Source organism: Schistosoma haematobium, chromosome 2, assembly GCF_000699445.3.
Source record: "Schistosoma haematobium chromosome 2, whole genome shotgun sequence".
In the NCBI taxonomy this organism is placed as follows: Eukaryota; Metazoa; Platyhelminthes; class Trematoda; order Strigeidida; family Schistosomatidae; genus Schistosoma; species Schistosoma haematobium.
In genome coordinates this window covers 24,952,891-25,093,732 of record NC_067197.1, presented here as the reverse complement: position 1 = coordinate 25,093,732, position 140,842 = coordinate 24,952,891, and the positions used below count along the sequence as shown (strand labels likewise).

Here is a 140,842-nt window from a genome sequence, read left to right as displayed (position 1 = left end):
AAAGATTAGAAATAGCGATATCGTCAATACTGAGGTCAGATTCATATAACCTATCACCTTAAACTGTAGACTACCAGTACTAACAGAAACGTCTAGCGCTATAGAACTAGGTATATGAAGAAACACTTGTTGATGCACTAGAGATTTTCTCAGTATAGCTTAGTAGGAAAGAATATTGATCTGTCAAACATTTAACCTGAACATGATTGATAACGTTAGTGTTCAACTTATCACTTGATGTTATTCATAATATCCAACTCAAATTGATGTCTATTTTGTATTGCAAAAACGTCAGTTTTGAGCAATCCAAGTTTCAGATGCACAGTCTCAACACTTCTTATGAATGAACAGTAAACAAGCCTGTCTTTATATGTTTTGAAGGGTTGGGATGTCATTTTAGAAATAATTATATAAGAGTATGGTCCTTTGTTTCATCCATACATATTCATTATTTTCTCTTTATGAACAAAAGACCGTCTTCAGTGCATTAAAATAATTTTATTGTAGCACGAATCTCCAGAAATGAATGGTGTACGTTCTTGACCAGTGCAAACTAATACAAAATCACTTATTAGAAAACGACAGCAATTTTGAAGGAAAGCTGAATATTAGGTAGGACTGGAATCGGGTACGCGCGTTTCGTTTTGCCTGAGACTCACTAGCTGGATTTATCTGCATCGCAGTGTTAATATTCACACTTAAAGAATTCCTCGTGACTGACGAAAATATCTAGGAAACTCTCACGATATACATACCAAAAGTGACTGGTCACTTACAATCCTTAACACTAATAACAGAAAGAATTAAATTCCTATAACTAGATTTTAATGACTGCAATCGTTTGAAATCAGTTCGATCACACATAAAACACGTATGTATGGGTATATATACCTTAATTTTAAGAAAATCATTATAAACTGTTGAAAGTTTTAACAGCAGGATGAAATGACTTTCTATCAATTCTAGCTTTTCTTTGAATTCATTGATTTATCATAAGTCAACAGAAAACAGTTAGTTTCTTATATTCTTTTTCTCCATAAAAATGTTTTGTCAACTATTGCGAATGTATCCTTTTTTTCATATAAAGTTAATACGTATCTTTGCACTTAACTCAGCATGTATTTTATTATCAAGCAAAAAACAACTTATTTTCTAATCATCTGTTCAACATGTTTATTATTATAACTAAATGAAATACCCAACTGAGTCAATATGAACAATGCGATAAGATTTTAAATTACTCTGAATAATATATATATATTCTGATAATCTACAAGTGTTAACAGTTGTAACTTGTATCTTTATACTAGCATTATAGACATTTCACAACAAAGAATACGAGAACCAGTAAACTAAATAACATAACTGTTTGTTACTCGTTATCCATATTATCGGATGAATATACTTCAAATCCTTTTTAAGTATTTTTAATAAACTGCTAAAAAATGGAGGTAGCTCACTTTCACTATGATTATCTTTTCAACCAGGTTGTAATAATAATTTTCGAAAAAAAGGTATTGTAGCTACATTTTTATGACAATCAGGTTATCTTTTTTTTCCTCGAAATGTATTTTCTGTTGCATGATTGCTGTTCATTTCATGGTTTGAGGTAATATTCAACAGTTGCAGTGATACTTAGCTATTTTAATTCTTCTGTCTCTCGAAATAATTTTCTTCCGAATAACTAATTTTATCATAACAAGAGTATATATATATAATCTTAATGTCAACGCAAAAATAAACTTCTTGGCATTTCTTGCCTTTATGAAAACTACTACCTATTTTCTTCGTAAAAACGAATTATTATGCCAGTGACTTTTTCTCAAATGTCATACTGTTTCTCCATTGTCAGATTATATTAACTGCTTCCACTTGATTGTTTGTCATTTTTAAATATTTCTCTTAATGGATAAATTGTAGAATGCTGAATAGTTAAGTGATGTGTTTAGATCCGATCTAGTTGATTGAAATGATATCGCTGGAATAATTTGACAGAAGAAATATCATCTGAATCATGAATTTTTTTAAAGATTATATTACAAACATGATTTTTTTGGGGTTAGATCAAGTAACACTTAAGCATCGTTGTTTATTATGAAAGGGTATCCATTTGTCTGTTGAAGCAAGTTCTTTACCAAGTATAACTTTATGTACTCGAATTCGGACTACACCCTTTCATTTGAAGTTTAGTGTGCCAATGTAGGTAGATGTAACTATTTTTTGAACATTTTATCTAACAAACGGAATTTGTTACATACCGCTCTGTGACGAATATACATTCTTAATTATTACTTCAGAAATGTCAATAAATACTGGAGTGAATATGTTTTTTCTGCAAATTTGACCGAGTATCACAGTATCGTAGTTTTATGATGCTAGATATTTGTTTCGGCTGGTTGAATGACAATACTAAAAATGATTACTTATACCAAAACTACTAGTCATAAGTAACGCGGTTAACAGTCAGTTTTTGCTTCATTTGTACTTTTCTGACTCTGCCCCAAATCTTATATTCTTAGTTTTAGATTTTTAATAGTTGTATTAGCGTAGCTTGATTATTCATTGTTGCCAAATATTGTTATGGTACGTTGTACAGTGTTGATACATTTTTAGGTGAACCTGTCTTTCTACTAAACGACAGCGAAAGATATGCAGATAATGTACATATTGACGTCACATGTCAATTCACATAGACAAATATGGGTATATTTTCACCTAAAAAAGTATCAAAATTCCCGATCAAGAGATTTTTAAAATCCTGAAGAACTATTAATATGGTATCTCGATCAATCTACAATCAATAAATATATTGACTTATGTATAATCTATTCATTTATGTAAGGTCAATCAGAGTGGATGAATAAGACGGTCAGAAGTAGTGTTGTGTGCTACTTATATTGACATAAGTAGTATATGATGTTAGTCGTGAACAGAAGGTCTGGCAGCAGAGAGACAAGAGGATCGAACAGTAAAGAATGGAAAATGCAAGAACAATGAAGTCTGAGTCATTTTGAGACAATTGGTGCACATTTTTCAAATTAAGCATTTACTTTATGATTGTTAGATTTTATTAACAAGTCCTGTAATTTTGTGTTAAATACATTTGATTGTCCCCACTCGTGTTCTGTTCACTACAGTAGTACATAGGTACATGATAATTTCAGAGATAATCACTTAATCACCAGGACATAATGATCTTACATACTGAAAGCAACTTTGAAAAGCTCGCCTCATTTTGACAGTCAGTCAGAAATACTGGATTAACATACATCATCAGTCAGTCAGCTACAACGTAGGACCAGGCACATTTATGCGTCGGTCCAATTTGCCATACCTCATTAGCACGACAAGATGAACACCGAATTCATAGAAGTAGTTAATACAGTGGTGGCAATATATAAAAGAAAGATTGCATATAACGATACAGTACAGGAAGTATGATTTAGTACTTAGAAAGAAAGATATGAAACGATTTTAATCTGATAGTTTAAAGGGTGTATACACCGACGCCATTGTGATCGATTCTGAGCCATGTCACCAAGAGTCTCCAACCATTAGTTACAATAGTTATTTTGACAGCATCTCTGTTGATGTTGAGAATAGTGTTAAAAACTTCACACTCAAACCAATAAATTTAGAGAACTATACAATATTAAAAACCCAAAATTTCATTGGAAGCTACATTGTGTCTATGCTTATTACTTCTAGGAAAATTAAACTGACACATATGTAATGGATTTTGTTCTAGTTATTGAATTCATCGAAAAAAAACTATTTATTTGTTAACATCTACTACTTGAAAAGAGTAATACATTCTGATTTATTTCTTTTTATTATTCATTACAAAATGATGATTTCTTCATGCTTATTCGTTTTTACTTTTTTTTTCTCTTTTTTTGAAGTACTTATATTTTTAAATCATTTATCCTTCGATTTATGCTTGCTTAATTTGATTTTTGGTAAATGGGGTGAATTTAAACAAATTTTAATTTGTATCTTTTAGATGAACAATAAAAAATTAATTAATGGAATTGCAATTATTTAAATAAGTTTTTGGTTCCATTTTTAAAGAAACTTATATTTAGTTCTACTGTGGTGCGTGTTACTTATATTGATATAAGTAGTATATGACGCGAGTCAGGAATGTAATGTCTGGCAGCAGAAGATGAAGAAGATCAAGAAAGGAAGAGAGGGAATAGAAAGCAATTACTATGGGAATGCAAGAGCAATGAACATTTTGCAAATTAGGTATTATAGTATGGTTTTTCTATTTTACCAAGTAACTCTGTAATGTTGTACTAAATATAATTTGATTGTCTCAACCCGTGTTCTGTTCACTACACTATCATCATTATGCAGTTGGAAGTAATAGTTTATTACTCGCTTGATTTATCTTTTTAAGTAAGTTAACATAAAAATATCAAGGAAATAATTATATGTAAAGTAAAGCAATTTACGGATAAGTCAGTCAGTCTTGAGTGCTGTTAGAGATATGGGGGCGGTCATCACTTCCCGGTTGCCCGCATCGTGGAAGGATTCTTCTGGATGTACCTGAAAAGGAAATTGAATTAAAGGTGGTCTTATTGACCTGAAAGCGTGACCACAGTGCCCAATGGACAACTGCTTGAGGTCGGTCACACACGACCTTTTTATGAGTAATTTTTGTGTGAGCTCCGTACTTGTTGAGACCTTACCACCGGAGGCACATATCCGTGGGTTATGGCGAGGTGTGCACTTTTAGGGTGGACCTTTTCTAACCCCACCCCTCCTTGTGGGAAGGCAGAATCGCTGTCATGCTGGTTGTCTGAAGGAAACACCTTACTGCCGTCACACCTCTGTACAGTCAGCAGTACGACTTCGCCTTCGGACCTTGGGTTTGTTGCTTTTAGTCTTACCGCTCTTCAAGTGACCTGTCTGATGTGGTAGGACTTTGAGGAACGGTTGTTCCAGCCAGTATAGCTCAGTTGCTTCATCACGATAGGCAAGCCCGACCACCACGCCAAGGTAGCAACAACGGTCGAGTTATAAATAAGTAGAGCCTCGTATATCAGCTAACTGACATATTAATAACTCTGAACTACTACTACTATCCTTTGGTTTTTTTCGTCATAAAATGCAAATGTTATTAGTGGGTATTGAGATCTTAAATTTCACTCAGCGATGAAATCATTAATTTGTAGGATTCATCCCAGCTTTAGTACGCTGAAGAAAGTAGAGATTTTTGATTAAATACAATTCAGGGAGAAAAATATGTGTATATTAGTAAGGATAAACTATCATTATCATCATCATCACATTACATATATCCACGTAATTTGGTAAATACAATGACAAAACATTTTTTTCACTATACACTAGTGTTGTTTTTTTATGATTGTCCAATTTTCTAATCGGTTTGATGAATCATTTGTTAATTAATTTTCTTCATTAACATTAATTGCAAACTGTGGATTTCATCTATTACTGTAAACATATATATATATATATATATATATATATATATATATATATATTAGTAAACAAATAAATTTGTCACCATATAGTATTTATTTCATGTAAACAGAGTTGTACAGCTTATAAAAATAAAGTCAATTTATAGGTAAATTTCTTCATTCTATAAACTAATATATTAGATTTTTATACGTAATAACTATATGTTATATGTAGTCACTAAGTGAGAAATAGAATTCAATAGTATATCTTAATGAGAAGACGGAGTTGATCTGATCAACTCCGTCTTCTCATTGTTCTATCGAAATTTATAAAAGGGACTAATTGCTTTAAAGTATATCTTAAATTGTTGATGAGATCTATTCCCATGATCATATGGTTTAGAATACATTTTGTTGATAGGCTGTTTACACGAAAATTCTTTAAGGAATATTATAATATCAATGTTTTGCATGTTGGTTTACTTTATGATATGAATTTTAATTGTTCAAATGCTTTAATTAATGTACATTTTATGGAATAACTAAAGTGTTTTTTTTCGTTAGTTATAATTATAAAATAAACCGAGTCAAAGACTACTAATCATTAGAAAATTGTTTATACTGAAATTTTCATTTGGCCAGTTATTGTTATTTATTTTCTTTTAACTTCTGAAATCTCTCAATGAACACGACATACCAACTTAAATTAGAAAGAAAATTGATTTTCGTTCTTTTCAAATGTTGAGATATCATAATGTTAGTTCAAGTTTGTCCTCTACTAAGAAAAAGAAGAATTCAGCGAAGAAAATTTTCTTTTCGACGAAATCATTTACTTAAGCTGTACATTCGTATATATAGTTATATGGAAAATGTATGTCTATAGAAGGATAGAATGGATTGTATCACAAAAATGGATTCGACAATAAATAACAAATGAGGTTAACGTACTAATCAAGGGGTAAGGAAGAACAAAATTTAAGGGTCAGATAATAGTCCAATTGACAGATATTTTCTTCGCTGAATTCTTCTTTTTCTTATTCAGTGACACTATGGGTTATTTTAATTATTTGTCCTTTACCACAAATGGTACCGACATTTGGCTATTGTAAAATGAATACATTTCAGTAAACTATTCTAGAAACTTTAATGTATATCAAACATATGGCTTCGATTTTACATTATAATGGCTGTATTCACTGTTATATATTTAGTAGTATATATAATTTTCAGGATACATCAAGATTTCTTGACAGTATAATTACTTATAAATAATCAGATTGTCTGAAACAGTACAATAAGTAATAGGTATCAATGACGCAAATACTGTCTTTTATCCAAAACAGCTGAGCTCTATGACGAAAGCCACTGCAAAGCCCTTCAACCAAGTAATTATATCAAATTCTTATTCCGTAATATCAACAGTTTTCAGTATTCAAATCAGATTAAATATTATAGTTTAATAGAACTAATTGTTTTCGAGTTCTTTGCATGCTTCCTCTACATGTTTACGATTTGACTTGGGATAATTTTGACAGTTTAGATTTTAAAAAGACTAACAGTATGAGGTTGTGGAGATTATTACGTTTTTGATTGAGATCATGAATTAATTGACGTTAGACTACCACTGAAAACCTGGGAGCACTGGACGCCCGTTTCGTTCTATTGTAGGACCCCACAGCAGTGCGCATCCACAATCATGCTCGTGGGATTCGAACCCAGGGCCTAAGGTCTCGCGCGAACGCTTGACCAGTGGGACTAATCCGTGTCGGGTAGAGACAAGTATCTACCTCAGTACAATGGCAGATGGCCGCTCAATTTCGTGAATTGGTTTAGGTTATACATTGACACCGTTGGATGCCGGCTCAGTGGCCTGGAGGTTAAGCATTCGCACGCGAGAACGAAGGCCCTGGGTTCAAATTCCCCCGGGCGGGATCGTGAATGAGCACTACTGAGGAGTCCCACAATAGGATGAAACAGCCGTTCAGTGCTTCCAGGTTTTCAGTGGTAGTCTAACATCAGTCGGTTCATGATCTCAATCAGAAAAATATTAATTTGTATTTTATGTGTGGTAAATAGTTAGACAGTTTATAATATACATGACTAAGGATACAATAGTTTTTTTTAAAGAAATATCTTGTCTTAAATATAGCAACCTATCCAGGATCACAGCTTTATTTTTAACAACCATTTGTATTTAATGCTAAATATGTTGGTAATATAAAATTATTTTGTGAGTGAAAAGCAATCCCAGTTATCATATATATTACTTATATTAAATAATAAATAGTTTTTATTATAACTTGAAATTGTTACTTTTCATCATTATACTACTGTTATTTAAAATAGGTTAATGATTTACAGGTAGGTCTTTCTTATTATCACTGTAATATCTTAAGAGGAAATAAAGTAACATTACCAAACTAAAGTGAGGATCATTAGAAAAAAAGAAGTAATTTCTTCAAGATTTACTCATTAAATTTAATTAAGTAATTTAAGTAATAAACAGTAATCTTCATTAAATTATTTATTGCTGGTTAACTGCTATTATACTATCTTGAAAGATAATCAGTGATATTGTAGGATAAATAAAGAATTCGATTACCTTGAATTGCATCAAATTATCAATCACATTAAATGAGAACATTTTCACTCAAAATTTAGCATCTCGACTGATCAATACTATTTCTGAATGTATGCAAATCTATTCCGTAATGTTACAACATGGTAGTATACACCTTCATGTATTATAATTAATTTAATAAGATATATATGTTCAGGACGCTTTGAAATGATTACGATTCATAACTTGTTTCTGTCTAGTTAGTCTAAGTAGAAATAACTGATAGTCTTTTTTGGTTGCCGTGGTAACGCGTGAGAAAATTACAAATTTATTCATTTGTAAAATTATGGTATCTAAAACAACCCGTGTAAATATATATTATCTCTATGCATAAACAGAGTTCATTCATACATCTTGAAAGATTCACAAGATTTTGAAATGCTGAGAAATAATCGATACTCATATGGATTTGTTTGACGGTTTTGTGTTCTCTGAGCTAGTATGACCTGAATAGGCAATAGAAGTTTCGTAAAGAAACCACCCGACATAGAAAACGGAACACCGATGAAAGAAAGCTTATTATTAGCTAACTGACGTGCTCAAATTGATTATTTTAAATGATCTGGACAACATACTATATTCACCATTGTCTTACACTGCGATTCAAGACAAGTGTTCCATTTTACTTGAAACTCATCAGCTCTATCTACCTCTATACATTTGTTGACCTTCTAGTACCATAAAATTTACCTTTCAACTAATGATCGAAATCTCTTTAAACATTGTATTTCCATCTTGTCTTGATATCTCTCATCAAACTACAATAAAGATTTTTTTTTAAAAACTAATTATTTGTATGAAATAACAGGATGAACATTCTATTATTTTATTTTCATCAGAAATTTAATAGAACACGTCAAAAATATGTCGGAAATAAGTAATGACATACGCCTTGTTGCAATCCCATTGTTTCCACTCACTTCTTTATATCATATGGTGACTTAGTAACTTCATATAACAATAAGATTTCATCGGATCTCTATTTTCTTGATTAATTCATTAAATAAATGGTTCAATTCCATATTTTGTATACTGATAAATTTTTCTTTATTGTTAAAAAGACATAAATTATTACTCATTTTATTTATCGTTTGACATGTTATCATAATGATCGTTGTTGAGATAAATGAAACTGTCTTTTTATTTACTTATTTTATATCTTGTCTTTTGAGGTCATCTATTACTAGAAAATTTTTCTCTTTTGGAGTTATGAATTCCTTTGTCTTTAACTGTGACCTTTAAATGTGACTTTGTTAGAGGTCAAATTAATGTATTTACATTGTATTATATCGGTTCATTTGTTTCTTGTTGTTATTATTAGTAGGACCACGTAAACAGACGTTAGTTTAGATGTCTACTTGTTAATAGTTTTTTATTTACCCCTGCGGTACTTTGTTATTTACGGAAATGTGGATAAAAGTTTCCTTTTAATACTCTAGGAGAGAGAGATGCAGCAGAAAACGTTAATTGACAACTTAGTAATCACATACGATACACTTAAAAGTAATGGATAAAAATTATCTAACTTAAAACAATTTAGTAACCGGAACTACAAACTGACAGAGGGAGGTTTAAAATGCGTTATAATCCGTCCGGTGTTGTTGAGTTCTCCAAGCTATAGGATTCAATTGGGGGAGTTGTCATTATTGTTCTGAAAGGGAAATAGACATCGATGATGTGCAGAATACAGTTACAACTCAATTAAACCGTTTAGCTCTGTGAACTTATCACCAATAAAAGCTAAGTATAGGTCTACACAGCAACTTGAATACGAGAGAAAAGGCATGAAATATGGAAGGAACGCTTTATTCCATATGTTCGTTTATGTATAGAAAATCTATGGTTTTTATAGTATTTTAGACGGCCTCGGGCTTCCGGAAAATTCTGGAACGCTAATAAACATAGTAGCAGTATAGTTAGTCACCCAAGCAGAAACTCGACATGTGACGTTTCACTTTCTAGATGTTTCTGGCAAAACTTCCAGTGAATGCTGATTGAATAAGATGCTTCTCAATGTTTTCAAAGTCTATTCTGACCTTGTTTCGAAGAGTTTTCTGGATCTCCCTAACAGATTAAACAAGGGTTTTAATTTTATTTGTATAATGGAGTTTATAACAGCGATATATCAGTTTGGATTATAGCATATCAGTATCTGGAAGGTATCCGGACATACACTCTTAACCAAATGACAAGTGTAGCGATAGGGACTACGAACTAATATTATACCTTGAATTCATTTTTGGTGATCAATTAATTAGCTATATGCACTACTGAGAAAGTAAGAAAGGTGATGCGAATGCAAATCACTTAGCAAGCATCAGTCCCCCCAAGATTACAAGTACTCTTTACTGATGTATTCAAACTTGTATTCAACCTAGTTTCAAGATTTTCATCTTTAACCGTTAAATTGAAGAATACTACATACTTGTCTCATATTTCGTGTTTGAGTAGCAATTTTTCGGTGACGCCACTCAATGTTGTCAAACATTCATGGGACAATAACTCCATATTACCTCATATTGTGGAATTTTATTGCATAACTATGAAGATAACTTCTAACAGAGTTTTTGGTTATATGTTTTCTATGGAATGTATTTTCATTCATTCAAATTGAATAATATAGTTTACAACTTTATCGAAGTTTCATTCCAATTATCAGAACGTTAATCTTGTTTCTTAATCTAATATCTATTCAACATCAAATTGATTATTTTAAGTAACAGTCAGAAATGTTTAGTTAAATTATTCTTATTATTTCGTAATAATATTTTGTTTATCAGTAACGTTGGTATATAAATATAATACAATGACTTATTGGATGATATGCCTGTTATATTACATGATCTTATCGATTTCAATTTATATAAATAATTTCTGAATACCGAACTCGATTAAATTCGTATGTTTTATGTGAACATTTTGGTTATTATCAATTTCAATAGTTGAGATCATGAGTCAATTGAAACTAGACCACCATGGAAAATCTGGTAGTATTGGACGGCCGTTTCGTCCTGTTGTGGGACTCCTCTCCTTCTGATATTAATCAAAATATGCTCACTAGTTACTGAGTTCAAGATGTGTATCTTGTAGTTCTGGTGAGAAACAGTGACCAGTAGAGTCCAACCACATCTGTTGTGAGATAGTAACTCACTGAAGACAATGGTGAAAAGAAAATTGTATAGCATAGAGTAATTCCAGTCACTTTGCAGATTAGTTATAGTCATTTGCAACTAAACAGAAAAAAGTTAGCGATCACAAAATAATGACCAAGTGTATTGTGATTGGTCCATTATCATATATGTGCTTGATTATATCGTAAAGTACTGATTGAGATAGATTTTATTTAAGCTAAACAATTTATGTAGATCTTTAGTAAAACGAAGTGAATTTTATAAATAGACTGAAAGTTAAGAATATTCAGTTATAACGTAAAAGAAGAATTCTCAAGTCTATTGAAGGCTTGACTATTCGTAAATTTAAACCCCCCTTATGTGTATAAAAACAAATCGTCGTGACCTTGAAGTTACCTTAGTAATCCTTTAGACATTCTATGGCCTAGGATAAGGCGACAATTTCTTATTCTATACGATGTAAAATTGTTTCTCTCCACAAAACCCATTTTGATAATAATCATCTGTTCACTAGTGACTGACTTCAAGAGGCATTTCCCGGAGTTCTGGTGAGAAGCAGTGACCAGTGGAGTTCAACCACACCTGTTATGAGATATCAGCTCACTAAAGACAATAGTGTACGGTAGCGCCATTTTGTGGATGGGTTGAAGTTAGATATTAACACCGTTGGATGCCGGCCAGCTCAGTGGTCTGATGGGTAAATAGTCGTGCACGAGACTGATAGATCCTGGCTTTGGATCTCGCGGTGGGTGGGTCGTAGATGTGCATTGCTGAGAAGTCACACAATAGGACGAAATGACCGTCCAGTGCTTCCAGGTTTTCGATGGTGGTCTAGCTTCAAATGACTCATGATCTCAACTATTGAAATCTCTCCCCTTTGCTACTCTTTTACTTGAACTTCCATTTAATTGACCTTTATTTTAATTTCCATATAAAATGCCCTGGCAAGTATATGTATGACTAGATTGTTCGAAATGTATAGAGCAAATACACCACATTTTTTCAGATTATCTCCATTTTCTCATTGTTCTATCGAAATTTTTCTCTTTTTGAAATTTCTCTTTACACAGTTGAATTACATAACCGTGAAATAATAAAAACAATCTGTGAATTAAATGAATATTCTTGTGTACAACATTTCTGTCAACTGATTACAATTATCTTATCATTTAGGTTCATTTCTGTTGTTGTTGTTTATTTTAGTCTTGCCAAGTAATTGAGAGAGAAGAAAGCATGTTTAGACAGTTATATTGAATAGAATATCATTTATCAGAATTATTATTCATTGTCATATATTAAGATTTGACAATGAGTGAATCTATTATTTAAATGGTATAAAATATTTATAATGAAATTTCTATATAAGACAAATATCTGTCAAATAAAAATCTCTATAAAATGAATAGGATATTCAATTTGAATTTATGTGACATTTCATTATTATGAATCATTTAACTGAGTTATCAGATATTAAGATAGTTTAGTTAACTACTACTTTCATGAAAGCATAAAAAATGATCTGGAAATTAAAAAAAATCTTTCAGATAAAAAGAAGAAAAACTTTAATAGTTCAGATCATGAATCAATTGAAACTAGATCACCATGGAAAACAAACTATATTAAATAGTAATCGTAAAGATAAAGATTGGGTGCACTACCAGACAATTGAACCAAAGAGTTAGTGAATACTTCCTTTCGTGATACTATCAAGACAATACGCAGCTCGGTTCGATCACACTTGGTCGATAGCAGTCATGTACTAGACAGAAATAAGTCATTTAACGTTATTTATCGAATTCCTACTAGTTTTCCTGATGTTGTTCAATCTCGTCTCTTACACATAAGAGAAGCTATAGGAATTCGAGCCAACAATCCAAGTCCTTGTGTTCATAAGAGATTTGTAACACCCTTGTCTCTCCCTTGACCTTAATAAATGGAAGTGGAGGGCGGGATCGTGAATGCGCACTGCTGAGGAGTCCCATACTAGGATGAAACGGCCGTCCAGTGATTCCAAGTCTTCCATGGTGGTCTAGCCTCAATTAACTCATGATTTCAATAGGTGGAATTTCTAAAATCTCTACAAAATCCCTTCTAACTTTATTTATTATTATTTTTCATACTCGCTCCTCGTTTATAATATTTTTCTCCACCACCTCCCACCAATTTATTTTGTTTTCTCTCAAATATACGTTTCACAGTCCAGTTACCTGAACACTTCTTATTACGTAATCTTATAATTTTTATGAATTTCAATTCAGTGTCTATATTTTTCCAATCATTCACTTATTTCCCATTATGTAGCATTGATTCAAGCCCTCATTATTCTTACCAAACTAGTACACCTGTCATCACACTACCGATTTGTACTTTTCACTTATTATGTAATCTTTTCCACTGTTGTCATTGTCTTATTAACTGACTTGGTTAGTTTAATAATTTCGTATTTGCATATAAATATTAAAGCCTGTTGAGGATTTAATCGAAAACAATACTACTCGCTCATATATGCTGTTCTAAGGATAAACATGATCAAAAATTATGTAAAAGAAATAGCTGTAAGTTTAGTGTCTTCATAGGTCACGTATCGCCCAATGAAATTAAGTGCTGTATACCAAGGGGGTATTTTGAACTAATATATCGAAATTTAGACTGTTATGTGCTCTACTTGATTAACGCAGAATATGATATACAACTACGACACTCGAACGCATAGAACCCCCACAGTCGCAAGACAGAAAAAAGCTAAAGAAGTGTTTGTTGGTTAAAAATCAAAATGTACAGAAAATCATGGGTATTTATAGATATTAGCGTTTGTTCTATCAAAATTATAATCCAAACAATCCGTAAAGAGGCATGTAATTCTACTGTCCAATCGCAGCATGCCGCGTTGATATTTCAGAAAGCTCCACCACGTCTTATTGGATGGAAATGCTTCGCCTTCTCTACTGCCTCTGAAGGCTCCGTCGTAGTTCTCACAAACCGTCCCAACATAAATTAACTGAAAAACGTAAAATATTGTAATTGTTCAAGCTTAAATTAAATAATTTGTTAGTATGATTTCTTAAAATTGGAAAACATTATTATTCTGGTGAAAGTGTATATAAACTTATTGTACTGATAAATAAGTAATAAAAAAATCATACATATATGAAAAAATATACAGAAATGTATGTGTGTATTAAAGCATTGAGTTATATATTGCTAAATGTTTGAAGAACGTTAAATTCCTGGTAGTTTGCTTACTTTACATTGTTTCATACAATCGGAATAATCAATGCAGACAATTCCTATTTAAGCTTTACTATAAAATCTTAGGTATATTAGTAATATCAGTCAAACTTTGTATACAAAGTAATCTTTAAACAATATAACTCATTTTTTTTAGAGTCGACGACAGAAAAGGAACTGATTACTAGTTATTTGTATGTAAGTAGTGTTAAAATTGTTCAGCCACTAGCTGCCCCTGGTAACGGATATGAACTGTAAAAATAAGTTGGTGGAGACGTTTTGTAGCTCAGGTGGATGATTTTGACGGCGTTTTGTTCTCTGAGCTGGATAGTTTGGTCGTGGAATTTTCATCGTTCTGCTGAACGACATCATCAGCACAAACTTCAGGTACAAGTGAAGTGTTTAAATTTCTCTACATGTGGTTCATAGCTTGTCCTGTACACCTTGATTTGATTGATTCTTGTTGACCTTAAACATGTCATTTTATTACTTCTTTGTTTTGATTGTGTCTCCCATTGGTTTGATTTTTGTTCCGATGTTTGTGTATAAATTATTCACCGGGATGCATGTTTCATAATATTTAAGAGTCATAAACTGAATATACATGGAACCCAGAGTTTATATTCATATTCGAACTTGAACCTAGTACATTTAACATTAAATGTTCAACTTTAATTACTCATCAAAACCTTTTCTTCAAATTCTTTGATAAAAGCGTAATTTCAATTTGATCTTTTAAAAGACTGTATGTATCCTAAAAAACAATGTGTTTATTAATTTATAAGAATGTTCAATCATTTGTTAAATAGCTGAGAAGAAACGTATTTCTTTAAAAAAAATACAGTAAACTTATCATTATATTATCTGTAAATGATACCTCAGACTTTCCTTTTTTTTTTCTTCTTCTTCTTCTCAATATTAAGGGCCAAAAATCTACCAACAAACAATCAACAACAACAAGTAAACAGTTTGTTATTGTGAGTCATTTCAAAGTAAATAAAAAGTATAATTTTAACATTCATAACAGATAAAATTCATCAAGTGAATTATTGTTTATTATACCTCTCACTTAATCATAGATCTATTGAATACCTATACCATTAATTTTTATCATATTAAATAAAGCCAAAACTGTATCCCAGTATATGTTCAACAACAACAACAATAACAAAAAGTAATAAATATTACTCTAATTAAGGGGTTCGTAGAGAAAATCATATAATAATGTATCTTTCATTTGTTTGATATGAGGAATAAAAGCTTTGCCAATATAATTATAGACTACAATATAAAAAGTTTTATGTAAATAAAGAAGAACTAGTTCTATTTAACTAAAGAAGTCATAGATAAATAGCAGTGTATAATATTAGTTGGAGCACGTAATTTACAAATTAATTATTTTATATACTAACAGAAATCTAAATGTCATTGTATTATTGGTAAATGTTTAGTTTATTGAATAAATGTTTTATTTTTGAAAAGTAAATTAAAAGCAATAAAAATTAGAAGAGTTGAAATCATGAGTCAATTGAAGCTAGACCACCATCGAAAACGTAGAAGCACTGGACGGCCGTTTCGTTCTATTGTGTGACTCAGCAAACCATGAAGCACTGGACGGTCATTTCGTCCTACTGTAGAACTCCTCCACGATCCCCCCCGAGATTCGAACGCAGGACCTATCGGTCTCGCACGCCAGCGCTTAACCATTTGACCACTGAGCTGGTCGGCATCCAACGGTGTTAATGTCTAACTTCAAACAATGAACAAAATGGTGCCACCATACACCATTGTCTTCAGTGATTTGATATCTCACAACAGATGAAGTTGAGCTCCACTGATCACTGCTTCTCACTAGAACTTCAGTTGTTAGTCTTCTGATTACTGTGACTTACATAAACCTCTAAATGCACTATCCTTTTTGTGCGAATACGATTTGATATTTTCAAAAATCGTTTTGTTACCGATAAAGTAAAGAGTTCAGTTCTTAGTGCAGATCGAATGCAATCGACAAAGTTGCGATGTGGCCACTAGTCTAGGTGACTCGACATTGCGTGCACTGTGTTAAGATAAGATGGTGTCTATCATGTAAATGTGTTATGAGTAGTGTAAAACAACAAATTTTCGAATGTGTAATAAACATTTACATAATTTGTCTCGTTGGTTCTCCATGACAGTCATATGTTTCTACTTGTTCAGTTATTGTTTTCCTGACGTTTGTAGGTGATTTGAATATTTGTGAAGTATTAAGAGTCTCCTGAAAATTGTTGTTTATTAAAGTTGTATAAATGTTAACCAAGTTACTTTTTAAACTTAACTAAATCCAATGTGTGAACTTGACCTTCAGAGAGTACTATTACCAGTGTTGTATTCACCTTCTTATTTACCTACTTACTTTCACCTGTTAACCCTCATGGAGGAGTATAGTCCGCCCACCATTATTCTCCATCCAACTCTGTTGTGGTCAATAGTTTCCAGATGTTTCCAGTTGCTATCCATTCTCTTAATGTCTGCCTCCAGTTGGTGTCTCACTGTGTTCTTTGGTCTTTCTCTTTTCCGTTTCCCTTCGGAATTCCACGTTAGAGATTGCCTCATGATGTAGTTTGGTTATTTCCTCAATATATGTCTTATCCACTTGCAGCGTCTTTTCTTAATTTCCTCTTGGTCTGGAAGCTGGTTTGTTCTCTCCCACTGTAGGCTGTTGCTGATGGTATCCGGCCGACGGACATTGAGTATCTCACGTAGACAACCATTTATAAATACTTGTACCTTCTTGATGATGGTTGTGGTAGTTCTGCAAGTTTCAGCTCCGTATAGTAGAACTGTGTTGACGTTCGCATTGGAGATTCTGACTTGGTTTGAGTTTGTTTCGAGTTGCATATGTTCTTCAATTGTAGGAATTCTGCCCTTGCTTTGTCAATCCTCGCCTTCATGTCAGCATTCGATCCTCCTTGTTCATCGATGAAGCTGCTCATGTAGGTGAAAGTTTTCACATCTTCCAGAGCTTATCGATCAAGTGTGATTGGATTAGTGATCTCTGCTGTATTTGAGGATCTTGTTTTTTCCATTGTGAATGTTGAGGCGTACTGATGCAGAGGCTGCTACTACACTGGTTGTTTTGACCTGCATTTGTTATTGTGTATGGGATGGAAGGTCTAGGTCATCTACGAAGTCCGAATCGTCTAGTTGCATCGAAGCTGTACATTGTATCTCATGCTTCCATCGAAGGGGTTTCACTGAATATGAGCATCGCCATCTTAATTCTCCTCATTTTCGCAGCTATTTGATTGATCATCTCGATCTTCTACATTGTACGGATATTCCATGCATCTATATTAATTGTTGCTCTGATTATTAGTAAGGATATCGGCCTCGTAACTTCCTGAGACTTTTACCTTGTGGAATCCTAGTTCTTCTAAACGAAGATCCTTCAACTTTGGAATCAGAGTTTTAACGATTTAAATTGTTTATTCTTGCTAGCGTATTTTTATCACGGTTGTTTTCTACGGGATAAGGTTACTGACCCCATATCTAATCTTACCATTTTATCCGTGATTGGGACCGACAGTAACTCTAGATGAGTTACATGTCGAGTTGCATTCACCTCGTACTGATTATAATCTTATTTGACTTTTTAACATCAGCTTTTAATAATCGAAAAAACGAAGACTACTCTTTGAATATGTCTATTTTAATTTCTGAGGTAGATCCCATCTTTTTTTGTAAATGTACATTAATGACTAATGTATACAAATAACCAAGGACTCCTACCAGGTAATGCTCCGTCATATCTTGTTAAATGTTTTTTGTATGTATTTATTGATACAAATAAATGGGTGTATTTTTGCCCAAATTTCTAAAGATTCATTATTTTATCAACTAATTTTAAATGTGTTTATCTACATCAATATATTTTAACAGAAGTGTATTATATTGTATGATTATTTTCAATCTCATCTTGGTAATCTTTTAACATTCACATGTATTAAGTCAATCAGTAAGAGTTTTAAAAATACATAAAACCTTTCAAAATGTTCTTTGTGTTTAATCTGGTTTATAACAGTGAGAACAATTATAAGATGCTGGAATACCCATCTACCATAAAAGAGAATACATTTTAGTCTTTATTATTTAAATTAACTATATGAATGAATAATAATATTACTATTGTTATTATCAATAGAAACCATGATAATTATCAACCACATATATTTTTGGCGCCTAACAAAATATGACTTTTTGTTCTTAAATTGGTTTCTTTATTTTATTTGAAGCCCAATTTGATTTATTCAGATAGACACAGATTTCATTGTTTCAATTATTTATGTTTTACTATAGTTAAGATTTAATGCAAATTAGTCAATATTAGTTTAAATTTAATGTTTTACTCAACGGTTCTGTTTGATAATTTAGACAATAATTCTTATTTCTTTGCTTATTCAAAGCTTTGTTGCTTTTATTAAAAGAATCATACGATTAATTATAAATGTCAAAGATAAATAAGAACTTCAGTTATATAGATTTGTTGAGACTCTAGGGATTCTAATTTGCATTCGTTATTTACAGTGTTAAAGACTCTACCATTGAGCTTTAATTTCTAATGGATCGTGTTGATTACATAAACCAACCAAATCATAAAATTGCTCATTGTAGTGTCTTGTTAGTTGACTTAACAAATGAATTTACAAAATTTTGTGTTAAAATGAGATTACAAACAAAAGATAAGCGTTATGTCGTCGGATTTTTGTGAGTACTCTATTAGTACATTGACAGCGCCCATGTGGTTGTCTATTTTTACTTTTTTTAATATCTTACAGTTGTTTTGATTAGAAGCAGTCGTAACATTGTGACTGTTATGACTTTTGCTTTGATAATTACCACGTAATTAGATCTCAAATTAGAAGACGGCTTATATGATCTTGGCACTGTGCCCAACCAATGACTCGTGAATCAGTGACAGCAGCATAGATTCAACTCGGAATCCTTATTAGCTCTTCTCGCCTAGCCTGTACGTTGAATTTCAGAACACAATCTCAGCTTCCACTACACGAATCATATATTCCAGACATATTTGCTTTACATACAAACAAACCAGACCACATCATACCATAAAATAGAAAACAATTATACAAAATCAAGTTAAAACGTGGCTGTGATTGTGAGAGACTGGAACTAATAAATTGAGAATAACTTGAGAATAGCAAATCATATAATAGTTGCCGATAAGTCAAATAAAAGCTTGTAATAAAAAGAACGTAAATATATGTATCTGATTACTTTACAGTTATACAATAAGAATATATATAAAATAAAAGTCTATAAATGGTTCTCAGAAGTTACCCATAATTTAATCTTCATCGGATATAAAATTAATCATTATAACTAGATAAATGTTCTACATAATGCACCAATAATTTCTAATCGAAAATGAAATCAACTGATTCGATTATCAATAAAACTTCATTCTCAAGAAATCTCTGTAGTGTACAACAAAATAATCTCATACTCTTTCAATAAACAGAAATAATCTGGCTGAATTTATTTTTGTCGTCATTATGATAATTATTTATAAATTAAAAAAAGGATTTAATTCTCGTGAAACTTGTTGACTTACTTCATTTAACTTCTGTAATCCGTAATTAAATCGTTGCTTAACTAATCTATGCGTTCAATAGTTGAGATCATAACTCAATTGAAGCTAGACCACCACGGAAAACTTGGAAGCACTGGATGGACGTTTCGTCATATTGTGGGACTCCTCAGCAGTACGCATCCACCCCCCCGGAGATTCGAAAACAGGACCTATCAGTCTCGAGCGCGAATGCTTAACCTCCAGATCACTGAGTCGGCATCCGACGGTATTATTGACTAACTTCAACTAATCCACGAAATTGAGCGACACATCCACCATTGTCTTCAGTGAATTACTATTTAACAAGACACGGTTGAACTCCACTGATCACTTCTTCTCTCTAGAACTCCAGGAAACACCTCTTGAAGCCAGTAGATGTGCTGCTCAATTTCGTGGATTAGTTGAAATTAGTCATTAATACCGTCGGATGCCGACTCAGTGATCTAGAGGTTAAGCATTCGCGCGCGAGACTGATAGGTCCTGGTTTCAAATCTTTCGGGGGACGGGATCGTGGATGCACACTGCTGAGAAGTTCTACAATAGGACGAAACGACCGTCAAGTGCTGCCGGGTTTTTCATGGTGGTCTAGCTTCAATTGACTCGTGATCTCAACTATTAAACTTACTATAACATCCATAAAACCACTTTTGATACTGATATATAAAGTACTTGAAATTCACTTCATGGCATATATTTTATATCAGTGTGTTCTGATAAATTTATTGTTGTTATTTTGACACATGTATTTCACTAAATTAACAAAATGTCTTCAATATAATAGACTATTAAATATTATTTGTATGAGCGGTAAACAGTTGCTACATATTTGTCCAAACGTGTAACTAAATAATTTATGACAATTACATCAATTTAGGATGTGTCTTGCTTAACTTGTGTAATTTGTGAGCTACACCTACAATTTTGTTTACAAACAAGCTACCTAATACACACAGCAGATACGTACATATTAGCATATCGATATACAAACTAAGTTGATTTAAAAAGATTTAAGTAATATATGCACACATTAGAGTCGAATTTTATAGATGGTTGTATTTTATCACATTTGTTGAAAATTATTGTCAAGATAGAAAATAACACAATCACCATAGTTAAATTAGTTTGTAAAACAAATAATCTGAAATTTATTTGGATTGCAAACTGACTTTAGCTTTAGAAATGTTAAAAAACCAAGTATTCGACTGTTTCGTCATAGTTTGTGTCTACTTAGCAGAGTGCATCCGATCTCACACGAGGCCGAATACATAATCTTTGTAAAGAAACCTTCAGTCTGCCGATTGAAATCCTATATTTTACATTCAAAAAAACATTCCGAAAGTATCCCTTCAATTAAGTAAACGTTTCTTCTGTTACTAAACGTCTATGCAAGAATATACCTTATAATAGATGCAAGAAGACTTTGTGACACTTACCTTTTAGCGAAATCCTTGTTTCTATAAGAAAATGCATTGATTATTATTCACCTTGAATACTGTAGAAATAGTATTACGTTTCTGTAAACTATGGAAATTATTTAATCAGTACATTCGCTAGTGTCAATGTAATCTGATCAACAAATCATCTATCAGTCTAAAATAACTATTATATTACTTTCATGACAGATCTAAACACTAAGGAATAGTTTGCTTACTGTCTACACTCACATCTACCACATTATATAATTGCTAACTGAAGCAACTGATTTGTTTTAAATAGTTTGTAAAACTAACAATAGTTTTTTTAAACTAAATTGATGACAGACGAGATTCTATAAATCCCAAAGTGTCCTACAAATCATGTCAGTCAAGTCAGTCATTAATCAATACATATGTTAAAATTGATGCGATCCAGATATCAGTAGAAATTAGATTACCCAATAAACCTGACAAAACTATCAACAGAAGTTTCTTAGAATTGAAGAATTATTCATAAGATAAATCATAGAATCAAACTAATCTTAAGTGTAAAATGGTTTTAAAATATTCACTCTTATTTGAACTAGACTCTTCTAATATGCTTTCAGTGTAGCAATAAAATCAAACCACTTAAACCATCCACATAGAAAGACACAACAGTAATTTCATACACATAGTTCCCTTCAAAGAACATATTTCGAAAAGTTTAACATCAAATGGATTGAGAGCATTCAACAGTGCCATCGCAAGACATCACCTTGACACAGGACATGAAGTCGATTCACTGAAATCCTTCAAGGTGATCAATAAACAATCAAGCTCCAACCTCTTGAAATTTGCCGAAGCAATAGCAATCAAACGTTTAAAACCAGATCTATGTATACAAAAAGAGACAGTAATAAATCTTTCTTTACCCTGGTAACAATAACCCCCTTTTCTATTCATTTATTTCTATTTATTTATTTATTGCGTTATTATTGCAACTCTTTCTGTAGTTAGATTAGATCATACATAAATGATCGATTTCAATTCATATTTTCTTTATTACTATTAATCTATTTTCATGAGTTCTAATCACTATTTCAATGTTCTGGAACTTTTCCTCTCAAACTTTATTTATTCGAGACAAAATTTTATGACCTCATTAACTCTATCGGAATCTTCGCTACACCATGATTCATTTATTCATCCTTAATCACCCTCTTATGTATAAGTATGTCACTATCTGTAATAACGTTGATTTTCAAATATTTTAGGTTGTAAGCAACTGATAAGAACCCAAAGAAATAAAATGAATTCATATTATTCTGCACCAATCTTTGTTCTTGCTCTCTTTAGCACAACAGTAACCTTAAAATAATTAATTTTTTTTTAAAAGTATTTTTTAATTTATTTTTGTAAATTCCTTTAACTTCTACTAATATTATTCATATTTAAACTAGCTGATTTCTATTTGAATACGTTGACAAGTATCATTTAGCTTTAAGTTTAACGATATGACTATCTCCCAGTTGAATATATACACGTGACTTTAGCTTTTACTATCATTCAAGTTTCATTATCTTTAAATCTTGCATTTAAATATATTCCATCTATCTGAAAAGAAGATAATTACAAAATATGAAATGATAAATTGACTTGATCTATATATTTTATAATTAAAGTCATTGTATTAGTTAATCACATAACTGATATTGACAGAATTTAGTTTTCATTCAATAAACTATATTTAATATCCATGGGAAAACTCATCAACACATCATCACTATTGAAAGTGAATTAAGTAACCTTTTTTTTAAAATTTTATTTAAATGAAATAAACCACGAAACAGAAATTTTCACAATAATCAGACTATGAAAATGAATAAATATTTTCAATTTCTCCCTTTCATATTAGTAAAACAAAAGTGTGAAAATATAGACATACATAACTAATCATACATACTGATATTATGTGTTATTATTGTATTTTATTCAAATAGTGTTACTTGACAACCATATAAACAATAATTGAAATAGTTTAATTAAACAATTAATTTGATCAATTGAAAGATTTAAACAATTTATTTTAAATAAAATTCAACAAATTGTTATTACATAATGGATTAGACCATAATGTCTGATTGTGTCTAGTGTCTAGTGTTTGATAATGTCTACGTATCAATAAAAACGTATTTGATACTCCAAATATTTATGTTATACATTTATGAATTATTTAATTTTCATAGAACAAAGTATCATTTAAATTTTATTTTAGTTCATATTGAAAGGTAACAGTATAAAACTATGGATACACTGTATGATCCTCATTGATTGAATACAAATGTGAGGAGGGATAAAACAGAAAGACGAATAATATAATGTTACAAATAATTTACAAATAGATGATGCAATAAATTAAAACAAAACTTACAATTACATCATTTTGTTTTTTGTTGTAAGTAGACTTAATGAAAAATGATGATGTCATAACCAAAAAAAACGAAAAACAAAAAAGGTGTATGTTTTAGAAAGTTAGTAAAAAGAGATGTTAAGATTCATGTCAATGGTTTATATTGTAACAAATCATTCTTTACAACAACAACAACAACGAAAAAACAAACAATCCGTGGATCATATGTGAAATAAAACTAAACTATTGTATGATGTTAAATTTTCACTAATTCCCAAAGATTATTAAGAATATGTACAGGAAATTAAGCTTATAACAAGGCAGTTATTTAATTGTATGATGAGTTGTATTGTATTACAATCTAGAAAACATTTAATATCCTCACTAGTTGTTTAGTCTAAACGAGCATAAAGAGAGCAAGAACGAAGACTGTTGTAGAATATTATGAATTTATTTTATTTCGTTAGGTTCTCATCAGCTGCTTACAACTTAAAATATTTTAAATGAACTTTACTACAGATATTGACATACCTATACATACGAAGGTGATTAACGATGAATATATGTATCATGATGTAGCGAATATTTCAGTAGAGTTAATAAGGTCATAAAAATTTTGTTCTTGATAAATTAAGTTTGGGAGCGAAAGTTTCAGAACATTGAACTAGTGATTAGAACACATGGAGTTAATAAACACTAGATGATTGTGTAATGAAGCAAGTGAAAGTAGATTACTGGTAGTAAAGAAAGATATGAATTGGGATCAGTCAGCTATGAATTGAAGAAAAATGACAATGATGTAGACTAAACATCTGAAAGAGTTGAAATAACGAATGACGTAATAAATAAAAAAGGGGTTTAATGTTACTAGGGTGAAGAAAGATTTATTACTGCATCTTTTTGGGTACATAGATAAGGTTTTTAACGTTTGATTGCTATCGTTTCGGTAAATTTCATAAGATTAGAGTCTGATTGTTTGTTAATTACCTTGAAGAACTTCAGTGAATCGACTTCATGTCCTGTGCCAAGGAGATGTCTTGCTATGGAACTGCTGAAAGCTTTTAGTCCATTTGACGATAAACTTTTCTGCTCTACTTTCTACTCTACCAATGTAACTGCTTTGCTAGATACATGTAAATTTGTATACACAGTTGGTGGTAACATGAAAGGGATATCTGTCGACCTTTGATTGTGTCAAAGAACATGTTGTTTTAGACAGGTCAATCAGTTTAGCTGCAGGATAACCTCTTTTCAATGCAGTTTTTAACCTCATATTGATTAACCCTGTGTTCATAGATTCACACTTTATTAATAAATTAATAGACTGAGTGGAAAAACTTACACAATTAACGTAAAACTAAATCAAATATATCTTCTTTATCTGAGGTCATTTTGAGAGAAGTCATTCATAAATTCAGAATAATATCGAGAGAAACTATATATTTATTAATTCATTGACATTTCATTCCCATTTAAACACTAAAACACGAAGTTTAGCGTAAAGATTTTTTTGTAACTGGATTTATTATCAAGCTGTGCAATCATATATATAAGTGAAATCTTTTGTAATACCAGATTACGTAATTTCAATAGAGGCAATAAAAGATTGTATATACACAAATAAATAATAATACACTGATTGATGTGATTTATTATGGATTGTTCCAACACACATGCCTAATATGTAGGTTATAAAAACAGAGGTAAACTACTCAAATATTATTTTAATAGTCATGTAGGCAGTACATGAAATTGATCCCTTTTTAACAATTTATTTACATGAAATTAGAATGTGGAAAGAGAAATTTTAGTTTAGTTCCCACTCTTTGCATTTCTGAATAGAATCCATCATCATTATCATCAAAATAGTTGATATTATATACTGTTATTTTTGCCTAGTAACTTTAATCCAGTTGCTAAACGAATTAAACGATGTGGGAAATTAAAATTTTCTAAATACAAAAAAAATTCTTAAAAAAATTGATTTTTTTTATACTTAAGATTTTTATTAAAACAATAAAAGTCAAAATTTTAATTTTATTGATTGTCAGACGCTATTTATTAATTGATTCTTTCAGGAACTAGACAGCTTTAAAGTTGAAGAAATCCAATTCTGTAAAGTGCTTTTAAGTAATTTGCTATGAGAATATAGAAACTTGATCATTATTTGATTGTATATTTAATAGTATAAAAGCGAATAAAGAAAAAAGTACTTTCATCATAGGGATTAAGAAAATATCCGACCACACGATCAATATTCATAGATTTTTCTTTAAAGCTATTTGACTTTATGATTAAAAATAGAATCAAACTGATTATATTGGATATTGATTTAATTGTTAGATCAGTCAATCAACTAGTCCTCAACTAATTTTATTTAACTTAACATACACTTTTAACAAAGTGATGATGCCTGCCTGCTTAAAAATCGTTGTACATTTAATGCAAACAAAAAGTACTTGAAAAGTAATCTGTAGTCATCACTTTATTCTGGTGGTAATAAACTAGGACATTGCAATAAATGATTGACGAAGTGATTAATTTTTGTTACAAAAACTCGAAAATTCAAAGCAAACTAATTGATCATACATTCATGCGTCGACATTCATTTTCATTGAAGTATAAATTATGTAGTTCAATAAAAAAAGAATTAAATACTGTACTGTATCCAATTATAACTTGTTACTATGTTCACCGCCACTTATCCTGTACCTTTCTAAGAATAGTCACATGGTGCTTAGTTTATTTACAAATGTTTGAAATAGCCAACGGTGTTCAATCTTACACTTAAAGGTTTCTAATGTGTAAAAGATTGTCTATCTTAACCATATGTTTAAAATATCATCATTCACGTATGAAAAAGTTTTAAGAAAATTACTGCACAGTCACAAACATTTGTAAAATTCAATCAATGTTATGTTTACGAATAGTAATAAACATTTCATTTATTTTGTTTTTTAGTGTCTTAAACTAACATAAACAGATAGGACCTGATTTTAATTCAAATAAGAAAATTTATGTAAAGATCGGCTCACCTACCGTATTATTTTTCTTAAAATATCCGTTTTTATTAATCTAGAGCAAGAGTAAACTTGAACATTAAATTTACTTGGTATTGTATACTTCAATCTTCCCATTGATGTTTCGGACTGCAATCAGTCACTTATTTGCATATGTGCATACTGTACGTATTGCCACGATATTGTATTATAAACAAGATGAGTTCTAAATAGAACGAAACATGCGTTGTGGATTCCACTGCTAGCCACTATCCATCTTTGGTTATAAAACTTAGACATTGTTTAAGGAATTTTAAGAAAATCAAAAATATATTGCTAAAGTATTTTGCTGAACTAAATATGTTCAAAGAATAATTGAAAAAGAACTTTAATATTCGGAAAATGCGGAAACTTATCTGAACGAATTATTAAAAGAAGCTGTAATATAACAGTTAAGTATTTCGAAAGTATTTACAATGAAGTAATGAAAACATCAGAAGAATAACAATTTTAAGCTTGAGAAATTCCCATATTGTGATTTAGAACAATATATATAAGCGAACAAAATTGTTTTCGATTAGATCCTCACCAGGCTTCACTTTATTATACAATGATATTTATATGCATATACGAAATTATTGAACCAATCAAGGCAGTTTACGTTACGTTGATGTTACTTTCATTATTGTTGATCAGATCATTAAAAAAGAAGAACTATTAGAACTATTTAACAACAAACATCCAGCAACTAAATTTACATGTAAAGAGGAACTAGATAATAAACTACATTTCCTTGATAATTTGTTAAACACAAAAGAAAACTGTTCTAACAATAGAAGCGTGTATAAAAAAAGTTTTTCATCAAGACAATACACGCATTTCTTAAGCTTTGTACCCCTTCATTATAAAAAAATTAGTCAAATGTTTGGCAAATAGAGCTATTAAGATATGCTCAGTCGATACAATTAATAAGGAATTAGAGCTAATACATAATATGTTGATTGAAATGGGTTATCCACAGGGTTTCGTGAAGAAACACTTGCGTATAACAAACAAGAAAATAGTAAAATCAACAGATAGAAAGAAACATCTCTTCCTGCAGCTGCAATTTAATGGAGATGTAGCTCGTGATGTACTACGCGATAAACTGACTAGAGCAATGAAGAGAACGTTTAATGCAGCCAACCTCTGTCTATCATATTCGACCCAATCTATGGTGATTTTCCAACTAAAGGATAAGTTACCTGTTTACACCACCTCTATGTGTATCTACGAAGTCAGCTGTTCTTGTGGAGAAAGCTATATTGGGCGCACTACCAGACAACCGAACCAAAGAGTTAGTGAACACTCCCCTTCGTGGCTAGGCAAAAGTACTGTCAAGACAATACACAGCTCGGTTCTATCACAATTGATCGATAGCGGTCATCTGGTAGACAAAAATAAGCCACTTAACGTTATTTATCGTATTCCTACTAGTTTTCCTTATGGTGTCCAATTTCGTCTCTTGTACATAAGAGAATTTATAGGAATTCGAGCCAACAATCCAAGTCTGTGTGTTCATAAGAAATTTGTAACACCCTCATCTCTCCCTCGACTTTAATAAATGACCTTACTTATTTCACTGGTTGAAATCATGAGTCAATTGAAGCTAGACCACCATGGAAAACTTAGAAGCGGAGGAGGCGGATCGTGAATGCGCGCTGCTGAGGAGTCCCATACTAGGATGAAACGGCCGTCCAGTGATTCCAAGTTTTCCATGGTGGTCTAGCCTCAATTAACTCATGATTTCAATAGGTGGAATTTCTAAAATCTCTACAAAATCCCTTCTAACTTTATTTATTATTATTTTTCATACTCGCTCCTCGTTTATAATATTTTTCTCCACCACCTCCCACCAATTTATTTTGTTTTCTCTCAAATATACGTTTCACAGTCCAGTTACCTGAACACTTCTTATTACGTAATCTTATAATTTTTATGAATTTCAATTCAGTGTCTATATTTTTCCAATCATTCACTTATTTCCCATTATGTAGCATTGATTCAAGCCCTCATTATTCTTACCAAACTAGTACACCTGTCATCACACTACCGATTTGTACTTTTCACTTATTATGTAATCTTTTCCACTGTTGTCATTGTCTTATAAACTGACTTGATTGGTTTAATAATTTCGTATATGAATATAGATATTACTGTGTATTAGAGTAAAGCCTGATGAGGATTTAATCGAAAACAATATTGTTCGCTTATATGTATTGTTCTTAATTTCAAGTTGACTGATTAACTAAGGGAAATCTTTTATTATAATTTGCATATTCACTTGAAGATTTAAATTCTTTGTTAAAAACTATACATTTGGAGTGGAGAGATACGTTGAAGTCCGTTTCAACGATAAAAGCAGATGAACGCCTAATTTTTATCCTCGTAAATTTGAAAAAGTTCAATTACTCCAACACCTCAATCAATATATAAGACTGTAATTTTTCAATCTTAACGTGTTATGATTTTAATTATCGTTGTTTTAATATATCACATAACTACCTGCTGTTTTAACAGATAAACATTGAACCATAGTAAAAATTATTTATTTGAACACATTAATATTGGTCCAAAGGGCACTGAATACATATGAGCCACACAAGTCACTTGATTTTTGTGTGGGCTGTTATACTGCCTGGGTGTCCAAAATGAAACATACGGTTTTCTTCGGGGGTCACATGGAAAATTTAACCTAAAGGTCTGATCCACAAGACATTGGAGCAACGTAGGGAGATCCAGTCCCATGGTAGCCGGTTATCAATAATTTGTTCATACGCCATTTGTTCTCTCAGGATCCTGAAACCCATGTGCATCGTTAGTTTGGAATCAGGGTTTTCCATCTCCCCCAGGTGGACCCTCTGCGTCCACTAACGCGGTTAAAGCCCCGAACATTCGCTTTTCATTTTCTCGATTTCGTAAACAATACTCTCGCCACGAGAAGTCAGTGAGATGGACTTCCGTGGCAGTAACTGTATACGCGTGTCCATTTGAGAGCATTTCGAAAGGAAGAGCTGATTGTCCCCGCCCTCGACCGTACCAGGGCATTTAGGGGCATAGTAAAACATACTGTTTCAAATGCAACTAATTAAAGTCTAAGTTGTACAATAGTGAATGCAAAAGATTCATGATATTATTTGAAAATAGCATTTATTCTTTTACCGAACATAGTTATAATAAAAAAACTCTCGGCCTACCTATATGTTTTAACATTAAATTTGAGGCTTAACATCTAGAAAGCAGTAAAAAGTGAACCGGTCTGAAATATATTCTACAGACATCTATCCGATAATACAAATGATGAAAGTTGGCAAAGACAAACAAAATGCGATGAGTCTGTATCAAATTCTCTTTTACGAAAATATATTTTCGAAAATGATTTTTGTATAAGTTTCATATTTAAACTAAAAACTGAATTATCATAGTTACCATGTGAAATTAATTTAATTAATTAAAAAGCCCTCGAATTTAGTAATAATACACTGTGTATAGAATTAACATTATAGGTTACAGTGGGAATTCATTCATATTATGAATACATATTATGTAAAGGTTACAAATGACTTTAATGGATCTTCTGCTATCTTAACAACTGAATAATAAGAACTAAGCATTATATTAGTTGTTATAGCACAGTAACTGAAAAAGGCAATTGTACAAGTATCTTTTCATATAAACTCTTCAAATGTATAATGACTAAAGATTTAGAAAGCTAAATTCTTGTCCTGATTCATTTAGACACAATGAACTAAACCGTTATGTCACTGTGATTCATAGTATTCTGTATTTAGACATATTCATTTATTTTACTTCATTTTAAGAAAGAAACCATCTTTTTCTATACTTTAAAAGACTTTATCTGTATCTAGGACTTATAACTTGCTTACACCTTATACCTTTAATTTAGATAAACTTAATCCCTGCAATCAAAAATAAGGGTCATACTTGTTTATTATTTCAAACTTCAGTGTGTTTATTTATTCATTTATTTATTTGTTTACTTATCTAACTTGAACAATATGAGAATAACCTTGACGTATCGTATAAAAATCCTTTTCATTTCGATGAAAAAAAGGAAAGAAAACTTTTCTCATTTTAAACAAAACATTAAGGTGAGATAATAATCAAAGTAACACTTGGGAGAAAAAATAATTCTACAAAATTTGAGAAAATAAATGGCGGTAGACAACAAAAGTTCAATCAATAATCTTATTTTGCATAATGCTTGGGAAAAAATTTTTTTCTTTTTCATTTTGTTTGAAGAATCTACAGACAGTTTTGATTTTTATATGAAAGTCAAATATTTTTTTTCAAAAAACAAAAAAAAAATAGCAAAAGTAGAATTCCTTGTAAAATGAGCAATAATCATGAGAATGATTTTAGTCACTATGGTTTCTGTAAATAAACAAACAAACATAGAATTTATATTAAGTAAATATTATTAAAATAAATTTGTTGTTTGTATATTTTTAAGAGAAAAAAAGAATTCGTTTTATAAATGAATGAATTCGATGGCTTTATGAAGAAATGTCATCCAATTAATAGACTATAATTGATATTAATAGCCATTTACTAATCAGCTCACTGAAGGCAATGGTATACGGTGGCGCAACTTCGTGGATTGGTTGAAGTTAGTCATTAACACCGTTGGATGCCGGCTTAGTGGTCTAGTGGTTAAGTGCTGGCGCGCGAAACCAGTAGGTCCTGGGTTCGAATCCCGTGGGGTGCGGGATCGTGGATGCGCACTGCTGAGGAGTCTCATATTAGGACGAAACGGCCGTCCAGCGCTTCCAGGTTTTCCATGGTGGTCTAGCTTCAAATGACTCATGATTTCAATCTGTGAAATTTTATTCTTAGTCAAATGTGTATGAACTTAGCATGAACTTATATTTTATGGTAAAAGATAGAAATGTTGTGAATAAATTGTCTCATTTCGATTGTTAAAACATAATTATGAAACTTCATCTGTATATTCACAATGTATTGATTGTTGGAGATATATCATTAAACCATTAGACAATCAAATGCAACAAAACATAAGTGAGAAAGATTGTAGTTTCATAATACGAATAACGTTTTAATCTATTTTTTTAAGCATTAAACTAAACGGAAAGACTTCTTCTCTGTCAAATTAAACATGAGGTGATCGAAATGTGATGGCAACCAGATGCATTGAACGAAACAACTATCTTCTGAATGTCTTTTTGGTAACAAGATGGAATTAGTGATAAAGTTTAGGCCTTATTATTTAACTTTAAATTTTTTTTCACATATATTCGGATTAAGTTTATGTCTATTCAAAATCGATTACTGATTGAAAATTTCTTAGAACTCATTTGTTTCGCAATAATCATTGAAGAACATAATCGGTACAACTATGATATAATCATCCTCCTAAATGAATAGTAACCATAATTCAAACACAGTTTGACAGAAATTGGGTGCTGAGTATATAAAAGATATTATGCATGAAAATTACATCTGAACTAATCTGAGCGATTGAAATTTAAATAATTTCTACTTATCCTACGCCATACATTTCTGAGGCTCTTTAGGAACCTGATCAAAGTTAAAGTTAACAGACATAAAGTTCAGTGCTTCCGGGTTTTCCATGGTGGTCTAGCTTCAAATGACTCATGATTTCAACTACTGAAATTTCTAAAAATCTTTACAAAACTCCTTATGATAAAACATAAAGTTTACAATGAAAAAATATTAAAAGCCATTCCAGCCATGTTTAAATGTTTATTTAATGTATAGTAATAATATAAGACATTTTGATATGAAATACATTCACAATGTGACTTCTATAAAAGTGTGTGTATTTGTATTTTGTATTGCTAGTACAATTCAATGAACAAATGAAGCCTCTGACTAGTATCAGGAGCATATTAATCACTTTGTTTATTATCCGAATAAAAGTACATACGAGTGAATTTAATAAGTACAAGTATGTGTAGATTGATAATAGGTGTAGAGATAATTTTGCTGTTCAAATCAAAGCAACCGGCAATAAAACTAAACATAGTAATTAAAAAAATAATTTAACATTCACTCTTGTTAAAATCATGTCATGGGTGGTATAAGCGCCGATGAACGTTAAGAATTATGTTTTCTACTTGTTGACCATGAGTTACTATGGATTAGCTTACCATATTCTATATCATCTATTTAGATTGCTCTGATTTGTCCATTTATACAAGCTTCATTTGTTAATCATTCATTGTGACCCTTAAAAAATTGATAAATTATTTTGGTTCTTTCATAGTTAATTTAGTGTCCTGTTTCAATTGATTGTAGTATTATTATTGATCTATTCTCAAGCTTTTCGAAATATGCCTATGATCGAGGATTATGTTTCAAACACGTTTTGTACTTACTCACTCTCTTATTTATCATCACAATCAGGTTACTAAATTCCAGGTTATTCCTTTTTTAAAAATGTTAAGAGAAGCGGTAGAATAATCCAAATGACGTTGAAGAAACATAGAAATATGAATATAGTTTCAATACCACCATTACAAAAATTATTGATATCAACTTATTAGAGTGATCATGTTTTCGAAATAATCCAATACACTAGAAATGTTTACTAAACACTAATCAATTGAATGTAGGTAATCTTTAAATTAATCAAATTTTCACAAAGCACTTGTATACCTGTGGTGTGTGCTACAGATGTCGACAAATATAAATAGTATGTATCATCAGTAGAAAGTGAAATGCTTGTAGGCAGATGGTTAAGAAGATCGAAGGAAAGAGAACGAAAACAAAAGAAAGATTGACGTGGAAACAACAGAACAATAAAGTCTGAGGTAATTGATTAACATTTTGCCAATGAAGAATTTACTGTAGGCTTCTTAGATTTTACCAAGAGATTCTGTAATTTTTATTGAAATACATTCGATATCCTCCGTTAGTGTTCATGTTCACTACTCACTATACTAAATTTTATTGAGTTTCAAATGTTAGTAATTACAAAGTACCACTAAAATAATCGTAACTAACTTATCTTTCAGTAAAGTGGAAGAATGTATTTGTAAAATTTCAGCCAATGGATTTGAAGTAAATTCAACGTTTCGCCTGGTAATGTGATCCAAGCTTTTCCAAAGAAATCTAATCAAACATCAAAATTATCGAATATAAGTAGGTACATGGTTCTCCGGTTTACTGTATACTGGATAAGTTATCTAATCAACGTTAACATTGTTTAAAGTAGGTATTTACATGAGTGTATAAGAGACATGTGATGTGAAAACGAATAGTGTTGTGATAACAGATTATGTGTCATGATATTGTATTTGTCATGTTTTAATTATGATAATCATCATTCTACTTTAAGAAAGTAATACTAATAATTTGTAATTGAATTTCATCATTATTGTCACCGCAAAGAATTTTCCATCAAAAAAGAAACGTATAAAGTGAATGTTTAATTTTGTCAATCAGTCGTTTTTCCGTTTTCTTATTTATTTTTCTTTTTTTTTTTAAACTTCAAAAGACTGTAAATATTGACAGGTTATTGAATTTCAAATTTATGATTAACTATTTATTTAATAACCTGCTTTAAAATCACTGAGAAAGACTTACTTTTCCATATATAAAGAAAATCAAGGAAATCAGTCATTGAAGTCTACTGTTGGAATTCCGTTTGATAGAAGAAGAAGAGGAAAAAGAAGACTACTATATCAATCAAGTGAATAATTAGATATTGAAATAATAAATAAAAAAATCTTATTTAGTATCCGGGTGAATAAATTTTTTTAAAGATAGAACAGAAAAATATAAAGAGTGTTTACATTTGATGATGCGCTTCTTTTGTGACATTGCTTAGATTTGTCGAAACGTTTATGGTTCAATGTACACACCCATACATTCGTACTAAAGAGAAAATTCTGTTTAACTAATATGGTATTTGCAAATATACACAATAAGTATATCTAGATTAGGTAGAAAAAGATGCTTAAAGATATTTATAGATAAAATGGAATGATTATTGTTGTGACTAATGAATAATTGTATTTCAATGGTTGAAATCATGAGTCAATTGAAGCTAGATCACCATGGAAAACGTGGAAGCACTGGAAGGCCGTTTCGTCCTATTGTGGGACTCATCAGCAGTCCTCATCCAAACTGGTCAGTTGTGAGATAGTAACTCATTGAAGACAATAGTGGATGTGTCGCTCAATTTCGTGGATTAGTTAAAGTTAGGAATTAACACCGTTGGATGCCGGCTGGGTTCGAATCTCGCCAGGCGGGGTGATGGATGCTCATTGCTGAGGAGTCTCACAATAGGACGAAATGACTGTCCAGTGCTTGTAGGTTTTCCATCATGGTCTAGCTTTAATTAACTCATGATCTCAACCATTGAATTTAATACAATCTCCACAAAACCTCTTCCGATACGAATAATTATATGCTTTGATCGTTATAGATAATTACTAAAAAGTTATCGTGTTATCCATAAAAAATTATTTTTCTAGTGAGAATTCCTGAACAGAAAAGTTTGACTGCGTCGGATGTGAGGCAGTTACCCATTGAAGACAGTGGAAGATAGTACCTAGATTGTATTGACGGAATAATTTAGTGAGATAATGTGAACCGATTTTGAACATTTTATTAGAAAGTATGACTGTTTGTATTTTTCTATTTATGGGATTACAATGACTCAATACTTTTCTTTCTACGAACTAATTCCTTCTCCCTGTATTACATCCTTATACTCAATCGTTCTTTTATATATTACCACCATTGAATTAACTTCTATGAATTCGGTGTTCATCTTGTTGTGCTAATGAGGTATGGCAAATTGGACCGATGCATAAATGTACCTGGTCCTACACTGTAGCTGACTGATTGATTGATGATATATATTAATTTAGTATTTCTTAAAATATTTCAAAATCATTTAGCATGTAGGTGTATTCTGTTTTAGAACATGATTGTGCACTTGAATTACTAGAAGAAACCGAGAATCCGTTTCTTTCTTTCCTCACTGAAAGATTTATTAACATGTTTATTCTTATACAATTTGTAAGTACGTTTTTAGCTGTTAGTTATAGGAAGTGCTTTACAATATGGGAGATTTAAATGTCTCTATTTGATTGAATGGACTATTTCAATGTACTTATGCTTTTCATTCATTAGAAACTTGAAAAAATTAACTCAGCATATAGAATAGGTCAATAAATCTTTTAAAAGAAAGATGTTCATTTACTTAGAAGTACATGGATCTGGATTTTGTCTCAAATCACTTAATGGTGAACAACAGTAGTTATGAATCATTGATAATAATAATAATAAAATAAATAATTAAAGTATTTAGACGGTACTCAACGTAAATGAATTTTACTCATATTAATTGTATTTAAGTAGTATGCATCTATTTTGATGTATTTTTTTATTTCTATTGTCTCATTTGTGTATTCTATATTGAAATCATGATGTCAGTCTAATATATCTTTTATTCAAAGTTAATATTACAAAAAGGACTATGTCAGATCCATATAAACCAGCAAATTTGTCTTTTTTTTTAAAGAAAACACATTGAAACTAGGGAAAGTGAAAGCGTAATGAAGTAATTTATGAACGTTGTTGATGCATGATATCATTTGGAAATATTTGCTTTACTCATATGCTTCTTAATCTTAGACATGTCTGAGAACAACTCGATAATGAGTTTGCTTTTTTCTGATAGCTATTTCAAATAATGTTTACAGTGCTTCAAATGTTTATTTAAATGTCATCTATAATAAAATTTGTTATTGTAATCTATTAATTTATACAATAGTGTGTATCTAAGAGACGTCTATAAAATAATTCATATCCTTTTACAAAATCAATAAACCGAAGCATTCGTATGAGTTTTACAAACTGATTTTCAGATCAGTCATTACTTCCACTTCTTTTTTTAAATTTTACTGTAATTGATAAGTGCTCACAGATACGTTATGTAACTAAGAGATAATAAGAAATCAATCAACCTTTGTATTAATTTTATTGAAACAAAAGTTATTTGAAATTACCAGTCTCATAGTTTACTGAATGAGATGTTTACACTTTTCTTTCAATTGTTTTTCCAAAGACGTACTCTTAATATTCATTAGAATGACTTATTTTCAGCTTGAGCATAGTTAAACATTTCACATAAAACGTCTAATACAAATCAATATAAGTCGATATAATTACTATTACTTCACACCTTTGAATAAGAACACATTACGTCGAGAAATGGAGATAGACATAAGGAAAATGAACAAAAATTAGATAGAACTGGAAAGGAAAGCGCAGGACAGATTGGGTTGGAGAATGGTGGTTGGCGGCCAATGCTCCATCGGGAGTAACAGGCGTAAGTAAGTAAGCAACTTCACAGCTTTACATTTAATAAGTAATCAAAACAGACTGTGAACATTCACTTATCAAGTTTGGAAGATAAGACATTTATTCATCTTTAGTATTGAAATGTATATAAATTATGAATGGAATAAGTGATTCTCAGTAAAGAAAATTAACACAGTAATGTTAAAGACTTGTATTGTTCTAAAGGAAATCAAACAATCAACTTGTTATAAATCTAAATTTATAGGTAAATCTATTAAAATATTATTACTAGTATAGGGGTTGTGGAGATTATTAAGTTTTTGATTGAGATCATGAACCGTGACCAGTGGAGCTAATCCATGTCGGGTAGAGACAAGTATCTACCTCAGTACAACGAAAGTTGGTCGCGCAATTTCGTGGATTGGTTAATCTTAGACACTATCACCATTGGATGCCGGCTCAGTGGTCCAGTTGGTTAAGCGTTCGCGCGCGAGACCGAAGACCCTGGGTTCGAATCCCGCGAGCGGGATCGTGGATGTGCACTGTTGAGGAGTCCCACAATTGGACGAAACGGCCGTCCAGTGCTTCCAGGTTTTCAAAGGTGATGGTCTAACATCAATCGGTTCATGATCTCAATCTAAGATATTATTGTCGATTTAGTGCAAAGAGTGAAAATAGTAAATCAATATGTAAACATTTAATGGTTAATAAATTCTTTGTGTAAATTAGCCTATATAGATCACAATTTCATTTAAATACAAATTGACTACTTGTTTAGACAAATTTGTTTCTACCCAACAAATTATTATATCAATATTTAAACATGACATTTATACTTGTCTAGTAAGTAAATATAGAATTTTTGACTTATAAAATTATTCATTAGACAGATAGGAGAAAGTTTAAAGACTAATGTACTTTTATAATGTTTATCTTTTCAGTGCATAGGTTGAATTTTAGTTTCTCTTTTATTGCTGCGCTTCTTTACTATTGTTTATTTGTTTTTTGTTATTTCTCTTTCTTTTGAAAATAGTATAGACAAATGTGTATATACACTGATTCGGTTAACTACCGAATACAATTCACGTATATATATATGGGGCAATTTATAGTGAATAAAACCTTTTAAACAACAGTTTTATAAAGATATATGTGTATATATGTCTAAAATAAAATCTATAATTATCTGGTTAGCAACACGATCTATTTTATTTAAATATACTCTTTCATGTCTGTAATACGGAAAATAATCCCTTGACAATAACATTCAAAAGGAAAAGAACTAGTTTTGTAGTGAATGAGAACACAAGTAAAGATACAAAATTACCGAATTTCTTATTGAACTCTTAGAACCATGTCCATAAGTTTTTTCAGGTTTTATTGTTCCTTTATTTCCATAAAAATTACTCTATGTTATCGTTCTCTTCTTTTCGTTTTTCACAACCTTCTGCCGCCAGGCATTCCACTTTCAATTGATGATACCTACTAGTTATATCTGTCGATGTCAGTAGCCCATACCACAGTTTTTCAAGTAAAGTGGAAAAACTCTCAGAACTAAAAAAGTCTTAAATTAAGATCAACAGTATGGTACATTTGAAAATTATATTTGAAATATTCTCAGCGATTGAAATTTAACTAATTCCAACGTTTCGTCCAGCTAACTTGTCCGGACTTCTTCAGGGTAGTAATCAAGAAGAAGTCCAGACAAGTTAGCTGGACGAAACGTTGGAATTAGTTAAATTTCAATCGCTGAGAATATTTCAAATATAATTTTCACATATAATGACTTCTCTATACTCGGCGCTCAATTACTGTCAAACTATTCGTTCTAATCTTGACGAATATTCGTATAAAGTATGGTACATTGTTATTATATATGATAAATCTAAACAAACAGTAACGAAACATCTAAAATGGTTCTATAATCAAAGTATATATATATATATATTTACTTGATCGATTCTTGTAAAATATTTTCACTCAATACAGTTTATGAATAAAACTTTTGTACTGGCAGTCTATAGATGTAACACTAAAAATGACTCTCAATATACGTTGAGTTCAGTATTTTGACATAAGGAAAAGATAAATGAATATTTACCAGGATTTATTACCATCCCTTTTTTAAAGGTAAAGAAACTTGAGTTAATATTCAGTGATAGGAAATTCAAATATGGATCCGATACATATGACTAACATAGTTGTATCCGTGACTCTAATGTTAAAATTCTGGATTAACACCACTGGCAAATGCATTGTCCACTACTGTTAATGATTACCATTCTAGTGCATCAACAGAAAGACACTTTATATCGGTTTTTACGCAGATGATCATCAATACAAACAATTTTTTCCTTCATCAAAAACCAAAAATGCTTAAGAGCAATATCAAAATATCTAAAATTCCATAATAAACTATTCAGTCTTTTCCATCCACGTTTTTGAAATACTCTGTAGTATACATCACAGCTCATTGTAATTATTATATATATGACATAATATTCTTGTTGTTCTATTGTACTACTTGAACTTGGATAGATTTTAATTTGGTTATTCATTCTCTAAAGAAGTGGCTTACGTTGAGTCACGAAACGTCAGAAAATCTGATTTTTCTACTCATTGGGATATTACAAATACATTATTTATTTGCAATACTTTGTTGTTATCATCTACATTACACCATGTAATAATATAATCTTTTTAATACGTTATCATGTCCTTACGGAATTGATACTTAAAGAATTTCCAGATATGTATCTACGATTGTATAGTTTGATAATAAATCTGTTGAAAACAGATCGCTTCGCTGATCTTTGTGTTTTTTTAAAAATCTGTAGTTAATTCTATATTAAACTTGTGAGCTAATGAAACTGTAATTTGAAAAGCTAACTACTAGTAACATATTAAGATGTAAGGCTGAATTTAAACAAATGAGAAGTTACCGTACATCTAATCAGAATATATATTTTTTTAATGTTTCAAGGAGCTTAAAACGTTTTCATTGGAGTAATAAACTTAAAAAACGTCTTTTTGTTGGATATCAAAAATTACGTATGGTAAAGCAAATACAATCAGGTGTGAAATTATTGTTACTATATTTACCGACAAAAAGGACAATGATCGATTTCCAGCTGTAATTCATTGTTTTATTAAATATTCCAGTTCATGTTAAGTGGTTATACAGTATCAAGAAAATATCATTTACATAACTTTTATCATGAGTGGATTTAATTTAATGACCAATTACAAGATTCATGTAGAACAACGCATAAGAAAGATTTAAAACGATTGTTCATTATTCCTTATAAGGAAGTGAAACCTGAATGACTAGTTCACTTAGTGTTATAAATAGAAATTTACTGATTATCAGCATCACTAATTTACTTCACAAAAACATTGGCGAAAACGTAATTCTATGAGAACCATATATAAAAATATAAATTCAATCGTGGATTCCCCCTGCTGAGGAGTCCCATACTAGGACGAAATGACCATCCAGTGTTTCCAGGTTTTCTATAGTGGTCTAGCTTTAATCAACTCAGAAATTTGACTATTAAATTACTACAATCTCCACAAAAACCCCTCTTTCTGATAATAATCAAATTATTTATTCTAATAATTCTTCGTAATATGTTTAAATTAATCTTTTAATCATTATTTGTTTGTAATTTCATAAATTCTTAAATCATTTTCAATTTTGGATTTGCTGAAACATGTTCTAATGAGAGTTTGATTCTAATATTCATGAGAAGAGTATTTGTAATATATTTGTTTTAATACCATTGTCATTTGATTTATTAACAATAATATTATTCATATCTACTCTAATTTATGCTTTAACTTGTATTCGTTCGTGAGAATCATAAACAATGAATATGAACGTTTTATGTCAAGTAGATGAACTTAGTATTCTGTGTCAAACTTTTATTTGAACCATTCATAATCATTAGTGTAGGTAAATTTGAGTAGATAATTAATGACTCTATTCTTATTCATAAATGACGGTATGACTTTTATTTCTTTTGTTAACGGAAATTGAACAAATAAAACAAATACCTTTTAGAATGAATTGATGTTATCTACAACTAAATAAAAATAATGAGTGAATAGATTTATTTCATTGTAACATTTATTTTCACTGTAGTGAACAAGAACACAAGTGGGGACAATGGAATGTATTTGAATACAGAATTACAGAATGTATTAGACAAATCTGAGAACCATACAGTAAATAGTTCATTTGCAAAATGACAATCAATCGTCTGAGACTTGATTGTTCCTACCTTTCCACACCATTTATTCTCTGTTCTATAATCTTCTTAACCTTCTGTCACAAGGTATTTCACTTCTGAATGATGATACATACTACTTATATCCATTGGAATCAGTAACACACATCACAGTACGTTTTCTATATTTTCTGATCAGTGAGCCAGTTTGTTTCTTGATTATCAGAAAGCTAATCAGTAAAGAAAGTGTCAATTTGAACAAACCAATTAGTTTAAAAATTTCTAAATTTATAGATAGACTTCAAATGTGTACGTATATGTAAATAGATCTTTGTGAATATCTGTATAATATATAAATTCAATCAATGTAATAATTTTATTTCCATAATGTCAAACGAGTCACATACAGTTGATGACGTTGGCAAGAAGTATGATAATGAAGATGAAGTTAAGTCACTCCGTTCAAGTTTGTATTTCTTAACAAAACACTTGAGCATTTGCTAAATAACTTTAAATAATTAGCTATTAAACGCTACGTTAAATAGTGATTTATGATTAATAATATGTGAATTATTACGTCTGATACATCGACGTTTTTTCTATGTAGATGTTATAACTTGTGACTTGTGCCTTATTAATATATAGTGTAATGATACAGTCTATTAGAGAACAGTTAATTATCGACCAAACCAATAACGCATAAACCTATACGAGTAGTCTAAAGTCCTTATCAGCCCTTCTTCCTGTCTAGCCCCGTCTGTTGAGTCTAGAACACCAATTTCAGCCTCCGTGATGTGAATCATGTATTTCAGACATACTGTGTTTATATACAAACCAAACAGACCACATCGTACTAGAAAATAGAAAATAACATTTGTATAAGTTCTAACTAAAAGTGACTGCGAATGTGGGAGACTGTAATTAATTGTTAAGTAACGTATCCACTCGATGAGTATTATTTCATTATTGTAAATATCTCGGAATTGTAAATGAAAATGATAAATTCTCATAAATGGTCTATAATCTGAGAAAAAAACAATTTAGTTCATTAAGAATAATCTATTCTATATGGAAACCTCAGATAATATGTTTAAACCAGATGATCAAATAACTGGATCTAATATCAAAATCTTGGATATGATGAACAGCTACGAAAGAAAATGCTTGATAACACCATTTTCATAAACCCATTCATATATAGTCTGTTAAGTAAATGGTTTTTAATAATCCAAGAAAATATACTTCTTACTGATTAATCATAAGTATCTTGTGGGAAAAAGGAAATAAAGTATATAATTATTCAGATAGTTACAAATTAATTAATTTCACTATATATATATATATATATATATATATATATATATATATATACTGACTTAATAACAAAGGAGTTTTCAAAATACAAAAAATAATCATTTCAGTTCAGATGATTCACAAACATCGTCAGTTGTTTGAATCTCATAAAAACAACTGCTGAAATCATCATATCATATTCTATACACTAATCACTTAGATACTTAACAGCTTAATTGAACCAATGTTTCAAATATAAATTCATGCCTAGTTCGTACTTATTAAACATGAATAAACACTGTAGAAAATAGAAATATTAACAATAGAAATGACAAAAGGTCTGCAGATCATTTCAACTCCATCTAAAATTAAATGATGTGTGTGTGTATGTTGATACTGATGTGAATAATCAGTTATTCATAATTTGTCTAATTAATTCTTTATTTTTGAGGGGTTGGGGTGGGATAGGAGGGAGTGGTGGGCTAATTATCGAAATATCAGCCAAATTAGAAAACATAATATATTAGGGTAATAAATAAGCACACCCAGAAAAAAATGTATAGTGATTGTCACACTTTAACATATTCATTATATTATGTATGATGATTAAGTTCATATCTAAAAAGAAACAAACTAATTTCTATGATTGACAAATGTAAATCAAATTTTCTTCTATATTTAATATGAATATAAGATTTTAATTAACCTCTCTCTCCCTCTCCTTTTTTTTATAATTCAATTAAGTAATTATTTTGTTTAGTTTTTATCTAATAAAATCTGTGTGGTAAAATTGAATAGTTTCGGTTAGTTACTTAAGTGGTATATTTAATTGAACAGCTTCCGTTAAATGAATATTGTGCGCTTTTGTGGAAACGTGCATTCAAATTTTTGTTTTAAATATCTCTGATGTTCTTAATTACAGATATGAATGATCAAACGAAACAATAATAATAAACAAAGAATTGAAAAACGTCTTAGGAATAGTAATATTCAGCTTATCAAATAGTTTTAATTGAGATTATGAATGGATCAATGTTGGATTACCATTGAAAACCTGGAAGTGGACGGTCGTTTCGTCTTAGTACGGAAATAGCGTGTGCGGTATTGTGGATGCACACTGCTGAGGAGTTCCATGCTAGGATGAAACGGCCATCCAGTGCTCCCAGGTTTTCGATGGTGATTTAATATTGATCGATCACCATGATCTCAATTAAAGCTCAACAATTTTCACAATTCTTTACTGATAATTATCAAATAGTGTTTTGTCAGTAATGACGTGAATTTTATGTCTTATTAGATAAAATAGGTAGTATATCATTGCTTAAAGGAAGGAGAGTTGTAATTCAGCCAAACATCTTTTGGTGGTACCTTATTTTTTACATCTAACAATTAAATTTTATATGTTAACGTTGACGTTGATTATGTTGCCCAGAATGACAATAAAAAGTTTCCAATTAAACGCCTCAGCTAGGATAAAAATATCAGATTACTGAAATATCTAAGTTTAATAAAAGAATTCATATAATGAAAATGATCTTCGACGAAGTACAAAATCCCTCACATGACCGTGATATACAATCGTGATATTTGTGTACTCGATAGTGATTAATTGTGAGATAAATCCCACAAAATTTTAGTAATTTGTTGTGATCTGTAAAATTCAACAAGTCAGGTTCAAGATAATTGGTCGTTCGTGAATGGGAATAAGAATAGTGTATATCGTAAACTAATTGACTAAATGACTTACAACTTGGTTTATGAAATAAGATATTAAGAGTACAGTTTTTTCAAGTTTCTTAATTTCTATTTGAATCCCTTCCTTGTTAAACAGAAGTATCTTTTAGTTTTATGAAATTGCATGTCAGTATTTGCTAGATTTTGATAAGCTAACTCTGTTAATTCAGATTCAAAAATGTTAGATTCTTATAATATAAGCGTAGATCGGACTAACACACAAGAACACAAAAAGAGAGCATTTATCTCTCAACAAAAAGAAAACAAAGAAGTAAGCGGATATCTCAATATTTGTAGAGAATATTATAAGATAATCAATAAGAATATGTTTATTGCATGGAATTATTAGGCTATAAGTGTACTGAGATATAAAAGATCACAATAACACTTGTTTTTGTGATAACATCAACAAACCATAATATTGACATGGTTCAATTCAAGCATGGGTTCGAGTCCCAGAGCGAACATCAACTCTGAGATGCAGGTACATCCAGCTGACCAGTGCCAAATAGGACGAAACGAGCATCCTGGATTCCACTGCTAGCCACCATCCATCATTGCTTACAAAAAGCCTGTGAATCAAGGCAATATCGAAGCACACGGACAGTATGCAGATATGCCAATAACAGACTGATCAATTGAAGTCTTAAACCTCAATGGGTAGATACAAGTCAAACAATACCAAATGAATTAATAAACCAGTTTGTTACAGAAATGGATTTAGATTTTATTAATAGAAACTAGAAAGCTTTTATCGATAGTTTTTTCCCTGAAATCTAACTTTCAAGACTTTTTTTAGCAGTAATCAATCAGTCCTCAAAGGAAAAAAGGAACAATATTCATTTTACTGACTCATCTATTCAACAAAAATTTTGTTGATTATCTAATAAAATCAAGATCTATTTCATCATACATTATTTATGTTATATAGTAAAAAAGAAAACTCGTTGTTTAAAACTATCTTATACACTTTTGTCTATTTTGAGCAAACAACTTAGTTAGTAGTATCGACTGTTTTGATATAAATTGTTCAATTGTTTGTTATTATCTTAAATAAGAAAGATTGGTTCAGCGAAGAGTTCTCTTTTTTGGCCAATTCATTTTTAATGTTGTACAATCGCAAATATATATATATATATACTTATTTTTTTTCCAGGATGATATTAATTACGATGATAATGATAATAAACTTCTGTTAGACATGGTAACAGCAAGGTAGAATAAACGAAGATATTACAAAATATTCTTTTAAACAGGGAAATCAATAATCGTCTGGTTGTTAAAGTCCTAAATCTTCATCATATAATAGATAAGGAAATTATCATTGGGAAAGGATGACTCAGAATGATAAAGTGATGAAATTGCGATTAATTGAATTAGGAGGATCATAGAAATAGGAATAAACCAATTGGGGTAGAATGTTTAAAGAGAGTATGGCTGTAAAGGAAGAAAAGTGTGTAGAAAGAAAAAGAGACATCAAAACTATGGTACAAGAAGAGATTGCACCAATCTCTTTTTGACACACAATTCTGGTTTTCCAAGGTGTATGGCTATTTCTTCGGCAATGTTTAGAAGATGCAATATAACTGACCTTGGAAGACTTCTACTTACCTTGTAGATGACTTTAAATGTAGTGTCCGCCTTGATTGAGTGACCTGTGTTCACAAAGTGTTCGATTATTGAACTTTTTATTGAACCATTTCCTCCTCTTCTTAGCTACAACGGGTAATGTTTTCGAATTCTTTTCGATAAAGTACGCATCGACCGACTTATATACCTGGTTCCACATGAGCAGATGAATTGTTTAGAATGCATTTTATGATGATGATAATTATGAAAAGTAGACAATCTACAAGTAGATAAGAATTAAGAAGGGAATATTAAGTATTTTCTATTTTGAATGATAATAAATGAATGGCAATATAAACCTATTCAATCCATTCAATTTTTATTGTACTGATGAACAGTTATGTTAATACACATTCTCCTTAACACACAGTTATAACTACAGATTGTATGGATTTATCAGATAATTAGAAATTTATTTATATTTTTAATACAGTTTACATCATTTTTATAAACATACATTTTAAAGAGAAGTTAGTTAGATTCACTTGGTATTGTTTGACTTGTATCTACCCATTGAGGTTTAAGACTTCAATTGATCAGTCTGTTATTGGCATATCTGCATACTGTCCGTGTGCTTCGATATTGCCTTGATTCACAGGCTTTTTGTAAGCAATGATGGATGGTGGCTAGCAGTGGAATCCAGGATGCTCGTTTCGTCCTATTTGGCACTGGTCAGCTGGATGTACCTGCATCTCAGAGTTGATGTTCACTCAGTATTGTTCCCTTCAAAACATATCGCGTTACCCAATTCACTACTGAGTCTGGATAGCCACTAGCTTCTATAATATCATATAGCGAATATTAAAACATTTTGTCTTTTATGTGTCATAAACAGATGACTGAAATTAAGTAAAGTAGGATAATGATGATGATGATTATGATAGCAGTAATGCTCTGATAATAATGATAACGCAATAAATATTCCACTTGACAAACCAATTTACGGTTTATGTTGATTTTATAATCTTTGAAAATAAATAAATGACTTTATTTTTCATCCCTATCTTTAATAACTTAAGTATCAAAGGAAATGATAATTTTAACCATATCTATGTTTTCCATGAGAGATGATGAGATAAGTAGAAAAAACAAACACTGATGAAGGGAATTTTATGAAAAAGAGAATATTTCATGCGTATAACAAAATTATTCATTTATAATAGAGGATATGAAATAATATTAAACTGAGTCGTGGTAAACATCCTATCATTTAGACCGCAAGTAACTACAGTGAAACAAATCGTTTGCAGTTTACTTTATTAAGAAACAGAATAGAAACTTTTTCCAAGATGTTGATTATAGTCCCGTAAGACAATGTATTAATAAGCTATTGTTCAAAATATTTTCTTTAAGTACGAGTTATAAGAACTCCGCCTGGAGTCCCTCCGGGGGCTACTGCCGGTCCCAAGCCCGGATAAAGGAGGAGGGTTGGGCATGGGGTTAGCGTCCCCAACCCGTAGAAAACTAACTCGCTAAAAAAACGCTAACCAGAAAAAATTATTCAAATCTTTTGAACTCTGCCCTGGGAGTCAGAAGGTCTTCGTTTAGAAGAATTATGACGCCTCATGATGAAAGCCGAATTCCTTCGGAAGTTACGAGGCCGATGCCCCTTCTGACAAACAGAGCGACCATTTATTTAGGTACATGGAATGTTCGTACAATGTGGGACACCGGAAGAGCCTTCCAAATTGCTGCAGAAATGAGAAGATACAACCTAGAGGTACTTGGGGTCAGTGAAACACATTGGACACAAGTTGGATAACAACGACTAACTACAGGAGAGCTCCTGTTATACTCCGGCCATGAAGAAGAAAATGCACCACATACACAAGGAGTTGCATTGATGCTGTCCAAACAAGCGCAAAATGCACTTATAGGATGGGAATCTCATGGACCAAGGATCATCAAAGCCTCGTTTAAAACAAAGAAAGAGGGCATTTCAATGAACATCATCCAATGCTATGCGCCTACCAACGACTACAATGAAGACGCTAAAGATCAATTCTACAATAGGCTGCAGTCAATCGTCGAGAAGTGCCCAAAAAAGGACCTGACCATTCTGATGGGCGATTTCAACGCCAAGGTTGGAACGGACAACACTGGATATGAAGACATAATGGGACGACACGGACTGGGAGAAAGAAACGAAAATGGTGAGAGATTTGCAAATCTATGTGCCTTCAATAAGCTGGTCAAAGGCGGCACCATATTCCCACATAAACGCATAAACAAAACCACATGGACTTCACCGGATCATACTACACAAAACCAAATCGACCATATTTGCATCAACAAAACGTTCAGGAGGACTATAGAGGACGTGAGAACCAAGAGAGGAGCTGATATAGCATCAGATCATCACTTACTGGTCGCTAAGATGAAATTGAAACTCAAAAAGCACTGGACAAAGGGGCGGACAGTATCACAAAAGTTCAATACGGCCTTTCTCCAGGATACTAACAAACTCAACAAATTCAAGATAGTCCTCAGCAATAGGTTCCAGGCCTTTCATGATCTACTCAATGGAGAAGGAACTAATGTGGAGAGCAACTGGAAGGGGATCAAAGAGGCAATCACTTCAACATGTCATGAGGTCCTGGGTCACAAGAAGCACCACCACAAGGAATGGATCACTATTGATACACTGGATAAGATTCAAGAAAGAAGGAACAAGAAGGCAGCGATCAATGCCAGCCGAACAAGAGCAGAAAAAGCCAAGGCACAAGCTGAATACACGGAAATAAACAAACAAGTGAAGAGGAGCATCAGGACCGACAAACGTAAATATGTGGAAGATTTAGCAACGACGGCGGAAAAGGCTGCAAGAGAAGGAAACATGAGACAATTGTATGACACGACAAAGAAACTCTCTGGAAATCGCCGCAAACCAGAACGACCAGTAAAAAGCAAGGAAGGCGAGGTAATCACCAACATTGAAGAGCAACAAAACAGGTGGGTAGAACACTTCAAAGAACTCTTGAATCGACCAGCCCCACTGAACCCACCCAACATCGAAGCAGCACCCACGGACCTCCCAATCGATGTTGGCTCACCAACAATTGAAGAAATCAGTATGGCCATCAGACAAATCAAGAGTGGCAAAGCAGCAGGACCAGACAACATTCCAGCAGAGGCACTAAAAGCAGACGTAGCGACAACTGCAAGGATACTCCACATTCTCTTCAGCAAAATTTGGGATGAGGAAGAAGTACCAACAGACTGGAAAGAAGGACTTCTGGTCAAAATACCGAAGAAAGGCGATCTGAGCAAGTGTGATAACTACAGGGGCATCACTCTTCTCTCAATACCGAGAAAAGTCTTCAACAGGGTATTGTTAAACAGGATGAAGGACTGCGTAGACGCCCAACTTCGGGACCAACAGGCAGGATTCCGTAAGTATAGATCGTGTACAGACCAAATCGCAACTCTACGGATCATTGTGGAACAATCAATTGAATGGAATTCATCACTCTACATCAACTTCATTGACTACGAAAAGGCATTTGATAGCGTGGACAGAACAACACTATGGAAACTTCTTCGACACTAAGGCGTGCCTCAGAAGATAGTCAATATCATACAGAACTCATATGATGGATTACACTGCAAAATCGTGCATAGAGGACAGTTGACAAAGTCGTTCGAAGTGAAGACCGGTGTTAGACAAGGTTGCTTACTCTCACCCTTTCTCTTTCTCCTGATGATCGACTGGATCATGAAGACGTCAACATCTGAAGGAAAGCACGGGATACAATGAACATCTAAGATGCAGTTGGATGATCTAGACTTCGCAGACGATCTGGCCCTTCTATCCCAAACGCAACAACAGATGCAGGAGAAGACGAACAGTGTGGCAGCAGCCTCAGCAGCAGTAGGTTTCAATATACACAAAGGGAAAAGCAAGATCCTCCGATACAACACAGCAGGCACCAATCCAATCACAATTGATGGAGAAGATTTGGAAGATGTAAAAACCTTTGCATATTTGGGCAGCATCATTGATGAACAGGGTGGATCTGATGCAGATGTGGAGGCACGGATCGGCAAAGCAAGAGCATCATATTTACAACTGAGGAACATCTGGAACTCAAAGCAACTGTCAACCAACACCAAAGTCAAGATTTTCAATACAAATGTCAAGACAGTTCTACTGTATGGGGCAGAAACCTGGAGAACTACGAAAGCCATCATCCAGAAAATACAGGTGTTTATCAACAGTTGTCTATGCAAAATACTTCAGATCCATTGGCCGGACACTATTAGCAACAACGTACTGTGGGAGAGAACAAACCAGATCCCAGCGGAGGAAGAAATTAGGAAGAAGCGCTGGAAGTGGATAGGACACACATTGAGGAAAGCACCCAACTGTGTCACAAGACAAGCCCTCACAAGGAATTCACAAGGCCAAAGGAAAAGAGGAAGACCAAAGAACACATTACGCCGGGAAATGGAGATAGACATGAGAAAAATGAACAAGAATTGGAGGGAACTAGAAAAGAAGGCCCAGGACAGAGTGGGTTGGAGAATGCTGGGCAGCGGCCTATGCTCCATTGGGAGTAACAGGCGTAAGTAAGTAAGTAAGTAAGTAACGAGTTATAGGATTTATAAATCCTGTTACCCCCTGAATGTAATGTGATTACCTAATTTGTTAAATCAATTCATACTGCTTGTAATTTGTTTAAAGTAGTGACATGTTGAAAAGCACTTCGGATGTAAATGTTCCAAAATATGATACTTTTATTGTGTCGTTCGATAAAAGTTGAATAAGATGTTATACATCTGCAGTACTAAAAAATTACACCATTAACTATATTTGATCCTTTTGAGTAACGTAACGTACGCAAATCATCAAACTGCATCACGAGGCAAGCCCTAACATGGAATCCTGAAGGAAAACGGAAAAGAGGAAGGCCAAAGAACACATTACCTCAGGAAATAGAAGCAGATATGGAAAGGATGAATGACAACTGGAAGTAGCTGGAAAGAATTGCCCATGACAGACTTGGATGGAGAATGCTGGTGAGCGGCCTATACTCCTTCACGAGGAGTAACAGGCGTAAGTAAGTAATTAAGTAATGAAAATGGTGTTAAATAATTTTAAACATATGCTCACTAACGACTACCATCAAGACCTATCATCAAAAGTGTTGTGAGAAATCGTAATTGCAGAACTCAAAACACGTAGAAATTCAAGTTTCTGTCCTCCATTAGCATAGATTATGTCATGCTTTTTGACAAGGTCACTGAATTTCAACTCTCTGGTTTGAGGGCAAAGCGTTTGTATCGAAATCTATCACAGTACAACTCTAATGGATGAATATGAGTGAAAGAAGTTATATTTTGAAAACAACATTGAAGTAAGTTTGATATAAATACAATTTGAATATATTCTAAAGAGACATTTATTCATTTACCAAACGACGTTTCCCGAGGGTTCTATTTACTTACTTATTTACGCCTGTTACTACCAGTGGAGCATAAGCCGCCGAAGAGAGTTCTATACTAAACTAAAAATTATGGTACTACATTAAGTTAATATTATTGGGTAGTTACTTTTTTATTGAAATAATATACTCAAAACTTTACAGATTTTATTAAATTTTGAAATAGAAGGTAAATTCTAGATGTTTCCTTTTTAATATAGCAGTAAAAATAATTAACGGCTGATAGAATCAATCAACAGAAGCTAACAAATTGTAATATGGAGATAATCTGTACTCCTCGATTATGTGTATTCTTAAGTTATTCTGTTCAATTGTTGTACATATCAACCGTGATTATTGAGAAACATATGGCATAATTGAAATTTCTATTATCATATTTTTCTGAAAACCTTTTTTTGTTTACTCTACGGAGACCTTAAAAAAATATAAATAATAGAAAATGATACAACATTGGTCTATTTAATAATCTGAAATCTAACACAGTGAAACGGGTATGTTTTGATGGTTACAAGTACTAACACAAACATTTGTACAACATCAATGAACGACAATAATATAAAGAAGACAGATATATAGTTAGATAAATGGTGATCAGAAGGCTTTGAAATTCTTCAAACAGACTGAAACATAATCGATTGTGACTAATGTTGAGCAATGAGCTCGGTTAATTATGTTACTTCATTCTTTATTTACACAGCAGATTAAATTTTTATCAAAATCTATTTTCTAATAGTTTGGAACAGATTCCCATATTTCTCTGAAATCATTTCAAATGATCTCCATCACGTTCACTGCAGCATAAATTTCTCAATAATCTGATTAGCTACATTTTGTCGCTATTGATACAGTACGACTGATATTTGAAAATAAAATGAAATTTATTTTTGTTAATTTCAAATTACTTACTTACTTGCTTACGCCTGTTACTCCTCGTGAAGGAGTATAGGCCGCTCACCAGCATTCTCCATACAACCCTATCATGGGCAATCCTTTCCAGCTACTTCCAGTTGTTATTCATCCTTTCCATATCTGCTTCTATTTACCGATGTAATGTGTTCTTTGACCTTCCTCTTTTCCGTTTCCCTTCAGGATTCCATGTTAGGGCTTGCCTCGTGATGCAGTTTGACGATTTTTATAATGTATGTCCTATCCATTTCCATCGTCTTTTCCTAATTTCTTCTTCAGCTGGAAGCTGGTTAGTTCTCTCCCACTGTAGGCTGTTGTCGATAGCATCCGGCCAATGGATGTTAAGTATCTTGCGTAGACAGCTGTTTACAAATACGTGTACCTTCTTGATGGTGGTTGTTGTAGTTCTCCAAGTTTCAGCTCCGTACAGTAGAATTGCCTTGACGTTGGTATTAGTAGTTCTAAAATATTTTCTCATTTTATTGTTTACTTCAACATCAAAGTATATGGTAGATGGGAATCATTGTTCTTCTAATTTCTACTATTCTTTTATTTATGATGATTCCATCATATCAAACCATAAATACTTCAACAATGAACGTACATTTTGACAATTTAGCGATTATGAATTCAAGTTAATGATCAAAAGGAACGGGAAATGTATCTTTCAAATTACAATATATGAATTCAGAATTGTTTGTACTAATAAATAACTAGTGTTTTTAAATGTTGTATTGTGCAGTTAATACTGTTTTATAGTCTAATTTAAAGTAATTAAACGTAATATAAATTAGGATAAATTATGATGCCGCCATTTTTCCCATTGTTTGTTCGCATAAAGATTACATAATTCTGGAAATGCTTTAAATTAAGTAAGAAGCAGTGAAATGAGATAAGGACTTAATAAACTATTTAAACATACAATTAAAAAATAGTGAAAGTTATGAAAACATTTAAGGGTTTTATTGAAATGTGTTATCATTCGGAAGAATATTGGGAAATACAAGATAATGATTTGAATATACTTGTTTTGAATTCACTGCTTTGTATTGTTAATCATAATCATTACCATTCTAATATAAATGAAATCAGGTAAAGTGCTTTGATTTCTATTTAAAAAGAACGTTTAAATATTCTCAAATATATTGTAATAGTTAAGAAAGAGCTTCTAAATGAACACTAATTTGCAGACATGGTCTGTGATAGAATTTATTTTTTAAAACAATGAAACAAGCAAACATTTGTATTATGGGCAGCAAATACTTACCATCACATTACTGAGAAATAAAACTTCATAAAAGAAACCCATTTGTTATTTACTTATACATAATGTGTTTAAGACCACTGAGCGGCATCAGAGTCCCAATCTTCAACATCTAATCGATTCAAACCACTTCACTTATCCATAGGTTCATTTTGAGCTTGTTCGTATAATTTATCCAAATCTATCTAGATTTCCTAATATCCTACTCCTCAAAACAACAGATGCTCTTATCATCCACGAGACCAAAACAGAACTGTGTGTTCAAAACAAGTTCGTCATATCCTTACCGTTACCAAGACCTTGAACTATTATTATTATTATTATATTTCGTAATTGGAAATATCCACCTCTCTCTTCAATTATTTCCCATATACACATGATTTCATTCATAATTGTCTTCGATGTCACTTCATTTCATCTAATCACTATACTATCTTTAAAGTGTCGGAACAACATTGTTTTAATTATTTATTATTATTGTTTTAAATTATCTTCATTTACATTATAAATCGTTGTTGACTTATAAAATTTACAAAACTTTCTATTTGTATAAACACGATGTTTTATTGCTATCATCTACATTACACCATGTAGTAATATAATATTTCTATTGCGTCATCATGTCCTTAAGGAATCGCTACTTAAAGAATTTTCAGGTATGTATATACAACTGTATATCTTGATAATAAATCCGTTGAAAAGTAATTCCTTCGCTGAACTTTTTCTATATATTTAAATGGGAACTATTTCTTTTTTTTTCTGTAGAATCTTATTCGAAAATTACCACAAATCAAATGAAGGTGATTTCATAACTTTTGATGCTTAGTATTTTGTAAAACTGTTTCTTTCTAAAACTGATGAAATGGAGAATTATTTATTCCAATATTTTTATGAAGTTATTCATTCGCAGATTGACATAACATTGACGTTCAATCGACCAATCAGAATGCAGATCAAACCAACCAATGAAAATAAACTTTATACTGTTGTATTTTAAGTGAAATTCAATTAAATATAATTCCATCTTTTGGAAAGTTTTCAGTTCTCATATGCATAAAGTATTCGTCTACATTATTCATTAGAATACACACAGTCAAATAAAAGTCCTATTTCTTATTTAAAATAGAAAAGTCAGTGTTCGGATATATTGGTTCATTCAAAGATCCTGAGTAAATTTGCAGCGTAATACTGTGACTACATAAAAGTGATGGTCATATAAATATGTGGGTAAATGTTATATCGAAGAGATTTATTAAAATGGAATTTAACATTTACATTATATCAACATTTATATGTAACTTAATTTTTGTACAATCAAATATGACACCAAATGAGTAAGTTGATTTGTATGCGTTATTAAATTATATTCATATTTCCCAAAGATATTTTTTTCAAATTTTATATTGAGTAACATAGTCTTTAAAGACGATACAGTTCATTTTATAATCAAAGTACTGAATTCGTTCACATAGAGACTAATTCAAATGAAAATTTAATTTTTTAGAACTCGTTTGCATGTAAATCAAATAGATTGAATGTTCTACCTTAAAATCATTCAAAATTTTAAAAGTCTTCTTGATTTTGATCTTCTAAGCTTCCATCTACTATTTTAAGTGACATTTTAAATAATACTTAGATTATTATTGTTCATATCATATCGATTTATGGACGTTTCAGGCATTCATTTTCTCAACTAGTTATCCGAATAGTAAATGAAATGTTTCACAACTTTTTGCTTGACCAAGATTTCATTTGCACTATTATTTAAGGAATAGTGCTTTGGTTTTATCAAGGGAAAATATTTATGATAACCTACACCATCTATAAAGATTGGCTGTTTTTACATTTGTTTCTAAAATACCCACTTGTTGTCAAGGTATCTTCATATTTTGGTTCTTATATTATTCATAATAATGTTACTTAAATAAAATTTGTTCTTAGTATAAAACTGTTCATGATTTTTTATTATATGAGCATACTGTATATAAATAGCATTCCAGTACTATTGAGCAAAACATGCTTACAACTAAGGGCATAGTATTATTACTTCATTCAATGGACGTAAGATAATTGCTATACAAGAAAAAGTAACCAGCAGTTTCACAAATATGATCATTAAAGCGACTAAAGGATCTAAGTATGATTGTTTTAAGTGACTATGTACATTTAGAATGAAAACAACAACAACAATAAAGACTTGTACGAATATTCGTCAAGATTAGAACGAATAGTTTGACAGTAATTGAGCGACTTGATTTTTATCAGGCTTTACGACTACATGTACACAATAATCAAGTTTTTCATGTACAAATAAGAATTAATTGAATAAACTGAGAATCTATACAAACAATCCACTGAATCATAACGCCACAAAATCTTATTCTTTGTATGTGATGTAAAATGTTTCTCTCCCCTTTGTTACCTTTCTTACCTGAACTTTCATTTAGTTGACATTGATTAATTTTCATAGAAAAATACCCTGAGAATTATATGTGTAATCAGATTGTTAGAAATGTGTGACTCAAATACATCACATTTTTTTCGGATCATCTCCTTCTTCTCATAGTTCTATCGAAATTTGTAAAATGGACTGCTTTATCGTGTTCAAACAACTTTCGACAATAACTAATCACAGAGTAGCATAGCAAGAATATTTGTTGTTGTTTATGAGCATCTTATATTTCATTTTCTAGTGTGATACTGAATCTATATTCGATCAAAAATTGTTTTTAGGAACATATGAATAACAAATCAATGGGATACATAAGTGTGTAATGTGTATGATATAAGTTGTTATGTTGCCATATCAAAAAATAACCCCCGAAATTAATAGTGTTCTTCAAAATATATGTCTATAATGAACACAATTAAATTAAACAAAGAAAGTGATTCATAGTTAATATCGAGTTGTCGGTTTCATACCATAAGATTTTACTTATTATCATTACTCTGCATTATAGATGAAATATTCATTTTGAAAGTAAATAGTAGTACTAATTTTCTTTAAGAAAATTAAAGTTTATTTATATTATTGTGACCAAGCAGTGGATCTCTTTTAATTTGTCAGTTATTCACTGTATATGTGTAGTAAATGAACATTCAGGTGGGGAAAATCAATTTATAGCGTATTTATAAGGTATAGAAATCATACATTAAAAATTTTATCTGCAAATCTTTCATCAGTTGTCGTTTAAATTCTTTATGATACTTACAATTCTGTTTTTATTTCGATTCCTCTATGTTTCTTTTTTCGATTCTCTTCAATTCGATCTTCTCCATCCTCTTTTGATGGGGATTTCGCTTCTGATTTGTGTTACCTACTACTTATATCTGTCAACATAAGTAGCATACACCACATATTTACATTATTCAGTTTGTTTCGTATAGTCAAATTATGATTGTAATAATTCATAAAAAGTAAATCAAATTAGATGTGATTTAGTCCGAACAAAGATATATGAATCATTGTCAGTTGTTATAATTAGGTATATATACGTATAGCGTTATAAGCAACGAGAATACCAACAGTTGTATGTCAATATTCAATCATAACTTTGTTTGATGTTGTAAATCAATACAATGAAAATGGAGCTGAATAAATGAGAAAAAGAATACAAATATTCAAAATACAAAGACATGATAAATAATAATTTATGGATAAGTAAACACTTCACCTATGGGAAATTTACACAGAAAAAATCACTTAAATATACAATCTCGAGGTGTTAACAAGATAAAAATGGACAGTGGCTGGCACTGGAATCCAGGACGCGCGTTCCGTCCTATATGGGACTCGTCAGCTGGATGTGCCTGCATTGCGGAGTTGGCGTTCACTTTAGGACTTGAACCCAGTACCGTTCGCTTCAAGCACTATCGCCTTATCCACTTAACTACTGATTTTTGATAGCCACTTGCTTATGAAACAGGCTGGAGTTTAAATTCACTTGGTATCGTTCACTCGAATCTTCCAAAAGGATGAAACGCACGTCCTGAATTCCACATGTAGCCACTATCCATCTTTGTTTATAATGCTTTTGAATTAAGGCAGTATCGTGGCAACACGCACGGTATGCACATATGCCAATAAGAAACTGATCAATTGCAGTCCTAAACATCGATGGGAAGATTCAAACAAACAATACAAAGTGAATCAATGCTAACAATATAATTTTCACTGAAATAAGCCCAAAAATTAATTGATTGTTTTCATGTGAGAAGGATGATTTTAGTAAGACTCTAAATTCGTGTTGCCATAGAATTGTGAACTTTGTCTGTCACTAATGTTAAATAGAAAACTATCAATTTTATTTCAGTTCTTATGCAACATTGTTGGACATTAGAATCTGAAGTTCAATCTTTAAATTCTCTCTTTAACTGACAGTATGTTTGACTTACATATATGTGTATGTTTATACATATATTATCAGGATAAATTTTGAAGTACTCAAAACAGTTATTCTCTTCAATGCAATGAGAAAACAAAGTTTTCCGAAATCGACCCAATCTTAACTCAACCCCTTGTGGTTTTGTGTAAAAGTTGTTTAGGATGAGCACTTTACTTTTGCTGATGCCTTGTCCACATAAAAATCAAAATCTCCTTCTGTCTGTTATGTAAATGAATAACTGTCAGTTAAATAATGCCAACTAAACTTTTAATTTCTTTCATTTTCTTAACCTATAAAATTCACTTTATAAGAAAGATGATTTAAATTATTATAATAAACTGCTTTGAAGTTTGTTCATCTCGATTATTCCTCAACTAAGCGTCAATTTTTCACTATAAAATAGAACATCTACTAGGTTTTCTTAAGAATTTAAATGTTTAAAACAATTAGTCCCTTTGATAAATTTCGATAATGCAATGAGAAGACGAAGTTTATCAACATAATTCTGATAAACTTTGCCTTCTCATTGCATTATCGAAATTTACATATTCCTATCAATAATATAACCTCATTTTTCACACAGACTCAACCAGACATCTACAACTTTCAGGTAAGTAATTATAGACTATTTATTCGTTTATGTTATTTGATTTTATGCTTGATCATTTAAGGAAAAATAGAACATGAAGGATCTACATTTGTACTAAACTTTCCACTTCAAAAGCATTTTATCTTCAGGAAGTAAAAATTTATTTATGCCGGCTCAGTGGTCTAGTTGGTTAAGCGCCTGGTGCGAGACTGATAGGTCATGGGTTCGAATCTCGTGGGGTGAGGGATCGTGGGTGCGCACTGCTGAGGAGTCCCATACTAGGATGAAACGGTCATCCAGTGCTTCCAGGTTCTCCATGATGATCTAGCTTCGATTGACTCATGATTCCAATCAGTGAAATTTCTAAAATCTCCACAAAACCCATTCCAATAATTTTTTTAAAAAATTATTACTGTGATGTAGTATGTACATTAAAAACGTCCATCGTTATGTAATTTCAATGAGATATACTTTATGTAAGAACTAAATAATAAATAATTGTTCATTATAATATTTTTTCAACAAAAGTAATCAGGTACATTAAGTACATTACTCAGTGGTTAAATGTCATAAAAGTATGAAGTGACTAAAGTTCAGTACCGTTAAATACCTGTCTATTTACTCCAGTTTGAAATTAAAATTAAATTTTACGTATCCTGTTGTTAGACTAAAATGCTCATAATACAAATTTTGAAATACGGAACTGATATTTATAATAGTCTATTAGTGAAAATAGAATTTATTAGTCGACAGTGTCAAATTAGACATGACAATTATAATAGATGAAATGAACAGATTAATTTATGGTCAAAATCGACAGTTTGTATGGCTTTTATACGGAATTTAACAATATTGCTCTACATTCAGTTTTTAAGGTTAAAAATGAGCAAATTTCTGCCGTATAACCACTGAGCGAATTTTCTCCAAGTTGGAAATTGGTTCTTTTGCTTGGAATTTAAGGTTGTGTATTTTGATCAATCGTAACAAAGATACCCTAAGTTATATGTAGTTCAGATAAAATGCTACTTAACCATTTAATTGGCCGTCTTCACATAAAGTGTTTTGATTTGACACTGAGTGCATAGAATTCCAGCATGGAAAAACTTGTTATTCATGTTAATACTTTTTTTTATTTGTTACAATTATATTACTTTTGTATCATAAATTCTATCATAAAAGATGTTCCTTTCAGATTAGCTGGAAAGCTGTTGAAAGTCGTCAGCATACTTTAGTCTACTCGGTGGAGATTTACTATTAATTACTTTTGCTTCTGAGTATTCAATACAGACTTATCGAAATTCAAAACCTAGGTCATATAGTACACTTAACGCTTGATAAAAGAAATTAGTTTTAATTAAACTTGATTTAGTCCTTAACTTAATTTCAACTCCAACACTTTACTTTGATTATAGCTCTGAAATATAATTGAATATGTGTGAATATATTTCATATTAGAAAGTAATGATTGAGAATAGAATGCATAAAGGATACCATATGACTGAAAGGAAATTTGATGGTTTTTATTCTACAACAAGAAAAGGTTTATTTTATAAAATGAAGATAAATGTAAAGCTAATAAATATTCCAAACTATATTTTTGAATAGAACATTCAGTTATATAGTGATTCTGTGACTAATGCACACACTGATGACATAGTAACGCTTTAAATGTATTAATGGTGATAAGTAGAAGTGATTGAATGGAATGTTTTTTTATAAATAATAAAATGTATACTCAACATTTTTGTTTCTCTGAGCTGAGAAAATGGAACTCACGTTGTTACGTGCGGTCCGAACTTTGTTTTCTCTACTTTTTTTAAATATATGCATGTCTTAAGTAGACTAAATTACATCAACTAAATAACTGACGAACTGTGTTTATGGAAATAAGAAACTTTACTTATTTCGGTGATTGTTAAATAACCAAATGATTCTCTTATTTCAAATTGATACATTAAATATATTGACGAGTTTCAAAAGATCCCACTCTAAATCTTAAGATTATGTTCCTTGATCCCGTGGCGGAATAGAGTTTAAAATATTTATGTTTACAGCTATTCACATTCATTGTCAGACTAGGGTGATCAGATAAAGAATATATTATTTTCTGTAGTATATTAACAGGATGTTGCATTTACATGGAGTAAAGCATCAGAATCTGTTTATATTCACGATATAATAAAAATCCAGGTTTATTTATAAAGTTAGACAGTGGCAGTTGACAGTTTTGGATAAAGATAAATGTGTTTGATCTCATTACATGAATGTTTAAATTTTGAGCCTTAACTGAAATAATGATATATATACATATATATTGATAATTGCTAAAAGGTTTATCCTGATGAAAATAGTTGGTACATAAGTTGCTTACATGTCAAAGACATACAATTTCAAACGTGTAGAAAACACAAGGTTATCAAATATGTCCATAACATATCTTTCAAAATCTTACAATATCCTAATCTATCAAGTGATTTTCAAATAAATTTATCGGCGAATAATAAAAAAATCAACTGAAACAATGAAAAAATATCCTATTTTAACACGTCATTTAGTACATGGTTTACGACAAAGACTAGATACAAAGAATCAGTAAAAACCAAGAACAGTTAAGCAGATTTTTGTCCTATTATGTAACATCACTTTAATACCTAGTCAAAACCTCAAAGAGAATAGAACCTAGGACTGTTAGTTCTCATTGTGAGTGATGAATTTTTGAACCATTGAACAGAAATTCAACGGTTAACATATCTAACTTTAATCGATTCACATTATTATGCAATCCTTTTTAATGCCATCAGTGGATAAAAATCCCTTACTTGATGTAGATAAACTCGAATGATCATGGCTTGTCATTAGAACTCGTGAAAAGGAAAACGTATTAGAATGGTAGCTTTCTACAGTAATCGGAATACATTTTTGTTTGTTGAATAGAAAAACAAAAAACACACAATAAATAAGGAGGAAAAAAAAGAAAGAAAAACAATGATAATTTATTTCATGAAAGAAAAATAGTTCACATGGAATTTATAAATAAAAAAATGAAAAAAATATTCCATACATAAATCATATGAATAGTGTTCATAGATAATAAATAACATATGAATAAATAAACAGAGAAAAAACAACAACAGCAAACTAACTAGGAGTTCATTATGTTACTAATGACCCTGACATTTTTAAAATTTTAATTTTAGTCTATTGTCTGTTTGATAATATTATTTAATTAGATATATATATTTGTACATTATAATAAAGGTTTAAGATAAAAAAAGAAACATAAAGGTGATCAAACATCTTTAGAATTATAACCGAATGTATATTTTATTAAGGAAACATAGGAATTGTAAAATATAAATTGTAGGTAACTATTTATCAGCTCGCTGATGACAGTGGTGTACAGTGGCGACTTCGTGGATTGGTTGAAGTTAGACATTAACACTGTTGGATGCCAACTCAGTGGTCTAGTTGGTTAAGCGCCTGGTGCGAGACTGATAGGTCATGGGTTCGAATCTCGTGGGGTGAGGGATCGTGGTGCGCACTGCTGAGGAGTCCCATACTAGGACGAAATGGTCGTCTAGTGCTCCCAGGTTTTCGATGGCGATCTAGCTTCGACTGACTCATGATTTTAATCAGTGAAAACTATTTATTTCTTTTTCTTTTTGCGTCGAATGAGAAAAAATGCTGGTATCAGTAAATTTTAACTTTGATAATAAAAAAGTGAGGATAAAATTTATTCAGTATAAACGTCATTGACTCGACAAAAAAATGTTAGTGAATAAAAACAGTAGATTTATTGAATGGAAGATGGATTGATTACCTAACTTTTTGGATAAAAATTCTATGAAAAAGGATTTTGAAATGAATATTCATACAGGGTATCGATTAAAATATTGAATCCAATAACTATTCATTACTACAGTTAAGTTTACAGATGTTGCCACATTTCTTAGTCTACATCAGGGATCACTTTTATCCAGATTACTGTAGAAAGCTACCATTCTAATACGTTTTCCTTTTCACGAGTTCTAATGACAAGCCATGATCATTCGAGTTTATCTACATCAAGTAAGGGATTTTTATCCACTGATGGCATTAAAAAGGATTGCATAATAATGTGAATCGATTAAAGTTAGATATGTTAACCGTTGAATTTCTGTTCAATGGTTCAAAAATTCATCACTCACAATGAGAACTAACAGTCCTAGGTTCTATTCTCTTTGAGGTTTTGACTAGGTATTAAAGTGATGTTACATAATAGGACAAAAATCTGCTTAACTGTTCTTGGTTTTTACTGATTCTTTGTATCTAGTCTTTGTCGTAAACCATGTACTAAATGACAACGTGTTACATTTTCTCTTTCTCATTTCAAAAAAGGGATGTTTTATGAGATATAAATAAATGAGTTGCATAATATAGGAAATATTAACCCATTTATTGATTACATCACTAGTTTATTAACCCTCTACAATTTATATATAATTAACAGCTCTCCTTTTTTTCTATAATTTATTATTGAATTTATAATATATTAGCATAGTTATTAATTTACGGAACTATTCATTAATAATTAGTTGACTAATATTTACCTACCGCTAGAATACAACAAATGAATGAATAAATTGTGATGAATTTATGATATAGGAATAATAATCTGTAATTACCTATTAGTATCTACTTAGTTAATGCTTTTGGTTCTATGCAAAATTATATAAATTAAAACAAAAATAATATTATTCCTGAAATTATTAATCACTCTGCAGACAAATTAGATTATTTTTCAGTTCCAAATTTATTTGAAGTTTAACATGTAATCTATTGGATATAAGCAGAATGGTTTAAAATTTTAGCGCTCACAACGAGAATAAAAGGTTCTAGTTTCGATTACTGGTATGGTTATGATCCAGGTGCCCAGTGATCTATGTTTTTCATTTAACATCAACATGTGATGTAAACTACGAAGTTTAAAAATTAGTTTGGTATATTTTTGAGCATTTAAATTAGGCTGATCATATTTTGCAAAAGCTATTCCAAAGATCTCCTTCAGGTCAATATTCATATCCAGTTCTTATCTGTTAGAAAGGCAAATAAATAAATTTAAATGATTGCTAGTAAATTTAAGTAAGTTGCTATCCGTTTGTTTAGCCAATAAATAATCAAGAAAAATATTGTAAATCACCCTAGTTATGATCTAACGCGTACTATAAAGTTTTGGTTCAATAAATGACACTATTATCCAAGTGACATGATTGAACTGTACATTTGTACATACCTTAGTTAACTGGCAAATAAAACTTTGTGACTGACAAATAAAGATCGAACTGATGATTGATCGATAGCTCTGTTTCAATTTTTTAATGATATGACATAAAGCAATTTTACATGTTTATGCCTGTGGAATTGATTATTTAACTTAGTACTAATAATTGCAGTCGGTTACAAACTGTTCAGCATAATAAGTGAATAGATACCCGAAGGCAAGGCAACTAGTCAGCAAAATGTGTCATTGTATGTAGTTTAAATTCAAGATATTCGGCACAAAATAAAGATTAATGAAATATGTCTGAATAGGTCATGGTTTTTGAATATGCGTCATATGGGTTATTCATGAACTTGTAAATATCTAATCGCAAGTATTTGGTTGTTTTACCATGAACTATATAATGCGTTAAAAAACACTCTTCTAATGCAATTGACGAATTCGATACTGTGTGTAGAAAAAAACTCATAAAGATAAATCAGTTTCTTAACATAGTATTTTTCTAGATTAAGTAGTTTTGTGGAGATTATTTTGTTCTGAAAGTAGTGCTCGCTAAAGACAAATCTTAGAGTGACGGTGAAAACCAGGTATCCCTGAACAGCTGTTTCATACTAGAGTGAAATTTCTATCCTGTGTGCACATATAACTTCACCAATAATCACACTTCAAATTTTTGTGTTTCAAGACTTGTGCTTAAACATTAAGCCGATGTTTCTGGTTTATTGACCAACATTTGTAACTTTAGCTAGCTCATGATTTATCTTGACCACCATCTAGTATGTTTTTTACTATTTAAACGTTTTCAAGTTTATCACAGTGGAAGGTTGTTTGTTCTTAAAATCTTATAAAATAACTTTATTATCAGTGTGATAAATTTCCCTAAGTACTATATATTTATTAATATTCAATTGCCCCTAATCTAACTAATTACAAAACATCAATAAAGAAACTGTATTCTGTTTTACGTAAACATAATTAGCGCTAATAAAATTTGTAGTCATATAGAAATGAAGTAAATCAAGATTTTCTCCTCAGTAATAATGAAATGGCATTGAAAACCTCGTGTAAAACGCTGTCAAGTTTACAACTAATCGATTTTGACTCTTCATATTATTATTAAAAAATCATTTTAAATAATTATCAGGTTTGCTAGTGCTTAAATATCTTAGTTGTATACTACAAAATAAATGAAAAAGTTTGTACTTCTTAACTCTCTGTGCTCTCAACTTATTATAAGAACTACTTCAGGAAGCCTAAGATCTCTAGAAGAACTTGTTTTAATCCAATTATGGTGTTAAAACTTGAAATAACTTTATCTTAATAAACCTTAAGATAAGATCAATATAAACTCATCATAACTGAAGAAGTATCCCTTAACCAATGTCAAGTAATTGAGACATTCTCTCAAGAATGCTTTCACGGTTTACCATTTTCCTTACAAAGTAAGTAATATATATATATATATATATATAAGTACATGTGAAGTTTGTCTTTTTAAATTACAATAACATATTTGATATCAGAAGGGGTTTTGTGGAGATTGTAGTGATTTCAACAGTTGATATCATGATTCAACTGAAGCTAGACCACCATAGAAAACCTGGAAGCACTGAACGGCCGTTTCGTCTGGCATCAGACCGATAGGTCCTGGGTCCGAATCCCGCGAGGCGGGGTCGTGGATGCCCACTGCTGAGGAGTTCCACAGTGGGACGGAACGGCCATCCATTGCTTCCAGGTTTTCCATGGTGGTCTAGTTTTAATTGACTCATGATCTCAACTGTTGAAATTACATATTTGATAATTGATCGAATTATTACTAACCTACTACTAGATAGGTGTTTTGTAACTCTTAGCAAATACCTTTCTAAAATTAATCTTCATTACTATGAATTTTAACTACTTGAAACTGACAAAGAGTTTGCTGATCTTCTAATTTAAAATTACAGTTCATAAATCACTAGGGTGAAACTATAATTTATGGACGAACCAATCAGATTTACGATAACATGTTTTGCATTTCGGCGCGAAAGTCTTTATCCATTTGGTTAAATAGCGTCTTGACATTTCAGCTGATGTTAGTTCGTGATGAAAACACTAAATCTAATCCCTATATCTGACCATCAACTGTAAATCATAATCCTTATCTTTAACGTTGGTTAAAGACCCTCATTTAGCTCTAGTCAGTAGGTGGACATTCTCAAGTACACTTTAGCGTCACCTAAAGGTCGTCCATAAATTATAGTCTCACCATCACTAGATTCCAAATCAATTCACCAACTTTCATATCAAATAACAATATTTACAAAACTAGGTTAATACAGATAGTTTAATCAGAAAGTATTTATTTACTTATTTGTGAATAGATCATTCTGTAAAATATTTCCAGGAAATGTTTTTCTTTTAGGTTTTCTATCCATTTTCGCTCTTACAGTATTTCTACACTTCACATTTCGATAGATGTATACAAACACCTTTATGTTTCACACACATATATGCATTGAAATAATTAGTCATGAATTATCCGCCTCTATTCACCAATTCACCGGCAAACTTTAACTCCTCAAGAGTGAGCGATACGTTACATAATTCTCTTGTTAATACAATAATAAAAATTTACATTTTTCAATTACATAATTTAGGAAATAAACTGACTGTTTACCTAAACACTTCTAAAAATAGATCACAGTGGATAGACGTCATTATTTTCCTTGTGCATCAATTAAGTTAAGTTCTGATTATCTGTCTTCTCAATTGAAAAGTATGGATAAAAAATTATCACTATTGTTTTTATTTGAATTTCGGTTACAGCATTTCAACAATTATGTTAATATGAAAAACATTTCATGAGGATTTACTACGTTTAGTGGGTTTGTAAAGATTATTGACTTTTATGATTGTAACCATGATTTGACCTTTGTTAGACAATCAGTAAAAATCAGAAAGCATCGAATGTCTGATTCGTTTGGGAATGTGACTCTTCAAATGTTGTAAATGGTTGTCTGATTAAAGTCAGTCCATGATGTGACTTATACAAAATGATTTACACATTGTTAATTCAAGATCGACTAAAAATCACTTTCAATACAAAATATATGATATCTCGCTGTCTATAAATCTCATATACAGGTTATATTCATGCCAAACGAAAAACTGGGAGTGTTTAGGTTTAAATTGCTGCAATTATTAAATATACAAATTTTATATTTAAGACCCCCTATTTACTCAGTGGTCAACTACAGTCAAACTATTCACTTACACCTCACAAATATTCATATAAATAATAGCTATATTTTTATTTAATGCAGTTTGAATAACTTAAGAAATTATCTGACCGTTAAGTTCCATAGATTATTGATTTTAGAATTTTATTATCAAAGTAGGATTATAATTAGCTCATCTCTCAAATTAAAAAAAAAGATTAAATTCATTGTATATGTAGTTATACTAGATGAATCCAGTTTCTCACTTGAGTCAATTTAAGGCATATTTAACCCTTTTGGTTTCTAAGCTGGTATTGCAGTGAAGAGAACACGGTTGGGGACAGTCGAATGCATTTAACACAAAATTACAGGACTTGTTAATAAAATGTAACAATCATGAAGTAAATGCTTAATTTGCAAAATGTCCATCAATTGTCTCAAAATGACTCAGACTTCATTGTTCTTGCATTTTCATGCAAATTGCATTTTGTTTCCATTCTTTACTGTTCGATCCTCTTGTCTCTCTGCTGCCAGACCTTCTGTTCACGACTAATATCATACACTACTTATGTCAATATAAGTAGCACACGCCACAGTATGTGTATTTCATAATTTACAGAAGATAATGCTAATAATAACTAGGTAATTTGATTTATAATTTGTTTGCAAATATAACATATATTAAAATAACCATTAATTTGAGTAACAAACTGATGTATCACACTAACACTCTAAAATGTATTATAAACATTTGAAGTAACATCTATTAATGAAAAACAATATATCAGTTAGTCAATGTAGAAACTGACAATAATCTACATCTGGTAAATTATCTCATTACTTCAACACAGCAAGATGAATGATAAATAACACTGAAAATAAAGATTTTTTAGGAAAGTCAAGAATGAATTTATTTTCATTATTGTTAACTACTATTGATCAATATCACCACACCTACTATGTTTTAGTTTAGTAAATAGTGATAAATGACATTAAATATATGTATAATGAATATACTTTAAAATTTCATCTTTTTGTTTCTTTAAATGTTTTCAGCCCTGAACTGTTGGAACAATTATGGATTCAGTTATATCGTTACTTACCAGGTCCATCAATGGGACCAAAGCTATCTTCTGGTAGTTATCTTTTATTTTGACATAACCTATATAAATTTTGAGTTAATAGAAAATATTTAAATGGTAAACGTCTAGCATAATGATGTCTGGTTCTCCTGTTAAACAGGGTTGAGCTGTACTGTTTAGGTTGTCACGTGAAAGTCCGGATGGTGTCTGGTTCTCCTGAAAACCAATGTAAAATTACCCTGTCCCATAAGGGTTTATTATATATAACTAACTGTGATAATGATAATAGCTTTGTTTATGGATTCTCAGCTGGAATCCTGTATACATTCGTCATATTTACAAGTTTTGATACCGCGTACAAGTACTTTTTTTAAAGGAGTCTTCAAAACGAATAAAATCTAAACATTTCATAAAGTATTTGATATTGAATAATCCACAAGCATCTTATAATGTTATAATCTAGCATCTACAATTCAAATATTAAAACAAATAATAACAGAATTTAACGCACAAATAATATGAATGTTTGTTTCATAGCAGTTGTACTAAATAACTTGTCTAATAGAAATCTCACTAATTTATTTTTATGATCAGAATGAGGTTTACAGATTTTGTTGTAATTTTAATAGTTGAATTCACTGGTCGAATACCTTTTGCAGGATCCTAGATGCACACTTCTGAAGAGTCCTACACTAGGATAAAACGACCATTTAGTGCTTCTGAGTTTTCAATGGTGATTTAGCTTAGATAGACTCATGAATTCAACTATTAAATTTTATTTTTCAACATTAAATTATTTAAAACGATGTAAGTAATATTTACTGACCAATATTTACACATTCTACTTACTATAGAAGATAATTAGTTATCTATCAAAATTTTTGTTTAATTTGATCAGACTATGCAAGAATTGTTCTCAGGAGTTATGAAGAAAAGTGAGATATTAAAGTATAGCCAAATAACTAGTTAAAAGTTGAAAGACCAGTCGATTGAACGAATCTAGACATTTATTTGTGTTACAAATTGAGAAATAAAACTAAATTGTATCATCTTTGTATAAATACGTATAAATATTGTGTAAAATAAGTGTAGAGTTTCATACTTAAACAATTGTATTAAGTATCCTAGTCTTATAATGATATGATTATTATTCCATAAAGTTTTGAAATCCTCCTAGTTACTTCCATGCTAATTTCAAATGTTCATTTCAATAAAAAATTTATAGGAAGTATTGTATACCGTAGGATTCTTAGGTAAGTATGAACTTCTTTGACGACAGTTTATAAAACAAGTTTTAAGTCTGAATCCGAGCCTTTCTGTGGAATATTTAAACACTTCTACTGTTAAAGTGACATTCAGTCTAGATTAGTGATCACGTAATGCACCGTAATTATTAGTCAAGACTAAAACAGATTTAACCATTAAATTTCTTTCAGTTTTCAGTGTAATCTCTTATTGCATATAAATATAAATATATATCTATAGGTGTTTTCAACAGAGATGGGTGGTTTCTAGCGGTGGAGTTCAGGAATCACGTTTCATCTTATTTGGGACTTGTTAGCTGGATATACCTGCATTTCAGTGACTGATTAACATTAATGAGATCTAAACAATCAATATGAAAATAAATATAAGTATTTTTAACACTAAACATTAAAATTATCATTATCTATTTAAACAATGATCAATGTTAACGTCTTTAAATTTGACTATGTTCCATTTATTCTATAGATTTATCTACGAATATTGAGCTTTCTGTAAGCATCGATAATTTGGAATTATTATATCATAAAAATCAATTGGTAAGTCATCTTATGGTTATTAAATAAACTATTTATTCTATAAAGATAATATTAGTAATGCTTGTTTCAGTTGTTTATTTCGTGTGTGTGACTAGGTAACTTTACTAAAGTATATATCACATTAGATTTTTGTTAGACAATCGTGACTAGTAGTAATCAAACCAATCAATTTACTAACATCAATTTCAAATAAAGTTAAGTTTGAATGATACACTAAATGAAATTGATTAAAATAAAAGCAAGATCCAATACGTCGTATTCAATTGTTTAGGCAATATGATTTATTTATTGCATGATCTATCATCATAAGATAGTAATATTATTCAATGAAACATTATAGACAATAGATACTGACAAATATAAGCATAATTTATGAGTTTTTATGATTGTGTTTCAATTTACTTATTCATCCTGAAGTATCATTGATAGATTTGAATCATTTTTATTTCCTAATCGAAATTTTCAACTCGAACTAATAGTAGTCCCTTTATTTAGGGTTTCATAATTTAACGATATATATATAAATATATTTCATTGAATGATGTAATCATATCATGCGCAGATTACGTTAATAGTTAGTTCCTATGATAAGTCTTTATCGAGCTAAAACCAACACAACCTATACGACATTTTTAACATAAATTGTAGCATGAAAAGTTTATGCCTCAATAGTAAGTATCATTTAATTGATTATGTTTTTGACAAATTTCACTAAAAATTTGTATATTTCTTACTGTGATTGTTGAACATCTAAAGTCATCAAAGATTTAGATGATTTGTTCAAAAGTATTCCTATACAAATTCATGACTTGATGTACTTATCTAAGTTAAGTTAAGCTAACGTCTGTTACTCCTCGTGAAGGAGCATAGGCCGCTCACCAGCATTCTCCATCCAAGTCTGTCATGAGCAATCCTTTCCAGCTACTTCCAGTTGTTATTCATCTTTTTCATATCTGCTTCTATTTCCCGACGTAATGTGTTCTTTGGCCTTCCTCTTTTCCGCTTCCTTTCAGGATTCCAAGGATGTACTTATCTAGTGCTTATTACATAATATCTAAATAAGTTGCCTAAAACAATAACGAATATATACATATGACTGTATAGTCATCATACAGCATAGTTGTTGAGTGTATTCACAAAATTCACAACAAATTGACTATAAACCACTTATATTAGGAATCCACTAAATTTATCAATATAAAACTTTGTAAAATAAAAATAATTCATTCGTTTGGTATTGTTTTGCTTGTATCTTCCCATCGAGGTTTAAGACTGCAATTGATCAGTCTGTTATTGGTAATATATACATACGATGCGTATGCTTCGATATTACCTTAATTCACAGTATGCACATATGCCAATAACAGATTGATCAATTGCAGTCTTAAACCTCAGTGGGAAGATACAAGCAAAACAATACCAAGTGAATTAAGATTCACCCCATTGCAAAAACAAGTGGCTATCAAGACTCAGTAGCTGAGTGGGTAACGTGATGGCGTTTGAAGTGAATGGTACTGAGTTTGAGTGCTAGAGTGAACATCAACTCTGAGATGCAGGTACATCCAGCTGATGAGTCCCAAATAGAACGAAATGCGCGTCATGGATTCCACTACTAGCCACTATCCATCTTTGCTTAATAACTCATTCTGTTAAAAGTAATACTTTTTCATTGCAAAACTTAAAGGGTTCTAAATAAGTAAGATGAACAATATTATACATTACACATACACTTGATACATACAGTATATTCAAATGACTTTGGTTTTCAATAATCATCTGACTAAAGTCAATCCATGATATGAACCATCAATAATGTTTTCTTTTTCTTTTTCTTCTTCTCCTTTTTTTAATACTGTAAAAATGAAACAGAAAATTGTAAATAGAAATACTTAGTCACCAATACAATTGTCACGAAATGTAATTCATGAATTAAGCTTTACGTTGTTTTTTTAAAAAATTTTTAATGAAAATGTATTTTATTTAAAGTGTTTAATTAAATAATAAAAAAATAAAAGAAAGTAACTTGATTTTCAAACAATAATGTTTGTTTTTCAGTTTTCTTTCTTTTTTTTTCTTCCAATAAAAATATAATAAGTTTGTGTTTGTATGTTTGTTTTTGTTTTTTCTTGTTTTTTTCTTTTATTTACAAATAAGCATAAAAGTATAGAACGTACTAAGAATGCTATAATAAATGGTACATCTGATATACTATAGAAATGTAAAAGTAAACTGATTTTGTTTACTGATTGACAGTTAAATATACAAATAAATAGAGATATAGTTTATATTAAATAAAATTATTTATTTTTTATAAAATTTAGTTTGTTATCATTTAACAAGAATCTTATTGAGATGGTAGAGAAGATTAGTAGCTCAGATGGATGATTCCGGTGGAGTTTTGTTCTCTGAGTTGGACGACCAAACCATTCAGCTCAGAGAACAAAACTCCACTAAATGAATCTTATTATTTATAATTTGTAATTTGTTAGTTAGTAATACAGTGAATGAAATAAGAGAAAAGTTAATAAAAAGTAAATCATTTTACATACAAAATATTACATGTTATACAGTGACTAGTAATGAAATAATCAGGTGAATATAAATTGACATTTTTGACGTTTGTACTCAAACGATAACTCAACACTTATAAGTTGTTACTTTGAATATTAATAGTTGAATTCATAAGTCGACATGAGTTAGACCATTCATGAAAATCTGGAAGCAGTACATATCCATGAACCCACACACATGACTCAAACTCATGACATTCATTCTGGCACGCGAACGCTTAAGCTCTTTGAAATTTTACTTTACGGATACAGTAGATATCGAGGCATTAATTCAGGAACCTTATAGGTTAGTGAGTGACTAATAAATCTTAGTTCTAAATCTTAAAGATATGAAAATTAAAACCCTTACAGTTACTAATCTATATTTATTTATCAGTAGCTTATTATGCGAATATAGTGAGAAGAATAAAAACTTCTAAGAACCCAAAGGAAACATTCAATTAGATAAGAACTTTTGTAGCTAAGTGGATGCTTAAATTATTATTCAAAGAAATAGTCGTGTTAAGTTAGAGATTTGATGTTATAACTGATGACAGTCATATTAAAAATATGTGGTTACATGATATACACAATAACGATTAAAGTTAGACTAAATATTTGAATAGGTAAAAAAAAATATAGGATAATGGAATTAAATGAATATTTTACTGTTTTGCTAAATATCATTATCCATATGATGCCAATCTATTTGTAATAGTGTATGACATAATAAAACGTAAAATAATTTGGAACATGAATAGCTTACATTAGTTATGTTGCTTTGTATACTCTAAACTTTATGGTTTGATTATATAGAATTGTTTTAATGGACATTAATATCAGTGTTTATCTCATGAATAAAATCTAATGTTAATTCCCATATTTAATGAATGAAACAAATCCCAACTATAACTGTACATCTTTAAACTGATTACAAATAGTTTTACAAGTATTGATTGATATAAAAATGATTTTTTGTTTTTTTTAACCCCCAAAACGTTTGATGTAAAACGATGTATACCAATTATTGTTATCCATGGATAATTCATAGCCAATTCGGTTACAATAAATAAATTCGGTTTGTTTCAATCTGTTTTACATAACCGTATTTTTATACTTTCTATACTTTCGAAATAATGTTACAATTACACTTCTTTAGTATTATTGTTGTCAGTTTTAGTTATAGTAAGGATTTCATGTGAATCAATGATTTTCATAGTTGACGTGACAATTAAATCAACTGTTGATTAAAAGTTGTCCTAAGTCAAAGCATCATTCAATTTTTATGCTTTTAGGTTAAAAATTAACTATAGATAATTCTGATTATTTCTAGTTGAATTATATAATGATTGTAAGATTGATCATGAAGTAAAATAAATGATATGAGATATCACTTCAACTATTTCTTATAATCATTAACTTTATGGTTTACTTCTTGGTTTGGTCTTAGTTAAAGAATCACTGAAGACCGAGGAGTCTTAAATGGCTCTTTCGTTCTAATATATGGAACCTCAGTGGTGGGCATCCACCATCCAGTCGGAAAAAAGAACCAGAAACATCAGATCTAGTGAATAATATCACTGAGTCGGAATAGTGCACAACCATCTGCTAATGCTGTTGTTGGGGGTGCTATCTTACATTCGACATGGTTAAACTTCGTTTTTCAGGGTTTCTGAAAAAAATTCAGAGAATTACTTGTCATAATTGGTCATCAGTAAGTATAATCTCTCCAAAACTTCTATAGTAGTATTATCATTAAGATAATCACTGTAGACTAAAATGTATTAAACGCATGTTTTGCATTGGTTCCTTGACTTTTGACCATGAACTTCACACAATCACAATAGGATTCTAGGTTAATGTTTACTGAGTTTCTTACAAAGTTTCGAAACACTATGATTCAACTTAATAATAAAGCGAATGTGTTCTCTTTACTAAAATACATAATTTTTCAAATCTCAAGTCATGTTTTTTGGTAAAGTTTATACTAGTGGTATTGCATAAATGGAATGAAGAAACTAAAGCTTATATTTTATACTTTGGAAACCATTCCATTCTATATGAGATCAATATGTTTAGTATTTTAATAGAAAAAAAGAATCTTAACCACTGAATGTAGTGGTGTGTAGATTAAGCTCTCACTACAAAATCTGAAGCTACTTAGGTATGTCTCTGTTGCAATTTTGGATGCATACTTCTATGAAATCACATTCCAAGACAAATATCTATTGCTTCCCAGTTTTCAATGCTTATTCATTCGAAGTTATATTCAACAGTATTCACAACACCATTTTGTATAAGGCTATGGTTATTTTCAGAAACGTAGTCCGTAAAAATGAAAAAGAGAAGAACACAAATACAAATATTGAATAAGTTTTATATTTTACTATATATATATATATATATATATATATATATATATAGAGAGAGAGAGAGAGGGACAGAGTTTCTGGTCTGTACCAAAATTAAAAAGAAATGTCTGCATGTTGAGGGAAACAAGAAAATAATTCTGTTTATTCATTTTTAAATAATAACATTTCCGATTTCTTCTTTCAAAAAAATGAATGGATTACAGAAGAAGAGAACAGAATAGGTATTGATACATTCTTAATTGCTATTAAGAATTCCAACTATAAAACATACACATTCACGTATACACGTTTTTATATATTAACATATTTATTTCAAATTTAATTCCTAATGGAATTCATTATTCGTTACTATCTATATATTTCAGTAGAACAAATAACTTTCGGTAAGTATTTCATCTATATAAAAGAAACGCTATTGTTACGTAGTAAAATAAGATGATGATGATGATTCAGAGGTTCATAATTATTAAGTTGTATGCACACAAAGAAGCCTATTTTAACGGAAATCATTTGTGAATTTTTTAAACATACCTTTAACTTTCATAGTAATTTTGCTGTGAATGGATATATTTGTAGGTTAATACACTGAAAACTGATATAAATTGGTAAATAATTATGTTTTCAAAATGAATTAGACAAACAAAATATTGAACAATTTAAAAACGGTAATATATATATATATATATATATATATATATATATATATAACGTGGTATACCTTGGAACAGTTGATGTATCCAAGATAAAAGGTAACATTTCTTTACTCTATCTCACACTATAAAATAATTTTTTTATTACCATAGAGAGTTTGTAAAAATTTAATGATTTTAAAGTTAGTTATCATTATGGATTGACATTGACTTGAAAATTATGCAAAGTGAGGAAATATTGCAATTATTGCAACGCCTGTTACTCCTCAAGAAGGAGCATAGGCCGCTCACCAGCATTCTCCATACAACCATGTCATGGGCAATCCTTTCCAGCTACTTCCAGTTGTCATTCATCCTTTTCATATCTGCTTCTATTTACCGACGTAATGTGTTCTTTGGCTTTCCTCTTTTCCGTTTCCCTTCAAGATTCCATGTTAGGGCTTGCCTCGTGATGCAGTTTGACGAGTTGCGTAGTGTATGTCTTATCCATTTCCATCATCTTTTCTTAATTTCTTCTTCAGCTGGAAGCTGGTTTGTTCTCTTCCACTGTAGGCTGTTACTGATAGCATCCGGCCAATGGTTGTTAAGCATCTTGCGTAGACAGCTATTTATAAATACTTGTACGTTCTTGATGGTGGTTGTTATAGTTCTCCAAGTTTCAGCTCCGTACAGTAGAACTGCTTTGACGTTGGTATTGAAGATCCTCACTTTGATATTGGTTGAAAGTTGTTTTGAGTTCCATATGTTCTTCAATTGTAGGAATGCGGTCCTTGCTTTGCCAATCCTCGCATTCACGTCTGCAACTGATCCTCCTTGTTTATCGATGATGCTTCTCAGGTATGTGAAGTATTCTATATCTTCCAGAGCTTCGCCATCAAGAGTGATTGGTTTGCTGTTCTCCGCCTTGAATTTGAGGACCTTGGTTTTCCCTTTGTGTATGCTGAGGCCTACTGATGCAGAGACTGCTGCTATACTGGCTGTCTTTATCTGCATTTGTTCATATGTATGCGACAGGAGGGCCAGGTCATCTGCGAAGTCCAAATCGTCTAATTGATTCTGAGTTGTCCATTGTATTCCGTGTTTTCCTTCAGATGTCGAGGTCTTCATAATCCAGTCGACCACCAGAAGAAAGAGGAAGGGAGAGAGTAAACAGCCTTGTCTGACTCCGGTCCTTACTTGGAATGCGTCTGTCAGCTGTCCTCTATGCACGACCTTGCACTGTAGTCCGTCATATGAGTTCCGGATAATATTGACAATCTTCTCAGGAACTCCATAGTGTCGAAGAAGTTTCCTTAACGTCATCCTATCCACACTGTCAAATGCCTTTTCATAATCAATGAAGTTGATGTACAGTGACGAGTTCCACTCAATTGATTGTTCGACGATGATCCGTAGTGTTGCAATTTGGTCTGTGCACGACCGATCCTTACGGAATCCAGCTTATTGATCTCGAAGTTGGGCGTCTACTGCATCTTTCATCCGGTTCAGCAACACTCTGTTGAAGACTTTCCCTGGTATTGACAGTAGTGTAATGCCTCTGTAGTTTTCACATTTGCTCAGGTCTCCTTTCTTTGAAATCTTGATGAAGTGTCCTTCTTTCCAGTTCATCGGCATTTGTTCAAGGAAATATTGAGTATATGTTTATACAGCGTAGAATTTTTCTACATGTTTATCCACCTTTCTAATATGGATCTAGTTAAGGTGATTTAGATACAGAATATTTGGTAAAAAAAAAAGTTATAGTGTTTAAAACTAGACCTGAAGATTAATCATTATATCATCATTAAGTATTGCTTAGGAATTGTACACTAGAATTAAATCATTATTCATTGCTGCCAAATTATGTTTTTTACAGGTTATCACATCTAAGTTAAAACATTATCTGATTTGTTCTTACTCAAAATAGGATCTTTTTAATTTTTTAAAAATTAATTATGTTTATTATTACGTCGTCACTTTTAAGTTTAATTATGAGTGATAAAAAGATTTACTATTCAACTAACTGTCTGACTTTCTGTTACATTGCAATCGGTTCATTCTTACTCTCACAATAAGATCATATATCAGTAATTACTTACATGTTGTGGAATAGATACTCGCTACATTATTTTATTAACTAAGCTATTTAGAATAATAGTAATACTAAATGTTATTCGGCGGTAATTTATTTATAATAAAATACTCAGCAAATATCTATTCTTTTCAAATTATCAAGTCTCTTTTCTGAAATTTGTTGAAAATTACGGCTACACTTTCTATTCTATCAATGTAGTCCCAATATCAAATGATGATATTCCTAGTATGTTACATATTATAACCAAGTGATTTATTTTTTACCTAGAATATTAAATATAGTTTATTGTTTATAACGTACACAGTGATATGAGACAATTCTTGTTTAATCAAAGAGTATAAACTTAACTAAATAAAGAATATATTTAAATGTGTTATTATAAAGCCATACATATGCCTTTTCACCCTAATTCAATGTGAAAGAGTTTTGAATTGTCCTGATGTAAATACTTTAACTGAAATTTGATTAGTCTTAGTTGACATATGTGCACTCTGTGCGAATTGCCTTGATACAACCATTATGTCACATGTTAATATAGAACAGATAGAATGTGACTATCAGAGCAATCCAGGTTGCACCGTCTATCCTATTAGGTGCTCATCAGTTGGGAAAACCTGTATCCCAGATCTGTCGTTCACTCTAGGACTCGTATCCACTATTGTTTGCTTTAAACGCTGTTGTTTATCCGAAACATGGTCACAAAAATGATTGAAACTGTAAATGTACACCAGTAAATTCAAGCATTATACTCTGAAACGACTATGTTTATCGCTGAAGCTGAAGGTTTTTTGTTAGTTCCCTTGTGGTCATATTTACACATTCTTAAAGTATTTTTAACTTTAATAAGACCAATGTTCAGTTCCTCAATTTTTCTTCAATCGATATTTAACTTCTGATATCAAATATATTCAGTCGAACTATTCTAAACCCAAAGAACAACGGATTTTGAAACATTCAAGTGTGAAGAGTAGCTTTTATTTGTAAACATAACATGAAACACTTGAAACTGAGTTTCATCCCAGTATTTATGTACGAAAACAAAAAAAACGGAAATCAGATCTACGGTAAAAACGAAATAGAATTTGTGTTATATTAATAAATGACTGTACACTTATTGTCATTATATGATAATGATAAAAACAACTTAGATCTTTACAAACACACAGATGTACGGAACTGTTAAATAATTCTTATTATCAATTACATCTTGCATTAGCACACCAGTGAACAAACAATTAGTATGGAAAAGGAAAAAAAGCAGATTTAATTATTGTTGTTCATTACAGTTTTCATTTAAGAGAATAGATCATGAAAGGAAACATAAATTAGAATAGAGGAAAGTATAAAATGTTATAAAAGTAGATAGTAGACAAGAGTAAATACTAGAATAATAGTTGAATACTAAAATGATCTTGAAGAAAGTATTAGTATGAATACTAGCAATAATCAAATTTTAGATTTGTAGTTTTTCAGCTGAACATAACATTTTTCTGGCTATCAGGACTCAGTAGCTAAGTGGATAACGCGATGGCGTTTGAAGTGAACAGTACTGGGTTCGAGTCACAGAGTGAACATCAACTCTGAGATGCAAGTGCATTCAGTTGACGAGTTCAATAAGGACGAAACACGCGTTCTAGATTCCACTGCTTGCCATTATTCATCTTTGTTAATAACAGTTAGGAGTCCCATACCAGGACGAAACGGCCGTCCAGTGCTTCCAGGTTTTCAATGGTGGTCTAGCTTCAACTGACTCATGATTTCAACCTGTGAAATTTCTAAGACTCTCCACAAAACCCATTCTGGTAATAATCAACTGCTCACTAGTGACTGACTTCAGGAAAAACTCCTGGAGTTTTAGTGAGAAGCCGTTGCCAGTGGAGTTCAACCAGGTCTGTTGTGAGATAACAGCTCACTGAAGACAATGGTGTACGGTGGCGCAACTTCGTGGATTGGTTGAAGTTAGACATTAACACCGTTGGATGCCGGCTCAGTGGTCTAGTAGTTAAGTGCTTGCGCGCGATGCCAGTAGGTCCTGGGTTCGAGCCCCGCGTGGTGCGGGATCGTGGATGTGCACTGCTGAGGAGTCCCATACCAGGACGAAACGGCCGTCCAGTGCTTCCAGGTTTCCAATGGTGGTTTAGCTTCAACTGACTCATGATTTCAACCTGTGAAATAACAGTTAGCTTTAACAAATAGAATACAATATTTTTTATGAACAGTGATGTTTATTAAAACAAAACTCTATATTTCCAATATAATATAGATGTTGACAAGAGTACAAATTCTTATCCTCAAATTATGTTGTAAGTTACATTGAGATTAAGTAGTTAGTCTATCCATTTTCATTTGTTAAACAGATCTTAAAATATTTTTTATTTCAATTAATAAATGTAGTTGACATGAAACAGTGCACTGACTAGACAGTTCAGATATATTCTTTATTCGAACCATGTCATGTATTAGTCAATGAATGTTGGTTTGTGTTCATCATGTATCATTATGTCTTGTATAACATAAACCTTATTTAATAAACTTATTGAAAGGTGTGTTTATAGGTTATAGTGATATTTTAGATTGAATTTCATACCTTCAGTACTGATCTGATTATTGAATATGTTCAGTGGGTTTTTTTATGTCGGGAAATCAACAAATATCAAGAGTTATGTATTGGGAACGATTAGAGTTTTATTCCATTAACTTGATTCAATACAATTTACACAGTGAATATCAAATAACTTTCTAATATTTACTGAATTATCACGTTCACTGTTCATACTCGCGATGTATACATTGGACTACATTATTTTAGACCATCATAATCCTCACTAGTTTTGATCTAATTTATCATTATTATTTTTAGTGTCATACAATTTACCTTGTAAATTCTTATCACTTTGATCACAAGTTTTGTATTCTCAGCAATACTATTATCAACAAACTCGAATACATATATTTCTTCTTATAAATGAATGTCTTCACGATCGGAGTATATCAGAAATACGTCTAATTCATGTCATCAAATTAACTAAGTCCAACTGACTAAATGACAACAGTATAAATTAAAGTATCCATACAAATGTTAATCGATGGTTTAATTTTCTCCGATAATCTTAATATCTTCTTCAAACTATGTTATAAGCTACATTGAGGTTAAGTGGTTAGTTTATTCATTTTCATAATCACAATAGTTTTTCAAATATCAATCAATAAATGTGATCTTTGTAAATTGTTTATATCTCATGTTGAAACGCTCTATCGATTATATGATAAATGTTTTCATTTTTATTCTATGAAATCTTTTAATCATTTCACTTATTCAAGGCTTAATTTGTCTAAACTAACATGAAAAATATAATTATTTGTAATATATTGATAGTAAAATGAGACGATCTGAAAAATAGTGATAATGAAGATAAGAGAGTTTGAAGAATTTAATGGACATCAAACGCCATGAACAGTGCTGTCCAATCCGTGTCGGGTGAAGACAGTTAACAATCTCAGACAGTAGATGTAGGGTTGCGCAAGATAACGGACCGATTGATACTATATATTAACACCATTAAATGTCGGCCCAGTGGTCCAGAGGTTAAGCGTTCGCGCGCGACACCGAAGATCCTGGGTTCATGTCCCTTTTGTGCGGGATCGTGGATGAGCACTGTCGAGGAGTCCAGTACTAGGATGAAACGGCCGTCCAGTGCTCCCAGATTTTCAATGGTGTTAAAGAGAGCAAGAACAAAGATTAGTGCAGAATAATATGAATTCATTTTATTTCGTTAGGTTCTCATCAACTGCTTACAACCTTAAATATTTGGAAATCAACGTTATTACAGATATTGACATACTTATACATAAGAGGGTGATTAAAGATAAATAAATGTATCATGGTGTAGCGAAGATTCCGATAGAGTTAATGAGGTCATAAAATTTTGTCTCGAATAAATAGAGTTTGGGAGGGAAAGTTCCGGAACATTGAAATAGTGATTGGAACTCATAAAAATAGATTAATGGTACTAAAGAAAATATGAATTGAAATCAGTCAGATATGTCAGTCAGTCAGTAACAACGTAGAACTTCGTACGTACGTACATCAGTTCGAGTTGCCACACCACATTAGCACAGAGATTCAGTTGTCGATTCAAATCCCGTAGTGGTAGAGGTAATAAGAGTATAAGCAGTAATCGGGAAGATTAGGGTTTGAAGATGTTATTCAAGGAGTATAATCCAGTGAAATAAATTTGGAAGGAGAAAAAGAAGGGGACATGAAGAAATCAGAAGATTAGAATTCGGGAGAACACAAAGAGTGGATTCACCTGCGCCATTGCAAACGATTTTGAGCCATGTCATTCAGGGTCTCTAACCATCGGTTGCTATCATCTCGCGGACCCCAACCAGGTAGTCTGCACCTACGAACATGACTCAGTCCACTTGTCCGTGACTTCATGAACTTGTGCCATGTTTTGGTTTGGCCGCCTCTAGCTTTCTCCCAACCTACTCCTATACCACTGAACATAGCACGCCGAGGCAGTCGGTCGTTGGGCATACGTAACACGTGTCCCAGCCACCTCAACTGATGGAGTTTCACTACTTCATCAATTGATTTGCCATCCTTACCTAGTACCCGATCCCTAACAACTGTGTTACTTACTCGATGGTCCCAGGATATACGAGCAATGTTTCGAAGACACCTGTGATCGAATACTAGTAACCTACGAATATCCTCTACTCTTACCGGCCATGTTTCACTGCCATAAAGAAAAACGGAACGAACTGCTGCGCAGTGAACACGTCCTTTGATTGATAGACGGATATCTCGCCTACGCCATAAATGACGCAAGTTGGCAAAAGCTAGTCGAGCCTTCTGTATCCGTGCTGAGATTTCGTCACACACCAGACCACAAGGGCTGATGAGACTTCCAAGATAAGTAAATCGGTCGACACGCTCAACTACTTCACTCCCTATAATTAGTTCGGGTGTCGATGCAACCCAATCCTGAAGCAACATTTTGCATTTCGAGGGAAAGAATCGCATCCCGAACATGCTTGCATTGTTGCTTAGAGTGGTCAGAAGACTCTGCATTTTGTCAGCGTCTTCACCAAATAAAACTATGTCATCAGCATATTCTAAGTCAACAAGTGAACCTCCCGGTAGAAGTTCAACCCCTGGAAATTTAGATGAGGAGAGTGTTATCTCTAAAAGTACGTCGACCACAAAGTTGAACAAGAATGGGGAGAATGGACAGCCCTGACGAACACCACTTGAGGTAATCAATTCTGATGACAGTTCGCCATAAGCTCTCACTCTACCAGTTGTGTTCGAGTTGAGAGCCTTTATAAGGTTAATGTACTTCTTTGGTACTCCTTTCAGTGACAAACACTGCCATAGAACCTCACGATCAACAGAGTCGAATGCCGCCTTAAGGTCGAGAAATACTACGATTGTGGGGCGTCTGAATGCATGTCTGTGTTCTAGAACCTGACGTAGTGTTAATATGTGGTCTATACAACCACGTCCAGGTCGAAAACCGGCCTGGTTTTCTCTAATCTGCTCTTCACGAGCTTTGATTAGGCGTCGAAGTATTATTGAAGCTAATATTTTAGACACTATATTAGTCAAACTGATTCCTCTGTGATTGTCACAGGAGGACTTTTGTCCTTTCTTATAGACTGGCACAATCAGTGATTGAGACCAGTCAGATGGGATTACGTCCAGTTCCCAAATTCTACCTAAGACCTCGGTTAATCTCATTGCTAATACTGGACCACCATTCTTAAACATCTCAGGAGTAAACCCGTTAGGGCCTGCAGCTCTCCCTCGCTTCAGATTTCTTATGGCTTTTTCAACTTCGTAAAGGGACGGAGGACCTACATTAACTTGCCATTCAGGTTGACTAGAGATCGTGGAAAACCGAAGTGTGGCTGAAGGTCAGTTGAACTGATCCCTAAAGTGTTCTGCCCATCGATCCAATCTCCTGGATTGAGAATGAATAATATGTCCATCTTTCTCTGGGAGTGTTTCGCTAACGGTCGGGTTCCTAATTCCGGTTTCCTTAACGAGTCTGAACAATTGTCTGCTATTACCTATTGCCGCTGCCTTTTCCATCTCTCTTGCTTTCGCTACCCACCACTGTTCGCGATCATTGCTTAGACTTTTGTCAGCTTGTGCTTACGCTGACTCCGATCTTCATTATGTTCAGAGCCAGGTGGAATAAGTTTCCGAGCATCTATCAGTGCGATAGATGCTGCTGAGATCCAGTGTTGCTCCCTAACCTTCTGGTTTACCTTACTAGCAGATATCACTGCTGTTTCCACAGCTTTTCGGATATCATTCCATGCTGCCTCGGGGTGGGCATCACATACATGGCTGCCTAACTGTTTTCCTAGTTGTTCCTGAAATATACTCTTAGCTTGACTATCATTAAGTAGGACCCTAAGAGGTTTCCTTGCAGCGTCTTTCCTACGTCCAGTAGGACGCAGGCAAATACGCGCTCGTACCAGAGCATGATGTGAATCTAAGCATGTGCTCCAGAATGAGCGACAGTCTTCTATCGAGCCCCTCCATCGGTGGCTGATAGCGATGTGATCTATTTGGGTCCGACGTTGGGATGAATTAGGGGGTCGCCATGTCAAAAGATGTTTTTGCTTATGCTTAAAGTTAGTATTTGCAAGGAACAGGCGGTTATCTGAGCATAGCTGCAACAGACGGTCGCCATTATCTGTTCTTTGAGCCACGATGCTATAAGATCCACATAGGTGTCTTTCCCTATCGCTTAGTTTACCTACTTGAGCATTAAAGTCACCGGCCATTATTACTACATCCGAGCGCTTAGCTTTTCGGAGAAGGTCCGAAAGCTTTCTGTAAAACTCATCTTTTACATCATCTGAGCTGCAGTCAGTGGGAGAATAGGCATAGACGACGAAGAGGCAACGACGAGTGTCCCTATCTTTCCGGATCCTTACTGTTCCATTCAGTCGGACAGCGCACAAACGACTGTCTACTGGGATCCAATCTAAGAGCTAGTTCTGCCCTAGGACTCAATGCTATACCTACGCCGGCGAGGCAACGGGAAGCAGAATCAGGGCTTCCAGATACACGAAGCGTAAATCTAGTCGGTTCTTTATTTTGGCATGGTGAGGTCAAATAAATGACGCTACTCAGATCCTGTATGCGCGTTTCGGAGACGCAGCACACATCGATGGAGAGGGATTCTAAAGTCTTAGCTAAGGATGCCTGCTGTCCTATTTGGCAAAGTGTTCGTACGTTAAAAGCTCCTACGTGTAGTTTAGAGCGTGGTTTCAGGAGACCAGGAATAGCGTTCCACGTACTCGAATCGTTTGCCCTAGCGGTGCGAGGTGATAAAGAGACGTGAGAAGGGTTAGTCATGGAGATAAGAGAGTTATTAGCAGGTGTAGGGAGGATTTGAATGTGACCAACTTGGTCTCGTGTGCTGTTACGGGTATGAGGGCTGATGTCACTTCCCGGCTGCCCACACCGTGGAAGGGTATTTCTTGAGGAACCTGAAAAGGAAATTGGATTAGTGTTGGTCTTAACGACCTGGGAGTGTGACCGCAGAGCCCAAGGGACAACTGCTTGAGGCCGGTCGCGCACGGCCTTTTTGTGGGAGGTTTTCGACGTGTTAGCTCCGTTCTTCAAAGGGCCTTACCGCCGGAGACGGAGATCCGTGAGGTAAGGTGAGGTGTGACATTTTTAGGGTCGACCTTTTCTAACCCCACCCCTCCTTGTGGGAAGGCAGCATCGCTGTCATGCTGGTTGTCCGAGGGAAACACCTTACTGCTGTCACACCTCTCTACAGTCAGCAGTACGACTTCGCCCTCAGACCGTGAGTTGCTGCTTTTAGTCTTACCGTTCACCAATCGACCTACCTGGCATGGTAGAACCTACAGGAACATATGTTCCAGCCAATATAGCTCGGTTGGGTCATCACGATAGGCAAGCCCGACCACCGCGTCAAGGTAGCAGCTTCGGTCGGGGTCAGATATGTATGGTGTAATTTAAACTTCAGAAAGAGTTGGAACAATGACGCAATAAGTTAATAAATAGAAATAAATGAATAAAAAGTGTTATTGTTACCAGGGTAAAGAAAGATTTATTACTGTCTCTTTTTGTATACATAGATCTGGTTTTAAACGTTTGATTGCTATTGCTTTGGTAAATTTCAAAAGGTTGGAGTTTGATTGTTTGTTAATCACATTGAAGGACTTCAGTATATCAACTTCATGTCCTGTGTCAGGGAGATGTCTTGCGATGGCACTGTTGGATGCTTTTAATCCATTTAACCTTAAACTTTTCGGAATATGTTCTTTGAATCGGACGTAGGAGAGCCTACCTCTTACGTTCTAATCACTATTTCAATGTTCTGGAACTTTCCCTCCCAAACTCTATTTATTCGAGACAAAATTTTATGACCTCATTAACTCTATCGGAATCTTCGCTACACCATGATACATTTATTTATCTTTAATCACCCTCTTATGTATAAGTATGTCAATATCTGTAATAACGTTGATTTCCAAATATTTAAGGTTGTAAGCAGTTGATGAGAACCTAACGAAATAAAATGAATTCATATTATTCTGCACTAATCTTTGTTCTTGCTCTCTTTAAGATAATAAAGGGAACTATGTGTATGAAATTTTCAATGGTGGTCTAGCTTAGATCAACTCATAAATTCAACTATTAAAATTATAAGACTAGTAAATTTCAGGTTTATTTTATCATACTACCTATAAGACTAAAGCTTTTGCAAGACATTCATCCTCAGTGTCACATACACATCAGAAAATTATCAAAATTCCAAACGTTCTATATGATTGTAATAGTCCAGAATGATCCATAAACAACAAAGCGTTTATGTGTGAAGGTTTATCCAATAATACATATTTATTCTATTTTATCACAACAGTATACTTCAATAGCTCAAGCACATTCATTTTTTACTTCTGTATGATCTATACAACAATATTTAAACTAACGTTCTTAATTTGTTTTCAGCTAAGAGATATCTCGGCAGACAGATAGATTGCTTATCTATGAATGTTGACAATATAACAAACTTTCTCATGCTGCTTGTATATAGTTGTATTCCACCAAAATAAAGTTTTTAACTAAGGTTTATAAGAAAATATAAAATCTGTAACTCACCAGCCAAGTAGTTCATTATTAAGACAGAACAGCTCTTCGATGCTCACTGTTTTTTCATAGGTTGTATAAATGTAAAATTCGAAACCTAACAGTCCCTACTAACCCCTCATAATTTTGAGGGAAATTTGAACAAAAAATGTAACTCATTTTTAATCCAAATGATCTTTGAATAATGCAATGATCATATAAAATGGATTTATTTTGTTAAAATATTTTTATTCAGGTTTGCCGTGCAAGTCTAACATTATTTGCTGAGTGGCCAGTAACTGATTCAAGAGTCACTGAAAGTACTTTGGTCGATATGGCCGGAGGTGGTGTTCGACTTGATGTGGACAAAGTATGGCATCCTCAATTAGTTATTAAAGGTGCATTCAGACATGATCGTTTTCACCAACGTTTAGAGTTGCGTAATCTATATGCTGGAAGTAATTCATTCTCTAAATCAACAAATCCCACAAATTCCTTGAATAGAGCGCAAGCAGGGCTAGCTGCACGAGGATTACCTAACGAATCGTCAATTCAATCAATCCGTTCTCATAATCGTGCTAAAATGTTGAAGGTAGTTCCGGATGGAGATGGGCCAAATTATTCATTCATGGAAAGGTTTGTATTTCTTGACGCTATACATTGAATGTCAAAAGGCACTAGACTGTTCCAAGTCACATTTATTAAAAATATTGTTATTTCAAACTATGAGTATATGATCAGTAGCACGTTAAACTTAAGATGTTTATGAGCTCTGAAGCTAAATTATCACTTATGAAGTTATGATGCTACTGAAAAACGTGTACAAACTGTTTAATAGAAGTGACCTACTAGAACTATACTCAATAGTATTCCCTGTAATTTTTTTGTCGTAACTTGACCATAGTTACGTAAATTAATTATGAGTCCAATATATGAATTTAATGGCCAGATTTCACTTAATTAAAAAACTAACAAGCCTTCCAAACAAAACTAATTATGAGACATTTTATAGTTTATTTTTTGACCATCCAATCAGTTTTCAACACTATGATCTCATATTTTTCTTAAAGTTTATCAAGAGTTAATAGCAAAAATAAAACCTGATACAAAGTACCTATCATGTTGAAAGCGTACAGTTGGATAAATGTTTTACAGAAGATCTTCACTGATCTGAAATCCGATTTAAGTAGCAGTGAATAGACGGAAAAAATACTTAGTACTATAGCACAATATAAAATCCATTATTTTATTTGACTATATGTAGTTTTCAAGAAAACATTTCTAAGGTTTTGGTTTAGTCTAGTCAGTTTTCTTGTAATGGCACATTACATGGTCATTTTAACTCTTAACATAAAGATCGTCAACTACTTACGAACAACTAAAGGTATGATGTAGAAAGTCCTTGAAACTTATATTAAAGAGATTACTTTTCGATACAACGATGTTGAAATGACAAGTAACCTGATAAAAAACTTCACATTAATTCTCTGGTAAAAAAAACTATACCAACTGATTTTAAATGGTTAAACATCAACTACTAAACAAACACGGAAAAATTACCATAAGTATATTTGGTTCACTTGATTGAGTAATGATGATTTATGCTTGAATTTCACCTAAGGTTTGAGTTTTTGCATACTCTAGAGTTAATTACAATCTTTAATACACGTTACCTAATTATGATAGTATTTCTTAGGTGACTTACTTCTAGTAATTAACGACTTTAACAGCAAACTATATTTTAATTATAAATCATGTTTATACAAACTTTAGTCTGATTAGATTTGGTAATTATTTGTCATTATGAATATCAATCAAATAAGATTCCGTCAGTAAAACTTAATACTTATTTCCTTTTCACGACTGATTGATCATTGGGTGTTGATCAATGTCATGTGTGTCAAGTACTTCTTAGTGCAGGTCGAATCCTATCAAACAAATTGCAATGTGACCACTAGTTTAGGTGACTCGACATTACGTGCACTATTGTGAGATAAGATGGTGGTTGGAATTAGTCAACAAGAAACCCTGGACACATGTTTCGTGCTATTTGACAGTCGTCAGCAAGGTGTATCTGTAATTTTGAGAGGACTGGTGCTCCCTGATGGATTCGATCCCGTGTCACCCAGCTTCACTTGACACACATGGTATTGATCATGACCCAGTGATCAATCAATTGTGAATACATCTCAGTCCTACAGGAGGTCAGTCGGAGCCCGGATAGCCCAGTGGTCTCTAACTGTGAAGCTGAATGGTAGAGGAAACTCTATTCAAGCATTATAATCTGTCGTTAACACTACAAATAAACTCTTCATAATCAATGGATATTTGAAACAAGCTTCTTGTTTCATTTATGACTAGAACTATTCTAAGAATGATGAAACTGTTCCAAATATTAAAGTTTCGCATTTTCAATTACTCTTATAAAGTGTATTCGTATCATGCAAACACTTTATAGCATGTAGTACATGTTAACACTCAAAATACTTAAAAAGCGTTAATACAAAGAGTCTTCAAAAAATATTTAAAAATACAATTGCAACATATTAGAAAGGGTTTTGTGGAGATTTTTAGAAAATTCAATAATTGAAATCATGAGTCAATTGAAGCTAGACCACCATGGAAAACCTGTGAGTGCCGGGAGGCCGTTTCGTCCTAGTATGGAACTCCTCAGCGTTGCGCATCCACGATCCCGTCCCGTCAACTATTGAAATTTCTAAAAGTCCCCACAAAATCCCTTCTGATAATAAACATCTGCTCACTAATGACTGACTTCAAGAGGCATTTCCCGGAGTTCTAGTGAGAAGCAGTGACCAGTAAAGTTCAACCAGGTCTGTTGTGAGATATCAGCTCACTGAAGACAATGGTGTACGGTGGCGCGATTTTGTGGATTGGTTGAAGTTAGACATTAACACCGTTGGATGCCGGACGGCTCAGTGGTCTAGTGATTAAGCGCTCGCGTGCGAGACTGATAGGTCCTGTGTTCGAATCTCGGGGGTGGGGGTGGCGGGATCGTGGATGTGCACTGCTGAGGAGTTCTGCAATAGGAAGAAACGGCCGTCCAGTGTTTCCAGGTTTTCGATGGTGGTCTAGCTCTAATTGACTCATGATTTCAATTATTAAAATTGCACTATATCTTTAATAGACTAGATAAATATTCAAAGTGATTGATTGTAAATTATAAAATTAATGTTAATAAATAATTACTCATTTTTGTCCTTATATTGACCTCAACTGTACTAAATAGATAATGTTTATATACAATGAATATAAAGTATTTTGATAATATATTTATGTAATTCACTAATATTCTAACTAATTTCTATGACCTAAAACTCTTCGAACCAAAAAAGAAAAGTTAATATAAAACAATAATTTAATTGTAAATGAAGATCACAATTTCACAATGTATATAAAACACTTTCTTTTAACAATAATTTGTAACAAAATCAATAAAGACAACCTAAATAGAAAAACTCTGTCAAGGAGGAATTAGTTTATAGATGTTACATTATTTTTGGTAGGTTCTTTTGTGGTGAAAAACAAAAAGCTTCTGTGAAACTCAGTCGACTGAAAACGTGAGAAAATCTTCGTTCGATACTTTAAATTGTCAGCATGTATTTCAATGAAACCCAATAGAATTTAATGAATGATACATCAATATCTAAAGGTTTACGGTATCTAGGTTTATACATAAAAATGAAAAGGGGTCATTTTTATGTGTTACATTTTAGTAAATTTATATATCTGCATCGACCACTGACAAGTCAAAGGGATAATTTGTCTTCATATACTGATACCATTTTCTTAACATTAGTGTATGTAGTTTAGGGGTTTCGCTGTTTTTAGAAGGGACATAGTTTTGTTATTCTGATTAAAACCAAGCAACACCAATGACAATATTTGTTTCAAAATAGAACTTCGGCAACCTGTTTCCCAGTTAACCATCACTGTACACAAAATTATCAATAATATAAGTGATTCGTAGAGACATTTCAAATTCAAATCAGTTTTCATCACGGACATACATCACTAAGACCTGAAAACCCTCGGTTGAATGCTATATAAAATAATAGTTGTCCACTGTTAGGAAATCTGAAAGAAGTTTTTACGGCTACCTCGATGACACTTTTTCAAATTGAAAACTTTATTCAAATTCGATATTAAATTACCAAATCACATTTCATTTACTAATATGAGAATTCATTTATATTTTCGAATTTATAGCATCGTCGTGGAAGTTCCATGTCAAGAGCCAAAAAAATTTCATCATATTGGTGCTATTGTTTGTCCAGTATGGATAAAACAAGGTAAAGATAAAACCAATACTATTTTTAATTTTATATATTATGAATGTCTGATAAATATTCACTTTTAACTAGGTTATGAAATTTGGTCTTCTCTACAAAGTACAGTAGCTAAGTTCTAACTGGTGTTAAACACATAAGATCAATATTGATTGAGAACAGTATTCTATAACTCATTCACCTCAACAACAACAAAAAAAACAAAACGAAATGATATACAGCTTCTGTTCCAGAATTATTTTGAAACCTTTTGACACCTTTATAATTCAGTTATAACAACCTACCATCTAAGTATTTTAATTTATCACTATCACTACTCATAAACATACGAAGTTCTGATTATAGAATATCTTGAACAGCTGTTATATGCTAAATAGCGAATAGTTTAAGATCATAAAAATTACAAAAGAATTTCATCTACAAATTCGCCAACCATATATGTCCACATAAAATCGAGGTTAATATAACTATGTTCTTAATCAAGTTAACTTTTCTTTTGATTTCACTTTTAAAATAAGACTTGTTCATCAATAAATTAATAAATCAGTAATAAATTTATCAGCTCTAAAGTCGAAGTAACGTATTACATAGGTGATGACCAAACAAAATGAGTGTATCCACTTATTCAGAAACTGATGTTTTATTCTGATTATATTTACATAACATTTATGTAACATTGTTATGCAAGAACATAATGAAATCAATCTAATCATTTATTTTATTATGAAGTTCAGAGAGAGATAGTTGATATCTTTTGTTCATTAGAGATTTTCTGTCTATTATCAGATTAAGAAAATAAAAAGAGCTAGACTAAGATAACAATTATGAAGAGTTAGTAAAGAATATTGATTAATCATATTCGGTGATATTTTGAAAAGTCATTTCTCTTTAAGTGTTTTCAATATATGAGTATGTAAGTTTAAAAGAGGTACTAATATCATGATAGAATAAGGAAATGAACAGAATAATAAGTTTGAATTGATGAGCTGCTAAAATTTCAGAAATGAACAAGTTTTTTTATTCTCATTTAAAATATCGACTTTAAGAGAATAAAATCATATTAGTTTTCAGAGGAACGATCAAGCCATTTTAAAATTTAAACAGAATAGTCATCGTACAATGAATTCATACATGTATCAAAAGCATGGATGGATCATTCCATATAAGTTTAACGTTAAATGTACAATGGAAATACATTTTGATGGCATGAATTCATGAGGTTGGGCTTGTATCGTCTTAAGGAATTTTAAGTTATAAGAAGTTTGTGAACAGCTATTTCATTTTAGTTTAAAAAGTCTTGTAGTGAAGGAGAACGTAGGCAGGGACAATCAAATATATTTGAACACAAAATTACAGAATATCTTAGTCAAATCTGAGAACCATACAGTAAATACTTCATTTGCAAAATGACAATCAATTGTCTCAGACTTCATTGTTCTTTCGTTTCCATATCAATCATTGTCTGTTCTCGTTCTCTTTTCTTCGATCTTCTTAACATTCTGCAGTCAGACATTTCACTTTCTACTGATGATACATACTACTTATATCTGTCGACATCAGTGAAGTTCCAAGGGTAGCGTTAAACGACTGATCAAAACGTTCTGATTTCTAACATTTCTCTATTTAATATTAGTTTGTATTTAAGAAAATCGCAAAAGCATTCTCCTTAAATCATTTAAATAACATGGTTATAACATGGTTTATACATCTATTCAAACTACATAGGCGACATTACGAAAAAATTAAAAAATAATTGATAATGGATAATTGTTTGTACTTATTTTTGTCAAATACTTAAACAGTAAGATGAGATAGATTTTTACAAGAGTCTTCACATCAAATATCAATTCTGATTAATATAAATGATAACACCTATGTCTGACGACAATTGTTTCACCGATAAATAAAATTCCCGTCACCTATTTATTGTGACAAATTAAAAGCAAACCGGCTATAACCTTTGTGATTCATTGCTATCCATGAAAAATCTTAAACAATTAACAATAAAATAAATTCATAGATGAATAATAGACGGAAGTTTACCGTTCTTTTTTTTTCTAAATAAAAGAAATTATCTTAGAAGTAAATCATAACATTTCAATAACTCCAATTTTGAGTATAAACGTTTTTGGTGAGTAGTAAAATAAAGAGGTGAGTTCGTCTTTCTACTTTTACTACCACCCTGTAGACGCCATTCACTATACTACTTGATTATATAAAAATGACGGTAAACCCATCGGAATTGAATGGTTTTTTTTTAGAAAAAATAACTTTTTTCACTATAAAATACTTTACTTGGATTATTCTGGGTAAAATTTCAAACCTTAAAAATAACTAGTTAAATGGTAATCATTTCTGTTTATAACCGCCTAAATGTTTATGTTTACATAGCAACATAGTTGTTTTTGTTATAAAAAAAAAGAATAAGAAGAATAAAGATCTCCTGTTGAAACACTCAAAGTTCTATTCTAAAATGACAATCCTACTTTTAGTATGATTCTACAAAGATTAAAATTAAAAACAGTTTATTTATTATGTATTCCAAAAAAAATGGGAATACTTTGGCTATACAATAAATGTTATACATCGGTTATAAACATTTATGACGCCTACTTAATAATCAAAACGTATTCACAGTTAAATGACATCTTAATAATGGTCTTAATTAGCCTTATTGAACTATTAAATTATATTTAAATAGTAGGGCATCATTAAAAATCGCGTATCCTTTAGAAAGTTTATTTCACAGCGGGATATTGTAACATGTATTTTTTGTACTAGTTAGGATTTTTAGTAAATTGATAAATTTCACATTTGATGAACACAATGAAATCAATTGTCTATTAAGAGAAATAGTATATTAGAGCATTCATATGAACATGATCTAGGTTTTTAAGTACTAAAGAACTGTCAATAATCCAGCTTATTTCTTGAACTGTCAACTATTACCGTTAGGGTAACCATTACAAGCTAGATTTATCAATTCTCAATCATGCACCTTTATTGATTATGGAACCGTGAATAATACACAATAAATTTGGTCACTGTTTCAAAACCAACTAATATCTATTATCACAATACAGTTACTTCATACATCAGAGTGACCGTCACCTACTACAAGTTATATGCATTTTATAATGCATATTTTACAGCTGAAACTTATAGACAGAATGATGAAACTGATTTTATTGTAAAAGATTTGTTAATTTGTTATTCGGTAATTGTTTTTTCAGTTGTTGCTGTATATATTTAGCATTTCATTTGATGTGATGAAAAGCTACTTAATCACTGATTACTCTTTAATTTAGTGTAATGTTTCATTGTTTTATTAATTTTTCAGAAGGCTTCATGAAAACACAACCGATCATCAAGTGGACTGAACGTAAATGTTGTCTGCTCTCAAATGATGTACAAAGAAAATCATCTTATCTAAGTGTGACAAAACGCTATGATGAACATATTGATAAATCTGGTAGGTAACATAAGCTTTGTTTTCAAAATTACTGGTGGGTAAATTACTTGTACCCGAAGCTTGTCAGCAACTTAGCAAACTATAAACTCCTAAAGATGAATTTCTTACAGTAATTTCTTAAGAAGAGGAATAGAATTTTCCTATTTGGCACGAACCTAGATTTTGTATTATAAAACACCATATATGATCCTTTGATTACATTAACTAATTATTTATTAGCTTCAATTGTCAAAACCTGACTCGTTCTAAATGGATATATCGTCATCATACAGTGAAATGTTCATTTTGTTTTTATTAGATACATTTTTGCTAAGCTGGAAATGTTCACTGACCGAAACTTGGTAAATATGTACTATTCAGGAAGATGTACATTCACTCACCAACCCACTGAGAATATCATCACTTGCTAAGAAATATCAGGTGGGCATAACCTTCAATTACTATATTAGCCGTTACGCTAGAAATCAGTACGCACAATTTGCGAAGTAATCACTTGCATTTAAAAGCTAGCAATTTCAATTTCAACCTCAAGTTCTCCTACATGGTCTTCAGTAGACTATGATATTTGAAGCAAGCTTATAACCTTCTAAAACTTTTTATTAAACCATCTCAAATTAAGTTGATGATTTTACAAGTGAGCGTTCCATCATTCAAGCAATTATCTATAAAGATTTATGTGTATTAACTCCTTGTTTTACATACAAGCCTTATCATGTGACATTTTAATCGGAATTGATAATTGAAATTAACTCTCTTGAAAAGAATAACTCAAAGAGGACATGTCAATCCACTGGATCAAACAATGTAATAAATAACACTGTATTATGTAATACGGTATTATAAAATGATCTCAATTAGGACTGTATTATCTTTTTAGCCAAAAATTACTTTTTCAGTCGACTATTTTCGATAAAAAATATTTAAATGTCAACAAGCCAAATGATTTTATATAATCTCTGCTATGTCACACGTAAATCAACTCCATCTTCACATAATATCCAAGATAACACTAATCGTCTACTTTCAAACGACTCGATTTCAAAATAAGTGCCATAATTTGCACCGCCCCCCCCCAACTAATTCAAAAGTGAATTAAAGTTTCATGCTAACTCGGCCTTTGTGGTGTTGTATAAAAGTGTAAGAGCGCGTATACTAAGCCTTAACCATGCGAAAATTCAAACCCCCTTTGTGTGTTCAAAAACAGTTTGTTCTTACCTTAAACCTACCCTGGTAATATTGACTTATCATCCAGAGTGATTAGCTTTCGGATTGTGTTCACATTATTATTACTCTTATTATTATTATTATTATTATTATTATTATTATCTCCTCTCACCCCATTTCCAGTCTAGTTGACCTTTTATTTTTATATATAAATACTCTTAACAAGTATATGTGTGATCAGATTGTTCGAAATGTATTACGCTAATATATCACATAATTCTGATAATCTTCGTCTTCTTATTGCACTATCCAAATTAATGAAACGGACTAATTGCTTTAAATTTTATATTTTAATTTGTGCAGAATTAGTTTAATCAAAATTTATTTGATTGAAATCGTTATCATATGTTTCTAATGAATTTATAGGTCCAGATCAAAGTCTTGGAATTAATATTTGTTTTTCACAAAGTGGCAGAATATTACAAGGTAGTTTACCTCCAATGCTACTTGTATTAATTTCTATTATACTACTATGGACAAATCAACTGGGTACACATAATCTTAGTTGTACACAATTAATTCTATTTTTATTTTCAATTTCATTTTGGCTGTGGATGAATGAACAAAACTTAAATAATTCTAAATTATCTGGATTTCTTAATGTATGGTGTTTAATGTGTTCAAGTTCAATTTGTTTGATCTACTTATTTGTTTTAATTCATCATCGGTTTGTTTGTCGATTTCTTCAACGAAAATATCAACATTTGAATCGTTTGTCGTCATTTGGCTTGAATCAGAATAAAACAACCACAACAGGTTTTAATGCAGAGGGTCCAGTTAATGAACGAATGAATGGACCAGGATTAATACAAACTTATGGGTGCTGTGGAAATTGTGGTGGATGCCCTGATTCATGTACTAGTTGTGTAGCAGGAAGAACCAGTACAGGATTTATTTCATCAAATGGTACAGCCGTTTGTTATAGTAACAGTAGTTGTGGTCTATCTGGTGGAAGTGGTCATGCATGCCAAGCCATACCAATATTGCAAACAAATCCATCTGCAAATAATAGTCCTGGACCTCTAGGATTTACACAAGCAATGGGCCAATCAACCAACAAGAGAGTAAGTTCACCTAGCCATTTTAGTGATTAAAATTGTGCATAAACAAGAATCTTTTCACATTCTTTTTCATAAAAACAGATTTAACAATATCAACTGAGTCAGTGACTGGTATTTTCAAACTTTAACCAATGTTATAACATTTATATAGAATAGATGGAATGTGGCCAGAAGTGGGATCTAGTACGATCGTTTTATCCCTTTGTACAAGTAACTGGGTATCTGAACTCAATAGCTAATTAAATAACACTTTGGAGTTTGAACGGGACAATTCAAAATATTAGAAACTAAAGTTCTGTTGTAATAACATGAAAAATATCAAAATGTTTAGACTTCATGGAGACTTCTACATAGAATCTTCTTAATAAAAAGTGCGTGCGTTTATCCGACCGTCCACTATCACAAATCGACTGAATTTAGAGATGTTAACGATTAAATATCAATGCAGTGGTCTAAAAGTAACACCATCATCAAGAAGACGAAATTCCTGGGCTTAATCATTGGTATGTTCGCCCATGCAGAATACTGCAGTCTGTCAGACCAGACAGAAATATCTAACTACTGCTTAATGGTACTAAATTGTGCTCTGATTGCAGTCAGTCTGTATTTTAAACTGTTTTCGGAATGAAATAACTTCATAAACATACTAACTTATTATTATTTCACTAAATGAAAGGTTATATTAAAATTCTTAAAAAACGTGTAATCGACAGGGAAGTCAATTCACCATATAAGCTAACAAAATCAAGAAAATAAACAATGTTCACATTTTAAAAAATTTTGAAAAATCAACACAACTTACAATCATCAGTATAGGGGTTGTGGAGATTATTAAGCTTTTGATTGAGATCATAAACTGATTGATGTTAAACCACCGTTGGAGCTAATCCGTGTCGGGTAGAAACAGGCATCTACTTAAGTACAATGGAAGATGGTTGCTCAATTTCGTGGATTGTTTGATGTTAGTCACTAACACCATTAGATGCCGGCTCAGTGGTCCAGTAGGTTAAGCGTTCGCGCGCGAGACCAAAGGCCCCGGGTTCGAATCCTGCGAGTGGGACCGTGGATGCGCACTGCTGAGGAGTCCTACAATAGGATGAAACAGCCGTCCAGTGCTTCCAGGTTTCCAATAGTGGTCTAACATCAACTGGTTCACGATCTCAATCAACAACTTACAATATAAAATTGTTATCACGTCTTAAGTGCAAAGGTTTACTAAACACGATGGATACGACCTAATTTTCTAATTGATTAATGCATTTTTTAGTCGAAACAATAGTTCATGATGAATGTTAGTATTCTAAGTAGTAATAAAATATCGTTTCTAATGTGCTTTATATTCTACAATCTATAGATAAATAGTATCATATTTATCAATGTTCATTGCATTTAGACTGTACCTAGCTTATCAACAGATATCTTAATTTATAATTATTTGTGAACTATTCTGTTGTAACGGGTGGATCGCAGGTTAGATGCACAGCGTATTTATCGATCGACCCAGTGACACGTAAGGACGACCTAGAGTCCTGATTGGTCCCGCTTCCCTGTCTAACCCAGCCAGTTGAGTCCAGAACACAAGTCACAGCCTCTGAGATATGAATCGTTATATTTCAAACATACTCTGTTTATATACCAACCAAACAAACCACATTGTACCATAAAAATAGAAAACAACATCTGTACAATATTTAACGAGTGAAATGAATAATGGCCAATAGGGAATGTCCATTTAAAGTCCAAGGACATCATTAGACTTAACTTGATAATGATTAATACATTCCTCTGCATCCCTAACAATTCTATGATATCATATCCTTTGTATGGTCATTATTAATTATATTTCACCATGTACTGTCTTGAGTACCACTTATAAGTCTATCATACAAATGGATTACTATAGGTTAGTCTATACAACGATGAGTAAATAGGTTTTATCCTGCCTATACTATATGATTAATACATTAATTAATATCACAGGTTGAAATCATGAAACAATTGAAGCTAGACCACCATGGAAAACCTGGAAGCGCTGGACGGCCGTTTCGTCCTAGTATGGGACTCCTCAGCAGTGAGCATCCACGAACCCGCCCCCCGCGGGATTCGAACCCAGGACCTACTGGCTTCGCACGTGAGCACTTAACCATTAGACCACTGAGCTGGTCGGCATCCAACGATGTTAATGTCTAACTTCAACCAATCCACGAAGTTGCGCCACTGAACACCATTGTCTTCAGTAAGCTGATATCCCACAACAGACCTGGGTTCGAATCCCGCGGGGGGCGGGTTCGTGGATGCTCACTGCTGAGGAGTCCCATACTAGGACGAAAAGGCCGTCCAGTGCTTCCAGGTTTTCCGTGGTGGTCTAGCTTCAATTGACTCATGATTTCAACCTGTGAAATTTCCCAAAATCTCCACAAAACTCATTCTGACATTAATTAATAGTCAGTCATGTAGCAGAATATTCTTTCTGTACAAAACAATACATCAACAGTATATATATTAGCAAGTTCTTGCATTTATCTGTTTGTTATTAAAGATAATAATATCTGTTGTAATTAAGTAATGAATTTAGATGACCATTGATGAAACATAAATTTCTCTAATTCTACATAATACTCTACTTCTATTATAATTATAATTTGACAGGAGAACTATGGTGACAATTATTTATGCTCAGGTAGTTCAGAATCCGGTAATGGAGTTAATAATGGTACATTTCATGGATTAAGATGGAGAAATTCCCGAAGAGTTAATAATGTCAACTTATTGGGTGGGGATTTAAATCAACCTGATTGTCATGTATGCCAGTCACATTTTCTCACTGATAATAATAATGATAATCATGCTAATTTATCATCATCTCCTACAGCTGCTGCTTTCAACGTATTTTGTCGACATCAGCATTTGTGCAGTTCATCTGTAACACCATGCATCAATGTACATAACTTTAATGTAAATAATTATCCTTCATCTTATTGTTTAACAGGATTGAAAACTTTAATAACTGTATGCTTTTGTATAATGAGTACTATTTACTGGATAAGTATATTTGCACAAGGTACATTACCTGAAACATGTTTAGGTATATCTCTATGTCAAATCATAGAAACGAATCGTTCATAACTCATCCAAAAGAAGATATTGACAAACTTTCTAATTGTAAATAGAAAACAAATTAAAGTGAATTTTGATAATTTAATCTTTTCAAACAATTTTAAAGTAAAACAGAACTATATTCAAATACATAAATATTGTAATCCATATGCATTTACATATACATTTATACTATAAATTCTATTTAATTTTTATTTCCTTATGATGACATGATTGTTTCTTGTTAAATTTGACCAAAAAAAAATTAGTGAGTTCATTTAAAGTATTACTGATGAAAAGAAATCAGTAGTCTATACATATATCTTCTAAAGTTCATTATATTGTTCAATATAATGAATTGGAAATATAATACAATGTAAACCTAACCCCCCATAGTATTTTACTTCTTTTTAAAACATTTGGTTTTATGATGCTTTTTTTTAAAATGACAACTTTATAAAGTAAAGATAACTAAACATTATGACAGGAAATGAATCCATTTCATTCTTGTGTATTATAATTCCTTTATATATGTACTAATTTTTATCATTAATGTATAGTTTGTTTGTTTTTAATACAGTTGGATGGCAACATTGTAAAAATTAATTTTAATTCACTTAAATCCATAATAATAAATCATTTTCAACAATTTCGATCATTTGGCAGATAGTTCCCATTTAAACATTAAAATTAAAACACGAATTTCAGCGAAGGAATCTGTTTTCAACGAATTTATTATTCGATCATGTAATAAGAAGATGTAGATTATTAGAACTATGTGATATCTAAGTGTAATACATTTCGAACAATCTCATTACACATAATTTACTTGTTAAGAACATTTATGTATAAAAATTAAAGGTCAACTAGACAGGTTAAAGGTAAGTCATAACAAAATAATCATAATAATAATGATAAAGTACACAAAGACAATGTGATTACCACTCCGGATAATAAATGAGCATTATTAGGGTAGGTTAGGTGTATGGATGAACTGTTTTTGAACGCATTGCGAAACATTTGATTGAGACTAGTCATAAGGTTGACATCAAGTCAGTATTTGTATTGTTATACAAAAGCCTTCGAAGACGTATACAAAGGTTTATTGAAGCCTTGGCTAAATGGAAATTGAAACCACCTTTATGCGTTCAAAAACAATTCATCCTTACACCTAACCTACCCTAGTAATACTCACTTATTATACGGAGTGGTAATCACATTGTCGTTGTGTACTTTATCATTATTATTTCTTTTTCGTTATAGCTTACCTTTAACCTGTCTAGTTGACCTTTAATTTTTATATATACATGTTCTTAACAAGTATATTATGTGTGATCAGATTGTTTGAAATGTATTACACTTAGATATCACATAGTTCTAATAATCTACATCTTCTTATTACATGATCGAAATTTATCAAAGGCACTAATTGCTTTAAATTTCAACCATTTGTTCATCTAATAATCTTTAATATTCTTGATTCCTTTTAAAATCTTATTACATAATCAAATGGATTGAATGATATTTTCAAATCAACTTTATTATTTTATAGTCTTATTAAATCTTCCATTAAATGAATAATAATGAACAGTTTCATATACTTTTCAAATTCACATATCATGTAAAACCATGATTACAATAAGTAATATATTTCATTATTTATTATGTATACAGTTCTTTTGAATGATGATATCTGACACTTAGACAAAAAAATAATCAGGTCTAATTGATTATGTAGCTAATTATTCTATCATATGAACTATATCTTTTCTGAATTTGCATTTGTTTGTTTTTTCAAACTAAACGCATAAAACAACAACAACAATAACAATATCATACTTAAGACATTTAAAAAGGAGATTTATCATAAACCATATAATGTTTATTGTTCCTAAAAAACAATCTAACACTATGACCTATTTGTGAATAAATTTATGTTATGATTTTAATACAAATTAATAATAAAAAATTAAACAAATAATATCAACATAATAATTGTGGTTATACAATATTCCAATAAGTTTAATCTCCAATAAAAAAATATTCATCTAGTTACTATGGGAAACTATGTTCTAAATGTTCTGTTGTTTATGATGTATTAATTTCTTTCTTGTATATAATAACTTTAATAAACAGACAATTAATCACTTTAGTGATAAAAATAATTACTATCTTTATTATGATTATGATTACAGTTTTTTATTTTTACAATTAAATAAGGCTTATATGAAAGACTGAGGGAAAAAAATCCACAATAATATTTCATAACACTGAGCAATAATAAAGAAAACAGTTATGAGTTAATTATTTAAAGGTAATTAACTAGTACATATGGGATTATTGAATAGCGTTGTTCTTTCTTTAAAAAAGAAAAGAGACAGATTTATTTTATTACAATTTGTTAATATCGTTTATTAATTAGTATGAATTATATGATACTATGGTGAGTGCTACTGATATCGACAGATATAAGTAGTATGTATCAACAATAGAAGCTTAAGAAAATCAGAGAGAAAAGAACGAGAAAAGAAAGTGATTAGTATGTAGACGAAGGAATAATCAAATCTGAGACAACTGATTGATATTTTGAAGATTAAGTATTTACTGTATGGTTCTCAGATTTGACTTAGACATTTTGTATTCAAATACATTCGGTTGTCTCCACTTCTGTGTTCTCGTTAACTACAATAAATCATGAATTATAAACCATCACATGGATTTTATGTTTATTTAATACTAGTTACGAAAATTAATTCAACTAATTAACTATTCGAATATGTAGATGACATAGCTTATTACAATTTAAATACAATAGTTCATTAAAACATGGCCTGGTACGGCTGAGGGTTGGGGGGTCGGTTCTCCCTATCAAAATGTTCTCACATGGCCACGCGTACACAGCCACTGTCAGGAAAGTCCTACTCACTGCTTTCTCGTGGCGTGGGTGTTGTCTATGAAATTGAGAGGACGAAAAGCGAATGTCGGGTGCTTTAACCGGGTTGGTGGATACGAAGGATCCATCTAGGGGAGTTGGAAAACCCTAATTCCAAACCAATGCTGCACATGGGCTCTAGTATCCGGATATGGCTACCTAAGAATACCACCTGCATTGGTTTGGGCAACGGGCAGTATCACAGCCCACACACAAACCAAATAACTTGTGTGGCGTATATGTATTCGGTGTTCCTTTATACCAATATTTATGTGTTCAAATAACTAAATGAAATATACTTTCCATATACAATAAATAATCATATGACTGTAATAGTTAAAAAAACAGACTATTTTAAAATAAATAATAACTAGTTCGAGTCGAATAAACTATCGCTTATAATTATAACATGATAAGAAGATTTGTTTAGTTTATTGGCAAATTAAACTCATTTCAGATACTTTTAACAATGAACTATTTGAACAAACAATCAAATATTTATCTCGCTAGTTATTTATGCATAAATGTTACATCATAATTTGTTTTTTCATAGTTCACACTATGGAGTGATCTAAGTTAGGTAGCCATTTATGACGGGAAGAAAAGACAAAATTACATTGTTTTACTCAATATGATTGTTGTTCAACATTAATTCCATTTTAATTTAATGTAATGATTATTTAGTGTAATATTTGTTTTGTTTTCTCGTATGACATTTTATTGTGTATAACATACGATTTTCTTGTATCCAGTTGGCCTGAACTATCGTCAGCATGACATATAGCATATGATTTGTTATAATTGTAAGTATTTTCCATATATGTGATTGCAACCTAATTAATTATCAAAATATATGTAAGAATCAATATATAAATGAGTATATTTTCGACTTGGATCATCGTCGTCGTGTTTTCTGGGCTAATGTATCTTCATATGTACCAGTCTTTGCGGTCCTACTTTTACGTCGAAGGAATTACAGTGGTTCCTCGCTTTACAAATATAAGTGATAAGCGATTCCGACATAACAATCAGCGACGACCAGATAAACAAAGTAGCGTTCAATCAGAAAGCATATCACCATTGAACACCCAGGTAATATCCAACAGCTATTTCTTCTCGGTAAAGGAGTCCTTGGTAGTGCATACTTACCTTCAGAAGGGCGGGGAACTAGGGACATCCAGTTTTCAGTGAAACCATTTAACTTCTTCTACAGTGCAAAGTAGTGCATGGAGGACAGCTGACAGATGCATTCCAAGTAAGGACCGGAGTCAGACAAGGCTGTTTACTCTCTCCCTTCCTCTTTCTTCTGGTGGTCGACTGGATTATGAAGACCTCGACATCTGAAGGAAAACACGGAATACAATGGACAGCTCAGAACCAATTAGACGATCTGGACTTCGCAGATGACCTAGCCCTCCTATCACGTACACGTGAACAGATTCAGATAAAGACAGCCAATGTAGCAGCAGTCTCTGCATCAGTAGGCCTCAGCATACACAAAGGGAAAACCAAGGTCCTCAAATTCAAAGCGGAGAACAGCAATCCAATCACCCTTGATGGCGAAACTCTGGAAGATGTAGAATCCTTCACATATCTGGGAAGCATCGTCGATAGACATGGAGGTTCAGATGCAGACGTAAAGGCGAGGATTGGCAAAGCAAGGGCCGCATTCCTACAATTGAAGAACATATGGAACTCAAAACAACTTTCAACCAATATCAAAGTGAGAATCTTCAATACGAACGTCAAGGCAATTCTACTGTATGGAGCTGAAACTTGGAGAACTACAACAACCACAATCAAGAAAGTACAAGTATTTATAAATAGCTGTCTACGCAAGATACTCAACATCCATTGGCCGGATACCATCAGCAATAGCCTTGTGTGGGAGAGAACAAACCAACTTCCAGCTGAAGAGGAAATTAGGAAAAGACGATGGAAATGGATAGGACATACATTACACAAATCGTCAAACTGCATCACGAGGCAAGCTCTAACTTGGAATCCTGAAGGGAAACGGAAAAGAGGAAGGCCAAAGAACACATTACGTCGGATAATAGAAGCAGATATGAAAAGGATGAATTACAACTGGAAGGAGCTGGAAAGGATTGCCCAGGACAGGGTTGGATGGAGAATGCTGGTGAGCGACCTATGCTCCTTCACGAGGAGTAACAGGTGTAAGTAAGTAAGTATTTAACTTCTTGACTATTGATTTGCCATCCCGTGGTTTACACAGATTTATGCCTACACACTACTGAGACGTCCCAAACTAGGACAAAACAGATGTTCATTACTTCTTAGTTTTTAATAATTTTTTAAAACCAGTCATTTTGCGACGCAATTATGGAACTCAGAAAGTTCATCCTATAAACAGTCTCTGTTACAACAAATAAAACTGTCAGTTTGAGTTAAACTAGTTCTTTTATACTGACAAATTTACATTATTTCTTCAACTCAGATGAAAGTTTTCTTAATTACTGATGACTGATTTCTTGAGCTGAAGCCTACTCTAACGAACAAACTATAAGTATATACTAAGGTTAATGACCATATCTAGGCAACTAGATTATTTGTTCATTTTTCATGAAGACAAGTAGCAACAGAGACCAGTAATCAATCCTCATATTGGATTTTATACTAAATGTTAAACTTGAATCTTATACTTACTTCCATTTTTATACTATTCATAGAATCAAATTGTGAGACATCCTATAACGTAAATCGCAATATTATTCATATATTTTAATACAGTAGATTCACAATTGATTGATCATTGGGTGTTGATCAATGTCATATGTGTCAAGTACTTCTTAGTGCAGATCGAATCCTATCAAACAAATTGCAATGTGACCACTAGTCTAGGTGACTCGACATTACGTGCACTATTGTGAGATGAGATGGTGGTTGGAAGTAGTCAACAGGAAACCCTGGACACATGTTTCGTGCTATTTGACAGTCGTCAGCAAGGTGTACCTGTAATCTTGAGGGAAATGATGCTCTCTGATTGTGAAGCTGGGTGACACAGGATCGAATTTGCTAGGAAGCATCAGTTCCCTCAAGATTACAGGTACACCTTGCTGACGAGCTTATTATTCAGAGTGATAAGGTTTCATATTGTTCTCATATTATTTCTTTATTATCCTTATCTCCTCTTACCCTCCATTTCTAGTCTACTTGACTTTTTACTTCTATATATAAATGTTCTTAACAAGTATATTATGTGTGATCAGATTGTTCGAAATGTATTGCGGTAATATATCACATAGTTCTGATAATCTTCGTCTTTTTATTACGCTATCGAAATCTTAGAAAACTTAGAAAAAGTAGTCACACTATTCGATTGGGCAAAAGTTAATTATAAATCGAGAAAGGTAAGAAAATAGCAAGATATACTGAATTTCATAAACTGTAATTAAATTTTAATAAAAACCGTAAAGATTATAATTCACACTGTCCATTTCTGTTATCAAAACAGTTGGAAACTAACCACTGAATAATTATGAATACAAATTTCATATTTTATCTGTTTAGTTTCTGAGTCTTATGTAAATCTTAATATAGCCAACCTATATTACGTAATGATTATTTAGAACATATTTTACTGAATCCATTTTTTTTCCAGTATCCAATAGAAGACACTTAATCTAACCCTTATGACTATCGTTTCTTCAGATTGCTTTCTCATCGTTATTTCAATACTAAGAAAGTTATCAAATGACACCGACTTATCAGTTTTTATATTAAAAAAGAAACAAGAAGCGGTTTATAATTTAAACAAGCCTAATGAACTTGAAAATTAAATATAACGTGAATTAATTACAAGATATTGTGTTTATAATTTCAAAACGTATCATACATATTTCAATTCTAAATAGATCGGATAATTCTTTTTTTTTGAGATTTTGATTGAATTTTGATCAGTCTTTGTTGGCATATGAATGAACATCAACCATAGAATGTAGATATATCCAACTGACAAGTCTTAAATAGGAAGAAACGAATGTCCTGGATTCCACTGTTAGACATTATCTATTCTACATTAACTTATGCTATACTTATATTTTATTAATCTTTGTTGTAAATGTGTTCAGAAGAAAAATAGTCCTATTTTCTTTATGTAGACGATGCAAACAGATGGCATATAATATTCATATTGACATATGTTATCAGACTTTTAGTAAAGGCAACACGTTGGGATAATATTATAAATGTGGATATAAATGAATTAGAGATAATTAAGCAAAAATAATTGCTACGTAAAACTACTTTTTTTCTCTTCTTAAATTATACTGTTATATCTACTCAGATAGATAAATATATAACATAAATATTCACTAATTACATATAAGATTAGTAATTCTACAGGGACTAGCTTAAATCAAATATTTTAGTAAATATTCTTTAAATTAAGTAAGATGGTTAGCTACAACGTCTATACTATTACCGTTGATATTGTTAATAAAATGCGTTATTTATAGCTGAATTCACGAGTCGATCTAAGTTAGACTATCATTGAAAATCTGGTAGCACTGATCAGTCAGTTAACAACGTAGAACTTCGTACGTACGTATATCAGTTCGAGTTGTCATACCGCATTAGCACAGAGATACAATTGTCGATTAAAATCCCATAGTGGTAGAGGTGGTAAGCGTATAAGCATTAATTGGAAAGATTAGGGTTTGAAGATGTTATTCAAGGAGTATAATACAGTGAAATAAATTTAGAAAGAAGAAGGAAGGGACATGACAAACTCAGAAGATTAGAATTTGGGAGAACACAAAGAGTGGATGCACCTGGGCCATTGCAAAGGATTTTGAGCCATGTCATTCTAGGTCTCTAACCACCGGTTACCATCGTCTCGCGGACCCCAACCAGGTAGTCTACATCTACCAACATGGCTCAGTTCACTCGTCATTGGTAGCACTAAACGGCCGTTTCGTCCTACTATGGCACTCCTTAGTAATGAAACTGTGAAAATACTACAATCTCCACAAATCCCCATACTGATTCATTCTTAATCAAGCTTATAAACTGAGGTTGAATATTTTTTAATTAATAAACCATGTAGAAATAAAAGAATACATTTGTACTATCTTGATGAATAGAAAATTGAATTTCTGATGTTTGGTAACTAAATGCCGATCATTTATCAAGTCATAGCTGTATAAAACATAGACTAAATCAATTGTACTATATTCATTTCATTGGCAACATCGGGTTATATTTATTCCAGTAGACAGAAAAGAATTCCATGCAAATGCATAAACAAAGTTGCCTTTTGTAAATGAAGTATGAAAATTCCATGTATTTATACAAAGTTAGGCAGATCAATAATAAAATAGATAATAATCGAATGAATGATAATCTACGTTGAAAAAAGGTATTAAGAAACAATTCATTGAAAGATTAGTAATATGCTAATGGATGAAGATTTAAAATGTTATACATGTGTAAAAATTCTAGACTTTTGTGAAAATTCGAACTTGTAGTAAACTGATGTTAATAAACACATGATTCATTTTAGTACTCCTTAACGCTTTACTGACTATTCGCTTTTATCATCATACGAGCCGAGTCAAACCAAAACCTAATGGTCTTGCTTGAACATCTGTTTTACCTGTTCCTGCCATCTAGATATTTCAACAAGTTATCTGTTTCCTTGTTTGTTTTAACACATCATTATGTCTCTTAATTGTATAATCTACTAAAGTTTGTTGATGAAAAGTTTACGACTTTTCACTGTACAGGTTACAAAAAAGCCCTATCAGAGACATTGTAGTTGCTGACAATATGTAACGAAAAGAGTGCACATTATTCAGATATTGACTCTTGAAATGCAAATAGCTAACTGGTGATATTTATCGTCAATATCGATCAATGCGTAAGAAACCGAAACTCGCTGAAATACATTGTGCTGAGAATTCTATCTTGTACCAAAAATATAATATTGAATAAAGCTACTAATAATAATAACAGACAAGAAAGATACTAATAATGTAGTGAAGGAGAACACAGGTGAGGACAAACAAATCATTATTTAGAACGAAATTACAGAGTTACACAGTAAAATAGAAAAACCATACTATAATACTTAATTTGACAGATAATTCCCATTTAAACATTAAAATTAAAACACGAAGTTCAGCGAAGGGATCTCTTTTCAACGAATTTATTATCAAGCTGTACAATCGTATATATATGAAAAATTGGAACCGGTTAGAAGGCAAGTATGTAAACATTCTATTCATGATACTTTTCAATTTATTGATCGTATTAAGGACGTTAATACTTCGAAAAACACATGTTATCGCTTGACGTTAATTCTTTGTTCACTAGCGTAACTTTAACCAAAACAGTATGTTATATATGTGAGTATATTGATTCTAACAATATAGATCTAGGTTTGCCAACTGAACACTTGAAAGAACTATTGTTACGCTGTACTTTTAATGTCCAGTTCAGTTTCAATAATGAAATATATAGACAAAGGGATGGGATCGCAATGGGGTCTCTATTCGGTCCACTTTTAGCAGACTGTTTCATGGTAAAAGTACAAAACGACCAACTTCGTTCAATGATCAATCGATTCCACCTATACGTGAGATACATGGACGACACGTTTGTCGTTTGTGACAATAATATTGATTTAGATGATATTCTACACACCTCTAACCCATGCCACCATTCCATAGACTTCATGTTAGAAAAGGAACGAGACCAATCGATTCCTTTTCTCGATGTACGTCTGATGAGAACGAGTAATGGTTCTTTAAAAAGATCCATCTTTAGAAAACAGACATGGAACGGCCAGCTAACCAACTTCCATAGCTGGGTTCCGTTAAGTAGGAAGAGAAATCTTATCCATTCTTTATGCTGTCGAATACATCAAATATGCAGTACGGAATGCATTAACGAAGAACTCGCGTTCCTCAAGAAGACTTTGAAGGAAAATGGTTACCCAGAACTGTTCATAGAAAAGAATATGAATGGGAGTAGTCACGACAAGGATTCTAGTTGTTCTGTTCCGAAGAAAAACCTTTATATAAGTCTGGAATTTAAAGGTGATCGAACATCAGACGTAATCAAAAATCGTCTAACAACAACTATTAGAAGAACATTTAATACAGCAAAACTGCAAATAACCTTCACTAGCAGAAACTCATTTCCTGTACCCATAAAAGATAAGCTTCCGCGTCTGGTCGCTTACATGTGCATCTATCAGTTCACCTGCTCTTGTAGAGCAAGGTACATTGACCGTAGCCAGCGCTCGCTTTCAACTCGGATACGGGAACATATTCCAGCTTGGTTCTATAAAAGTGAAAGGAAAGCAGTCAGGAGTTCTATACGTGAACACCTAATCGACTATAACCATTCTACAGATCCACAAACTGACTTTGATGTTGTTTATATGATTCGTTCAAATCTACCCAGATTTCTTCGCATCCAACTCTTAAAAATAGCTAAAGCTCTTACCATCCAGGAGCTTAAACCAGAACTATGCGTACAAAAGAAGTACGTCTTATCGTCATCGTTACCTTGGCCTTAATTATTTTGATTATCCTATTGTTATCACTATTATTATTATTATTACTATTATTATTATTATTATTATTATTATTATTATTATTATTATTATTATTATTATTACTGCATTCCCCCCTTTACTTATGTCTTATATTCTCATTGTTTTATTCGTGAATACTCATCATATCACCATATTTATTTTTACACCTCTATGACCTTTAATTATTGTAACCAAAACATTTTAATCATCTTATTATATTCACTAAATCTATTGTTATTGTTATTATTCATATTACGTAATCTAGTATTATAACCTTTTTATTAACTGTGTTCACATTTCCTCAGTACTTTTACAAAAACAAAATTTATATATATATACGATTGTACAGCTTAACAATAAATTCGTTGAAAAGAGATCCCTTCGCTGAACTTCGTGTTTTAATTTTAATACTTAATTTGCAAAATGTTCAATAATTGTCTCGAATTTCGTTGTTCTCACATTTCCATACTAATTGCTTTCCATTCTCGCTCTTCCTTTCTTGATCTTCCCCATCTTCTGCTGCCAGACATTACATTCCTGACTCGCGTCATATACTACTTATATCTAATATAAGCAGCACGCACCACATTAAGTTGAAATTCAATGATTTTTCTTGCATTCTATAATGATTCACAGCTTATTACCATTATAAACTTCAAAAATATATGATTTACAAATGAATGGAATTCGAACAATGCAATGCATTATCCAAATATTTCTTGTTTTATTCATTAGATAGTTATATAATCAATATTCAATCTTAGATTTAATTAATAATTGCTAATTTATTACTAGGTCTTTCTTTTCATATTGAGAAATAAGATTAACTTAGAAAGAATGAATCACTACTAATGATCTAATTATATATTATTCTAAATAATTCATACTTTTTACCTGTTTCCCTAATAGAAACGATATATGAATGATCTTGAATTCTTATTACTATCATCATTGTTATTACCATTATTATTATTATTATTATTATTATTATTATTATTACTATGTAGAAAGATAATTTCACTGATCTATCTGTAACCTTAAATTCATAATAACAGCCTGGCGTCAATGATTCCACTTAGATTTAGAATTTTTTTCTTTAATACACCTATTTATTGGGAAATGTGTTATGGTATTATTATCCCAATTATTTGTACGTACCTAGTAACAAGAAACAATTCATTAAATAGCAGAAGAAGAAGAAAAAAACAATAATATTGAACTGTTTCTTGGGCTGATCATTTTTTCCTGTGACCTTCATAGTTTTAAATGATAGAATTTCATCTGCTCTTTATCAGATTGCAATTATGTTAAATAAATACAACATTTATCTGTATATACCAATACGAGTTTACGGTCAATGAAGATGTAATTTTAAAATTGTAACAACAATAACTCTATTTTTTCTTCTTGATATGGGATTAGTTTTGGCTCCAAACCAATGATTCATGAAATGCCAACTACATTTAATCATGTTACTCATAACATTAACAATAGAATTATAAATTGTCCAAAATGACATTTATCATCATTGTTATTAGTAGTATTATCCGTATTTTCACTTAATAAGAAATATGTAATGAATCGTATCAGCCAGTTGATTAATTAAGTTTAAGGTCATAAACTTTATTTCAAGTTACATGGTTTAACTGTGAATCCAATTAATTAGAAAAATTACAAGATGATTTTAATCAAGATATTAATTCAATTCTTGATTTATCTCAAGGTCTTTTCAGCAAAGTACAGTGCACTAAGAGTGGTAGTAAGTGTTATACTAATAATATCATATCAACGATCAGTTATTTTATAAATCTAAACTACATACTTTAAAACGTTAGTTCATTCTTTCATCGCAAATAAGATAGAGTTGTTCAACTTCACGAGATAGAATAGTGAATCAATGTTTGAAGCATCAAACTTAATAATAACTGCAGTAGTAGGCCTCGAAATCCATAAGAAAAAAATTAAGATCCTCAAGTGAAATGCAACAAGTGCTAGTCAAATAAAATTTATTGGAAAATCCCTGGAAGAGGTGAAATGTTTTACGCACCAAGACAGAATCATCGATATACAAAAAAGATCTGATGCAAGCATAGAGGGACAGATAAAAGAATCAAGGGCAGCATTTCCACAATTCCTACAACCGTCAGCCAACATTGAAGTCAAGATTTTGAATATATACATCAATACATTTTTAGTACACAGAGCGGAAACACAGAAAACTACAGGTATTAATAAAAATTTATCTACGCAAAATATTCATTGTCCATTGGCGGGATACTATCAGCACCAACCTACTATGACAGAAAAAAATCCAGCTTCTAAGTGAAGGGGAAATTATGAGAAGACACCTGAGTTGGGTAGGACATACGCTGCAAAATTCATTAAACTGTATCATGAGGTAAGCCCTGACTTTTGATCCTGAAGCAAAAGGAAAAGAAGTAGACCAAAGAACACAATGAGTTGGGAATTGGAAGTATACATAAAAAGAATGAATATCACTTAAAATCAACTAGAAACGATTGTATGGGACAGGGTTGTTTGAGGAGTCCTTGTCAGTGCCCAATGCTCTACGATAGATAACAGCCGTTAGCAAGTTACTAAATTCTTATGTTTAGGACCCTATACTTCATTTTGAACTAATCCTCAGAATAAATGATAAGTGTTTTCAAACCATAACGTGTTTGTAAGAGCTACATCCATGTACATTCGTTATTAAAATATAAAAAAGTAATGACTGAAAAATCACACTCTGAAATGTTCTATTGATATAACATAAATCAACATAGTAGATTGTGAATTTCATAAAATATCTTGTTCTCATTATCAATCTATTATGATATTTTGTATTTCAACGGGAGATCAAAAAAGAGAAGCAGAAAGCAATTGTAATAACTACAAAATGGAAAGGATCATTAAACATGTAAAGGATAAGTGAATGAAGATATGCAAATAATGTATTTATTGAATGTATAGTTATCACATTTTACGAAGGCACTCTGTAATTTTGAATTAGACAATACACTGATTTTTCCCATTTAAGTTCTCATTCACTACAATACTAGAAATTAAATCAATAATATATCAACTGTACATCTATCATCCCTGTATTCAAAAGTGTAAGGAACAGCATTATTGTAGTGAAGGAGGGGACAGGTGAGGACAACCGAATTATATTTAGAACAAAATTACAGAGTTACTCGGTAAAATAGAAAAACCATACTATAATAATTAATCTACAAAATGTTCAATAATTGTCTCGAATTTCGTTGTTCTTGCATTTCCATACTAATTGCTTTCTATTCCTGCTCTTCCTTTCTTGATCTTCCCCATCTTCTGCTGCCTAACATTACATTCCTGACTCACATCATATACTACTTATATCAATATAAGTAGCACGCACCACATTATGAAAACATGTCAACAATATGAATAAGTTGTGTGCTTAAAATGAAAATGTCTTATGACGAACTTGTTTTAATTTCAACTTAGTATTTCATGCTTTAATTGATGTTTTTAAATGATCACTTTCTCAAATTTCATAATTTTTTTGGATGCTAAATAAACATTTTCCAAAATAAATAAACAACAAACCTAAAGAAATGAAGATTGAAATGGTAAAAAGAAAGAAATTACTTGTAATGACTGTTGCTATAGACGAATGTGTCTGATTCAATCGATAGTCTAGTTGAAATTTTTGACAGAAAATATATATGACTTATCTAGATCTTTTATGTGTTGATGTTAGTAGATTATGTTTTATACATCAATATATATATATATATATATGGACAAACAGAAACGTTTCATTTAAACATCAATAATGGTGCATGAAAACATTTGTTTACAGAACAAATAAATCATCGTAAACTGACTGTCATAATATGTCACTTCATACAAAATAGAATAAACATAGATATTGTTTAGAAAAAAAATAATCCGACAAATAAAACTGGGCTCATTTATTTTTTTTCGTTAATCTTGACATCGATGAATAAAAACAAGAATTACGATATTTATATGCAAAGATGGATAGTGGCTAACCAGTGGAATCTAGAACGTGCGTTTCGTCCTATTTGGGACTCTTTGGCTGGATGCACCTGAATTCCAGAATTGTTGTTCACTCTGAGACTTGGACGCAGTACCGTTAATTTCGAAACGCTATCGTGTTATCCACTTAACTACTGAGTTCTAATAACCATTAGCTTGTGCAATAGGGTGAAGTGTAAATTCATTTTGTATTATTTGTTTGTATCGTCCCGTTGATATTTAAGACTGCAATTGATCTTTGTTTATAATGCTTATGACTTAAGGCAATATCAAGGTAATTCACACAGGATGCACATGTACTAATAAGAGTCTGATAAATTGCAGTCCTAACCATCAATGGAAAGATTCAAACAAGCAACACAAAACGAATTAAGATATTAATACAAATCACAATGGTAAATAAATAATTTAACTTTACAATCGTACATATATTTTTACAAGGAGAGTGTAAATGAATGCGAAATTAGATTTATGTAAAATGTACTATAACTTTAAGGATTTCATAGCTTGAAACAATCGAAGCAAGAAAGACACTAAATAGTATGAAGATGGTATGCATCATGAACAAAAGTCAGTAGGTATGCTTAAGTGCATCATAAAACATAAGTTTCTTGCGCAAGATAGTTGATATAGTGAGCAGTGAACCCTATACTAAATGGTTTCTAGTTTTCAGTGGTAGCCTTTGTGTTTTTATTCAGTCTTAAGCTGTTAACTGTAAACACTGTTAGACAGCTGAGTTCGTCTATAATGCTTTGAATTTTACAGTATACAAGAAAAGAGATTTTAGTATCTAACCAAATCAAATCATACATCTGAAAATTAAGCTGGTGACTAATTGAATTATAAACCTATCAACTGAATAAATTAGTTGCGGTTTGACTTTGACAACCACTGACATTAATCAACAATACACTCATAAACTATAAAGATAACTTGTAGTGTCGGTTATTATGTTAAGCCCGTATACCTTATTCTAGCTTTCGGACAGCCCATTCTATTCATTCTACTTGAGAGTCACATTCTGACCTTGTCATTTATTCGCTTATCTTTCTTGAGTGTTTTTATATGAGCGTGTAGGTGAGTATACATTTCTTATCCCATTATTCATCACATATCTGTAACTTATTTTTGTGTGACTATAAATATTGATTAACGCTTGACCAGAGGGGAGTTGGCTTATCCGCTATCTCCACTGCGCGTCGTTTTGCTTTGTTCTATTCCATTCGCTGCATATACAAAATATATGTATTCAAAAAACCATTCTCGTTATTTGACTTATTTAATTCCGTTATTGACTAACTCGATTAAAGTTGATGATTATATACGAGGATAGGCGACATATATATTTCAACAACAATCATCATTACGATCACCTTGGAGTCAGATTTCGGGCCACTCAAGTGGAGAGCCCTTTCGACAAAATCGTCCGATCTAAATGACGGTTAAATAACGGGCCTCCACATTGTATCTGGTCTCCTTCGATAAACATGTCAGTAACATTCATAAACTTATTTGTACAAATAACCATTTGATTCAGTTTTTTTAAAAATAATTTTACCGTTTAGATATCTGTTCATTGGTAAAACATCATCTGTTCTCAGAAAAATGGAATTTCTTGAAAATACCGAACTTTTTTTCTACTCATTGAGATCATACAAGTGTAATAAAGTTAAACATAAAACTACATGTAATGATGTATGTAAAGTTTGAACATTTTTCTCAAAAGATTAATTTACTACAATGTTTTGTCTTCATTAAATATTCATTCAAATCTAGTAACGTATAGTAACCATAGTAAGTTAATGTTCTTTTTTTCTCTTTTTTTTCTTATTTTTTTGTTATAAGTTAACATAAACACATTTATGAATTGCAGAATTTATGGAAAACAAAAAAGGAAACAAACGATTTCTTTCTTTTTTTTTTTAAAATGATCCTTTAGTTAAACAAAAATCGTCGATACATTAAAACAAATGAAACATAAGATTGAATCTTCTAATGTACATATTTACTTGTTTTTAAAAAGAAAAAAACAATATATGACTCCATTATTATATTCATTGTTTATATTAACCTCTCTAATGTGTATTTAAAAAGAAACGAAATTGAATTACTAGTTGATTTTAAAACAACTCACTAATAGTAATCCATAGACTTCGGTTAAATATTTATGTTGGTAAATTGAATAAACCTATACAAATGACAGCAATTGTTATTCTATATTAATAAGGGTTCTATTTTACATTTTAATAAGCATTTAAGAAAAATAATGGACGAACCAATCAAATTTAGGATAACAGGTCTTGGATTTTGGCGCGAAATTCATTCATTCATTTGGCTAAATGGAGTTTTGGTATTAAAACTGATATCAGTTCGTAATGAAAACCTTTAATCTAATTTCTAATCATAACCATCAGCTGTTAGTCATAATTCTAATTCCTCACACTGATCTATAACCCTTATTTGGTCCTAGTTATTAGGTGAACACTCTCAAGGTCATTCAAGCGTCTCTCAAAGATCGTCCATAAATTATACTCTCATCAAAATAACTAAAACAGAAATTCTTTATACTTAATTATGTCATATTTAAGAAAGATTGGATTAGAACTTAAAACGTCATTACCACTATGCATTCAGAAGATTACTAACTATTTTGAGATAGTGAATATTGGTAGATCAGATGGATGATTTTAGTGTGGTTTCATTCACTGAGCTGGATAGTTCTGTCGTGGAGCTTTTATTGTTTTTTTGAACAATATCATCAGCACAAACTTCAGGTAGAAGTAAAGTGTTCGGTTTTCGCCTCATATGACTTTCAACTTGTCCTGTCGACCGCGATCTTAATTGACCTTTAACCTGTCATTATCTATCACTTTGTTTTAATTATATCTCCTTTTGATCCGATTCTTGATCCTACGTTTGTCCATGATTTTTCTGATTGGTTGGTAGACTGGATCGATTTCGATGTGTTTGTTGATTGCTGATTGTGTTGATGATGTTGTCCAGAAGAACAATGAAGGCTTCGTGACTAAACCATTCAGCTCAGAGAACGAAACGCCAACAAAACTACTACATTAAAGTTCATGAAATCTCTTTTTTGCCAATCGTGACGATTTAGAATTAAATGCAATCACAAATATGGTCACTGATATCATACTGTTTTCGAATTTATCTTCACCAGTTTTCAGTGATTATTTCTCATTTTTATAAGATGTACCTCGTTATTCCCTTAAGATTTTTGTGTGTAAAGATAATCATCATTTTAAAGATATTCATGATCTCATTCATTTATTTGTTAATTAAGTGATTTCAACAAAACTATCTACTTCAAGAACTAAACCTTTGAAACCTTCATTTATTAACAACGTCAGTTTCATATTCAATATATATATTTATGAAAGTCTACTTATTGATATATATATATATATATATATATATATATATATATATATATATATATATAATTAGCATCATAAACACTACGAAATAAAAAACAAACCATTTATTTTAGGTTATCAGTAGTCAACCTCACTTTAATCCAATTAGTGAACTACTCTATGAATACTATTGACGATCCATCAACATTTTGATGATATTTCATTGGTTCTATGTTTAACTTAGACTCGAAATAACAAGAACAACTATTAAACTACTAATTTCATTGAATTTGAGCTAAAAGGTATCATTAAAACAGAATTATTTAAGTTATAACTAGTGTGTTTGTAGGGACGATACGCTGAAATTATTATTGATTATTTACTTGTTTATCTATTTGAACACACACTGAATACATATGTGCTATACGAGTCACTTGATTTGTGTGTGGGCCGTGATACTGCACGGTACCCAAACCGAAGCAGGTGGTATTCTTGAGGGGCCACATCCGGAGCCTTCGATCTAATGCTTTTATCCACAAGACAGTGGAGTAACGTAAGGAGATGCAGTCTCATGGTAGCCGATGACTAATAATTGGTTCATACGCCATTTGTTCCTTCAGGATCCTGAAGCCCATGTTCAGAATTGGTCTGGAATTAGGGTTTTCCAACTCCCTAGATGGATCCTCCGTATCCACCAACCCAGTTAAAGCGCCCAACATTCGCTTCTCCTCTTCTCAATTTCATAGACAACACCCCCACCACGCGAAGGCAGTGAGTAGGAATTTCCTGGCAGTGGGTGTATACGCGTGACCATGTGAAAGAATTTCAAGAGGGAGAGCTGACAATCCCCACCCTCGATCGTACCGAAGTAATTTCAATATTTTAAAATTATTAATCATATCTACTTTTTTTCTAGAACAATGTAAAGATTTTTAGCTTCATCTTCTTTCTACTAACTGAAATAAATGAAAATAATCATTTAATTAAAAATGACATTTTTTCTAAAAAATAAAACAATCCTATATTGAACTTGTGATTATTTTTGTGTGAATATGAAACACTGAACAAATCAATTTAATGTAAATCCTCTGAAATGGAATATGCAAGTGTTTCTTTTTTTGAAAAAAAACTATTCACGTGCGTTTGTGAAAAGTTTACGATCATTCACTGTACAAGGTACAAAAATATACAATCGGAGACATCGTGATAGCTGGCAATATACATTGAAAAGAATGAATATTATTCAGATGTCAACTTTTAAAATGTTAATATCTAACTGGCAATCACTCAATATTTATCGTCAGTACCGATCAAGGCATAAGAAACGGGAACTCGCTGAAATACTATGTGCTGAGAAAAAAATACTCAACAGTTTCGAAAAGAAAGAGGAGATCTTATTTCTTAGTTGACACTAACTAAACAATTTAATGTATATTCCAAGTACAATTTATGAACTATTACATTTTTTTCAGTCTTTTAACCTATGATTTATGATGTTTATAAAAAGTTATAACAACTATCCTACAACCAATTTCGATTGTGATTAAGTTTGGTTAAGCCTGTTTATTAACTTAATTAATAGACAATGTTATTAGAACAGTAATAATTTGCATATTTATTTGTACCGTTATGATCACTAGAGTACATGACAGACTCTAGATAAAATGTTGATTGCCTAAATATCACTTGATGATTCATCCTCCTTCCCATAGATGTATGTACTCAAATCCTATTACTAGACTTTGCTTTGCCTTGCTGCGCCCTTATGCAATTTGACTATAAATTTGTCTATGTGATTGCTTGTATATACTTATTTGCCTCTCTTCTTCAAATACGCTCGATGTGCTTACAGCTTTGTGTTCTGCGCTATCAGCTAATAAAATGTAGTTGCCGCTTCTCTTTGCCATCTTATTTCAAATACCGTTTAGATTTATATTACAACGGTTATCGAGATGATTAAGTAACTAAACAAAGCTACTTCAAAGTTCACCATCACTTTTACAATACATTGGTTTCTATAATTTTAGGAATTTAATCTTTAATTATTTATTAACTGTATAAAAATTGTCCAGGATTTGAAGATTTCTAAACTTGGTCACTAGAATATCGCTTTAAAATTAGAAGTGTAATCTTATTTTAAACAAAAGATATTAAGTTAGTAAATCGAAAATAAACAAGATAGTTATGCTTTAATTATTTATATAGAAATGTTTTGAAAATTTTATATATGAGAGAAAAAATTTGTATTTGATATCGAACTAAATTGTCTCTATGACCACTGTCAAAATCCTCTCATCATGAATGCTCATCTATTTCTCATTATTGTACGACTTGGTTTCATGTGACAGGAAACACGCTAAATGTATTACAGATTATATCACGAAATAATCTTAGCTAGATAACCATTAAAAACTAGGAAGCACGGAACAGCTGTTATATTCTAGTATAGGATCGTATAACAGTGGGATAGTTACACATTACTGAGAATCATTTATATTTAAACGTGTAAACCCTGGAATGTCAATTTTGTAATTTAAATGTTAGTGTTAACCGTTTAACCTGAAGATTATGAACACTTCTGAAGAGTTCCATACTAGGACGAAAAAGCTATCCAGTGCTTTCTGGTGTACTACCATTGTTTAACCACGTTCAATCTGTGATCTGAACTATTCAATTAAATAATATATATGAGAAACTTTTAGGATATTCAAAGAATTGACCTTTCTTTTATTTAATGGTTTTCTCATTGTGTTCTCTTGAATTCTTCTGTTTGCTTAAAGACAATTTCTGCTAGATATTTTTAGGGAAAGTTTTATTTTCTTAATAAATAGCTAATAATATATACTCAATAAGCTAAGAACTAACAGAATATTTAAGTAAACATAAAAACTGATTTAAAACAATATTTTTTTCAATATCCATTTGTTTACTTAAGAAATTACTTGTTCAGACGAGATATTCAAATAACACTGTGTGACAGTAGTGTATTGACTAAAATTTTGAATGACTTACACACACACATAGTAATCATGTTAAATGTAATATTGTCCAACTGTAAAGAAAGACTTTTTCTGAAGTATATAATCCATCATGAAAGCGTCATATTATTAAAGTATCGTATAGAGAAAGAATATGTTATAATTGTCGGTATATATATTTATATCTAAAATTTTGAATCTATACATGTTCTAATAATCAAAAATGATTTACGTTAAACATCTTTGGCGCCTTAAACACCTAGGTGGTAAATATAATACGTGCTGGGTTTTTTTACTTGTAAAGTTATTCAAGAACGTATTCTCTGCTTTAATGAATATTGTCTGAAAATATTAGATCCAATCAATAAAAAAAATGATCAGAATCATTACATACTCATTATCAACCAGTGATATTTGCGGATCCTGTAAGTGCATCCATTATCATTAGGTGTACCATTTTTCTTTCACTTTGCTCAGCTATCGTCTATCCCAATTCGCAGTTGATTGGAGGTCTTTATCTTACACTTGTTGGTAGAACAATCTGGCGAAGACACTCGTGAAGAAAATACAGTTGTTCTCGAGTGGAAGTCTACCTTTCGGAGAAATTCTCCCATTTTTGAACAACGTGAAGCGTATTATGCTCATATGATTTTGAGATAGAAGTCTTCTATCTGAAGTTTGTGCTGATGATGTCGCTCAAAAGTACAATGAATGCTCCACGACCAAACCATCCAACTCAGAGAACAAAACTCCATCAAAATTATCCACCTGAGCTACAAATCTTCTCCACCACTTTATAGAAGCTTAACGATAAATCATAAAGTTTACATATTTAATTAAATAGGCCATATTTTTAGATTCCAAATTTTTTGTGAAATATGTTTTTATTTACTCAATACAATATGAACATGAAAAAAAATGAATAAAGATTATCTAGTTGTCAAGTGAAGTGATTTAATTATTTTTGTTCATTAGTTAGTAATCTTTTAGTAAAATGTAACCAATATTTAATGAGTATAATGACACTATTATGTAATAAAAATCACTGTTAAATAAAGCTTTAATCTTCTTTATTAAACATATAATGTTTGTTTTGTTATTTTGAATGTGATGAACATCTCTTCATTAATTCTGTGTTTATTTTAAAGTTTTTGTAAAAAAGAAAAAAACATTTTCGACTCAAAATATTTACATAATAAAATGCCAATTGAATTTCTCATTTAAACAATCTATATTTCAACAGTTGAGATCATGAGTCAGTTGAAGCTAGACCACCATGGAAAACCTGGAAGCATTGGATGACAGTTTCGTCCTATCGTGGCGTGAGCATCCACGATCCCGCCTCGCGAGATTCGAACACAGAACCTATGAGTCTCGTGCGCGAGCGCTTAACCATTAGACCAATGAGCCGTCCGGCATCCAACGGTGTTAATGTCTAACTTCAATCAATCCATGAAATTGAGTGACACATCCACCATTGTCATCAGGGAGTTACTACCTCACAACAGACCTGGTTGAACTCCACTGGTCACTGCTTCTCACTGGAACTCCAGGATATACCTCTTGAAGCCAGTCACTAGTGAGCATATGTTGATTCATATCAGAGGAGGTTTTGTGGATATTGTAGTAATTTCAATGGTTCAGATCATGAGTCAATTGAAGCTGTTTGTTTCCCTTAAAATGGGATAATAATTACAAGATTTCATCTTTTTTTCTTCTTTAAAACAAAATCAATAGTAGAGATTTTATTTTAAATTCAATCATTTATAAACGATAATTATTTATGCATAAAAAAATAGAAACCGATATTTTAAGTAATAAATTTTGACTGGAATTGTCAATCGAATAAAAATGTATACGGAATACTCTTGATTAGTCAAGGTCACTTGTATAAGAATGAGTATAGGCAACTTAAAAGATGATTATATAATTTTAAAGAAAATTTTGAACTATTGGGCAGATATTATAGTGGCTAGGAATGAAATCCAGGACTCATCAGCTGGATGTACCTGAATCTCAGATTTAATGTTCACTCTGGGACTCGAACCCAGTACCATTAGCTTCAAATGTCATCGCGTCATCCTGATAGCCATTTGCTTTTCCAATGGGATGAAGTTTTAAATTCACTTGGTATTGTTTACTTGAATCTTCCCTATGATGTTTAAGACTGTAATTGGTCAGTCTCTTATCGGCATATGGGCATGCCATGCGTATTACCTCGATATTGTCTTAAGTCACAAGCATTATAAGCAATGATGGATATCAGGACTCAGTAGCTAAGTGGATAACGCGATGGCGTTTGAAGCCAATGATACTGGGTTCGAGTCTCAGAGTAAACATCAACACAGATGCAGGTAAATCCCTCTGATGAGTCCCAAATATGACGAAATGTATGTCCTGCATTCCACTGCTAGCCACTATCCATCTTTGCCTAGAATGCTTGTGAATTAAGGCAATATACACAGTATGCACTTATGTCAATAAGTGACTGGTCAATTGCAGTCTTAAACATAAATCGGAATATTCATGCAAGCAATGCCATGTACATTTATTGAGCAGATAGTTTGTATCAATTAAGGATTTCGCAACAAAAGTAATGAAACCCGTTAAGATATGGTATTACTAGGAATTTAATTAGTTTATTAAGGCTCATTATAACTCCCTTGATACTCACTTTGTAGAAGTATTTTCATATAACCAGATTAATAAAAGTGTAATTTATTCAAGACAAACGGTCAATTTCTGTGAATCCATCTCATAGCTATAAATACTTTTATAGGAAATTCGTCATCGCTAACAAACCATTTAATAATAAGACTGTTAAGCAGTTACAGAGATAAAACTATAAGAAAACTATTATAGTCGTCAAAATGACATTATAATGTCTTATGTAGAAATTGTCATGTTTTAACATTCCTGCTTAATCAACACATATATGTTGTTCAATGAACCATTAACGAAATTTCTTTGACTTTACTTTAAACAATGTGAACTGTAACGTAAATGATAGACAAAACCTAATTATAAAAGATTTTTCACCATTAACATTTTGAATATATGATGGCAAAAGACTTTTTCCTCAAAATTTCAAATTTCCTAAACACGATACAAAAGTATTTCTATCGAATATTTTGCGATAAAAGTCATTCATTTTTAAAATTTGCCCAAAAAGCCCAGAAATAGTTTTCCCAATTCTGAATGATACATCAATATTACCATATCACTATCATGTATAAAAAGGTAAGACTTGGTATACATATTTTCTACCTTAATTGTTTTGTAATTGACTCACATTTCTTCAAAAAAGCAATCGAAGATTAAAATATACAAAATTAGCGTTGCAATAGGTTGTAAGCTTTCGAGAAAAGTTCAAGAGTATATGTGGTTAAAATATAATGATCAGTCAGCTAAAGCAAATCTAAAACGAGTGAATTTATACAGTTTAAAAATATGTGTTTTGAAAGTTCGACTAGGCTGCTGTAAATAATTCTAAGCTATATCATCTGAACTTAAAGATTGCATATTTATTTTGGAATTTGTGGACTGTAAAAATTTAACCAATACTTCGATTGTGAAGTTAGTTCTTATGAAAAACCAAATCAGAGAATATTGAATAATTAGTTTGTTCTCGTTTGCGTCACCTAAGTACTGTAAATACATTCTGTGAGACTCAAAGGTTTGTGTATGGGTGTGAATATGTACTATACAAGATTTTCAAAATAGAACTAAAAGGCTTTTGAGTGTTCCTTAGTTTTAAGTGGTCCTCTGATTGCTTATCAATCAGTGATAAAACTTACAATCAAATTATAGCCATAAATCTTACAATTTCAACACGAGAATCATTATTATCATCTAAAATCAGAATATCATCCTTTGTACTAGTGAATATAATATGTAATAAAGGGTGTTGTCAAGATAATTATAAAAAATTAATGTAGATTAAGAAACATATGAAGGCGAAAAGAATTGGGGAGCGATAGGAGGTTTATAATATCCAGTTTATATATCTGATGATTCAGTCGTGGACCAAGGTAAACATAGAGGCCGAATTTACGTCTTCTGGACACATAAATTGGGTTTCATGGAGTCGATTCAGATGGCCTCAGCTATGTATTGGATTCGTAGTCTAACTCCTGTAAGTAGGTTGTTTGACAATTGATATGAAACACAGGAAGCTTCATCTATTTTAATCTGATTTTCACTAACTGTCAAGAGAGAAATAACGCTGTTAACAGATTTCACAACTAATTTTCCCAACCACGCTGGTACATGTCCAGATTCACATGAGGGCACAGCCCCCTGAATACGGCCCATAAAACTAGTTCCATATGAGCAGTTAAATTGGTGTACGTACATGGAAGAGCACATCATCGGTAACCTACCATTCGTTTGCTGTGTAAGTATTGGCTTAGTTAAAAAGATTAAATGTAACGTGGCGGTGTGAAATGTCCTTTCAATAGATCTTTCAAGTTGATGTGTTAAATTGTCACCCGCTATGCTCCTCTAAAATCGAGCTTTAGACAAAGGGCTTTTTTCTGCCGTGAGTTTGTTCTGATAAAAATCTTCTGGACAGCCATTATTTTTTCATGTGTTTTTTAGTTTATTTCGCTATGTAAACTATCCTCAGAATATAATAGTTTGATTCTGTGGCTGACACTTGACCAGATTTATTTTGTATTGAATTATTTATGTAACAGATACAAAAGTTCACCATTTTTAACATTGTCAAATTCATTAACGTAATGCTTTATTTTCGGCTTTGTAAAATATCACAATAAATACGGGTTTATAACTATAGATCCCGATGATGAAGTTATTGGAAACAACTGTTTGCTCAAATATTCTTTGTTTCTGAATATTCTATGGAAATTTTTAGACTGCTAATATTTATATAATATTATGAACACACCACTTGATTCAACTCCTCTATCACCAAACATATTAATTCCAGTTTAATACGTTAGTCTTCAAGTTTATAAAGTTAACTAATAGTTGAAGTAATCGGATTCATTTCAATTGGTCACTTTGACTTTCATCACATCTATTTATTCACAAGGTGCCTCAGAAATTTCCTACCTCTGTAAGCAAATCTGAAAACAAATGCTATTTGGCAATTTGAATGCCAAAAGAACATCCGGAATTGTCGATTGTCCTTTAAACCAAACTAGAGGGGAAAGTGTCACGCAAAATAAATGCAATAAGTTGTGACCAAAAGAGCTTGAAATATAATAGCTTCTAAATAGAAATCACTAGATCAAGTTATCAGTGTGAGACAGTGAAAATAAAGTGGGAAAGATTTTGCCTGATATGGCAGGTGTCGAATAAGCCTGAGAACTGAGTCTTAATTTCTACTGACTGGTGAGTGACCTATAAATCTGTACCACTCAGTCATTCGTGTATTTATAGTGGTGTTGAATCATGTCCATTTTTCTGTTAAATGCCGAGCAAATTCAAATAAATACTCCGTACTACTTAAATCCGATAGATAGTAGTGTAGAAGGCAAATACAAATATTAAAGCGAAAGAAGAGTTGTCATCCCATAAAGAATCAGTGAAACTAATGGAGCATTAGACAGCTGTTTCGTCTTGCTCAAAGGTAAGAATTTGAAACCTTTATATCTCATAACAAATCCTAACGACCATTGAGTCAAAACACAATAGACACTTTTGACACCAATTAATTTTCTATCCAGAGTAATGAGCAGTCAATGCCATCATTAAACTCTATTAACAACTTTCTTATAGTCACCAGCCAGTACGCTATGTTTAATGAGATAGCATTTGCAGATTAGGTAAGTTAAAGACCATAGGTTAGTTGTGCAATAATTATTCTAGATAGAACAATCAAGACTTGATGAGATTTTTAACACTACTACTCGCAAGAATAGTAAATAAACAACAACTATAAGATTTACATCATGAAAATCGAACGACTTATTAACTGATTCATTAGTAAGATTAATAATTGAAAGCAATATCATTATTGTAAAGTTACAAATCTTTGATACTTCTCGATTTCTTATATGAATCCCCCTAGATATACACCTTTAAATTTGTACATTTAGAACTCAAACAACTAGGTAACTTCCTAGTGAACATATAAAAATATAATTTCGGAACTATACAACCTTTCTGTTCAACATAAGGATATACAAAACAGAGAGTTTGATATTAGGTTGACAGAAATAAATATAAAATAACATACATTAATAATATAATAAAAACTGACAAATTCAACAATTTTCTTAGAATTGTTTTTATTCAAAAAAAACCCAATCCTTTTTCAATAAAAATACAAGTATAAACGAAAAGGAATAACCAAATGAACTTGTTTGCTTTATTCATACAGACTAATAGATAAGTCAGAATAAAATAATACAGATGAATAAGAAACAAAATTGACTGATAGCAAAACCCCTGATTATATTTTCAGAAAAAAAACGGAAAATTAAGAAGAACAATAAATTGATGGATGGATAGATAGATAGTCAGCAATTCATATTCCAATTTATTATCTAGATTGACCAAACATACTGTGAAGATGAGAAGCTAAAGCTGCGTCTAAATCCCATTGATTACGATGTAACACATCGATTGCTTTGGAACGAGTAATACCACGATCAACAAGTACTTGGATTTTTAACTTTTGTGATTCATCAAACTAAGAAAATAATAATGAAGTTGTATAAGTATTATGTTATAGGAATAATAAAATTGTGAACAAATCAGTGTACTAAAAACATATAAAAGGAGAAAGAATTTTACAAAATTCGCACAGAAAACAATAATATCTAAGGGGAAGATATTTAGATTACAGATCAGGACAGATTATTGTTCAATGATTAAAAAACATTATCAGTGAGTTTATTTCTTAAACTGTATCATCATAATTTTCAAATATTTTTCAACGTTTGCAATAATCTTATGATTTCTAGTACATATAATGAACTAAATATAAGTTAGTAATACTATCTAAGCAACAGTAGTCAAAAAACTTTAAATATATCGGAATAGTATAGAAACATTAAGTTGTTGAATTATAACTAAGTAGTATGGGCATTCAGCTTACAACTAGTAAATAATAAGGTCAAAACTCCCTTTACTTACTACTTAGGTTTACCTAACCAATAGTAATAAAGGTTATAAAAACGTGTAACTATCATTTAATTAGACAGAAGTGTTCTTCCAAGTTTTACACCCTTTTGTATATATTTCTCAGAAGAGCGCAATTTCCATGTTGTATTGACGTTACAACGACTACCTTTATTCTTACTTAGTTTTACCTACTATAAGCTGTACAAAGAAAGTTATGTCCATTCTAATTTCAAACTGTGTTGTTATCACACCGCTTAGAATATTTCAGATTTCGGTATATACCAGGAGAAGAGACTAGCGAGTAAAAGACTTTCGTTGAGGTTTATGGAAAAGATAGGAAATGCAAAGATCTTGTGTGTGTATTTCAACAGAATGAATTTTTTATTACCGGTTAAAAATTATAATTGAGTCAAATATATTTGACAATCCAATGTCAGTTATCTTCTTGAAACTAAAGTTGTGTAGTTTATGATGCTATGACGAGAATATGTCTGAAAAGGAAATAGGACGTTCATGCTGACTAATATCTGACTTGCTTTTGATAGCGTTTAATCAGAGCATTGAGGCCATTTCCGACGTAGTGGCGTGACCATGAAAGTTAAATTCTTCGTTAGAAACTACAAAACTCACCAGGAAATGGATAAATAGAAGTGAGAATAATCTTATTACTTATTGGTAGGTTTGTTTTTTCTTTATTGAAGCTTTTGTTGCCAATTATAGCCATAATGATTTCTAATCTTTTCTACTCTAATTACTGTTCACTTAGAAGAGCTGCTTTATTTCAATATTGATTCTCTCTGTATGTACTCTCCATCAACTTTCCTTATCTTTCAGTAAATAGTATTCCTCTTTTTAACACAACTCTGAGTACTTTTATTCTGTAGGTCGACTTAGCTAGTGCTTTCTCAGCTTGTTCCGTTTTGTTTTTTGTTAGATGGTTATCTACTATCATTTACTTTTCTTTATTCACTGGTCTTTTGAGGGCTTTTCCGTAGTGTGTAGAATAGCCAGTATTGTTTGTTTTATATCAAGATCATCTTATAAGACTTCTGCTACCGCTTCAGTATATTTAATCGACTTAGAATTCGTTTCAAAGAATGCTTACTCTCAGTGGTTAATATGGTCTTTTGATTCATTTTCTTTATATTGAATGGTATGATGTAAATGGAGCATGGAAGAAGGAAAACATTTTGGGTTTGAGATACTTTGCTTATATTCTTCGCAAGCATAGGTCAAATACTGGTTTTTCATCACTAACTATTCAGACTTTATCATCAAATATAAAGAGAATGGAACAAAAGGCAGTAATAATCACTAGAACTAAACATTCCTTGAAACTAAAGTCTTTGTCTTCTAACCCTATTATTGCTGAGTTTAGACCAATTTAAAAAGTAGTAAAAAAGCTTAACTCAGTAGAACAATGAAGCACTACTCACTCTCTCATCTGTGTCTTCATTATCCAGAATAGATGGATTTGATAAGGACAATGGAATTTCAGATTCTGGTAGAAAAGGCGCTTCAATACGTCCATCAATGATTAAAACATTACGCTTAAGATCAATGCAACACTGATGACGTTTGAGCATGTCCAAACCAATGAGCAGATCCATAGATTGATCTTTTAGTACAATGAAAGACGTCTAGAATAAGATAAATTTGAAAACTATACATTGAATAAAAAATATTGATTATGTAAGTTGTAAAATAACGCAAAAGTAAACAGATGGTAAGTAACATCAAACATTTTAAGTAGCGTGTAATTTAAACAACTAATGAGAGTGGATTTTTAATCAAAGAATTACAAACTATGTTTAACAAAATATTTTTGAAAAACATTTACAGGAACATTTAGTGAACTGGAAGGAATAGGCACTTTTTTTCATTTTTCTTATCAATAAAAGTGATACATAATCGTTGTATAATACATCTCCTAACATGATTACAGTAATGTTATTTTCTTCTGTTTATTTATGTAGTACTCCACTACAATAATAAAGTCGAATGAAATCAGAACAAGAATTGAATAGAAACAATGTATACTCCAAGAAACCTGAACAGAAAAGGAAGCAATGATAAAAATACGAGAATTTATCTATAATTTACAAGAAATACTTCTAATACCTTCTTGACACATCCACCAACATCGACTGTTTAAAAACGAAATAATTAGTATATATTCGGAATTCAATATGCAAGATTTTCATTTGTCAACAGCCGATAAGAAATTATTTATGATAGAATAAACTAGAAATAATATCTGATTGTCTCCATGTGATGATGATAATAATAATAGAGTTAATGTTACTCAGTTATCAAAACCAAGCTTATTATTTGAGATATACCATTTATATGAAGGCTAGTGAGATTAACTGGTTACTCAAAACAAAGTATGTATAATGAAAGTTCAATTCTGTGTTATAATACCTCTATAGTTAGACATGCTTTAGAGTGTAACACGTCATTCAAACAAATTTGGATATATATATTATAAATCAAATCAAATCACGACGTAGTTGAAAAAAAGTATTTGTTAAAACTCAATATAGTGCGCCAGATGTCAAGCCGCTTAGACTAACAGCTATATCACAACTTGATAAATAGTATTCGACTAGTACTGAAAGACTATATAAACATGACATTGGTCACTTTCAAGTGCCCTACTAATTGTAAATGTTGTTTTTAATTTGATGTTAGGAATTTTGTATTACATTTCAGTATAAATATGACAACTCTGATTAAGATTTAGAAAGGTTCTAGGAATGATGATAGATCATCCACCAAATAGTATTCATCTCAATCAGAAGCACCTTAGAGTTATATTATTTAATCTTGCTAAACACATTCACTTAGACTCTATCTTTTCTGTTATTTAACTCTTATTGATTAATTTCATTTCATATTTACATAGTAGATTTGAGGACCTAAAACTTCTGCAAAAGAACTTTTTTTGCATTCATTTAGAAATTAGTGTTCCCCAAGACCGGTCACATTTCCCTTTTTGTCACTAACAAACACATCATTTTAAAAATTGACTATACAGAGCGAGAACAATAAAACTGCCAAAAACAGATATTTTCAGTGAATCCATCATGTTTCCTAACTTAAAAATTGTTTCTCATTTGTCTCGAAGAGAAACGAAGAAGTAGTAAGGATCAAATCATATATAATTTATTTAAAACCCCAGACGTCACGTGAGATGCATAGACGAAAATCACTCGCAATTAGGCATACTGCATCATATATACATACCTAAAATGAAGTACATCAAACAAACTAAAAAAATTGTCTAAGTGCTTTCCGAAACAATTCTAATCTGATAATTTCACTACCTTATTACAATCATATAGCGAAAAACATCAAGTGCAAAGTGGCAATAATTATTTCAATGCATTTAATAGTTTAATAGTGTATTACACTAATAATTGAAAGATTATTCGATATAAATTAATCTAGCTCTTTAAGTTCTATCTAATCAACAAAATAGTCAAACGTTCCGCATGACTAAATTTGAATGTTTGGTGCATTTCTTTTTAACTTCAATAGACATATTAACCCCCTGTAAAATCATTGTTGAGTAAGATATTAGTGTCATCCATTCAAAAAAATGTAAGCTAATGATTAAAATAAATGTTTTCGTAAATAACTGGTAACAAATTCATTTTCTACGATACACTCTCTGCTGAAAGCTAAATTAACATCGATTATTCACCACAGATGGTTAACATGAAACTTCAGAGACAGATTATTAGAATAAGTTTCAAATCTATTTATGATGAAATGCAACATCTAAAACAATATTCTAAAAGACAAGTTGACCACAAATGATTTAAAATGAGGAATCCAATCAATTCAACTAACCGGAATGAATATGCCTCCAATTTCTATTAATCCATTATGAACTCGACCTATTATAGTTTGTGTTCCAACACCATAAGCTTTCCCAGCCCATCTTTTATCAATTAATGAATCTAAATTACAACGTCGTGCACAATCCTCACTCATAATTGTACTCTGTGCTCCAGAATCAACAAATGCTTTAATATTTTGATCTTTAATTTTACAATTGATAAATAACATTGAAACTTGGCCAAATGTTTCCGGATAATATTCCAGAGCACTTTCCATTTGCATGTCAATATTATTTTGTCTATCAAAATGTAAAGTAAAGACACATAATTCTCAAAAGTTTGAGTCAACATACTTTAAAGTGGCATAGTGGATATAAAATGATGGATAGAAAATGGTGACAATAATGGTAAAGACTTAAAAAGGTGGAATAAGAGATAAAACAAAGAAATCTGTGTAAGTATGCAGTAATAAAGGTAGCTACTATTAGCAGAATGCATCTGATATACTCTAATTCATTTTGAGTCGTATCAATCATCAAACTCTCTACTACGTTAATCCCGATCCCAAAGCCCACACTTGGAGATATGATTGATGATTTTATTAAATAATCCCATGCTTTTTCCAACCACTAAGGCTTCGTTAATCTCACTCCTAATTCAGTGAATATCAACGTTTTTGAAGCCGGTGAATCCTTAATATGCACAAGTTGACGCCTAATTACAACCGATCTATATCCTTTACTTAAAACAATTGCCATTTATTCTAAGAAAAAGCATGGTACTGTTTAGTACCAGGAAATGAACCATACAACACAAAATTACAATATCAAGAAATTAAAAGAACACAATAACAACAAGAATAATAGTTATAAGGGATAGAGCTGAAATAAAATTCAATCAAAATGAGTTCATCTTAGTACTTATCAGATGAGTAAAAATAAACTATAGCAGGATCCCCAATGACTTCAGATTTAAACCAATTTAGGCGTCTCAAGCCACTAAGACGATTGATTGCTGTGACTCCATGAACTAACATGTGCCATTCCAGGACGGCTATGCCACATTTCCCAAAGTTCTATCACAAACAGATGGCTTTTTCAACTGGTTTCCGTAGACAGTTATTGATCTCGACTCTGCTCAAACATGAGTTGCCGAACCACAGTATACATCAAATTGTATTACCACTAAATGCAAAGAACAGTCAAATATCCTCGACTAGAGATCATACTACAATTGTAGTACGACTGTTGGGACTAAAGACTTCTCTACACCACGCGATAACTATACTAAGTGTGACCGATATTGGAACATGCCGCTCTGACATTTACTACGTAAGGCTTAACATAACTACTACAACACCCGCACAGCTAACCAGAACCATGACTCTCTCCATTATTTTCAAATGGTTTGAGACAAAGCAGACAAACAGATAACATCAACATATAGAGTGCCACATATATGCATTGGCCCAAGTTGCCATACCTGATTGGCACGATGAGATGAAAATGAAAATCAAGATTGAAATGTAGTGGTTATCACAAAAGGAAAGACAAACTTGGGAATATGACGCAAGGTGGATGTTTGTACAGGCTTCTGACACCCTTACAAAGGCAGTTTACGATAGTCGCGTAGACTCCAACCAAGTAGTCTGCATCTACCAACATGACTTAGACTAGAAGTTGGTGACTTCAAGTACTGATGCCACGTTTTGGTTTGGCCGCCCCTAACTTTCTTCCAACCATCCCCAACTCTAGTCAGCATTTCGCGTCGTGGTAATCGGTGTTCAGGCATACGCAACACGTGGCCCAACCATCTCAGTCGGTGAAGATTCACAACCTCATCAACTGATTTACCATCATTCCCTAATACTCTACATCTAATCTCACTACTACTTACCCGGTGGTTCCAGCAGATGCGAGCAATATTTCTAAGGCATCTATCTGTGGTCAAATACTAGTAGCTTACGAATATCTCCTACTCTTAATGGCCATGTTTCGCAGCCGTAAAGTAAAACAGACACCAACCTATTAGGGCTGATCAGAATTCCAAGATAAGTGAAGTTGTCGACGCGTCCGACTATTTCACTCCTCATCCTTAGTTCAGTTGTTGACGCAGGCCAGTCCTGAAACAACAACTTGCATTTAGAGTTGCAGGAACGCATCCCAAACATCCTGGCATTGTTGCTCAGTGCTACCAAAAGACTATTTTATCAGCGCCCTCATCAAATAGGACTATGTCATTTGCGTATTCTAAGTCAATATGCGGACCTCCTGGAAGGAGACCGATTCCCGAATATTCGGTCGACAACGGCGTTATTTCCAGTAGTATGCCTATGATGAAGTTAAACAGAAGTGGAGATAATGGAAAACCTTGTCGAACGCCACCTGAGGCTGCGAAATCAGATGACAGTTCGCCATAAGCTTTGACTCGACTAGTAGTGTTCGAGAAAAAAGAGCCTTCACAAGGTTTATGTACTTCTGAAGTAAGCCTTTCAATGAAAGACACTGCCACAGAATCTCGCCGTGTACCGAGTCAAGTGCTGCTTTGAAGTCAAGAAAGACCATCACTGTCGGACGCCGATAATCATGTCGTTGCTTTAAAATCCGACAAATGGTGAATATGTGGTCGATATAGACACGGTCAAGTCTGAAGTCAGTCTGGTTTTCTTGTATTCGCAGTTCACAAGCCTTTACTAGGCACCCGACAATTATAATAATTATAGTAATCATTATGATATTTATAATAATGAGGCAAAGTGTGAATTTTTAGGGCCGACCTTTGCGAGAGGCAGCATCGCTGTCATACTGGCTGTCTGAGAGAAACACCTCACTTCCGTCACACCTCTGTACAGTCAGCGATACAACTTCGCCCTCAGACCTTGGGTTTGCTGCCTTTATTCTTACCGCTCTTTAACCGACCTGCCTGTCATGGCAGAACCTTGAAGAACGATTGTTTCAGTCAGTATTGTAATGACCAAGAACGCAGATGGGGACAACCGAATATATGTTGACACGAACTTACAAAGTATCTTGGTAAAATGAGAAAACTATGCGTTCAATACTTCATTTTCCAACCCTCCATTAAGTATCTCAAACTTCATCGTTCCTTTATTGCCATAACAATTACTGTCTGTTCTCGTTCCCTTCGATTCGATATTCTCAACCTTCTGCTACCAGGCATTCCGCTTCTGATTGGTGTTACATACTACTTATGTCGACATAAGTAGCATACACCACAGCATAACCTGGTAGGTTCATCACAATAGCCAAGTCCGTCAACGTAGCAGAAACGGTCGGGGAGCCATTGCTATCGCTCAGATAAACCTGATGACTAACGCACTTGAAAACTCAACCATTCATGACTACGGTAAACACAGATATGAATCAGTCATTAGGCATAGGTTTTTTGGAAACTTAAAAAAGTATTAGAAATACTTACTAGTTTAGGTCAATATTTCTAGAAAATACTTTGACGTTTTCAAATTTAGAAACTTTAATTAAAGCTACTAATGATATTACTATATATAAAGCTTCTACTCTGAAGGTGAAATAAATGAACTCTGGAACGAAAATAAACCAGATAGCTTTTGAGATTTTGCAACAGTTATAATAAGGATCATCACAAGCTCGTCGTCCCATTAAGATTATAGAATGAAGTTTGATAGTATAAATAGTCCGAGAAAGATTGAGCAATTTGTAAAATATGTTTAAATGTACTAATTGGTAGTCGGTGGGTTTTAACACTATGTACCGTGTTATTTAACGTAATAATACAAGCCCTATTATCATACCAGATAGTTCGTAAAACAGTAACAAAGCCGTAGACATAAACAGAAGCAATAGGTTTCAAAAAAGAGAAACAATCCCCACTGACTTTATAAGCTCAGCTATTCTTTCTTGAACTGCTGGATTTAGAGCATCTGCAGACAACAAGTTTTCAAGCTCCTCCCGATGCTGGCGAGCAGTACTCTGTTGTGATTCGAAAACCCTTCTAAAGGCAACTAATGTAAAATAGTTAAAATGAATATAAATTACTATCGATTGGAAGCAATATATAAAATAAATAAACATTTGACAAAATGCTCTCACATTACCAATAGAACAATTTCGTGTAAGTAGATTTCAGTACAACCGTGAAATTAACCAAAACAGTCAAACTATTTAATTCATTAGAATAAGAAAATGTTTGGTGTATAAAAGTGTTCATATTCGCAATTTCGGAACATCATTTTAAAATTCAGAGTCCCCAAGAAATGGCAGTTAATGTAGCTTAATGAGCAAATACGAGCCCAATTACTGAGTTTGTAGTTACACTTTTGGTTTGAGAACAAACAATACTACCAGAATTTCTAAAATAATAGCTGAAAATGGAGTACCTGAACTCCTAAACTATAGCCCAAATAGAAACTGAACTTTTTACATACATGAACTTTCTTATTAACTGAGAGTAATAGATCTGAGTTGACAGTACACGGAAAGACGAATATCATACATATTACTGGCTATGGTGCTGTTAGTTTAGTTTTATTGCCCATTTGCGTCTTTTTGTCCCCATGAACTCTTTTTTTCCCAGTTGTTGTTATTATTTATTTGATTATTTTATTTCCTTCATATCGAGTATTGGTACCTTAAATGATACATTTCTATGCTGAATTTTAAAACACTTACATTTATTTGTATGGTTTGTGACTATCAGTTGTAAATAAGCAATGGAGTGACCAAAGAGAAGCTTGATGGATATAAATGTCTAAAGTGCAGTTAATATGCATGAAAACCTGGCTTCCATCATTTATATGAGGAAGAATTCCGCAAATAAACTAGTGTGAACGTATAGGTGAATATGACATTGATATAGATATAATGAGTGATAGCGACCAGTGCCATCTAATTCCGTTTTAATTCAACGAAGTCAACTTTTTTGAAGTGATCAAGAGGGTTGATACGAGAAAGGTTATCGAAATTCATTGAATATCACACAAACCGTGAATTGTGATTGTTGTCCTAATGCCTTGGATCTTCGTCCACCAAGTCCAAAGTTCGAACCCCACTCCACTTATTTTAGTTTGGGAAACCGGGTGTAATTTTCGCCACTCACTTCGAGTGTGGCCCATATCTAAGTACCTGGTGAATGAGTTTAAAAAACCCTGCACCTTACTGAGATAGGAATACTAAGAGATAAGGAGTGATCAGTCAGAGACAAGAATTGTCATTTAATGGAGCTCATGAGACGGTGATAAGACAAAGTAGGATTTTAGAGATATAAATAATGAGTCCCGCATGATATTACGGTGTAAGAATTAAATCATATGGACCTCTTGAAAAGGTATGAACATAAGTAACAGGGAGATGTTACTTGATAATGCTTCTAGAGTATAAATTAGAAGACCAGCAAAAATAATTGAGAAAATCTAAAGTGATATTAAACCCCGCCCCCATAGACTCGTATGGATTTTATAAATCAAATATAAATTTAATTTCAGCTAATCTCCAGAAACCTAGTTAGACTTAACTAATCATTAAATGGTAGAAAACAGGGTATCTCAATTAGGCCTAAAGTCCTGTCGAAAAGTAGACCTTTGGTATGCTTTTCGGTAGTATGGTCTCTAAGACATATCCTCTCGATACCTAAGTAGATAATTTTACCCACAGTAAATAAATGTACTCGGTAGATGAAGCGATGTAAATCCCTAAAATCTGAACCACAGTCAACTGGCGCATTACCATAGGGCATCTCAATGCATTTTTTAGCCCCTAAAGGAAATAGAAGCTGTGATGGTTTATTGTTTAAAGCAGCCCATTGAAAACCATCAAATTGAGAATTTACTTAAACAGTCAGGTAGCAATACTAGCTCCTACACATATTTACACACGAAGGGTGTGGTCCAATGCCTAATACATTGGCAAGTACCTTGTTAGTTAGTTTAAACGTCTTAAGAAATACCAGCAAGTGATATAAATAAGCAGTCAGTATTTTCATTGTGACTAACGGAATGCCCCTGTTCAATGTAAAGGACTTGGATGATCGGGAGTGTCTAGTGACAATAAAAAACTGCAGGTCTTAAGTTGCTTCATATTTTCAAATATCTGAAATATTTCAGATATCGTTCCCAGATTACAATAGGTCCTCCTTTGATTATCGAATCCAAGAAACAATCTCACATTTTAAATAGGAAGTAAATTTACTAACAGGGGTCCAGTGAATGATAACTAAACTAGCAAAGGGACGGCGAGATTATGATTTATGGACGAACTGATCAGGTATAAGATAACGAGTCTTGGATTTTAGCGCGAAATTCATCCACTCACTAGATTAAATAGCATTTTGACATTTTAACTGTCAGTTAGCGATGGAAACTTTAAAACGATTCCTAACCTTAACCATCAAATGTATATCATAATTTTAATTCCTCATATTGGTTTATAAACTTCACTTAATCCTATTTATTAATTGGACACTTTCTAGGTCATCTTAGCGTTGCTTAAAGGTCGTCCATAAATTATAGTCTCACCGAAGGGACTGTTAGATTATCTTATAACAAATATCCCAGTTGTCTTGACTCTTATCATTTAACTTTGGGCTGAGGAACTTAATATTGATATGCCGCATCATTGGTAACTACTTCGCGGTTAACACTGTTTTACTTATCCATCCTCCATCCAAGTATTCAATTAAGTAAAGATCATCCAAGGGTCTATAAACCAATGTAAAAGTTCGGACCTCACATCAGTTTATGGGCCAAAAAGACGATCTAAGTGATGACATAGTGAAGTTAGCCGTTGAAACTTTCTAAATAAGGATGAACAGCCACATAAACACAATTCGTAAAGGTTAAATATAGTCTACCAAGCCCAACAATAAATACTAGTGAGTAAACGAACTCCTGGGAAAAGTACAACGGGATTTTGACTATTGTAACTATTAATATAAACGGCTTAAGTTGTGACAAGGGTTATTTTTCTGAGGTTCTGAAGAAAAAAATTAATATTTCACCTGGGTCATTAATGACGGCAGCCAACTCTGGATTTCGTTCACCCAATATAGACAGCTGACGGGCAGCACCAGTTAGAAAATGCTTGCGAATAGCTTCAGGTATCCCAGAACCCGATGAACCTGGAACCTTGATTGACTTAAAATCTAACAAAGGAACTGTACGTGACTGTTAAGATTTAATACGGTCAAGTATATCAAAAACGGCCTTACTGAACCATCACTCTTCGATTCATTTGTGTTGCATCTTGGGATAGGAACGGCAAAAAGAAGATCCTCATCTTTGATTCCTGCCTTTTCGATATTGGTAGTTGACTGAACGCATAAAACCTGTCCTTCTCTTGATAGTTCAAAATCAACTCCAGATATGCCACTTTCAACCTCAATAAGCATTTTGAGTTCCGATATTAGCGTGCTATTTGAAACCTCCAGCGGAAAAAATGAATCTCCGGATAAGCAAACAGTTATCCTCATTACAGTTGTTGTTACGCTTAACTAGATTTGCCCGCCCATCAATTTCAATACTATATATGCAGATCAGTTGCCGAAATTTTAGTCTTCAGTAGTATAGATAGTAGATTGATGAACCCATGTTGATTCCTCTAGATTTTTTTCAAGTGAGGGTTCATCTTCTTCTGAAAAACATCAACTGATGGGCTGATACCACTTGTTTGGGTAAGACGATAAGAAAAACGGATCCTTACTGTGGGTTTATGAGATCGTTGTCTTTGAACTTTCTTGGTTAGCTCTGAAGAGAGCAGAAGGATAAAACACAGCGACACCTGAATCGTTATTCAAGATACGGAATGACAACATGAGGTTACTTAGAAACGATAAGTGAAAAAGGTTTACGTGTTTTAAGCGTTCATCGTAGTGAAGTTTTGAGAGATCTCCCGCTTCTTTTGTTCCCGCACGCTGAAGACGCTCGACTGGCAGTATTTTTAATGAAGACAGGCTGCTTAGACAGTACTTCAGGCGTGGTTTTACATAGATGGGATGTGAAACATCACGTCGAAACGTCTGAATGCTTGATTGATCATAACGCTCGAAGACCTTTGACGGGTGCTAGGTTGAAATGATCAGTTGTTTTCAAGTCGTAACTTTCTGGTACTCTTAGGTCTCTGTGTTACTGCACCCATATAAGCTATGTGCCGTTGACAGTATACCAGTAATTATTGCCATGTTTGATGCTACCGTCATTAACATTCATAGATTAATAGAACACTGTTCTTACTGAAATTAGGCTCTAAACACTAACCACTTGGTTGTAAAACCTGTTTTCTACGAGTATGTTATCCGTCCACATATTTTAACATTGAATGCTATGATCTCTGAATAGTTTTTGATCTGTTGATGGAGGTTACTTACTTACGCCTGTTACCCCTCACAGATGAGCATAGGTCTCTCACTACGATTCTCCATACAATTCTGTCCTCGACAATCCTTTCCAACTACCTCCAGTTGTTATTCATCCTTTTCATATCTGCTTCTATTTTCCGACGTAATGTGTTCTTTGGCCGTCCTCTTTTCCGCTTCCCTTCACCATTCCATATTAGGGCTTGCCTCGTGATGCAGTTTGACGATTTGCATAATGTATGTCTTATCCATTTCCATCGTCTTTTCGTAATTTCCTTTTGAGCTTGGAGCTGGTTTGTTCTCTGGCAGCAGACTGCTGTTGATGAAATCCAGTCAACGGACATTGAGCATCTTGCGTAGACAACTGTTTAGAAATACTTGTGTATTCTTGATGATGTTTGTAGTAGTTCTCCAAGTTTCAGCTCCGTACAGTAGAACTGTCTTGACGTTCGTATTAAATATCCTGACTTTGATGTTGGTTGACAGTTATTTTGAGTTTCATATATTCTTCAGCCGTAAGAATGCTACACTTGCTTTGTCAATCCTCGTCTGCATCGGATTCTCCTCGTTCATAGATGATGCTACCGAAATACAAGGTTTCCACCTCTTCCAGAGTTCCTCCACCAAGTGTGATTGGGTTGGTGTTCACCGTGTTGTATTCTAGGGTCTTGCTTTTGCCCTTGGTTATCTTGAGGCCTACTGATGCA

The 140,842-nt window shown here is 32.0% G+C and overlaps 2 protein-coding genes across 3 annotated transcripts; one reads left to right on the top strand and one right to left on the bottom strand.

Moving 5' to 3' along the window:
- The first annotated feature begins 51,346 nt into the window (after positions 1–51,346).
- MS3_00006549 (uncharacterized protein) lies at positions 51,347–101,980 on the top strand. Its single transcript, XM_035730833.2, has 9 exons — positions 51,347–51,447; positions 54,470–55,038; positions 68,195–68,274; positions 69,952–70,022; positions 87,051–87,430; positions 91,022–91,104; positions 94,442–94,573; positions 96,164–96,861; positions 99,508–101,980. The coding sequence occupies exons 2-9, from the start codon at positions 54,926–54,928 to the stop codon at positions 99,982–99,984; spliced, it is 2,034 nt and encodes a 677-aa protein (XP_035585506.2). The 5' UTR covers positions 51,347–51,447; positions 54,470–54,925; the 3' UTR covers positions 99,985–101,980.
- Positions 101,981–126,584: 24,604 nt separating this feature from the next.
- Positions 126,585–139,402, bottom strand: DDI2_1 (cyanamide hydratase). Of its 2 annotated transcripts, XM_051214712.1 has the most exons (6): positions 138,993–139,402; positions 138,783–138,948; positions 135,666–135,792; positions 131,803–132,091; positions 129,381–129,584; positions 126,585–127,510 (listed from the first exon to the last, which is right to left on the bottom strand). In XM_051214712.1, the coding sequence occupies exons 1-6, from the start codon at positions 139,251–139,253 to the stop codon at positions 127,361–127,363; spliced, it is 1,197 nt and encodes a 398-aa protein (XP_051067898.1). In that variant the 5' UTR covers positions 139,254–139,402; the 3' UTR covers positions 126,585–127,360. The 2 variants fall into 2 exon arrangements, with proteins under 2 accessions (XP_051067898.1, XP_051067899.1); XM_051214713.1 differs by having other exon boundaries at positions 126,585–129,607; positions 131,803–135,792.
- Positions 139,403–140,842: the final 1,440 nt, after the last annotated feature.

Excerpts from the sequence above, each read along its gene's own strand:
- DDI2_1 (XM_051214712.1), bottom strand. The coding sequence starts at position 139,253 with ATGAGGATAACTGTTTGCTTATCCGGAGATTCATTTTTTCCGCTGGAG. Across the intron at positions 138,949-138,992 it reads AATCGAAGAGTGATGGTTCA|TCACGTACAGTTCCTTTGTT; the intron begins GTAAGGCCGTTT and ends AAATCTTAACAG. Across the intron at positions 135,793-138,782 it reads TGCCGTCATTAATGACCCAG|TTGCCTTTAGAAGGGTTTTC; the intron begins GTGAAATATTAA and ends ATTTTACATTAG.
- MS3_00006549 (XM_035730833.2), top strand. The coding sequence starts at position 54,926 with ATGTGGGTAAATGTTATATCGAAGAGATTTATTAAAATGGAATTTAAC. Across the intron at positions 68,275-69,951 it reads GGGACCAAAGCTATCTTCTG|ATTTATCTACGAATATTGAG; the intron begins GTAGTTATCTTT and ends TTTATTCTATAG. Across the intron at positions 70,023-87,050 it reads TATATCATAAAAATCAATTG|GTTTGCCGTGCAAGTCTAAC; the intron begins GTAAGTCATCTT and ends ATTTTTATTCAG.